Below are 121,896 nucleotides of genomic sequence, written 5' to 3' on the forward strand. Positions count from 1 at the left end.
AATAATAATAATAATAAAAAAAGGCCCGTCATGTCCTTCATGACCATGTGTGATGCTGAACATGTCATTTAACTCCTCTCCTCCAATACAAGGGAGGGAATGTGTCATTCGGATCAAGGTCAGTGATTGCATCCAATTGAAGAGCACCTTCGTGTTCCAGATGCCGAATTCAGGAACACGTGCAGTTCACCACCGCATCAACGTATGAGACACATTTTGCAGCCTTGCATGCAATGGAGTCGTGTGGCTTGTCTCGCCTGGGGCAAAACAAAAAATATTTGCTTCCCACTACCTCCAGCCATATACGAACGCACGTCCAGTATTTAGTCATATTGAGTCCACTGCATCTGACCCCATTTTTTAATCACCTGGGTGTAATAAAATGCTGCTGCATTAAAAGAGATGTTGCAGACACTTTCAGTCAACCTGCACCAATCTCATTAAGGTAAATAGCAATTGTGTTGCTGCAGCTGTGAAAAAGAACAGCGAGAGCACCATGACGGAATGGTGGAGAGGGTGTTACAGGTGAAAAAAAAAATGAGGTACACCCACTGGGGGTCTGTTTGTGGCTCCTCATAAGCCAAAATTTGGAGGAGGGCAGCTCCATGCTGGGTGATTGCACCGCTCGAATGAGCAGGGACAGACATCTGCAATCTGCCAACGCCTCCGGTAAAAGTCTGTCCTTCTCTGCAACCCCCCCCCCCCCCCCCACAAATGAGCTTTTTCTATCCTAAGTGGTAACACACTGCAAATGAATTGAAAGCCAGTCTGTCTCCAAATGGCTACAACCGTATGAAAATATGAGAATATGGGGTGGTACCAACCAATTGCTTATAATGTTATGCATCTAAACAATGATATTTAATTCTGAGAAAAATTCTAACTTGATTGTGCTCCCTTGTTGAGCGGCATATCACTGTGACTGTCAGGAATGAGAATTGTTTTGATTTTTTTTTTCTTAACAACTGACAAAAATCGTATTATTTTACCGTGAATATTCATTGTAATCCGTGATCGAGGTATTTGTACGGTACTGTATGTCCGGCTCCGACGTATTCCATCATATCCCATGCCCGGCGATGTGCTGTGACCCGCGCTGGGGTTGTCCTCTCATGAGGTGGGCCGTGTTTCAAGGTATACTGAGCATGTTTGCTTTCGTGAGCCGCTCACCGGAGCGGCACAAACGGGCACCGCAGGATCTCCATTCTAACTGGTAGGCAGGAAAACGTTAGCAAGAACCACGATGCCGGTTATGCGGGTCAGTTTCCGGCCAGGTGCCTCGCCCATTCGAGCCTTTTCAGAGAGCATATTCTTCTTTGTACTGCTACGATCAAAAGAGGCGGGACTTTGATGTTTTAACCCCAAGCGGTTTAAGAGGATAGGAACTGCAAAGCAGATGGCACCTGTTGCATGCTGGGAGCAGCCAGGCAGTGTTATAGGTCCCACCTGTGGTTTTAATTACAGCGCATGACGAGGAGGCTGCAACGGAGCGGAAGACTGAAGCAAGGGTGACCCTCGCTGTTGAACAGAGGCGGATGCGGCATTTTTAGACCCCGTACCTTTTTTGGGGCTGGTGGGTGCGTTGCTAATCACATGAGGATGTTTGTGAAGACACGCCATGCGCCCTGCTCAATTACTTGCGCTCCAGCTGTCTTATTTTCAAAGCGACCCATGATGCCATCGACATTCCCGTCACACGTCCGTATTTTACATTTCCCCCTCTCACTGGTGTTATTTGTGTTTCTGCTCCGCAAGGTGCTGCATCTCGTCTGCATGAATGAGCAGAAAATAAGGGAGAGGGGAGGGCTTACTAATTCTAACCCCTGCAGGCGCCCAACACCCCACACTGGGATCCCCAGAGGATGGCCCCACTTTCAGCCGCCCCCACCGCCAACAAGCCCCACCATCATCTCTCATCTTCTAGCCTTCCCTTGACATTTTGACGCCTTCTGTCATCTTAACACACCCCGCCGAGTGTAGAGGTGCCTAAAACCTTGTTACATTCTGGCTTTGTCTTAAAGGCGCTACCCATTCCTTAGACACAACCCCCCCGCGATGCCTATTTGAGCAAACTTAACGAAAAAATGTTTTTCTTATATTTGATTATTCAAATACAATAGTGGGATGACCTACAATGTAGGAATGTGTTTTTAATTTTTTTCTATTCTGATCACATATCAGGGGTTTCCATATATAAATGAATAACGGCGTCAAATTTTCATCTTCTGAGGATGGTATTTTGACCCAAGCTATGGAAGGGGAAAATAGAATGAAGCAGAGACTGATGTTTATTTCTCGCGAATGTATTCAGCCAAGATTCTTAGGGAAGTGATTGTTTTTTTTTTCTCGTGCGCATTGTTTTTATTCCCTCTTCCTCTCTCATTCAGTGTGAGCGTGCAGAGCTGCGTGTCAGATCTGTGAGATGCCTGTAGGCTGCTCCCAAGAGAGGCACGGTGCGCTCATCCAACACAAACAGGGTCACAAAACAACGACTCAGCCACTTGTGCTGAGTTTACTTCAAATTAGCTCCCCCCCCCCCAAAGAAAACCGTGAGAAAAGTGTATGGCAGTCAATAAAAATGATCATACGTCTCACAATGATCCAAACGTGTCGGACAAAGGTAAACTTGGGGGGGGGGGGACCCAGCACACAATGTCTTTACAAAAAGCAGAGAGGCGTGTAGCTCAGTTGTTAAGCTTGTTGTGTCCATGTTCATGAATATGCGTCAGACATTTTTGCGATGTTTATGTTCACCCCTGCTTTGGTGATACAGTCATCGCTGCTAACAGGCATCGTTTAAAAAAAAAAAAAAAAAAAAAAAAGACTTTCAGGACCTCTCCGGAGCACTACAAAAAGCTGTGATAAGCAGAATTCAGAGTCTAATTAAGATTCCAGAAGTAATTTCCGTGAGTAGGAAGGAGGGGGTGGGACGGGGGGGGGGGGGCAACAGCAGGTGCTCCCAAAAGCAAACCTAGCTGCTGTGACATGCAACCGGCTGAGCTGTTTGATAAAAAAAAACCACCAGGTATATAGTATATAGCAGCCAAACCTCAGGATACAGCACCCACACCCTCTCAGCCCACGTGGGGATCACCACTCTTAAGCAGGCGGAATGTTATCTATTTAGCACATGATTGAATGATAAGTACTGCTGTCATATTTCAATGTATCCTATTATATTTCCTGGGCTGCTCTCCAGTCAGTCGCAGTAAAAACATGTTCAATACAGGTATACCCAATGGTGTATTTTAAACCATTGACACTTAATGAGAGTAATACAAAAAAAGTCCAATGTATTTTTCACAGACCAGTCAAGAGTTAGAGAATCGCAAAATTAGCGTCCTGACCACATGTATAAAATAAAAATACAAGAATAACGGAGTTACAGGATTGTCGTAGGTACGAGAATAATGCGAATAGTAGAATAAAGTCAGACTTATGACAATTACGTAGTCGATACAAGAGTAAAGTTTGCGTGAGAATCAAGTAGAATAATTACAAGATAAACGTCATCTCTCCAGGTATAAATGTTATGTTTTTGTTTCGGTTACATTTGGTTTTGTTCCCTCATGTGCCCTTTGTGGCGCCACCTGTTCTCGTCATCGGGGTCTCTTGTGTTAACCAATCAGCTCCCTCAATCCTTTGTGTCTTGTCCAGGTGCTTCTCGTTGTCTTGTCACTTTGCTTGTATTTAGTTCCCTGGGCTCTGTCCGTCTTGGTTGGGAGTTGCGTGTGTTGTGTGCCTGTGCGCTCCTGACACATTTTGTTTTCTGTCAAAAGTTTTAGTTACTTTGGTTCCTTATGCTTTTCAGGACTTTGAGTACTTCAGTTAGTTTTTTTTCCAGTGTACTCCTGTTTGTATTTTCCATATTATCTCAATATATCTTGCTCAATCCACCCTGCCCCTCCTTGCTTTTTGGGGTCCTCCAACTCCCACCTCACAAAACTTGACAATAAAATGAAATTTTGAGAGTGCAGTGATGGAATTACAGGATTGTCGTAGTTGCGTGAAAAAGGTCAAAACGATTATGAGAAGTAGTTAGGCAGAAATAAATTGTTGGGCCCATTAATTTTTGATAGCTACAGTCCTTCCACTGCCACACAGCAGAAAAAAACACAACGTGGGCGGCGCCATTAAGTTACATTTTACAATTAAACATCAACTCTGTATTCATTATGAAATGTGGCTTAATATATTAAAAAAAACAGCAAGCCACAGCACCACCTGCTGTATCTGTGGTTCAAGTACCCCCTAATACACATCCAAATATACTGTATCATGAATTCATAAATACATCTGAACAAGAGCAGCTTCTGCCAATGCCGAGGTCGATACAAAACAAGCGGTTGTACTGTATGTCCGAGTGGAAAGAGCTCTTGTGCAAACTGTTCTCCGTCACGTAGTCACACCTGGGTGGCTGGCAGCACACCGAGCAAGCGGAGGAAGAGGAGAATCTCCCACTAGTTTCAGTCATTGGTATGCCAAAGCATTACTGTGTTACAGACAAGGAGTCCGCTGAGCGCATAGAAGGAGCATGTTACTCTTCCAAGCTGGGAGTTAATGCAAGGGGGGCTCGAAGAAGGCGGCGGTGGCGAGGCCCAACAAGATGTCACATGCCGGGGTGATGTGACATGCGACTTCCACACCCCTCGAATACCCCCCCTCCCCTACCAACACCACCACCACCACCTTATGCTACCACTGCTGAGCTCTCATCAGACCACATTCAGGATGTGACTGTCAAGTACTCAGCTTCATGTTCTGTTTAGGCACCAAAAAAAAAAAAAAGGTGCGAGCTGCATCACATTTGCAGCAATGAGGGAGCATACGGTGCCGAATAATCTCAACATATTCTCTCCAACAGTGTGACAGAACATTAAAAGTTTCAGGTGTTTGCTTTTTGGCCAACTTCACAGTACAGTTTACAATGCAAGGGAGTGTGTGACCGTAAATCCATAAGTACCTCTTCTTAAGACAAATGCAAACAGAAAGTAAAGAGTAAGTCCCGGACTGACCCTGTATTGAACGGGCTGACTTCAGAGATAAAACAACCATGTTTTCAAACTAATCGGTGGGGGGCAGAGGAAGATCAGTGGATGTCCACATTTACACGCTGATTTACTGCTCATTTCCCACCCTGCCTCCATTGTTATTGTTTGAACAATTTTCCGGTGCTCCCATTCAAAGAGAGAATTGTTCCACAAACTGTGTCGAGTTGCTTGATAAAACACCAGCAGGGCAGGTATCTGCGTCACCGTGTGCTTTTTAAACAACCTTTTTTGCTTTTTGACACAGCTCCCACTCAACTATAGAAAACATCCGTTGGGTCAAGTTTATTTGCAGCAGCCCTGTAATTAAAAACACTTATGATCAACGGCAAACGTCAAGCATGACAATTTGCTTTTGGCTTGGCTTTCTATTATGTTATCCTGACTCATTCGGTTGTATTAGTTGTTCTCGACTCATTGTTTGGAAGAAATGATGCGGTTTTGTCCTCTCTGAGTGCAGCGAAGCGTTGGCATAAAACACCTACCGAGGTAACTAAATAATATAGTTCCTTTCCCGGTTAAGAGTTGCCATTAAGAGGTTTTAGTGTATGTATTGTCTTTGAATAATGAATGACAATCTCTTAAGGATTCACCTGGACAAACGTTCTATAGTCATATAACAGGGCAAGGAAGCATATTTGGCGCCTTTGCTTCGAGTCCACGCACCTCACCGTCAAGGCAAACTCTGAAATACTACTTATGGGGCCAAATCTCAGCATTTCAGCGCCCTTTCATCCAAGTCAATAAAGGCAGATTGACGGTTGTCATGACTCGTTAGCCTGTAGAGTGGACGTGGTAGGCGCCATTTCTTTTTCCCTCTCCACTCTGCTCAGAGAAAAGTTTGGCCAACAATTGTAACTGCGTAATCTGTTGAGTATTTATTGTCGACTCATGATTGAGGGATTGATGTCTGGTGTACCGTGTTGTTCATGTTCATTTTAAGCTTTAAAAGTGCAATAGTTCTCTCAATTTGTTGTGTCAAAAGATGGCTCCTCTTTGGGCGCGGACAACCGTTCTCGTGGTCTTGTGTATACATTTTGTATTTGTATAATATTCTTTCTCTTAAATATACAGCAATGCTGGCATTTTGAAATTGATGCGTACAATTACATTTGGCAGCCTGTTCCTGTCTGGTCTTTGTGCAAAGGCACGATCCGCATGCGCCGGTCACGTCGTCACAAATAGTTTCCCTGTTTTAATACTGTTGCGGTTGTGCAGCACACAAAAATATCACCATTTGCAATAGACTCCAATGGCAGAGCTCTTACCTCTGTTCCTGTGACATTTTGCAATTGAATCGTAACAACAAACAACTGCCAATCCGTGGACGTGCGAGCCGGTTTCTGTCTGGTTGAAGAGAATTACAAGCAAATATTCTCTCTACCGTGGAGCCGCCTCAAACAGACTGTCAGAAGCTCACGCCGAGTGACTCGGGGCCCAAATCTGGAGCGAGACGCGAGAGTTTGCCGAGTGAAGCCGAGCGATGGTGGGGAGCGAGGTCTTCTGACGCCGGATCAAAGACGAGTGGGAGGTCAAAGTGTACAGCCGGGGGTTGGGAGGCACAAAACAGGAGCCGAGAGAAAGAGCTCCATGTCCGTCCCAAAACCCATTTATAGATACGGCTGTCTCCATATGTAACTCTCCGAAATTAAGAGTTGTTCATTTCCATATGCTTAGGGTGTCAGTATGGACTCAAAGGTTGTAATTTCGCACCCGGTCAGGGAGAAGCGCATCGGGTTGTTTTATCACTGAAGCTCCGGTGTCAGTCCAGCAAGCCAACAAATTAGCCCTCCAGGATGAAATGAGGAATCTTTCACATTACGGCTAATAGTGACAAATGAGAGTGGCTGATAGGCACCGAGCTTGTGGGGGGGCGGGGGGATTAGAATGTGACACATTGCCACACTCGTTCAAATCATCACCTTGTTGTCTTTCCTCCTCGCCTTATAAAACTACTAAAAAGTCACTCCCCTGGCTTAGCACTACATTTGGAGCTCATGCATAGGAGGGCGAAGCTGAATGGATATACGGGATATACTAATAGATGCCATTGAACAATTCAAGCATGGGTGATGATAAAATGAAAAAAACAAAAAATCTAAATTGGACCTGTCAGGCAATGGCGCCAGCACCCTTTGTGTCATGGTAGCCACTCATTTGCTGTCAAGCTTCAAGACACACTAGTGTTGTCTTATGCTTCAAGATTAGTATACAGTACTGGATTCGTCTGTCTGTGCAGAGTGGAGCAGACAGTTGGTGGCCGTTGTCGAGGCGGGGGTGTCAGTCTTATAATTGGGGGAGCCTGACACCCAGGGGGCTTGGCTCAGGAAAAGGTAGGGTTGTGGGGACGGTGGCACGATTAAAAAGAAGAAAAAAAAAAGGTCAAAGCTATGTCCAAAAGAACCACAAAGTGGGGAAGAGCAGGTGTACTTCTATGTGTGTGTGTGTGTGTGTGTGTCGAAACTAACGTATTGTGGTGAGGGGCAGTTTCTGCAATTAATTTCAGGACTCTGATCAGAACTACGAACTAAGAACTACTTTAGAATTGGCTTGGTGGCAAAATGGTAGTCATTTTTGATTGGCTGTTGCATCTGCAATGTTGCGACACCATTCAGCGGCGATTTAAAGTTTGTGTCGATGGCAAGACTGTTCATCGTGTGAGCCGAGGCATTCTTTCTTTCAAATTTTAAAACAACAGTTTCCGATGCATCCTCGGTTCCATTTATACAAAAACTCAAAACAAAGATCCTTGTCGTCATGGGTATAGCACGTGAAAGGGCAAGAGTCAACTAGCTGACATGAAGTGGTTTTAGGGCTGGTGGTTGTTCAGTGGGGAAGGACTGTCAGGTTCAAGACCCTCTGCAGATGAAAATATGGAAATTGCCAACTGAAGAGATGAGAGGATACTTCACTTCCTGAGAACTGTTGAAGCACCCTCGAGCAAGGCACTGAACTCCTGACATCTCCTCTTACACTATACTACTAAATGTAGTATCCCCTTGCAGTACAATTCAATGATTTAGGTTGAGCCAATTTTTTTTTGTTGTTTTCAGAATAATGCTCTGCCCTCATTACTCGTCCCTTGTGCTGTGAATGCTCTCTCACTCTTTGGCATTGTCCCCAGGTAGTTCCTCCTCCTTATCCCGGAAGCTCCCCGAAATAAAAGTCCTCTCTCTCTCTCTGTCTCTCTGCCTTCCTAATAATTCCAGCTTTCCGCAACCCGGGACTCTAAAATTGCTGCACCGGATCGGTGGAGGGCATGCGGTGCAGTGGGGGTGGAGTAATGCAAACCTTTACTTTCTTCCAGTTGCACCTGAATGATCTTGCCCGGGACGGTGGCGTGAAGATTAAAAATAAAAGGTTAGGCGACTTTATGAGTCTTTGTAACAGTGACCTTTATGTGTTCGTTAAAGAATATTTGTAGAGAAAAGATGTCACTTCCTTCTTATTGATAATCATAGTTTTTATGATACGATAAACATTTATAAATGTTGGTGCTGTTTATGTGACCATGAACGCGTAAACGTGAATCCATTTACATAGAAAAGGTGAGCCCTCAATAGAGCAGCTTTCTTTTTTTTTTCCCTCCCGGCTGAATCGAGTACAATGTTTCCCAACTAATGATTTGTTTGGGATGCTCCTTGAACACCCCCCCCCCCCCCCACCGCCCCGCCAGATCATCCCTCTGGCATTGCTTTGTCATTACTTTCAATTATGCTGTGACTTGGGGACATTTCATGTAGTTAACAAAGAAATATGCAATGCCAGTTTTTAATTTACCATCAAATTAAAATACCTTCTGCGCTATAGCTTCTCCAGTTAAATTTCTCTATAAATATGATCATACAAATTCTTTTTTCTTTCTTTACGTTACATGACATTACAAGCAACAGCATGTGAAATCGAGACACACTGAGGAAATGATGGCTCTCCATAAAGGATTATGATGTCGGGTTAGAATATTACAAGGTGTAAAACTCCAAGTGTGTGAAAATATATTGCAGAAGCTGTCGGAGAGACAGAGTACTGTGATGCTGTTAAATATGACTGACAGAGCCTAGCAGATCCACTGCAGAAGACATATCACCCTCCTTGAGAAAACGTGTCAGTTTGAGTCAAATATGTTGAATAATAACAGCCCTCGGTTATTTTATTTGAAGATTTGGAGCAATGTAAGAAATCTCATGTTGATTTCTGTCACAATGCTGCTCAAAGAATGATGGCAGTCTCATTTTTCCATCCTCCATCCAAAAAACACGTTTATCTGATACTAGCCTAATGAGACCCTCTCCCCCGTTGCCATGGTAACTGTCACAAAGGTGTCAAGTTTCCACTCTTTTGGAAAAGAGAACAGCGTCATGTATCCGTGAAACACATTTTCAAACAGGCGTAATGTTACTCTCTGAGGTGATTTTTTTTTTTTTTGTGACGTCACCTTTTTTTGCATTCACCATCAAAACACACACCATACACACACACACACACACACGTGGCCTCGCTTTGTCAAAGAGTGTCGTCGCATCGACTGATAAATAAATGAAAGCAAATAAACTGCAGAGTGAGACTTGTTAACGTCGTGGTTGACTTTGAGCTGTGATTCTTTCAGCTTACACAGCAGAATGCGACTGTTAAATGATTCACTTTGGAAGAGACAACCTTAAGTCTGTGTTTTTGAAAGAAAGCAAAGCAAAAAAAAAAAGAATCTGTTGGTGTGGCAAAATCCAAAGCAGTTTGTTGGGTGATTATTTTTGCCTACTTCTGTCTATGTACTTCTGCTTGCCATCTCGGCATAAAATAACATCATTTTAAAGATCCGCACACCTCGGACTTACAAGAAATTTGATTTTTTTTTTTTGAAGAGCGATTACTGTGCCAACCTTCAGTGTCCTCCTGACATCACAAGAAAGACGGCGCCAAAACAGGCATATTGAAAAAAGAGACCTAAAAGAGAAGACATTGACACATACAAAGTTGCTTTGCAACAGGGAATGCCCCGCCTCGGAAAAATGTAAACGGCACCAGATTTTCACCAAAACCAGTTCAAATGATTCAATCATCACCTTTTCCCATGTCGCATTTTGCCCACAAATGTTTTTTTTTTTGTTTGTTTGTTTTAATTTTTTACTCTTCGCACATATTTTGGTTGCTGAACCGTGCCAGACGGCCCCCTCATGGCAGGCCGATCCAGACGTCAATCAAGCGGCGCTCGGCGTGCTCCCCGAAAAGTGACAGGTGATGCAGATGCACATTTCCCACAGATGTAAATCGTAGGAGCGGCGTTGCACACTGCTGGCGAAAACCATTGTGGACAGGAAGCGGGCCAGAGCGGCACGCTGCATTTATTTGTGAAACAAGACAGGGACAACAAGTACAATGAGCGAGGGACGAGCTAAATATGGTGAGGGAATAAAAACATGAAGTGAGTGGCAATTTTATTTGATTGCATCTGAAAGGGATCAAACTGTTGACTTGTTAACATATAACCCAGAAGTGCTGCGATTGCGAAAAACATCAAACCGGTACCGACACTTACAACCAGTATGCGCAGTCCCTTTTTGACCCGATTTTGAGTTATTTTACTACATATTAAAAAAAAAGAGGTGTGTTGCATGTACTCCATTTTATTTTGTCAAGTCGTTGCACAAAATGAAGTGATCTGGATCCAGATACTTGAATCCAGATGATTCTATTGTGTGCGACCACCTGACAAAATAAAATGGTGTAAATTCAACACACCATTTTTGTTTCAGTGTACATGAGTGATTAGCAGTTCAGGCTAATGGCTAAATTACTTGAAAATGACAAAACTATCTTGCAGAAATAAACCCCAAAATAAAAACATCACTTGGCTTATTCAGCCTTGATGGCGGTCTCCTTGGTGCTACCGGAGTTTGAGCTCTTTCGCTGATTAATCTTAGCAGCTGGTGAAGGTTACCACCGGCATCATCTGCTGCTTTGGTTGAGGGGAGGTGAACAACCTCCAAAAGGTGCAGTTTTGTTGTCAGAGGTGAGCAGTCAGACCTTGTTGTCCTAGCGGGGAGGGAGTGCGGGAGGAAGGAGGCTAAGACGGGCCAACGTCTGTCTGCAGGCGTAAGGCCACGAAGCAGGTGAAAGGTACGAGGAAGTGAGGCGAGAGAGTTGAGGTGGGGTGGGGGCGAACGGCTGACTCAGAAAGCCTTCAGCATGTCTCTTTCTCAGCTTCTTCCTCCCTCCTGCCTTCTCGCATGCCTGTGGCAAAGAGCAAACATACGCACACTGTACACGAAAGGATCGCAAAGGCACTAAGACATCCACTCAAAGTGAATTCAGGAGTGAATCCCCTCCTCAGCCGCGGTGACTTGCCCAAAAATAGTTTTGCCATCATGTTTATTGCTGGAAAATCAAAATGTCTGCATCCCCTCAGAATAATTCTGCGCTGTTTTTTCGCCCTCCCTCTTCCTGCCTGTCTCTCATCGTTCACTTAACTGAGCTGCTCCACTGGCATTTGGACGATGGGAATGCCAAGGTCAGTCCAAGTGTTTTTGTAAATGTACTGATCTTGATTTTTGGTGCTGAGAATGCAAAATGTCTGAAAAATGATCACATTTTTTTGCCATCTTAAACAAATACGAACACATGCGAGACCACGCGGATGGCATTCAAAAAAATTTTTTTTAAACAGCAAGTGTGTTCCAATTGCTGGGCTACTCAAAATGAACACCACGCTCGTGCAACAAGACCACTTTTTTTTTTAGACTGAGTACAAAAGTATTGACCTACTGATAATTAATACTTGATAATGCCGTGATATCTCAAAGGGTGGGCCCTCAACAGCCCCCGATCCCCCCCGCGGGTCACAAGCCGTCCTTCCAAGGCCACCGTGTGTTTAATTGAAAAGACAAGATTTACCGTAGACAACATCCCCGGCAGCACTCCGTTCCACATTTCAATGAGCCGCATCTCATCTTTGGCGCGAAAGGAGAGTGATGGAATATCAAATGGCAAGCATAATTACGGCATGCTCGGCCCTCTGACAGAAAATCAGTAGCCCCCTCCTTCAGGTGGGACAAGCTCAGCCGACTGGAGCTGATTAGAGGCCAACGGGGGACAGAATAAACCTTTAACAACATTGACGCTCACTATGAGCAGAACTGCTGTCGGCCATTCACGTCACTCTGTTTGCTCTTGGCATTCGGCGGAATACCTTGGAAATAGATGCTTAACCGGGGAAGCAAACGTGATACGTTATTTTAAGTCAAGCGCTCTCGTTATGGTCACGTTTCGGAGACATTTGCAATTGAAAACACTTCCCAGGTGTCTGGGACATCTCGCAGTGAAAATAAGTCATGATAAATACGTTACGTTATACGACTTACTTTCCGTTTTTTCGTCTTGCCGTTTGAGATGGCAGCCCTGCCTCACGCAAGTGATACAACTGGACCAATCACCAGTATAACGACCGGGGGCTGAGCTCAAAGTGAAAAAATAAATTAAAAAACGGTGAAAAAGACGACGGTTAATCTCGTTTTTTTGTTGTTGTTTGTTTGTTCAACTGCTTTATGCACTGATAAGACATTGGCAGTGCCGAAGACAAGAGTCCACTGCGTATCTTTGACAATTGTGTACCCAAATCCAAACAAAGCACTCTCTCTCCACGCAAAGCCACTAATTGTCGACTCCTTTTCAAGCCCACATCCCCGCAGAGGACGCAGAAGGCCTCGGATACTGAAGACAAACACACACGGCGCTGCTATTGTTTCTTTTGTACACACCGCACAAGGACAAATAGTGAGTTCCGTCTGTGTCACAGACGAGCATGAAGGCACTCACTTGGTAGCTAACTCTTGACTGACGGAGACAAGGCAGCGCCGCACACTTCACGTGCAAGCGCGATAATGACGAGGTACTCACCCGGAAGCGTCGACCCTCGGCCTTTATGATAACAATAAAAAGGAAAAACGGCACAATTTAGTGAGATCGGGGTCTGTGGGGAGAGTCGAAAGAGCACGTTCTGGTTTGACGCGTTGATCAGCAAGCTGTCAATGACGGTTTCTACTCCTACTGCGCAGACAAATATTCAAATGCACCCACGAGATCGAGTCCAACGTGGAAAGACGCTCAGGAACTGTTTCCCACCTTTTGAATGTTGCTTGTGGTGAATAATCCGAATAGAAAATCTAGTGTCGCCATTGTTGTTTTGAGTTGTTTTCCTCAATTATTGTTAGCATGTAGCTTTGACGTGGCAGGCGAGCTGTTGCTAGGAGCCACGAACGGAAATGTCAGGCACCACAGCAAGTGATGGGATTTGACAGATGGCATCAAAGCGTCATTAGGGCTGCACCTGCTGCAGATGAAGTTTGCTCTTTCGCAAGGGCTTCGGCACTGGGGGAGGCCCGCCGAGGGACACGGAGGGATTAACTGACCCGTAACCTGGGCCTGACTTCCAAACATATTTCAAGATGACATTGAAGCCTGGACTGAGTTAATTGACGCCACTATTGTCATTCCAGCTCTGAATTCATCCAGAGCAGGTTGTGAATATTGTAGTTGTTCTTTATTTAATACAATGGAGCCAAAGATTATTTACACGGCATCACCTACTTCTCCTTTACTACGCAGCGTACTCAAGCTGACCAACACAGGATGTCACACAAATTGCACAATCCTTGTCAACTAAAGGAGCGCACTTGGAACTAAAAAAAAAAATCACAAATGCGTGTTCTTGTTCTTGCCGAGGCCAAAGGTCACTTGCATTCACCTTGTGATCTTTGAATTAATTTGGTGTTAAAATATGACTTATATTTTCCTGTTACTGATGCTGATCTGCATGACTTTTAGCACATGTTAAAAATCGCTCGTTCGGTCAATTGTTCTTTATTATCCTGACATCCACGTGAAGTCGTGACCTTACTTCCCATTGAACTAGCAAGCCATGCTATAGAGTCGCTGAATTAAAAGGCTAGCGGCAATTAAAATCATGCTGAGGCTGTTACTGGAAGTAAACAGTACATTATGCTGCTTAAAGGAGCAAAAACCTCATTAAACTAATGTATGCCGGGGCTATTTAAATGAACATGTTATGTTTTATGGTATAGTTTTTTTTCTTTTTTTTTTTTACGGTATCTTTTGCAGCTTTAGAGTTTCACATCAAACCATTTCATGCCCGACGACAACTGCGGCCCACTGCTAAACACAGACGTGAATCTATAATCGTGTTCACCTTGAGGTTGTCATTAAGTTTGATGGCACATCTGTAAGGATGTAAAACAAGCCGATAACGAGGACATTTTGGAGAACCGCGGCCCCCCAATGGCGCAGTCACGACTTCTACTCGGGGACAAAACAAGACACGGGACAGGAACAAAAACTTTAGTATCGTTTGGCCTCAGGTTAAGGACGATACAAGGAGAAGCGCAAAGTGCCACTAATTTTGATTTGCTTTTTCTTGCAAACTTGGAATTCTACAGACATCCTTTTTGCTTTCATTTCAAATAATATTTTAGGGTGTTCAAATGTCCTTTCATATGTGTTATCTTATACATGTGACTTTCTTACCTTCAGTGGAAAACGCCAATATCAAGTTCCTATAAAAAGTGTGATTATCGCCTTCGGCCTTAGCGTAGCCACTTTTAGTCTCCATTTTTGCATTTATTACTGTGATAATGTCACTGTCTCACCCCAGGCTAGACGGTCTCATCTTGAGCAAGAAGTGACAATTGAGCTTTAAAACGACGAAGGGCGATGGACCGAGTTTGAGAGATGAACAACGGTCTTAATGTGTCACAGAGTGAGGAAAGAAAAGATGCGCAGTGAGGAGCAATTCCATTTTCTACTTTGGAATAGCCGCACTCAGCGTCTTTACAATTCCACATTTGGTGTTTTAAATCCACAATGCATTTATTTATTTGTTATTTGATGCGAGACGGAATTTTCATCGCAAAGGATTCGTATAGCATCGTATGGTGATTTATTGATGGAGATTGGCCATTCCATTTTGAACTTTGCCCCTTTTCACTTGTCAAGAGCTTCCAGGCCTTGTTTTATATATAATGAATGAGATGAAGGATTTCGTCCATGCACGCTCCGATAAATACAATATTAAAATTTGTCCTCATGAAAATGTGAATAAAAATGACAGAGCCTCCAGTCAAGGCAGTACAAGTCGATCGCACCGCGGATGTAATTTAGCCTCACCATAATCATTTTATCACCGCACCGATTATGTGGTAATGAAGGGCTACATCATGGCGAACATGTCATCTTCCATGTGCACACACACACACACACACACTCACAGGTAATGAGCCGGAGGTGCTCAACGGTGATGCGTGGCCTCTTTCATTTCACATGACGGATGACAAGTTCCTCTTTTTTTTTTCCCCACACTGCAATATGTTTGGATGCAGTGCAGCGCTGACTCTTTTTCCTTCCTCATGAGCAACCACTTTTTCTGTATTAAAAAGCATTCATATCACTCAGCAACTCTAATAGGCACGAATGATATGTGAGGCGGGTTATGCCTTTATAATCATTTTTGTGGAAGAGGGGGGAGGGGTGAAATGATCTTTGTGTTTTAAAAAGAGGAAGATCTCGCTTATTCAAGAATGTTTTGTGATTCTGCCGTCCCTGAGCATGTTTGAGGCTGGCTGTTTAATGGCAATTGTTCAAATACAGTCCCATGTCCTATCCCATAAGAAAGGTGAGTAGCTTTTATAGTAGAGGAAAAGTAAGTCAAAGAAATAAGCCACGTGAGCTCAGGGAGGACATGGAAACTCCAGACCGCAAGACTGCAAGCCAGATTGAAACCGCAGAGTCCCTATTGGCCTCACCTTGTACAGCTGATATAGCGTCAAAGGTTGTGTCAGAGTCATTTCTAATCAGACTCATTCTCAGCATCCCATCTTCCCGCTTTTTTTGTGTGTGTTTGTTTTCGGTGGCTTTATCTCCAGACGCCAGCTTCCCAAATGGAAAAACGGGGGCCTTCATCTGCGAGATGGAGCCAAATATCAAGGGAAGGTAAAATAGAGTGAAAGCGTATCACTGTGCGGAGTTCCATGACTCTATTAAAAAAGAGGGAAGAAAAACTCCATCCATCTCATTTCCCTGTTGAGGCCCCCGATGAATTTTCTGAATGATGCTGGTAGCGGATTCCCTCCTCGCCATCCCCTTCGCGTCCCCCCACCCCCTGCCTCCCTGCACTCCCACTGTAACGATGACCATAATAAGAGGGGCGGGATCGAGAAGCAATCAAATCCTCTGCAGTGCATTGATAAGCAGAGGATCACACATACACACACACACACACACACACATACACACACACACATTGATGAATTGGTCAGTGCATATTCTCAGATATGTGTCCATGGCAACACATTTTACATCAACAGCATGGAATAAATGTAAACAGCGCCATAGAGCAGACTATTTTAGGTTTTGAGATTTCTTACTATTGGGTGGCTGTGGCTCAGTCTTTAAAGACTTGGGCTCTGGGCTGGAAGGACGCAGTGAAATGGTCCCATGGGATCTTTTTTTTTTTTTTTTTTAAATGGTGCACTCTTGGCATAAACAGAATTGAATGAGAGTCAACAAGAGCAAGCGATGAGCATTTGTTGACAAACAAAGCAGAGACGAGGAAAATGTGACCATCTGCTCCTTGCTGGGAATGATGTGAAGATGAAGATGGTCCTTCTGCCCAACTTCCCTTGAAAAACATCATCTTCTTCCATGATGATTACAGCCCAGAAATGATGTGCGCTTCTTTTTTGTTTTGTTTTTCTCTGTGTCCCTTCAGCCATTGTTAGAGAATGTCATTATTATTTGTGGCTACCCGATTGCCTCCATTCCCACTGGCAAGGGCAGAGGCAGATGAAATGGAAGATTATCTACAGTTCATCATTGGGTTTTTATTTTTTGTCGGGGGGTTGTTATTTTTTTTTACATTTCCGCCAGTAAATGTAATTAATGATTCACTTAAATGCTTTTCGCATAAAGTGGTGTAAAAATGTGTGTTTAAAACATTTTGTTAAACATTAAATACATTGAAAATAAAAGTTAAATACAACTGATATGCCCTAAAATGTTTTGATTTTGGAAAAAAAAAAAAAACAATTCTGATCGAAAAACTTGATTAGAGGGGACTGGGGTTTTGCAATCATTCACATTCATTGCCTTCATCTAGCAGCTCATTATCATCCGAGCTCATGTTGTCGAAAATCTTGCTTACCACCAGTGTGGTCTGAATGTAAATGGGGCATGTAGCTCCTTTCACTCTTTAAAAGTTGCCTGCACTTCATTCAGGTGCATTTCTGCATTGTCGTGATTGCCTTTTATTGTTTAGATGTTGTCAGCGTTACTTCCCGCCTTCATTTGCTTACACCTCTATTTTTCAAAATTCACCTGTTTATTGTTTTATAATTGGAGTGGGTGTGATTTTGGCATGCGTCTGGCTCCCCGTTTCATTCTCGGGTTCTTTCCTCATTCTCGCACTACGTCATCAGTATGTCTCGCCGTTGCCTTTGTGTTTTGTTCCTGATGTTGATGCCCTACTTTTCCAAATGTTTGATACATTTTGCGCAACTTTGGACTCTTTGGGGGTATTATCTATTTATTTATTTATTTTATCTGCTCACTCTCACTCTTCATTTCAACTTTCTACTTGCTTTAGAATCCTGTTTTGAGTGAATGTGATGTGAACTCCCCTCTTGACTCGCACGGAAAATTCCTGCTTTGGAACGATGACCTTGAAGTTGGCTCGATGTCCTTCCTTTCTTAGGTGCAAAAGACCACCAAGGCCAAACACGGCAAGAAATGTTGGTCTGTCGTGAAAAACTGCAAATGATGAAATGTGAAAGATAGATAGCATCAACACATGAAAACAGATTATTGTCACACTTCTTTTGGAATGGGCGTTCTGTGGCTTCTTCATTGGCGGATGTGCGAGCTTTTTTCTTACAAGCCTAAATGATGACCCCCAGTGCAGCGGAACGCAGAGCAGCTTGACCTTGTCTAACTCCTGCAGCTGCAAACCTGTTGGTCATTAGATAATTAGTGGCTTTAAAAGGACTCCCAGCCCGAGCACTCAGTGTCGGGTCATTGTTGCTGTTTGCTCATGTTTGTTTCTGTCATGGTTCTGTTCCTGTTAATTTTTTTGCCACAGTCCTGGTTTTGTTTTGCTACTTTGGATGGTGGCTCATTCCGCAGCTTCTTTAACTACTCGACATTCATTCATGCAACCAAGACTTTGGGGAACGCAGATGATTTTTAAACGTTAAATAATTCAAAGGGCGCGGCAGTTGCATGTTCTGGTTTGTCTCCCATAGTCCGTGTGGCCTGATATTAAATATTAATCTGCATTGAGACATCATGCAGGCTTTGGAGCAGAACTTTTTTTCCCTGAGCTAAGTGCAGTCGGCACGTTTGTGTTCATGTCATGACGGATGACACCCCCTCTCCAGGGACTAGAGGAATGGTATACTGTAATGAGACCATTAACTTATGTTATCCACGTCTAAGTTGCCCTCCGCTTCTCTGCCCGGTAAATATCTGGCACATTTAATCTAATTGGCGTCACTTCTCCCCCTCCATTAGGGTGCTTTAATCGCCCTCTCTGTCTCCATGTGGCTATGTGGTGTTGAGGGTCAGCGGTCAGGTCCCACCCAGTCCTTTGGGTCGGATCACATGGATACACAGGGAGATAAACAACGGGGCAAGCAGCCACTTCATCCTTTGGCTTTACTTCTCGAGCTAGAGCGCTGAGGAGTCTTTTTCACTGCAGAGTAAGCAGCCAGAATATACAGTGCCTTGCAAAACACATCGACTTGAATTTTTAGTCATTTTGGTACATTCCAAACTCTGATTCAAATGGGGGTTTTTTTTCTTATCTGATGCGATAATTTTTTTTCCCATCCATCCATCCATTTTCTGTTCACGATGCCGCCGGTGTGCCGGAGCCTCTCCCAGCTGTCTTCGGGCAGGAGGGGGCGCTCACACTCACACCGAGGAATACGAGAAATGACATGGGCCGCAAGGTTAGTTCAAGAAGGTCAATGTGGGCAGAGTGAGAAGGGTTTTCATTTAAACCATTAGTGACATTCTAACACAAATAGTAGGAGTACATAGCGATCATTCCAGCTTTAGAGGAAAAAAAAAGTTCCTTCCACTTTGTGCTCTCTGGCTGAAGACCTCGCATTCATGATCACCAATTTGATACGGTGACGTTGGCACTGAAAAAAGTTGAGATATTTAAGCGGCCCCAAGCCACCGCTGTTTCCCGTCGTGCCTTTTGGGAAGAGTAGCGCGCAGGCCTCAGGTGGTGTTTGAAATGAGGCTACATTGTTTCTCGCTTGCTCTGAAGTCTGTTATGCGCTCTAAAACAGCGATATCTATTTTCTCTCAGTTCAACGTGTGAGCCGTCGGTCCGCCAAAAGCTTTGACTGTACAAGGATTTTCGGGCGGGTCTGAGTTGCCGGTGAAAATGCCACCGACAAGACTTGTTGGTCTCTCGGCGATGTACCCATGAAGTCATGCATGGGTCATGCTCATCACAGCTGTCCAAGATCAACATTGTCTGGTGTGCGTGCAATCAAATGTATAATGCCCTCTGTATATTGTCTTGATAATTCACTGAGAGAAAGAAGAAGAAAAAGAAATATCAGAGTCGTCCCGTCGAATAAACAAAAGATATACATATTTCATGGCATGCATAATTGATCATTTTCGCTCGCACGGTGTCCTTTGCAGTTTGCGCTGAGCACTGGAGATGTAAAAATAAAACACAAAGTGGAGAAAGTCATTAAAGCGGTGGTAGAGGTGTCTGTCGTCAGAAGACTGGCTTCTGGCGTCGCGACTTAGGCGCCAGCGTGAGTGGCTAATTGACAGTTAATCGCATGCCACGGGGAACCGGATGGCCAGTTTGGGTAGTCGACGTCTCTCTGGGCATTAGCTTCGGTTCACATCAGATTTGCCCCTTTGCACTCCAGCTAGATTTGATAGGATGACCCTATTTGGGTTGTTCAATGTAACGTCTTCAGATGCACGTAAACGTAGCGTCTTGACAGATTAATTGCATGAGGTGGCCAAGGTTTTCAATGTTTTCATGGCACAGTGACGGTGTGTGTGTTTTTTTTTTTACCTCCCCCCTGCAACCAATTACTTTGAGACCATACATCACAAGCGCCACGGGAACATCTGCGAAACCGACTGACAAATGTCTCTCTCCTTTGTCATAAGGACACACGTCGCACACAGCCTGCGATGAATACTGCTACGCCGACACATTTATTTGTCACGCAGGTATTTATCCCCGCGGTGTCATGCTCTGTATCACCAAGGCTGACAAGCCTGGCGGCCATTACCGCCGTGGCCATCCTCCCTCGCAATTTGGATGCGACCGCCGCCCCCTCCTGTTGCGGTCCCTTCAGCGGTGCATGAAAAGACACCAAAAAGCCCTCATCGACATTCACAAATGTCTAGAAGGGGAGAGTGATTCTGTTGTTTAAAAATTCACTCTCGACCTTAGAAAAGTGCTGGTCACGATCTTGCCCTGACATGGATCTGTGATCAAATCCTTCATGTTTGTTATAAGCAGGTGACGGTCAAAACAAGCAGACACTCATTCAATCCATCTCTTTTGCACCCATGCCTAAACGCCATTTGGTAAATATGACCCAGGGGCTGTTAGGCGAGGTCGAGGATGCGAGGCTCGTTACGCCGTCACATGGGCAGGGCGTTTTCAGTATCATACCCGCTCAGTCCATGACCTCTTCACCTGCCCTTGGTCAGTAAAAAACTTTGAGTTATCATTCATTTTGCAGCATCTACGGTTTCCAATTTCGACAGCATTTTGTCATGCGTTTGTGGCTGCTTTTTTTTTTTTTGGACACATGCACAACAAAGTAGTTCAACCGTTTTGTGTGCATGTGTCCATAAGGCAGTCCCCCCCCCCCACATCCACACAGCATGTCAGAGGAGGGTGACAGAAGAGGAGCTAAAACTCACACTCCAAAGAACTTGGCCCTCTGGTACTGAATCGCCACACACCGGTAGAGAGTCACTTGTTGGTAATGAGGGCCTGGAATCCGAATCAATTATGAATTTTCCATCAGGAGGCTTGGGGGCCATATCAAGGGAGCGAGGTAATGAGAAGTGGAACACAGAGAAAGAAAGTGCGACCCTGCAGGCTCTGATATCTCCAGGCAGCATGTGATTCAGCGCTTTAAATACATTTGCATTCATTCACATGGCAAGAAGGGGCTCGATTTTATTGAAGTCTCAAACAATCACGTGGTCAGACAAAGTCCTTCATTGTTGGATAGATGATGAATGTTCCTTTTACGACGGCTAAAGCTGGACACAACTGAACCGCTGCTTCGTCTGTGTGTGTGCTTGAGGGAGTGGTGAGGGGAGTAAGTGAGTTAGTCCTGGATGTACTGACCCCAGCAAGTCATCACTTTCTATGTTTGACGCAGGCCACAGCCTGGTGCGCTGCAGCTCTCCGTGATTGATTCTTTTTCGGCGCCATGCCTTTGGGCCTTATTAAATCAAAATGTAAACTCACCCTGAGAACAGATTGCAGGGAAAATGCCGGTAGTCACCAACTCACCGCGCCCACCGCCATAGTGGTGCACCTTGATTGCTCCGACGAGCCAAAAAGACCAAAAGACTTTCAAAAGTGCCCCCTTATTTTCACTCTGAATTCTCCGGTGGCATAAAATTGGCAGAGGACGCCTCGCAGACCAATGTCAACAAATAATTTGGGCTTTGCTCAATGATTCTTGCAAATATGTTCACAAAACAATGGGCCAAAAAAAAAGAACACAAGTGTGATTATGTTTGCGTAATCCCACACAGGAGCAAACACACGTGAGTAAACACAAGCTTGTTGTCACCGGCAAAACGACCAGATTTGTTGAGCGACGTACAAATTGTCTCCAATTAGAAACCTAAGAGTCCCGAACACAAACTGTGCTCAGACGTTAAGGTATGAATTCAGCCCATTCAAATAGCAAAGTGTCTCATTTGAGGAATTTCTTTGACAAGCCCTAAATTGTTGCTAACTGCTGCTGCTGCCCATTTATTATTGTAATCATGACAACCAAAATGGCGTGCTTAGCAGTCGACACCGTGCCACCCGAAACTGTAGTACCTTTCAAGATATTTTTCATTGGAAAGAAGTGAGTGTGCCACTTCACCGTCCGTGACCTCTTTTTAAAATCCAGCCGTACAATTTAAAATGAATTAACGCTATACGCAAAACACTGTATGGGGCAGCATATTCATACAATCTGCAGAAGAACAATGAATGATGTACCATTTGGCAACTTCAATATCGACAAATAGTCGGACATCAAATTCACCTCCAATTAGTTTTACAGTGGGTCCCTGCGCGACACACACATCGACTATTTGTCAGCTCCTAGCTAAACATAAAAAACAGATTCAAATAAAACAGTGCCATCAAGCCAATTTCATCAATAAAACTAATCTATATGTGGTAGTTATGGGTGTTGTTCCTGGTTTATTTGCCTCAAGTGAATTGGGAAAAAAAACATACAGAAAATAGATTTATCTTTGTGTCGCTTATATGCAAATAGACACAAAAGCACGGCCGATCGTCCGCTTCCTAAAGGCCAAGTTGGCCAGCCAGCCATCTGGCTTCCATATTAGCAAAGGTCTTTATGTCAACATCACCATTAGCCAACACAATGTTTATATTACCGCAAATCTGCACAATTATCGACAATAACACTTCTAGCTCTGGAATGAATGCTATGGTTGTAGCACCATATGCAACTACGAATGGTTCTAATTCACACATTAATGACAAAAAAAAAAAAGATGCATTTTTAGAAATTGATAAGAATCCCCCTATTATTGCCAAGTATGATCTGAAAAAAAACTCCAACCTGTGTCATGCCATTCCCTTTCAAAGTTTACTGTTCCACTAAATATAAAAGCAAAGAGACAAACACAAAGGGAAAACATTGCTTAGCCTTTAAGGCTCCTATTTTAATGCTAATGAGCATCCGTTGCGGTATTTTATCCCTTGTATTAATTGAGTGAGTCAACACTCACATTCATACAGTACAATATATCGTTTATCTTCTGCATATAATGGCTGATACAAGTGCCGGACTGATGAACTGAGAAGAACTCAGCAGGGGGCGTGGTGGTTATCAGGATTTATTATTTATTTATTTGTTTATTTGAATGTTGGTCAGATTCTGAATCGGAACAACAGCTTTGACAAAATGTTCTGATATGCCCAGTATACCAATTTTGCAACGCATACAATTCGACATGGACTATGTTGGCAAACTCTGCGTGCATGATTAATGATGATTAATCGAAGGATCATATCTTACATTTGCTGAGGAAGAACAATAATTTGTATCAACACACTCATTTCATAGCACCAGCATGGATGAATAATCCAATTTGCAGACGCGTTGAAGCTAATTGCAGCATTTCATGCAATCTGACAGGCATGAAGCTGCCACGTGCATGCACAAACACAGCTCTTCAGACTGAAACCAAAAGAAGAAATAGGTCTTCCATAAACACCTTTTCAATGCGCTCCCTCATTAGACAACGGCCGGGCCGCTTTATACTCTCACCATATTAGCAACTGATGAAAACATGGCAACACTGTTTTATGTTCTGATGTCATGGAGTTGCTTTGCCATATTAGTGCTAAGTGTATTCAAGTCCACTGACTACATGATTTAATACGAATTTATCGGGTCTCATTTGCGAGGTTTTAGAGCCAGAATATCGAAGAAACAGGAGAACGCAGGAATTTAACTCCTCTGCGGACACGTGGGGCTAAAACTACAGAGAAAAAAGAAACGTCCAGCAAATCATCAGGACCAGCGCACCCACTTGGGAAATATAAAGAAATATGGATGAATGTGAGTTTTGTTACATATCCCATCGCTGCATCTTTTTCCCATTAAAAAAGAAAAAAGACTGAAATTCAACCCCCCCCCCCCCCCCCCCCGCCCAAGACAAATCATTAGGTACACCTGCCCAATCTAATGAGCTCCAATATAAGCGCCGGATTACAACATCATTAAAAAACAATGTTCTGCTCATGATAATGCATTCATCTTTAATATATTCAGTAAATAAAACTGTGCTAGTGGAAGGAACAGTTGGGAAAAGTTCTCCTTCAGTCTTTAATTGGGGAACTTTGCAATGAATGAAAAAAAAAAAACAACTTTGTCTTTTCCCTCTTATTTGGAGCATAAAGACATTTGGAGCAAGGAGGCAGGTGGAAATGGCTTATGTCTCCTTGGTAGCACACTGAGATAAAACCAGGTGGCTGCCAAACACACACGCACGCGCGCGCACTCGAAATACATTTGCGGGCACGCAAACGCTGTCAATATTTCACCCCTTTGCATTTGCCAATAATAAGCTAGATGTGTTTGAGGGGGTGGGGGGTACCATACACAAGTATAAACTTAGCAGTGTTCCACATGTACACATGCACTGAGTCGGTGGAGGAGCCACCCCGCCCCCCCTCAGGTGAAATCCCAGAATATCGACAGCATGATTCTCCTCTTTAGAAGTGTTCTCTATTCTTCTCAATGTCATGTAAGTTTTCTAAACACAAAGAATAAGAATGAAAAATAAGCTGTTCGGGCTGCGTTGAGTGAGGCGCTCTTGCTAGGAGAACAGTTGAGGCCAACAATCAATAATCTTTACACCTCTTCAATATTTACAACTGCAAATGTTGTGTGTGCCAACTCCGAGTTGGGCAGCGCCACCGACTTCATGATCCTTCTATGAAAGGGAGCGATCGTCAATTAGGAAACGACCTGATTGAGGGTGTTGGGCGTTGGTATCATGTTTCATTCACCACAGTAAAAATGACACGGAGAAGCGTTGTCGGTGGAAATGCGAACAGTTAACCTAGCTTCTTCGATTTCTTCTGCTAGTCATTTTTTTTGATGGTGCTTTCTGGAATCTGTGCTGCCTCGCCCGGATCGACTTCATTTTCAACAACAGACTTTCGCCATATTTACAGCAAAAAAAAAATCTAAGGTCTGACGCTGTGTTGGACGACTGTGTTTTTGTTTCCTCGCGTACAAATGTCATTCGGCTCCTTTTTCTTCCTACGTGATTTTTGCCTCGACTGAAATAATTTGAGGAAATTCAGCGCAGCGGAGACGGATTCCGCTGAAGCGGCACGTCAACGTACTGGTGATGATATGAACTCGGAAAGCTTGATAAGCAGGCGGAGCGATACGGTGAAAGGGGCGGAAAGCATGACGGCAAAGAGGAGGGAATAATAAGGGCCGAAACAAATGACAAACTGCTTTCGTTAATTCTATTTGTTTGTGTAAAAAATGTGACCTTTTCGCCGCATTCAACTTCCCTTCTCTGTCATTCTTACTCATTATGCAAGAAGAACTAAGATCCAGCCTGCCACTTGTCTCCTCGGGGAGCAATTAAACAATAAACGAATCCTCTGAAACTTTGTAAACTTCTGTGACGAGTAGAAATATGCTAAAATGTTGACGGGGGAAAAATAACACTTAAAAAAAAAAGGTAATAAGACTAGAGGACATTTCAAGAAGCCATAAAAGAATCACATAAGAGCTGCCATTAGCTGTAATCGTCTGAACTTCCATTAAGGTAAAAAGCTGCACTGTATTTAGAAGTTATCCTCAATTCATTCAGGAATGATGCCAACCGTAGCACAAATTGGCAAGTGAAACTTTCATAAAGCCGCTCGGATTTCATTGATTTATTTTTGCAGCCGTCAAAGTGAGTGCAATTAGATGCAAAGAGTTATTTATCATTCATCCGACAGCCCTTTCATCCCACTTATCCTGTTCAGGGTCAAAGGTGAGCCGTGGCCTATGCCAGCGGACTTTGAGCCGGAGGCGCTGCGCATCCGGGACTGGTTCCAGGGAGGGGGGGGGGGGGCAGAATTCCCCCCGGGTATGGGAGGGCAAGACAAGGGGGTGACCGCGCTGTACCGTCAAGAGTGAAGGTGGGCACGTGAGTTTTGGTGAATGACTCTTGCACAACTGTCTGTGTTTTCTCACGATTTATTTGAAGAGCAAACATGCTGGAAATGGAGGGAAGCACATTTTGCACTTGCTTCAAGGATTCCAGTCAGTGGATACGGAGAGCGCAGTCATCTGCATACTGCAGCTCATGGATGCGTCGGATGGATTTTTTTTGTGGAGGCGCACGGATTGCCATCCAGCCTGTACTTGATCTCTATTCCCATGACGGTCGGGAATATTCTTGAAATTAAAACAAAACCACCAAGAAATAGTGATCGATCCTTTATTTCCAAGGCGTCTAATGAAATTGATTTGGTTTTAATCGAGTCCTACTATTAGTTGTCATCGTAATGTGTGTCTGGCGATAGATCTCTCTGTGTCTTAGAACAATGTCCCTGTATATGCAATGCATAGTCGACTGAAAAGAATGCTATTTTCACCACCAACAAGCAGGGCTCCCACCCGCTGAGAGACGTAGGGCGTGGTACCTTCCCTCCTGCGAGGCATGCGCTAGTTTGAGATACGATCATAATACATTATTCCCATGAGCACGGGATATAGCCTCGCAACAAAGCCAAGCCGCAGCTCTGCGCCCCGCCAGGTATTTCTTTAATGTGCCCAATTACTGACAGTTCCCCTGCAAAATTATATTCACCTTTTACTATCTTTAATTAGTTCTTTATCACCGCCGCAGGATGTTGACCACAGGCCTGATACATCCCTGACGAGTGCATTAATAAGAACGTGTCACACACCAAATCCGTGGGGTTTCTGTCAGCGTGCGTTATCCGCTCCCAGGGCTGCCGTCTCAGGCCAAACGCACGTGGTTTCGCGGAATAACGTTAGAAACGAAGTCAGTGACAGTTTCCAAGCGAAATGTTGACACCGTGCACGGGCGTTAAGCAAATATTAGCAAAGGGGGAGAACGCACGCTCTTGTTTGCACCCCTTTTGCCGGGTGTGTTTATTAGCGAGCATCCTGACAGCATATATGGATTAAAAGAACATCAGATTGAGTGGACATGTTTTTAAATTGGCATTAACATCCCCCTGATGGAGCAAAACGTGTTCGCTGTTACACGTCCGCGCTATTGATTTCTTTTTTCCGGCGGGCCTCATAGTTAAATGAGGTTTCTCTCCTTTTGTCAGCTAATTATCGAGAACGAGATTTTCTCTCGATTAAAGGAGCAGATCGTTGTCGCCGCAGACACATTGGCACACACAAAACACTTGAGGTTAGGCGGAGCAAGGTAGGTGGTTGTAATTTGAGGGCTAAGGGCTCACTCCTCCTTCAGCCTATTAAAGAGACCAGCTCAATTTGATTTGAGATTTGCTAGAATGACATGCGCATTGTGTCTCGGACTAACATTTAGCAGTGGAATTTATTTATGGGGAGGAAGGGCAGGTCATGGCTTTGAAAGATGATATGTGCACCAAAAATATTTGAAGAAACGATGTGGCAACGCTGCCTGCCTGAAATCAGGCTAATCCTGATTTGTTGGTTAGTTTTCCCCTGTGGAGCTTTTCTTCCCCTCTGACCTGACACTGTAAATGGCCCCCATCCCGAGAGGAAGAAAGTAATTGCTCATTTTGTACATACAGCGCCCTGTGACCAAATCATAACTGAATTATTTACACTCGTTCCTGCTGCCCAAGTCCAATAACTTGTGCAGGAATAGATATTGAAATGCGACCAAGGTTGGAACGCCGTTCTCGCCGAGGCACATCTGAACCTGGGTAGTCGGATTCCTCTTAGCCTAGAATTCCTCAAATTTCTGGAAAAACATGCCTCAAACTATTGGAATATATACCGTCGTGCATGATGTCACATATGAGCGTGGCATACGTCGTTTGAATTTAGTTCTGCGAGCATTAAAGTTTGTGATGCTTTTTCATTCGCTTTTGACACGCCTTTCAAAATGCGCCTTGAGAAGGAGTGTTAAGAGAGGAATCCGGCTTCACTTAACATTACTGTTGACCTTTTTGTACACACGTGAGGCCGTTAACATTTTTTAGATGCGTCAGGCCCATCTGCATCGTGAATCACGTGTGTATTATTCACTCATCATTTAAGCTAAGTTTTGTGTGGTTTTTACAGTCATTAACTTCTTTTAACTTCTTTTACACATCTTTTTGTTAAAGATAGCAGCAGTTTGTTTTTTTTTACCTTCAGAAAATAGTTTTGAAATTTTGACCTCGGCCGCTCCACTGTGGAAGGAAATTATTTCCACTGTTCATCACAGAGGCTGAGCTCAATATCGCTGAAGGTGTCAAGGTGATTGGGCGGTGATGTAGTGAATATGGGGTACGGCGAGCCACAGCTAAGCTGCCACAAGGTACAATGCAGTAATTGATCCGCAATGCTGTCTCTTGTCTATCCCGCTGCAATATTTCTGGATCACGCGGCGTTCGCGCAAACACTTGATCAACTCGCTGAATCATTACATAGCGTTCACCCACTGACTCATAAATCATATTGGGAAGGGAGAAGCAGGTAAAGTTTTTTTTTCCTTTGGTTTCAGTTGATTTCATTTTTTAAAAAAATGTGAATCCTCCCCCATTGTTATTCGAGTGCATCCTTTGAAAGGGAATGCAGGAAAATGCTAGGTGGGCGGTTGTTGAATTGCTGCGCATAATTTATTTCGGGGGGGGGGGGAATGGATCCCGGGTGTAGTTGAAGATATACCTCACACACACAAAAAAACAGCTCTATCAATAAAATGGCTAATAAATTGTTTAGTTGTTGTTTTTTGTCTTGCCGCGCACAAGTGAGGTATCCTGGCACGGCGGCTACACTTGAGCTGTGGGAAAATGAATTATGTATTTTTCATTTACGTTCACCTTCGGCTCCCGGTATTTTAGGAGCATTAAGAGATGTACGGAAACTCAGAGGTTGCGAATGAGGCCATTCCTGGAGGACTGTATATGAACGCGGTGCATCTGTCTTTGCTGTCAGGCTGTTTTCTCCTCATGGCACTAATCCAATCTCCATGAGAGTGGGGGAGAGATGAATTCAAATAAAAAGCAAATATTCTGCAGCGGCGAGGTAATGGGAGGAAGGAGGAGGAGGCGGCGAGTACTGGAGACGATCCTCCCATCCCAAATTGGTCTAATCAGGTCATCTGTTTTGACGTCACGGCTTCTCACACTGGTGCTTCCCTGCTGTTGAGTGATTGCCATTTATGAGCAACTCCATCAGATGATAGTTACCCTCACTCCGTGATTATCAATCACATCAGACGCCGTCACAAAGGGAGAGGACGTTCCAAATGGAGAAGAATGCCTGTTTGCGGCATGAATGCAGAGGGGAAGATAAGGACACTAAGCCAGATGTTGTATTCTCAGGCTCGTCTTTGGAGTTTTCCCGCTCGCCGAGCGAAGCCGTCTGCGCGAAGCAGCACGGGAACAACTTGGCGGCAGATGAGAACCAGGTGGTCAACACACAGAAGGGAGGCAGAACTTTTGTTCTTGTGCACAACTAAACAAAAATAGAATGGTGCTTTGGACTGTCACCAAATCGTACACCATCAAAGAAGTCCACCTTCTGCTGATAACGTCCATCCAATCGATCCAACGCGTACCCTGATCAGGGTTCTCCGGTGAAGAGACTGCAGTTGTTTGTGTGCATGTTAGGTGGTTGTGCATGTGGCTTGAGCTGTACTTTGCCAATCTGTTAAATTTGAAATAATTGGCTCGGTTTGAACAAAAACAACAATTGAGATCGTACACAAAAGAATGGAGTGGCAAGAGCTTTTTTAACGTGGTGTTTATCTTTAATTTTTAAAAATACCTCTTCAGCTGTAGAAAGAGTGCTACCGGAAAAAAAGGCAATAAAAGAGAATTGGACTTTTTTTTGTTTTGTTTTGTTTTGTTTTAATCAATAGAACTTAATAAAACATAGCATAGCCATACAAACCTGTCATCTCCTTCTCATGATAGGACTTTTTCTTGTAACTACTTGAATTCCAAACCAGCCGGAAATGGCACCAGGCTACTCCCTCTTTGGTAACTTAGCAACCAATACCACGTATGGACATGCTTGCGCTGGGCGTCCTTGTCACACAACCCAAGCGCAATTTGAAACGGCCTTAAGTGAGGGTGGTTCACCCCTGAGCAATTTCAGCTCTCTCTGTGTAAAATAAATAAGCTTCCAGTAAAAAGTCCAAGCCTCCATCCATCTTGACATGCAATTACAGGCTTTTTTTTAGGCCATGCCTGGTATCAAGAAAGTGAAGAGCCGTTAAAACCTGAAGAAAAACAGTCTATTCATGCATCTGACTATTTCTGACTCCAGACTAGAGGGAAAAAAATACCTGCGAGCTTTAAGTTGGGGGATTTGTACTTGAGCTTTTAGATAATCAATTGAATGTACCGCTAGTGCTACTAATCACGCATTATGGCTGTCTTCCATGGTGGTTATTTACATTTGAGTGAAATGCTTTGTGGTCAGAAAAGGAAAGCTTCAAATAGGCTCTCATGTTTCTATTTTGAAGCCTTAGAGGGTGCAGCGATTGAAACCACCGCGGGCACATCCTTGGTCGAGGTCATAATTGTGCACAATAAATGCTCCATTTTCTCCTCCAAATGAAGACCGTGTTTTCCCTCGCGCTCACCTTATGCGCAGCAATTTCTCTACTGAATTATGTAGCGATTGGCTGCGGCTTTGATGTGATAAAGCTGCACCGCTGCTGAAGTGTACGCAGACTCGAAGCAAAGCCCGTCAACGGCGTCGTGCTGCGTGCGCGTGGCTCCCTCTATCCCCTTGTTAAAACAGACACCGCAACCGTTGGGCTTTTCGGCATTTAGGAATGCTTCACTCAAGAGTCCCGAGCTTTTCTGATCGGGGTGGGAGAGCATGATACCAGTAGCTGGGGCTGGAAATGTGATGACTATTCAAGAGTGGAGAAGAACGCTGACTCGTAGCATCCTCAGGAAATGGACAGCCATAATGACGTGAATAAACAGTGGAAGGGGAGCAGTTGGGGGGGGGGGGTCTTCTTTTTAATAATAACATAATAATAACTAATTATATTGCTAGGGAGGTAATGGAATCACATTTTTAAAAATTATTCTTTTCCTACATTTATGGTGTGTGTGATGCATAAATTGCAATGAAAATGAGTGATGTTCACTTCAGATCATATGTTCAGGTCAACCACTTGCTAGCAAGTGCATTTTCGTCGTGAAACACAATCATAGAGTTCACCCAACATTTCCTTTTTTGATGCTGTTGTTCTCCAACTATTCTTAGAATACGTCTGAAGGTGTTAATAGATGCAAATTTGTTTGTGACCAACAGGTGGCACTGTAGGGCTCCCCCTGCAGCTGCACACCTGTTGGTCGTTATGTCATTAGTGGTATAAAAGGACTCCCGCCCGACCACTCATGGTCAGTTCATTGTTTGTTGCTGTTTGCTACTGTCATATTTGTTTGTTCTGTCATTTTTAGGTCATATTTCTGTCACTACTTGTTTTGAGCTTATTCCACCTAATTACTCCAAAAGTGTGCATATATATACAGTATATATATATATATATATATATATATATATATATATATGCATACCAGTGCATGCCAGTGACTAATAGTGAAAGGCAAAACAATTAAATGCTCTTTCATGAGATGACAGCAGGTGCCGTAAACCCGTGTATCCATCTGTGGCCCTTCACGAAACAAGATAAAAACATTTCACACTGAGGACTGTATATTCGTAGACAGCCCAGCAGTGCTCAAGTGAAAAACCTGCCGCATTTCCGTGCCAGCGCGAGCCTTGTTTTGCCTGTTTGGAAATTTGGTTCATCTCTCTGCACCGCGCTGGACATTGCGACGTACCAACGGCGGATCTTTGGACGTTCGTTAATAACCCGCAGCGCTAATGAGGGCAAGCAGTGTAGAAAATGTATGGATGATTAAAGGCCTCACCCCTAATAAACGCCTCCTCCGTCTGTGGTTGTGTAAATTAATAGTCAAGGTAGAAATATGGTGCCTCTAATATTGCGTGACTTCTGATCTTTTCATTCCATTTACACCCACTCCGTCAGCTGAATTGTGGGGAAAAAGCGTAAGGGGCCGCGGTGTTTGTGGATCAATAGAGTTGGAGGGGGTCCTCGGTATGGGCGGCACGGCTTCCCAGTTATTTGGAATTGAATAAGGGGGGTCGTGCAGGGAGGTACACATGATGAAGAGTATCAATCATTCTGTCTCCCGTGTGGAGTTATTTGGGGGTTCACAGAATGTGCAATAATGAAAGTTCACTTGCTCACCTCCGAGTATTTACTTCCCCCGCGACGATCCGATCAGGATCACGGGGACCGAGATCTCCGACGAGCCTTTTCACATTCCCCGTGGCACATTCCTTTAGTCATTATCAACCATTTAAGAGAGTGGTAGCTCTGAGTTTTCCGCCCGTCGAGCCATTACCCGACACCGTATGTCCGCCTTGTTTCCGCAATCCAAACACTAAACGCCCTTTCACTTCTCACACACACACTCTATAATCCATCTTCCTCTCCTATTCTGTAACAGAGGGATCAGTGGCCCCCCCAGATGAGATATGAAAACATTATTGTGGACTGCCCACTCCGCTCCCACTCGCATTAGAGTGCGCGGTTGCGACAGAGAATTGTTAAAGTGAGACCGATTGAACCCAGCTTATGTGGAACTCTGCTGTGTCACAGTCATTTTTGCGGAGGTTCCTCAGAGGCCGTCAATCAGATGGATGGATGGACACGATGGAGTGTAGGAGGGTAGGAGTGAGGAAGCAGAGGAAGTCACCTTATAGGTGAGGTTGGAGCCGGCAGAAGAACTTTTGGTGCAGCAACCTCCTTGAGCCTGCAGCAACGTTCAATTGGGAAACTGGAACAAATACGTTGAAATCTGCTAAATGAAAGACCTCTGAAATATTAGACATTATTGAACCGGAAATAGATTTCCGAGCATACAGCAGGGAAGCTATAGTACAAATACAAAATGAGCAATTTTACAAAGCAGCACCCAGCATGATGCACCACTGTCTGGAGCTAAGATAAATTTGCTAAACAATCCTTTGGAGTCTAAATCGCGTTTCATTGTTTTTACCTGAACTTCCTATAATAGTTGTATGAAAATGAGTGTTAATGTTGAGTGTTGTTGGAATACTTGTGCCAAACCTTTAAATTACCAGAGGAGAACCCGATAGGATATGTCTGGGTCTGGGTGTTATCGTGGTGTTGCTATGTACATCCGGATGCAGTGGGGGTGGCAAAGGCAGGTGGCAAGAGTAAAAGGCAATGAAGAAAGCAGAAAGCCGATCCAGAGGAGAGAAAGGCGTGTGGCAATATGACAGCCACGGTGACACTGAGAGGAGGAGGACATTAAAAAAAAAATGGAATGCGGTGGAAGCCAATGGGTGCTGAATCTGTCAGCCATGCAATGTCTTGTAGTTTTTTTTCTTTTTACATCCCCATAGCAGATTATGGTGAGGGCAATATTGTGTGCGCATGGCCCGCCGATGTCATACGGGATCTCAGCTGGGTTTGACGTTAATTAGGTGAACTCTGCACCTCACTGAAGTGAGATAAGACTCTTTGAAGGAGAGTGACGTGCAAAGGTAAAAGAATGAACAGATGAGTCCGAGAACGAATTCCCGCCCAAAAATAATAACTGATCAATGTCATTCTTTGTAAGCACGGGCTTTTTCTCACTTACTTGTGGCACGATTTTAATTTTAAAAAATGAATCAAAGTGGCTTCCCATGTCTGAAAAATAATCATTAATTTCGGGATGAAAATATTCACAGACTTGATCAGATTCACCAAAGTTTCTGTGTTGCAGTCAAGCTGATTTGAATTCATGAGCAAGGAGATACCAAACATTGCCGATGCCCAGCTTCTCGTAGAATAGCATTTTCCAAAGAACGTAATTTGCAGAAAGCTTGGCAACATGTGTCACTCTCAATCATGCTTATGGTGTCTGGCTTTCATTAAAATCGTTGCTGACATTATGCGCGTATATGCTGCAACATTGAGTGTCGCAAAGACAATTTCCTGTGCCCTGCTCAGGCCTCACACGGATGTTAGGGTTTGGATGTGACCCCAATAGCACGACAACAGGCAGGTATCGTGGAAGCCAACACTTGGCGTAGTTTATTTAAGAGTCTTCACAAAGTCACTCGGGAAGAAGCACGAGGAGTCCACAAGGAACAAAAAGCTGCAGGAGATGGCAACAGAGTCCACTGGCGTGGGGACGGCACGAACTTGCACTGAGGAATGGTCTGTGAGTCAATTTGTACCAGTCCAAACGAGCAGATAGGCAACAGGTGGGTGATGAGCTGACGAGTCTCAGGTGTGAGGTGCAGAGCACCCTGGCTGAGGAGGCTGCCTGGCCGGCCCCTCCCTAACAACGGAAGCTTCTTCATTGCCTTCAATCTGATGTTTGATTTTAGTGAAACGAGTTATCGACCTTCAGGTGACATAATGATGAAATAATTATCAGTCCATAAATGAAGAACAACTGAATTGTCCAAAATGTTGAAATCTAATTGGAACTAAAGAATGTAGGCCAACCACCGGCCGAAAAAAGTGTCCTAATCGTGTATAAACGACAGCATACGAAAAAGTCGAGGAGTATTTCCAATGCAAGTTGTGATTTATATATTGTGTAGTTTCTTTTCATATTTCTTCTCTGAAACGCTCCTTGAGCGTATGTCAGACAGTGTGTCCGATATTGGAGGTGGCAAGGAAAGGAGAGTGGTAGGAGCACATGAAAAGACGGAAAGATGAAAAATGAACGGTTGTCAAGTAAAAAATGGTGAGGGGGAAAAAAAAAGGTGTTTTATAAAGAAAATGTCGGAAAGCAGCACCGCCAAATGTAGGTAATTGAGTGCAGTGTAAACTATTTGCGGAGTTCTTTGTGTTTAATGGGGTTCTATTACCTTTGTCCTGTACATTTACATTGGTGCGCGTGCAGACAGGAAGATGGTGCGGGGGAATAGTGGCGTTCCAAGAAAGAAAGAAAGTGAGAGGGAGCAGCATGATACCAGGGCACGCCTAATGTGAGCGCAGGGGTCGATGACGGGGGCTCTGCTCGCAGATGGGCTCAGCGGGAGGCCCAGAGAGAACCGACTCCTCAAAGGTAGAAGGCCCACTTACTGACTGATCAGTGCTCAAAGGGTGCAGGGGCCGGAGCATGAGTGATGATGGGTGATGAGGACAACTTGCTTTTACAAAATTCCAACCCGCTTTTCTGTCTTCCACATGGACCCTTTTGCGCCACCCGATGATTCAGAAAATCATCGCTTCCCTGAATTACCTGTTATTAAGGAGACGTGACAGCCTTCCTCTACTGCTGCTATTATTCCCATCGCACCCAAAGGGATTCACGTTGCGGTGACGCCATCGCGTCAAAATTCGGTTTATTCACATTTGTAGCCTGAGCAAATTGTAGGATCGGCACTATTCGGGAATTGGGGTCAAATTCAGGGTGCATTATCGAAGGGGAAATTGTATGCCGAATATTTCACTAGAGCAGCCTCAAAGAAGAAAACATCCAGGATGGATTTGCTGTAATAACAATGACATCTGTCCATGCCTCTTTTTGTTGTGTTTTGTTTTGGAGACCCAAGCGAAATCCTCCAGGCCAGAGCTGCATCTTTTTCAGCTGGTAATTGCAGAAGACAGCATAGGCAAGATTGACACAATGCCTCATACGTGCAATGGCTCAAATAAATAAATAGCAAAGAGGCCGAGAGCGGAGAGCTTCAATAGACTGCATGAGTGAGAGCGCAACGTTGACGTGGGAAGTAGGCTCTTTCTGATGCACTGACTGTCGAGAAAGACGGTGCACTTGACATCTTCCGTGGATTTCCTCCTCTTCCAGAGTCTCTCTTTTGAATTCCTCTCTGATGGTGTTTCATTTCAAGAGGGGACATTTTGGACTGTTCAACCTGACGAGAGATTTCACTCTGTTTAGCCAGACATGAATAATGTAGTGTGACGTCGTAGCAGCATGGCACGGTGTAACCAACAATTAATTCAGGAGGCGTTGTTCGAGAAATCTCCATTCCTGTGCCATTGTTGCAAAGGAACACTGATTATCCGGTGTATGAATGAAGCGGGGCTGGAGTTTGGGGGGGTGCAAAATTTCAAGAGAAAAACCAGACTAAATTGGCATCGCGTATGTCCAACTTTACTCTGACATCTGGACTTTGTTCTTCCCCACACGGACGACGGCAAATCGAGACAACACCTCTTCAGCGTGATGGCGACAATCAAACACAAGCAAACGGCGGAGCTGCAGGAGATGCGAGGTGAAGAAGCTAATTGAAAACCAAAGTCTCCAGCAGCCCTCTGGGACAATCCATTGTGCGCACGGAACGCGCCGAGCGCGACGTATTTATGGCAGAGGAAAGCAGATTCGCCAAACGAAGCGGCACGCCTCTCCAACCGAGCTCCAGCCGCCTTCCTGCAGCAGGAACAGCTTGGGGGTTCCCGGAGGAGCGGACCTGACGACTGTCTGCAGCTGTGCTGAGAATTGTCACCATTAAATATTCACATATTTAATCCGTTAAAATAGTGCCCCGAACGCTCTTGCACACATGCTCGCTATCCCGAAGAATCCGTTCCTTATGAATGCGGTAGAACAAGCGATGGCAATGTCATCATTGGTTAAAAAACTGTTGCCCTTCATTTAAAATCTGGTTTTTGGAATTTGTTGGTTATTATTAGAAATGGCAGAGGATATAGTTCATAGGTAAGCAAATATTTCCTGAAGGCTTGACGACTAAAGCCATGACATCTTTCACCACTAATAGCTGGCAAACAATCCGACAACACTTTCATTATTTGTGTGTAAAAAAAAATAATAATAATAATAATAAATGCATGCATACGATGACACAGAGATTCAGAGGCAGCATCAGTTAGCCACATGCAAAGCTTTGACCTGTCAGATGGATCTCTGAGCACCTTTTATCATCGTGCAGCTCAGTGTAAGAGGTATCATCCTTAATCATGCGCTGCCATTGCGGTTCCTTTTATTAAATTTTTTTTGGAGAGGTAAAAATACGTCTCTGCACCACGCACAACTCCCCAGACAGCCGTGTTGTTTACTGCCGATTAACAAAGGGAAGGAAAGTCAAGACTTTGACACAGAGTCATGTGAAAGGAGGTGCCACAATAATACCACAGCGGGAAAAGAACTCCAAAGCAAACGTCGGAACGGGTAAGAACATGGCAAACAACAGACACGCACGTGAGGAAAGACGGAAAGAAGGAATGAGACGATAGGCGTCGATTTATGCTCTCCGTCAATCTTCACAGCCGAAGGCTTTTCCCCAATGCGTGCGCAACCAAAAGACAAACTGCCACATGTTTTGCAGACATCCAGCAGTCAGAAAAGAACATTTATATGAGAAGTGCAAGCTGCTTTGGACAGGTTAAATTCAATGTGCAAAGCCATTCAGTTCACTCCTAGTGAATAGTGTGGCTATTCTTATTTATGTTCTTCCTGGTGGCTCAAAAGTGTCATAAATTGAGAAAAGATCATGGATAGAAAAGCAATGGTGCAGAAATGATAATGTCATGGCAGCACTGGAAGGTCATGCAGTTCTGAGGTTTTCAACGGGTTGTTCTTAATACGCTCTTTTGCTCTGTAGTGTTGTTGTCCACAAGTAATTACTCATCTCAGAGTTTGTCCAGAACAAGACTTTGACGAGTTGAGACCACGGTTCCTTTCCACCTCTCTTGGGTGGCTGCCGAACAGCACCAACACGGAATGCGGGATTGAAGTCTGTGACTTTAGACCAAGTCAAGCCCAGGGCCAGGTATCGGCAGGCAGGAAGGACTAGTGGAGCAAGGCTGTATGTATATATATATATATATATATATACATATATTTATTTATTTTTTTTGTCCCATTGAACTGAATGAAGATTTTTGGAAGCACCTTCCTTAAAGTCTGTACAATGATTTTCATTGACACTGGATATCAATCTGTGGTTTCCTTTACTTTGCTTGTTAATTCCTTGGATGATGAACGACTTTCAAATATTTCACACATCATCGCAAAATAACAGATTTTTTTTTTTTTTTTTTTTTGCATTTCCTTGCAAACTTTAGGTCAACAACAAAAATGTTGCCATACTTGTAAGTTTCATGACGTAAATAGTCGTGTGCTCATTAAAGTTGAGGCGTCGCTTCATCTTAGGTTGTTTGTATTGGCCACCGACCTGCTTGCCTAAAGAGTGCTAATGAATGGTTTTTTTTTTTTCTTCTGTGGGATGCAAACATGCAACACAGCTTTGTGCAGACAAAACATGTGAGCGACGCTGCAAACATTTTTGGCAAAACTGATGAGAAGCAATGCGACAACTGGCAGAAAGCGAGATGACACATCCACCCGGCATTTCTTTGGGCAACCTCACATCCCAGTGTTCTAATATCCTAAAAATAATCTTAAAAGAGACGGAGGAGTCTGCCAAAGGATCAAACGAGCACAAGTGCTGCACCAGCTGGTGCGGTGAAGAATACTTTGGATGTCAATGCTGCTCGCGACTGACGTATAGAACTTCACGGGTCAAACTCAAACGTGCTGCGATAATTACCATGAAAATAAAAATCCCCAATATTTTCTTTTTTTTCCCTGAGCAGATATCATCACATCAGGTCATCAGAGCATAACAACTTATATGGAAATATGGAAGAGCAGAGTACATAGTAATGAAGTTGTAGCGTTAATATGTGGAAATGAAATGCAACATCATCCCGATGATACGGGTTTTGAACAAACTTTTACACAAATATGAGTTGAGCATCAGGTGCCATTAGCACTAAGCTTTATTCACACCGGTTGCACACTCCCACTGAGACGCGGTAAGGTGCTGAAAGGATTAAGAGGATATTTATAGGTGCTTTGCACCTTCCGAATACATGTTTATCTCCAACCTGCGGTAGAATAGTCTTCGGACGTCATTCTTCTTTCACCAGTTTCTGTAACTCCCACCATTCAGCACTGCACTTTCTGCTGAATGTTCCACCGTGTTATTCATTTTCAAAGAAAGAAAGCTCCGTGTGAATGCTGCACAATGAACAATGAAAAGGCTCTTTGCTTATCTTGTTTTGAGGGCCAAGAGGTAGTTTAGATGTATTTTCTTACTTTAGTTAATTGACAGAAGGATTTCAATGAGCGCAAGACCGTAATGTGTTCTTCTGATGTCTTTTTAAGAAGGGACGAAAATGAAGTACAAGAAGAATCACGGCAAAAGCATAGCGAGAAATACGAGGGTGTAGATGACCACAGTGTACGGCAGATATAGGTTAGTTGAATATGGAATATTTCATTTGCATTTTCCCATGTGTCCCCCCCCACCCCATGCTAATTAGACATGTATCGTTTTTTTTGCACCTTGACCATATTTTTATGGTAACTTCTTTTTTTAATAACGCTTGGGCTGATACGGGTGATGTAGGAGCTGCATAGCTGAGTTCCACCATTTTTGCAGAAATTTGGCACTTTAGCGAAATGACTCACATGCTTATTGTGGTGATATTTCTACCTGGGGTGTGTGTGGGGGGGGGACGCATCAACATCTTTGGCATAAAAATAAATCAGCACTGAGGATGAGCGGGAGAAGATATTGTTTCATGGGTACAAGCAAGGAATTAGGCAGAGGCCACGCTGCTTGTGCTCTATTTAGATTCATGCGGCAGAAGATAGCTATCAGCAGCCTTGTGATGAAGGGAGGAATTATTTCTTTATTTACTTTTTCCACCATCTATTTATTTCCAGGCAGTTCTGAAGACCTCCCACTTCTACTTCGCATTGCTCTCGTCTCCCCACTCGTTCGAGATCCAGGCGCCGGGGATGACAGTCTTTTACCTCTTCGGGTTTCATGTTCTGCTGCTCTAAATGTGGCTGTGCAGACTCCTCAAGAGATTTTAAGTACAGAAAATGCGCATTTGCAAAGCGCATTATTTCCCCCTTAATTTCAAATCCAACTGCAGTTTGTGTTTTGCACGAGTCGCAATTCTGGCTACGTACAATACGTTTTGTAAGGACCTTTAATTCAAAAAGTGATTTGATTTAGACAACAACAACAAAAAACCATGCTGTAATAAATGAATAAAAACGAGTCAGGAATATTTCAAGATAAATGCCTCACCAAGACCTTCCCAAAGGTGGTAGAAGTGATTGCAGAGCATAGGAATCAAGAAGAGTGCATCACCATGACTCTTATCTAAAAAGGCATTTGGACTTTTTGAAACACTTTGTCATTACATGTGCTGCTAAATTAGCAGGTGAGTGGACACAACACGAAGCACGTAATTGTTCACTCGAGGGCCGTATGTATGACCTCTAAAAGGAATTACGATGTGCAGAGCAGGAGTTTTATTTATTGATACAGTATGTGTCCATTGTTGTTTTCTGCTGACAAATTACACCCTACTCTGTCAAGACACGTTCGACCTCTCTTCCCGTTTTCGCGTAACCAGGAAACACCAAATCGCCCTTTTCGGAAGCACTCAATTTGATCATCGCGCTCGGCATCATGAGTGCTTTAGGTTTTGATTCAGGATGATTGCTTTGACCTTTAAACCATTAGTGGAGGACAAGGAGCTTTAAAATTGGAACTGAAGGTATGACATGACAGCAATAATCCTGTTTCAACCACAAATATAATGTCTAATGAAGCCGCTCCATTGAAGCCGGATAAATTTGGACTTTTATGAATTATCATGAATTAATTTTGATGCTACCACAGACTGGTAAAGTGAGAAAAAGAGTGACGATAATCATCGAGCCGGGAGACGCGCATTTTAACGACAGCATTTAATTATCAATCGAGATTGTCGACTTTAAAGAGAAGCCTGTGAGTTGGTAGCGAGCTACAACAGCTCCACCGTCTCCTTCAGTTGCACGTTTCCATTCATTTTTACTCCTTGGTTTTGTTTTGCATCTCGCTAAATCGTTGGGTACTATTTGCGGTGCTTCATTCGTGACAGTTTTTCGCGGAGAATATCAGCGCTCGGTGATGTTGTCTGTGAACCAGCAGCCCATTTGGAACAGCTCTGTTTACTTTCTGCTTTGTTTGTCCATTTATTCTCCTCGGGAGGTACTAAAACTGTTTGCACGATTGACTAGACAGTCAATCGCAGGGCACATATAGACAAGCAACCATTCGCGCTCACATTCACACCAGTGGACAATTTAGAGCTGTCGATAAACCGAACATGTGAATGTTTTGCGACTGTGCGAGGATTCCGGAGTAACCCCCAGAAAACCAAAGCAAACATGCCTCAACCGTGGAACGTTCACTCAAACATCTGTCCCGCCATTTCCCGCGGTCTTAACCTAACTGTACACTTAAACTATTACATTGTTCGAGGACCCGCCACTTTGCGAGATGAATAAATGAAGGAAAGCGTTCTTTAATCTGAACAAATCCCATCAGAAATTCCTAATGCCAGCAGTGGAAATGTAACCTTCCTCCTCAAACGGAATAATTTCGCTTGTGCTTGAACACGCTCCCAGTCGTCATTACTATTGTATGGCCCTTGGCTACTTTTACGCATGGAGACTACATTATTTACCAAATAGAAACAATTGGCGGGGCCGCCCCCCTTGCATTACGTGTCAGTGACTCATCCATTAAATCCTGAATTATGAATTTGTGTTTCATTTGCTATGCTGTGTTACTGTAAGCACTATCGTGTGGTGGACTTGTATTGTTGTTTTAAGAAATGAAGACGACAGATTTGGGACAAGAATTCTTCTTTTGACTTGTTCTAGGTGGACGTTGGGCAAAAAAACAAAACAAAAACCTCTCAAAGGCTAATAGGACTGCAGGATTTGAAGAAGAGCCGATGGCTGCAGTGAACTCAAAGAAGAAGGGACAGGCTGACAGATGGACGGACTGGATATATGGCTGACCGGAGACCATGTCAGTCAGATTAAGTGATTCAAACACTGAGGCCATCCACTTCGCCTCAAATCACGCGGATATCGGCACTCTGCGTAAAGGCTGAATTTTTGATACGGCTCTCGTATTGGATCTTGGAATTTACGTGGCTAATATTCTGGATGACGGTCGGGTGAGCGGCCAAGATGGTGCAAAGCCAGGGAGCCGCTCAATACAATAGCCTGAGTTGCGCCTCCCTCGGCTGGCGGACACGATTTTGCTGGGTCATTTCAGCTCCAACACACCGTAAACGCACACTTCCACACGTTGATGCATTAAGTTATTCCCAGGAAACAAGCGGGCTCTAAATATTTATTTGGCTTGTGATGACGATCAGTCAGTGATGTGAAGCGGTGTAATTAGCATACATCGCAGTGATTGGATCAAATGCCGCCTCCCCTCAAGCTGTGACTAAGGAGATGAGATCCACGAGCCTCGCTGTCATATCAAGTGAACATGATGGATCTCCGCTCCAGATGCAGAAAGAGAAATTACAACTCTGAATTAATTGTCTGGTAAATGTTATCTAATAAAAGGACAACTGGCGTTAAACAATAGGCAGCTGCCATCGAATACTGCTCGGTGCAAGATGAAAAGCTTGTCGCAACAGTTTGAATGTGGAAGATATGTGACAATTGCCAGAAGAAGAAAATGTTTTAGCCCCACTCTGAGGTGAACAACGGTGGTCCCTAATGGAAAAACGATGACTACTTTTTGGGGGGGGTTGTGGGGGGGGGGGGGGGGGACATTTACATAGGTCCAACAGAGTTCTGAGGAAACAGACGCAACATTTGGCTGCAACCAGCACTGGTGCTGTTGATTCAGTCCGAGCTAATTGGCTTTCAAAAGAAGACCAACATTACGTCAGCTACACATCATGCTCAATATATTGGAAAAATAATGTTTGAAGATAACAATAACATGCATCAATTATTTTGGGCAATTTAATGTAAAAAAATTATTTGTTATTTGTTATTTATTTATTTGAAAATTCAGTCACTTCCCTGTATCAAAATAAAAAATATGTACAGCGCAGACCGTTGGATCTGGCATAGAACTGCCTTCCCTACCTCGGCCCGATGTAGAGACTAAACCATGAAATGTATGCTGTTGCTACTCACTCCTAATGGAGCAAGAAGGAGAAGGAGATCTGCTCTCAGCTGGGTACAAATCCCATTTTGAAAGTGTGGTTTGTCCTGTTCTGGTGTCTGAGCTAAAGAGTCCATTTCGGGTTGGACTGCAAACTGCCACCTGCTCTCCACTTCATCTCTTTTCAACCTCCAGCCTCTTGGCCCCCCAGCAGCACCCAGCTACTACTTTGTAGATGGAGAAAAGGAGGCTGGTGTCCAAATCAAAATGTGCATTTCCCGATGACCGCCACCTGTTCAACTCAATGGCAGCTCGTGCCATGCTCACCACCTGAGTGAAGGATGGACCCGCCGCTGAGACATGGTGGTGCATTGTCACGCTCACATTATTATTTCTTAGTAGCACTCCAGCTATGGCGCCCCAGCCGCAAAGTTCCACTTACACATTTTGGCGTGTTTTCAAGCTTCTTCCCTAAAGATGACTTTAATCACCGAGCAAACATCAAACCATCACTTTGGGGTGTGGGGGGTGTGGGGGCAAAAGATTGCTTGATCGTGACTAAGTCAAGCATCACTTGAAAAGAAAAGCGTATTTATGAGTATGTAAATGTTTTTTACTTAATGATTTAAACAGATTCCAATGTTTATTAATCATGCTTTGAATCTCATAATAGGCATCAATTTTCTTTTTTCAAAAATATTTAACCTATGATGTATTTATGAATATTTGTGGTTGGTGTTTTTCCATCCATATTTAAACAGATTCCAATGTTTATTAATCGTGCTTTCAATCCCATAATAAGCATCAATCTACTTTTTTCAAGAATATTCAACTTATGATGTATTGACGAATATTTGTGGTTGGTGTTTTTCCATCCATATTTCCCCAAGGTAATTTCCCAATCCCCGTTCTAGCAGTCCTGCCAATACTTTATCATGAAAATGAAGGGGGCTTTGATTGCGTTGCAGGCTCCTTCTGCCGTGACTTTTCAAATGCTCAATGAATTTACATAATTCAAACAAACCTGTATGACATTGAGCTTCAGATCAAAAATTGATCCGAAACCTCGAGATTTCGCATCTATTTTTGATTTGAAAATCAATACACTGAATATTTTCTGATGTCTCCTTCTACACTAATGACCTTGCTGTACTCAAGAACTGACTTGACGGGTTATCAATCACATGTCATACTGACCCGGCTTTTTTTTTTTTTTTGTATAACTCTGATAACCTGTGGCTGAGGCCATCTGGAATGGCCATTCTGTGGTAATTAGGCATGTGGCTCCTCCACAGAATCAGAACCATGGCTCTTTTTTTACATGAAAAAGGTAAAAGAGCTGTGAAATGGGGCTGGTTTCCTACCAATTTTATCTCAAAAGACTGAAGATGTTCGAAGCAAGCGTATTTTCAATGAAACCATTACCTGTGTTCATAGAAATGTGAATATATCATATCAAATATGTAGCATATGATAAATTCGATGTACCCAGTAGGGAGACTATAATCACCGAGACGGTGGCTGTTTCAGTCGAGAGCTGATGTTGGAGAAGGCGGTCCCTTGTCTAACAAGGCTAATTGGGCTTTAGAGGCTCCTAATGCATGACAAATCGAGAAGGAGAGGGCCTGAGCACTGCTGGTGTGAGCAGCTCAAGCATTAATAAAGCTGCACCTTTCAGTCAAAGACATCTGTTGCCAGCAGGCAACACTGCCTTCATCATGACTGCCCCGGCCCACCCATGTTTGGCTGGCATCACCATTTAAAGAGATACACACATACAAAAATGCACATATATATATATATATATATATATGTGTGTGTGTGTGTGTGTGTGTGTGTGTGTGTTTCCCGGCTAATTCAAGCTGTCGACATCAGCCCAGTTTGGAGGTGAAAAATGGGTGCACCACGCGACGCACCAGATGGCAGAGCTGGATCATTAATCTCAGCCGGCAGACATGCGATGGATGGATTCTCCAGAGTGAACCGTTTCAAAACTGAGAACGGCACCCAGGGATGGAATTTGCTAGGCAATCCGTAATTTTGTCGAACGAAATACATTACAGGCATGTGCAGTGTGTATGTATTTTGTCCATGTTTAAAATGTCAATTTTGTCATACATCTGGTACGTTCAGTGCGCAGTCCTATGTGGCCCTAAAGTGGCACTTGTGAAAAAAAGTGGCCCCTTGCAGCGTTTAAGTTGCCCATCACCGACCAAAGGATTAGCGTACATTTTAGCCATAATGATTCCAAAAGATGCACCAGCCTGAACAAGGACTGCTCAGAGAATACTGAATGCACAGCAGATGAAACACGAAGCTGGCAGGGTCACATTCGAAGCAAGAAGACTCGATTGTCCAAATGTACTGTAAAGCATTTGAACATTTATTTCCAACCGATTGTAAGGGTCAGCAGAAATTGATCGGTGTAATAATTTTTTTTTTTTTAATGACAACAGTGCAACCTACAACACGACATCTGGGAAAATAGTTGCCATTCCTCATCATATGTTCCGATTAGTCCTGAGGTTGAAATTGTACTTTGGCAGGAAAGGGAACCCTCGCTTGCACATTGTTTTCAATTTAAAAATTAAAAGTGAAATGCAGACAAGGGTTTTTTTCACTGAAGGGAGGGGCAAAGGCATCTCCATATGACACGCGACTACCAGTGTGCTATGAATAAATCATCGCGAGCCAGGCAGGGGGAGAGTAAACAGTTGTGTATCTTCACCTGAGATTCCGAGAGAGGGCTGTCAGACACTGCAGTTAACAAAGGCTGCCTCCTCATCGCCATGCAGATGGTGTTTTCGGCAGATCCAAGTCAAAACCTGACATGATCGGGGTAGCTACGACATGAACTTGCTGAAGATGCCCTCCGGTTTGCGTGTAAATGCAACATTTTAGGGACAAAGTGGCACAGGATTGATCACTCTGATGTTAAGATGCATATACTGTACTGTATAAGGGAATGCGGTCGTCATGTTAAATAAGATGGGTGGGGAGGTTTTTTAAATTTGTTGACATTTTTCCCTTATAATTCTGGATAAAACTTGTCCCAGTACACATCCATTAATGGATGACATGATGGTGCGGGAAAAGTCTGCAGAGGACAATTATGGCCACAACTGAAAAAATGGACAAAATGAGAACAAACTCATCATTAATATCGTAATGATAAAAATTGGGATTTGTTTTGTTGTTCATTCCTGTACCATTGTAACTGTTCTCTCGTTTTTTTTTGTTTTTGTCCAGTGTGAGCCCACTTGTCCTTTTCTAGGGAATTCATGTTATGTTGTTGAATCCGTTTTTAACAGATCATGGTCACAATGCGACATGTCCAGTTTTTGCTCTCTGTGAGAGAAGTCCAAGTAAGAAAAATAAAAACTACTGGAAACCAAAAAAATAGGTTTTAGAATATAGTTTTTTTTTATTTATAATTTATAACTGGCAGATACAAAAACTCTTAAACTGTATCCAAAATGTGCAATAAATCACTGCTGATTAACAAAGAAATTACAAAAGTCTGTCTACTTTGGAAAGTGAACAGACGATTTGTAAACTGGTTTGAACGAGTAACCCCGGAGTGTTTCCCGATCGCGACTGATGCTCTTTTGAAGTGAACTCTAGTTTTGACCAAATTGCAAATCTGCATTGCTCTCCCAAGATGACAACACACCATTGTGTGTACATACATCAATGTTGGCCACACTCTAGCACCCCCCCCCACCCCCCTCATTATTAAATACAAGAAAGGCAATCATTTTCAGTAAGCAGCACAAACGTATGGAAACATGTGACAAGGTCTTGTACCAATATATTTGAGAGATGTCAACAAAACATGGACAGAGGACGGGCATCTACAAAAATAATAATCATAATGCTGTAAACGATCACCTTCATTCATCAGGATGCACCGAATATGTTTAAGTGCGGAACGGCAGCGTGCACAGGCATCAAGCTCTGGAACCACACACTCGAGGTGTCAAAAGCTAACGCGACGATGGATCACAGCAGCGACACTTGTGGAAAAGGGTTCCCGCTCGTCAATATCGGGACAACGGATTGCAAATCAAAACAGAAAAGAAAAACAACACTGTATCAAAAACATCCGACTTTCACATTTCAATCAAAAAGTACATCCACATTCATGATCCGCCGAACCGGGCGGGATGCTGGTGCCTTCCCCTTCATGTTCTACACACATCGTATGACACCAAACTGAATACAGCATAAAGTTAACCAAACGCGTACATGAAGAAACGGCGACTAGCGTGCGACGGTGAACTCTTGGCAGGATGTCAGTGTCGCCAAAACCAAACAACAGATCGGAAAAGAAAAACAAGATCCAACTTCCCCAGTACACAGGTTAGCAGAAGCAAGTTCCTTCGTTCCTATACAACGCAAACGCTTGAAAACGCTACTACCTTTAACAAGCAGCGCCTTCCGAGTTCCTCATTTCTCAGACATGAACGTTTCCAGCTCACTTAAACGGACGCCGTATTCTCCTTGTCTGAGGAACCGTGTCTCCAAATGATCCGGCGCTAATGTGAGAACTGACATCACCAGAATTCCCTCTCAAGGTATTCGTATCAAGCACTTTTGAAATGAAGTGCTGGATGTGCTTTTCCCTCTTTCCTGCTGTGTTTTGAGTTCTTTTGTTTTTGGGAAACTCACACGGTAACCACAACTGTAATGGAATTGTCATGAGCTGAGACCTGGACATCAAGCCAACCGTGGATTTCCCAAATCCTTTCACACAGAGTTCACACCGGTTTGGGAAGTCATTTGATCTGGGTCAGACTTGACGACGCAGGCGTCACTGCATACAGATTCAGGTCGAGTGACGACAGGTCTGCTTTTAGGTTCTAGACGACTTGTTTGTAATTACAAAGCACATCAAAGCTTTAGTTGGGTTTACGCAATGTGGCAAAGCCCATTGTGACATCTTATCTCGTTGAGGTCAACCGTTGAAGTCTTCACTACATGCGGATGAGCAGCACGGTTCTTCACTCGAGCTGCTATGTAGTATTCCTTCAACAGAAAAATACTTGAAAAGGGGACCTGTTATGCTTAACTTTGGACAACCAATCTAGCAAAACGCACTACCGCTCAAAGGTTTGGCCATACTTTCTCTTGCTATTGACTTGAGAAACCGTGTTCAAACTCGAAACGGGGTCGTGTGGTTCTAAAGGATCTTGAGCTACCGTTTATGTTCAAAGAAGTCCTAAATGGCTCTTGCCGAGTTCAGAACACCAAACGAGACCTCGGGGATGAGCTGCTGTCACAGAAAGAAAGAATAGAAACAATACTTTATCTTAAATCATTGTATCTTAAATCACCATTAAGCATAATAGGTCCCACTTATTTGTAGAGCACAAGAGTAAAACAATGCCGTTTCCAAAAACAGCACATGGAAAAAAAAAGAATTAAAAATCCAGCATTATCAGTACCGTTAGACTTGCATAATATAGAATGGCTCTACATAGCCAGAGGTGAATTTAAAGCTCAATGCGCATGACCAAATTGCTTAAAATGTCTCCATTTTAGACAGCCGTAAACCGTGGCGCCCTGCGTGCCACACATGTCGCCGCACATTATGTTCTATACAAAACACCTGAAAAGATGATTTCATCCTCATGTGGCATTTGTTTTTGCAATTGACGAGTAATCGTCAGATCTTAGTCTACACTTGTGCTTTCTAAGGTTCGACCGCAAACATTCTCCGGTTGAACAGCTGTCACCTGTCACACCGTGGCTAGGTGTAGAAGATGAGTTCATGATAGGAAAGCATCCAAGGAGTCTCCTACAACAATCAATGCATGCAAACATGAGAATTCATTTTCATGTATTATGCTGAACTAGAACATGCTCAAAACCGATCAGTTTGACAGGTTTTGCAGGTGCTTTTTCAGCCCAAAAAGGTCAATGAGAAATTTGTTTATTTCACCAAATTCATTTTAAAAATGCATACCAATTCACTAGTTGCCGTTCATTTTGAATTTCTTATAGGCCTTGTTTCAGCATTTCATTGTGCAACTGGAATAAGTCGCGGTGGCTGATTGTGTGTGTGGTTGACCTGTAAGTAGAAATAATCATCTTAAAAGAGTTCAGGTGGATGTAAACCTTGTGTACAGTGTTCCCTCACCACTTTGCATTTTGGGGGTTTTTTTGGCTTCAATCTGTTGCGGTTTTTCATATCTCATTATATCTTCATCTCTTGCAGTTTGAAATCGCTATTTTGCAGGCTTTCTTGCAATTTTTCTTTTCCTTCTAAGTCGGACTGGTCAAGAAATGTATTTATTTATTTATTGTTGCGGAGGCGCAATTTGATTTACAAAAACTGAGACCATGAGCATGCGGGGCATGTTTGGAAATCTGATGGCGGTGAACTACTCTGAGGGGGTGTGTGTTCAGAGAGTCAGCACACACTTCCCTCACAATAATTTTTTGAAGCCAGCCTGTGTTCTGAACCAATCAGCAGGTCGTGCTTGAACTGTTTCCATCTGGACTGCCCTGGCGCACCAGACACGGGATGCTAGTGAGGGTAAGCCATTTTAAGATTAAAAAGAAAAACTTTAACGTCGTTATTAGCCAACATTTTGTCGTCCTCGTCCGCTGCCAGGGCGCAGAGCGTGCTCGGCTCACTTTAATTGAGGAATGCGGCCTATAATCCGCATTTTAGTATTCATTCTTCAGTTTGCATTTTAAAAGTTATGAAGTGTACCAAGCGTTTCGAAGGTTGGGAGCTATGTTTGTGTGGCTGTGTGTTGTAATGGTTGAATCGAGGCTGAATTCCAGCCCAACGAAATGAACTCAAATTTAGCAGATGTCAACTATCGCGAACGTAAGCCCCACAACAAAGGAGGGACCACTGTACACCTCACTGAACAACAAAAGTGCAAAATAGACGCCACTGTCCTATGTATGTCAGTAGTGCTTCTCCTGTAGGTAATCTTTCATCTTGTTCGGTAAGGGCAGTTTCTGGATCAGGTCTATCCTTGTGTATTGTCGAATGACAAAGCGACAAAGGTACTGCAGGGAGCGCACTTGCATAAACCGAGACACGGGGTTGGTGAGTCTGACGGGGTAGGTTGCGGACCCCGGTAAGCGGGATCTGGAATAACAAAAAGCACCATTCTCCGAGTCCTTTATCGAGTGTTCAATGAGGTCCACAATGGACGTGTGCCCTTCCACGTCAGGCTGCTCATAAAAGCTGAAGCGTCCGTTGGAGTGTTCGATCCGGGTGTGGAGAGTTTTGCCCTGTGACCTGAAACTCAGGCTGAGCAGGTACCTGTCATCCGAGCTGTCCCGGACCAAAAACGAGCCATCGGCCAAGTTGATGAGCTTTTCCTCCGCCTCCCAGCGCGTGATGGGGCCCCAGTACCAGCCCTGCCTCGCCAGCTTCTTCAGCTCCTCGGTCAGGCTGGTCACCACCATGGGCCCGCTGCTCTGGACCGAGTCATACACTCGGCTGACGCCAGGAGCTGAATTGGGATCAAAGTTGAGGTGGTGTCGAACCCTATCGGCAACCTGGCTGTCCGAGGAGCCGAAGCCAGAGAACGTCCTGGGAAAACGACCGCTACTGCTCATGGGAGGCAGGAGGGGAGAGAGGGGAGGCGGGCCCTCTCCTCTCGAGCTTTGAAGCATGACGCCAGCAGAACCGATAAGAAGACTATTAACCGAGGAGTCCATGAATAGATCCGGAGGCAACGCGCCGACCATTTCGTGCTCCTCCGGTCCCCGATCCATCAGCGGGCACCCGTTGTCTGCCTGTGCCGCCACCTCCATAGGAGACGCGCTGTCCAGACAGAAGGAGTGGGACCCTTCTGGGTACATTCCCTCATCCAAAGGCATTGTGTACTGAATGTAGTCTTGGGGCGTCAACCCCAGCACCACAGGCACGTCATTGTCGTCAATGTTCAGATGCAGCTCGCCGTTTTGTGGCTGCTGGAGGTTTTTGAAGGATTCGGGTTGGTCCTGAAAGAGCCCGTCCATCTGAAAATCGCTGAATTCCTTCCGGATGCCATTCAAGTTGGGGCTGGGGCTAGGCGAGTGGACCATGGCCTTAACTTTGACCTCCATCTTAATACAAGCTTCGTCAGAGTTGACTGGCCGCAGAGGCCATGGCGAGGGGCTGTAGTGGTGACTCCGTAGCGACGCGGACCTTAGAGGTCTCTGGGCTTTGACCTCGTTGAAGCTGATGGGCACAGAAGAGGAGGAGAAGGTGTCGTCGTCGTCCGTCGAGCCAATGGCGGAGGACCCGGCTTTACTCTTTGCCTTCTGCTTGGCGGACAGCCTTCTCTTAAGTGATCCCATCAGGCCTTCGCTCTTTGAACGGTTCTTATTATGCCCACCTTTGTCTTCCTCACCACCCAAATCGCACACGGAAAGGTCTTTGGCATAGCAGCCACCAAAAAGTGACTCGTCCTTTGAGAACTCTGCCGCCACGGGTGCCTGCTGGAGCATGGCAAAGTCGCCGTCCTCTTTGCCCTTTATGCTCAGCGACTTCCGGATGGTCTTCAGGCTGATCTTCTTCATTCTGACTGGCCCTCCGCCAAGGAGGGGGGCATGAGATGTCTCTCCTTGTATGCTGATGAATGTACTAGCCACAGTATCCTCCCATCACGTCGCACAAAAGTCATGCATACAGCAGAGCCGGGAAACCCTTCAAAAAGTGAAACAGACACACACACACACACAGACACACAAGCAAAACGATCAGAAACAACCATGCATACCTACGTGCAGACAGATTACGTTTTAACAAGTGACGGCATTGGAATAACATCATTATAAACTGAACTATCTGCAAAAAGGTGAAAGCTACCGTATTTTCACGACTATAAGGCGCCATTAAAAGTCTTAAATTTTCTCCAAAATGGACAGGACGCCTTATGATGCGGAGCGTCTTGTGTATGCGCTGAGTTCCAAAACCTGACTGAGAGCCGACACGCTGTTTATATAGAGAAAAGGCGGAAGTGACTGTGGACAAGCATGCGGCAAAGAAGTCGGCCAATCAGTGAAGGGTGGGCGTGTATATATACACATATATGGAGAGAGAGAAAGAGAGAGAAAAGGCAGACGTGAGTGAGGACAGGCATGCGGGGAAGAAGTCCGCCAATGAGTGAAGGGTGGGCGTGTAAGTGGACGCTAAAGGGACGTCCCAAGCAGGTACCAACACCTGTATAGGGTGTGGCTATGTGCATTGTTGCAAAACAACTTCGGTTTTGGTTTCTAAGAACCCCCGAAAATAAATTCTACAAAGAGACACGCCTACGAAGCTCAGTTCAAACCTCAAGCCATCGGTTATGCTTTTGGCATGCGTGCCCATCTCACAGCAGCGGTGAAAAACCAAGTCAAGCAAATGAACTCTGAGCTTGCCGTTATTCCCGGAGGCTTGACTAAAGAACTCCAACCGCTGGAAATCGGCATCAACCGGGCGTCCAAAGTAAAGTTGCGACCGGGCGTTCAAAGTAAAGTTGCGAACGGCATGGGAACAATGGATGATCGATGGCAAACACAACTTTACAAAGAGTGAGAGGCAGCGCTGGGTGAGTTACGCCACAATTTGCGAATGGATTGTGGCTGCTTGGACGAACGTGTCTGCTTGCACTGTTGTTCGAGTTTTTGGCAAAGCCGGCATCATTTCTGTGGAGCCACATGGCAATGAGAGTGACTCTGACAACGAGAGGGAACACGGCGTTTTTGATGGATTACCGGTACTTGCACAATTGTTCAATTCTGATACAGAGGATGAGGACTTTGATGGATTTCTGGGTGATGATTGATCGAAAAACGTGAGTACTTTGTACGATGGCTAAATAAAATACAACGGAACTCAGTTTTGCTTCCGTTGCCTTTTTGAAAACGTGTTTTTAGCTTGTATCTGTATGTCTTGGCATGCTACCGTATGCTTCAAGCTAACGTGTTTTTAGCGTGCGCGCATGCATGCCGTATGTTTAAGCTGGCGTATGTTTTACCACTTTAAAACTGCGCCCAATAATACAGTGCGTTTTGTCTATGTGTAAAATACAGAAATAGCACCCATTAATGAAACTGCGCCCAACCATACGGTGCGCCGAATGGTCGTGAAAATACGGTATATTGTTAATATGTATGCAAGCGCATAAAGACAGCTTTAGATTGCATCATGTTTATTTTACACATAGTTTGTTGACTCAAGTCCAAGTTCTGGACGTTTTTTGCCACCTGTATGGAATGTAACAGTCTTTTAGAACAGGTTCAGAAAAGGGTGTGTGTATTAATAACTGCTGATTGCAAATCATTCAATTTATAGTCTACCAAAATAGCATTAAGTGCTGACATTTCTAAACACTCCGACTTAAATATTTTGACTTGTATAAAGTAAAAGGTTCAAGTAATTAGCAATTCAGCATCATTGAAATGTCACTGCTAACCCGATGCAATTGACTCACTGTATCAATCACACACACACACACACACACACACACACACACACACACACACACACACACACACACACACACATTTCCAAACACTCCAATTACAATATTTGCTCTCTTTTTAATTACTGAGCTTTTCAGATTAATAAAGTTCAAATACGCATTAATTTGCCACAGAGTGGTTTAAAAGACATGGTAAACCATTTTGAGTGCATTTATGATGGTGATAGATTACAATTAAGCGCGCACGCGCGGACACACAAACGCTGCAAGATAAAAGCAGACCAAAAAAGGTGTTAATATGACAGATGCAGACCGATTACTCACCATGATGAGCAGAGAAAATGTGACTCGACTTGACTGAATGGGTGAAGTTCCACTTCCAGCACCTTTCATGAGATGCTATGAAGAAAAACAAAGAAATCTTGTGATCACACCTCAAACACTTCCCGTTTTACCCAACGTGTTATTACTAGCTCGTTACTAACTAGTTGCTTATTTAACCTGCCGCTCCTTAGTTGATCTCATTATGGAAACAGATTCGAGGTTTTGTTTTGACCTAGCCTAGCACGGCCTACGCATTTAGAGGCTTGCCTTTCGCTTAGTCATGAAAGTAAGCATTTTACAACAACGTTCCCAATGTAAGATCACAATAGCAAACATTGGGAAAAAAGCACTCGACGCAAGTAATGTTTTTTTGGTTTGTTTTTTTACATTGCGTGTCAAAAGAACACATGAAAACTACCAGATATGCAACTGCGACGAGCTGCATAGCACATTTTGTCCTCATAGTGTAAATAAATGCTTACCGATGGCATTTTAAAACATCCCGTGTTGAATAAACCTTTACCGGGTGACTTGCACTCACGATAAAAACAAACTGATCCCAATCTGAAATAAAGGGTCGTTTGTTATAGCTGCCGAAAGCTACCTTGGCTAACGTTAGCGTACCACAACCTAAGCCAATCAGCGAGTTTGTCGAAATGAAACAATATCACATTACCTTGAGTTATTCTGCGTCCCGGTCCACAACAATAACGGCAGCGTTGACATGTCCACGGTTGGTACGTCTGGGGAAGGGAGCAAAAAGATGCGGTCATATATTCTCGCATACAATGACACAATAAGGTGACACCTTTCTGACTGACTAGGTTAGCACACTTGAGGAGCTGCCGGCCTCTTCCTTTGTTGCCTGTTGAGTTGAGGCGGACAGCACATTAGGATGGAGCGAGCACACACAAAAGCGCCTCATTCAATGGATGCACACGTTGATCAATCCTAATATTGGACTTCTAAAAAACATAGATGCCTATCAAAAATAGTCCCCTTCAGTAACAAATGGTGAGCATAACGAGACATGTTTTCAATATTAATTGTGCATATATTGTATTCCATTTGAGTTTGAATATAATTGGAAAATAAATATACCCTGATTCTACTTGTGCAAAAATTATAGACTGATATATAAAATGAAATGTTTAAAAAAAATATTCACTGCATATGGCAAAAGGTGAAATGATAAAGGATTTTATCTTCTTAGTCTGCATATATTATATTGTGCACATTTTGATAAATTATGATTACCCTTCCTGTGGAATAGTAGAAAGTGTGTGTTGTAACTACTTTATTCATACCTATAAGTATGTTTATTTACTCAAGTTAGTATAAGCACTATAAAAGATGGATGGATGGATTTATCATTTCTTTTTTCTGACATCACCCCCTGTCAAATGTGTTTTTTTCCCCCAGCGCTTGGATAATCAATACTATTTAAAATTTAAACAATGTATCTAATCGTGGGATACATGAATGTATGTATGAATAACCTACAATTGTAATACTAATCAAATATAAGTCAAAAATGTTTAGAGAGCAAGGAGACTAGATCTGGACTGGATATATTTATTGCTTTTTCCTTCTACTTTGAATATGTAAACTACGTCGAAGGATGACATCCATTAATGTTGTTTTAAAATGTCTTTGATTTTTTTTCTTATAAATGTCCTCTATTACCTATAATAATCAATGACCCAATAGCCACTATTAATCTGTAATTATCACTGTTTAGAAAATGTTTTGGGGGGTTTTTTTGGTGGTAAATGAATGTATTCTGTTTTTTTCTCACTAGTAAAGTATGTGTTATATTAGGACGTTATGAAAAAACAGCTGGAAAAGTTTGGAGAAACTGATGTAGTGAAGACATGGCAGTGAAACTCATTTCTTGTTCAAACAAACTGGCCATTGGTTGAGACGTGATCACATTGTGACAGGACACTGTATCCAAGGAAGCTGTATGAGGAAAAATAATTGCTGTAAAATATTCAATGTCCAAATAGCCTATTCACTAATGAGTAAACTTTCTTATTTGGGGTTTATGAGTCTGATTCAGTGTGGTGACTTGTGCTTACAGGTCTTTTTAATTTGTATTCTGAAAAGATCAAGTTGACTCTCCAACTATAAATTGATCGAGCAAACTAAACGTTGGTTGCCTAATTAGTGTCAGTACTGTTTATAAAGGGGATGATGTTTACCACGGCCAGACTAATTTGGTTTCTGCTCAACATCAGATTGTTGTTTTTTTTTTCTCCACACTGTCAAGTGTATGGCAGTCCTTCCCCACCCTGCTTGAGGCTGCTATGGGCAGACAGGCTCTCTGCTAGCGCTCTAATTACTGGGCCTTATTAGGCTTGATCAGGCTACCTTTTCTTGATATGCTGGCACACGGGGGAAAGTGGTAGTGGAGGAAGGCAGGAAGAAGGAGGAAGGAGGGATGGCAGCTCTGAAATGATGCACCAATGTCACCACAACACGAGTCTGTTTTTACAAGTCAAATTAGACCTGACAAACAAAGTTTACTCCACTTGATATTGGAAGCCAGACAGTAACACAGAATGCAGGCACAGCTTCACACAATACTGTGCACACTGTATCTCTTAAAAAAATTAAATCCAGTGTAGCCTCTCAAGTCGAACACAATGTTTCCTCATGTTGATTGACATCAAAGTTGCTCCTTTTCAAAACAGAATTTTCCACTAGAAACAGGTTAAAGTGAATTTAATCATTAAAGACTCAAACAGTTGCTCTCATTAAACCTTTATTAACTGTACAGTATAGTCAATGATTAATACACTGTGGCATTTTATACTGTTGGTATTGCCGCGATTTACTTACCTTAATATCTGCTCTGAATCAATCCTGTATCGAATTAATTAAACTGAACATAATTTACTTAGCTACCCAACACTTTCTGATGTCTCAGCAATCACCAAGAAAGTTTCTTCCTCAGTGGTTTCTCTTACTGTTGGCAATGTAGTGGAGGACAGGAACAGAAGGCATGTCAGGACTGCGGGTCCATGACAGGAGCAGTGGGACTGCGCAAAGAAGAACTGCAATGACATCCCGTGGTGTTTAGGATGTTTGTTTTATTTACAAGTCAACAATTTGTTGTTCATAATCACCCTTTAATGTGAATATCCATGCATGTTAAAAAAAAACAAATAATCTTGCACTATAAAAGCATCCTGCACTTTTAATCCCCCCCCCCAATAAAAAACATTCAAGGTGACCATCAAACATGTGATACATGCAGCTGAATGTGTTAATTATCACCTTGTCATTTCATGAACCACACATCTCATCTGAAGTGTAATTTCATGTGAAAACACTAGTTAGCCTAGTTGATGATAATGACTAATTTGCTTATACGTGTCAGTAAGAATGAAAAGTAACGCCACCCTTCCAGACCCTTCCATTGGCCGAAACTGCTTAACAAGGGTTGCGGGCATGCAGGCGGCTATCCCAGGCTGTCTTCGGGCAGCAGGCGAGGACATCCTGAACTGGGTGCCGGCCAATCGCAGAATACAAGGTTTTGAATTGGAATTATGATGATTCCGATACATTAAGCGCTCTAGAAAGGCTGACTCTTTTAATCGGATCTCATCTGATACCCTGGTTGTACCTAAAAACATTTTTAGCAAACGAGATTTGGAAGAACGAAAAGTTATTTTTCTCCTACACATTTGATGCCCATGAATGCATCTCCGTCAAATCCCGGATGTAGAGTGACGTTGGCGCGGATGTTAAAAACAAACTCCGATAGCTTTCATTTATGTGACCCAAGCAAACATCGACTCACTAAAGTGCACATTTGGCCCTCGTCTGGGCTTGGATACCACTTGTTTTAAACAACCGGAAAAACAGTGACCACGGAATATGGAATTATCTGGTATTATCAAGAAAATAGGTAAGAGCTAGCTGGAGAAAGATTGCTCGATGAACTGTTTTTATGTAAAATCAGTGATCGTTACCTCCTGTCCTCTATCGAACTGTAAAAAAATTTTTTTACTTAATTTGTACAGCGGCTCATTTGTTCGATATTACGTCCTATTTGTCCGTGTCTTGAAACATACTTTGACGCTTCCGTTGAGCTAATCCGGTAAAGTTATCAAAGTCAGTAAAACTCATCAACGCAGAACTTGTATCTTCTTCTGAGATCAAAATTCAAACACAAGAGGGTAAATCGTGATGGGATTTTTTTTCCCAAATGTAATATTTTGCTTCTGTGACCAACAGGCCACTCTTTGGTCGAGATCCGAGTTCGAGCATTGAAGAGCATCATGTGTAAACTGGAGCACTCCCTGATTTCCATCCCTGACATTGTTCAAGAAAAAATGCTGTTTGTGTATCTCCTGGAATGGTTCAATTTCCCAGAGGTGCCCATGCAAGAAGAAGTTCTGGATTTACTCTTGACCTTATCCAAGGTAGACAGAAAAGGTCATTTCTTCGGCTTTCATTTTGTCATTGTTTCTTGTTTCTTTCATTGTTGTGCCTTGTTTTTAAGCATCCAAGTGCAGCTCAGATGCTGAGAGATGTCGAGGCGGAGGATTTCCTCTCCCAACTGTCTGCTAATGTGGAACCGAGACTTCGAGCTGTCATTGATGCAACCCTGGACCAGCTGTTTCAGCTCCCTGAGCTAATCCCTGGTTGCACACCTGTCTTCACGCAGGGACTCCCCAATAAACCTCCAACAGGTGCTGCAGGCTTTGACAAACTCTTTATGAAATCTATTCAATAATGATCAAGATTAATTGAGGAATATTCTATGTGGTGTCACCTTTGAAGTAACCACAGATTTACCATCCGATGAGCATCTTCTTAAAGGGGGATATTTCCAGAAGAGCATGCTCAAACATGTGGATCTACCTCCTCTGAAGATACCAGGCACTGATTTCGACTTTTTGTTGCACAATGCATCATACAATAAAACCTCCAAAGTTGAACACAATCAGTCATACATATGTTAATATTGGTACTATTAAACAATTGTTCTAACTTCAAAACAAATATTCTTATAGAAAATGATACGTGATTTCATTACACTGCTAAGTTTCATTCACACCATTTTAAAGACAAGTTAACCATTGGGTTTGAAAAAAATCATACTAAAATAAAGTCAAACAATACTCAGCCTTTGAAGACAGACAGCAGAGGGGATTTTGCTGTGTGATACTCTGACCTTCTGTGGTGAGCATCACATTTAGCTGTCACAAGCAAGTCGAAGAAGAAAATAATTGCAAAATGAATCCTTTCGATGCTCACAGAGCTGGAGAAAAGATTTTTGTGTGGTTTGAGGCATCATTTCCAGATGTTTGAACTCCAAATTGTCTATTTGTGTATTTATCAAATTCCCACATTATGTTGCATGATGGTATTTCATCCAAGTGTTTTTTACAGTGCACGAGGCTGTGAAGTGCTTGAAGTTCTCTGTGTTTCCGTGGCTGACTCTGACAAACACTGACAGACACATTCTATCTTCCAATGAAAGGTGAGAGGAGAGCTACAGTATGTATTTCTACATGACGATAATACAGGCCTAATACAATGAATTTCTGCGTAGAATCATTGCAGTAAGAATGAGTGATGAATTTTCTGCAATAGCTAATGTATTTTATTTACTACATGGTTCGACTGTGTGGATGATATGCTTAGACTTTTTTTCAAATTCACTTCCTCTGAAAAAGTTCTTTAAGAAGCAGCAACCCCAACTTAGTGCGGGCCACCTGTGAGCTACTGCATGACGTCATCATGCAGGACTTCCCTGCTGAGATCTTCCTGCAGAGGCCCAATATTGCAAAGGTGCGCACTCTGAGGTTTTGCTGTGGGTGAAACATAAAATACAGGCTCGTTCCCGCAAATTACAAGCTGTAGCACAGTCTTATTGAAATGCAGTTCTGAGTGTGGCCCATTTCATTATATTCAGTCGGGTCCCCAAAATACTGGAAACGCCTCTCAGTATGATTTTTTTTTTTTTTTTTCAAGCAATACCAGTGCAAGTGAACTTTTCCTGCCAAAGTCTAATCATGAAAAGGACAATATCGTCATGTATTTTTTTAGCTTCGAATTATTGGACTAAATTGCATCGTCAATAATTCAACTTCCTTTGCTCATTTTCTATAGTGACCTTTACTCCAAATTTTCTCTCCGCGTCAGATCTTCAAGTCTTGTTTTTAAAGACCAATAGTGCACTGTCTCATCCCAAACACTCATAAAGTAGTCGAGCCAACAAGAAAATGTACACACCCGCTTGTACTTGCACAGACATTCTCGCTCATTGATGTCATTATACATTACCTTCTCTGATGAAGTCTTTTCCTGTCATCAGACTCTTCTGTCCCTTCTGAGGCTCGGGTCGGGGAAAGGTGAGGCATCTTACCTCCACTTGCAGGCGCTCTCCTGCCTGAGGCAGCTTTGCGTGGGGCTGAGGCAGAGGCTGCGCTTTCATCGAGATCCCAGCTTCCATTCTGCCAAGCAAGGAGGTGCTGCCCGTGAGTTAATATGACAGCATTTTGCATCTGTTGCATGAGTTCGCCTCTAATGTTCAAGTGAAAGGAATGGGTCAATGAGCTGAGATTTAGAATCATGTAATAACGAACATCCAGACAAATGGCTCACTCCTCTCCTACTTGAACCACTCCGTTTATTAGAGTGGAGGCCACAAGTTTAGCAACTACAGCATTCACTTTATCACATCGGAAGCTGCGTTAAAATAGATTCTCTTTAGAGAAAACAAATTGAGTAGTCTGTTATAAATGAGTTGGCTTTGTGTTGCTTATTTAGATACTGTGTCCCAGAACTCCTCCTACTCCCAAGAAGCACAGGCGACCCAGCACTCACAGGCTTCTTCCCCAGCGGCAGAATGCTCTCCTCGGCCATCTGTGGTCGGAGGAACAGGTCAGAGAGTTAGGGGTGATGGCCAAGATGGAGATGCAGGTTCCAACAGGTCGGCGCCTCGATATTCACTTGTTTGTGTTGGTTTTCATGATCCCCTGACAACTCATAGGTCTGTCCTTTATAGACTTGATTGGCTCATGTTTCTCTGCCTTCTTTTGTTCATCTAGTGGCAGCTCCCATAGAAGTGCAGTGGCAGCCCAGACAGCCAGACAGACACCTCCTGCAGATGCGGGCCGCTTGGCGCTGCCTGACCAGGGTCTGGAAGATGACCCGGATATGGGGTTGCAGCAGCTCACTTTAGCTCAGTTCACTGTTGCCACCCTGGAGCATGTCATACCGCTGCTTAAGACAGGTAAGACAGATAGAAACAGTTTGAGCACGAGCTGCTGATTGGTTGATGCCATTTTGGAAGTTAATGGAAGCAAACCCTTCTCAGGGTGATGTTTGGGGATAAATCAAATCTAAAAATTCCCATTTGACGTTCTTTTTGAATGGCCAACTCACTTCTCTATTCAAGTGTTGATATTTGAAGACAATTTCCAGATTCAGAGTTAAGATTTTTTTTCTAACCTGCTCTTATAATCAACAAAGGAACCAAACACTGCAACCATAAATTGTTTTAATATGGGATAAAATTTATATTTGTAAAATAATCAATTCTTGCGAAGAGAAATTAGGTTTTTCAATAGTCCACCAGTAACTTGTTTAAAAAAATCTCTGTAACCATCCTTTTGTATTTCTCAGATGGTTCACATGTGTTCTGTCGTGTTCTGGAGCTGCTGTTCGACACCGTCCTCCTGCTTGGAGACAGCATTTGTGAACTGGTCTGGGACGATCGCAGCCTGGTGGGGATGGAGCTGGCAAGTCAAAACACAGCTTGTGACAGCCGCTTATGCAGATGAATGGATGCGCCTTACTTGAATGAGGGAGGGGATGGTGTACTGGGTTTTGCCTCCGGGCAGTTTGCCACAAACACGTAGGCATACGCTACTCAAGAGCCAACGTGGAATTGATGCGTGTAGTTAAGCGGACGGAATTTCGGAATGTTACACGACTTTACATTTAGTAACAAATCTGTTGTGAGCCGAAGAATTTCAGTTGCCATTTTGGCTTGACAGAGTGTGCGTGCCGGAGATATAATGGGATTTCTCCCAAGATCTGGATGCAGTGGAGCTACATGAATTGTCAAAACTGAGACAACGACACCGGAGACTTGCTGATGCAGACAGTGTATGTGGATGTATATGAAACCCAAAATAGAAATGAATAATGAGGCGATTGGGGGAGGGGGGGGGGGGGGGTTCTGGCGCTCAATCCAGAGCCAGAATAGAAAATGGTTGGTTGGATCAATAATTGTTTTTTTTTTAATTTTTAAAACAACAACAAACTCGTATTATATATCCAAAATTTTATTCCCCCTCAGAATCATCTTTTAACCCTCCCCTCCGTTGAAGATCATGTTTTTCTGCTGTTGGTCTCATACTGGACACTTGTCAAGAAGGAGGGCCCTCAGGCCCTCTGCTGTTTAATACATGCCATTCAACGTCTTGTTGCCTGTTTTGTTATATTTATGTGAAGAGCATTTTGTGTGGCAGCCCTTGTTTTTGTTTTTTTTTTTTTGTCTGATGGGAATGCACTGACTAGTTAACCAGTCAAACAATAAACAGGACACTTACTGCCCCCTTCTGGTATTAATCAATTACTGTTTGCGAACAGAACAAAGTGTCTGAGAATAGACTGCTCTAGTTTCTTCCTTGTGAGAGAGATGAATCTGTATTTGGTCCAAAAATAACACTAAAATCCTTCCTTACATTCAATTTCTCATGTCTGCGTTGGCTGTCACCCACTATCCGCGCATTGTGTGGGAAATGAACGTTGATGTGATGGAACATCTTTCTTGCCTCTGTGTATTGTAGAAGGAGAAGCTGCAAACTTGCATGGACTTACTAGCAGATGTACTGAGTTACCATCAGGACAATAGCAGCCGTTCTCAAGTTCACCACAGAGTTGCGTACACAGGCTCGGCAGTCCTCACCATTCAATTCCTGCAGACCATTCTTTCTCCTGAAAAGGTGCGTGTGCTGACCTAACCTCTTACATAGTTGATTTCGTGATAGTAATACACGATGCTTTATTCCACAGGCTGGTGCGAATGTCCCAGAGAAGGCAGTAACAGCTATTTTTCACCTGTGCCTGGACAAATCATTTGGAATGGCACTCCCCAGCATGCAGGAAACTGCAGTGGCCTACTTGGAGCAGTTAAACTCTGACAGCCATGAGCTCTACAGGAGGGTGACCCGTGCCGCTCTGTGGATGGAATCCACTTGCAGCTTTTTGAAGGAGCTACAGGCTGAGGTATGAGGTGCATGTCACATACTTGCAGTAAAATGAACTTGCTTATACACTGACTGGACTTATGCAGTGGTACCTCCATTTTCAAACACAGTCCATGCTGTGATGCACGTTAGCTCCCAAGTACATTTTCCCATCAAGAATAAATTAAAGTGTGCTTTTTTTTTAAACATCGACGGGCAGTGTTTTAACATTTCAACATAATTAACTACTATGTAAATGTAAAGAGACATGAGTTAATGAAATAAAATAAAGTGAAACTCCTCGCACTTTAAAGACGCGCATATTGAGTAACCAGAAGATGTTTCCAGAGGCATAACTGTCACTTTGTGACTTTTTATAGGTATCGCTAAATCAATTTGAGTTATTTGATGCTAGCCATTAAATTGAGTGAAAGCGGAAGAAAAAAATGGTATTCGTCCCCTTTTGAGAAAACTTTGGACAAACTTGGACAGATTTATGAGTCTGTCCACGGGAATGCTCAAGAATAAAGATTTGGAGAGAAATGTGGAAACCACTGCGATTGACTGGGACCCAGTTGAGAGAGTTCCCCGTCTCTGACCAAGACCCTTCCTTAATTTGGGTAGGCTCTTCATCACCCGAGTGACAATAAGGTGTGATGGATGGTAGGTCAGCATCAAGGTAAAATCACTCCAATTCAAGCTAACGCATGATCTCTTTCTTAAGGGAGAGAAGAACTGGCCGGAGCTACTTGAGATGGCGGAGCAGGCAATAGAAGGCCTTCCGTTTCATGAACACTTGCCAGTCGTCAAGGAATGTGTTCATTTCTGTGCCTATTTGTGAGTGAAAGATTATTACATTCATCACCACGTTTGATTCATCACGTGAATAATCTTTGGAACTGATGTGGCTTGTCAACAGGTGGAAGTTTGACCAGCCCAGTCCAGTCCTCCAGACGGAGAGTCGGAAACTTCTCCTCAAGCTGCTGTCTCATCCATTGCTGCCTGTCAAGATAGAAACCTACACGTGCGCATTAGCTGTCGTCAAGGTGAGACTGTGCTGTCTTATGAGACAGACAGGAAGTTGCTGTTTCAATGAGAATTCAAGGCCCAAGCAACAACCCACAGCCGGCGCGCATGGAGCCACTAAGCATTAACTGTTGCTTCTATTGATGAATAATAACATGCTTCATTGAATGTTTCTGAAAAATGAAGTGACAGTTGTATGGTGTTTATATACAGGAGTGCCTCGGCATTCAGAATATGTCGCGGAAAGAATCGGGACTCTGCAGCGGGGTCAACTTCCTCCTACACCACAAGGTGCTGTATGAAATAAGCGCCTTTGGCCTCCAGGATTCTGCAGAGAAGGTGGGCAAATATTTCTGTCTTTTGAATGTAATATAGATTTGATTTGATTTCCACCTGCAGTCATTTATTTTAAGGCCAAGGGGTCAGTGGCGAGACTCATTCTTTCCTGAATATTCACAAGCACATCTGTGCATCAACTCCAGAACCTTACTGCTCAAAGCCAACATTCCCAACATTTTAGGAATTATTGTACAACGTCCATGCAGAAATTTTGTTCATTTTGAACTCATGTATCCGCATGAACATAACTGAATGTAACTCAGGTCAAAAGACATATCTTGCACATTCCTTTTCGGAACTCTGACGGACACAATTCATGTCTCATCTTTTTTGTACTTATTATTATTATTGAAAGATATCAAAGCAAGCACACAATTACATTTTTTGCAAAGAGCAAAGATGGCCAATATTTAATCAGTTTTTGTTCCCGTTGTGACTCATATTTGAAACAACATCCGAAGGACAGCGGCTGAGGGAACTCATATCAAAAGTTTAAGTGCACCATTTTTGCCTTTTCCCCCTAAACTTCTTTCAACAATTCTTGTACGAAAGCAAGAATACTATTTGTGTTTCAAGGATATCTCAGTCCCTATGGTACTGTTGACTCTGTATTAATAGAATACAGCAGTAGCCACACTTCACGATTTACCGTTTCAGTACAAGAACACAGTTTTTAAGAGATGAATGACCCAACGTGATCCACGATTGTGTTTTTTGCCACGGTCCCCTAGTGAGGCCACACCATTTATGAGTGCAGTTACATTACACGGATTGTGTTTTTTGCCACGTTTCCCTTTTGGGGCCACACCATTTATGAGTGCAGTTACATTACACAACACCCATTTTAAGACGCTCCGTGCATTTCATTCGAATAACGAGCCATATGAGTGAACGATACCAGTGAAGTTGTGGGTGTACTAGCTTAAGAGTGACCTTGAAGATGACTTCACTCTGGTAATTGTCTGCTGTAACACCCCACCGTGTCCCTTTAAAATGTTAATTCTCACCATTTTACGGATCCTGGGGCAAGGTCATTGATTGCAAATTCACTCTGGCCGGCCATCAGTTTCTTAGAGATGTTAGTTTAGGGTCCTGGTTGTGAGCAGAAATAGTAATTAAACAAAAGGCCCGCGCGGCAGTTATGCGCATCGCGGGCCTAGTAAAGCTCCCCGACATTATATTGAGGCCATTAAACTGTCGGCATCACGTAGTGTTAGACATTTAAAAGTCTGTCACTTGCATTACCTGCTGTCTTTATCCACAGCGCTAAATGCCACTCCGCCACTTAACCTGTGATCTACAGGTGAATGCCACTGCCAAGGATATCCTACTCTTCCTGCTCAAGGGACGATTGATGATGGCAGCATCAACCTGGGACAGATTCATTGCAGCACTTTCCCGGGTCATCGCCATATTACAGGTTTTGTGCTCGTGAACATTGTATGTGTACTGCACGGCTCACAAAGTGCTATCACACTCAAAATTTATGATCTGATATTAATGGGGAGAGGGGCTGGGGGGCGCCCCCATAATCAAAAGAACTGTGATCAAAAGTGCAAATGTAGCACTAGTGCACCAACAAGGGCAGTTTACTGAGTCTCATTTACATCATCCTTTTTTATTTTTTTTCCTTCTTGGGTGAGGAGGGGGATGCTGTTATTAATTGTTCCATTTCAGGCAGCAGAATGCCTGAAAATCCCTTTGACATATGCATGCCATTGTGACAAGGCTGTCGAGCACGATTTCATTCAAGGGAGCCATTCAGAATCGTGCCCGTCCTGTCAACAAGTGACAACATGAATACCACCCGTAATCAAACTGATGCATATTTTACTTACTCTTGTGCTGCTTAGCAGGAATTCCCCATTGTTCACTTCAGCGTCTGCCAAGACTGGTTAAAAAAGTGTCTTTTCTGTGTGTGTGGCAGAGTTACGCCAGCACAGAGGAGTCACTGGGAAGCTGTGTCCTGCTGCTAAGCGACATGTCGGAGGCGGCGAGAGATGACACGTTTCCAAGCACAGCCAAGTTAAAAGCAGCTCTCAGACTTCTTTTCACTAGACAGCCCACGTGAGTCAACATTCGTAATGATGTCTCCCTCTAAGGGGGCTGTGTGTGCGTGCGTACACACATGTGCATGCCATATTCCTGCACAGAATGTGTGTGTGTGTGTTTTTCTATGCTCATAGCATGGCTCTTCTGTTCCTCGGCTCAGGCAAAGTGATTAGTTGGCTCTCAGGGTCTTTTTTTTTTTTTTTTTTTCTCGCAAACCAGACAAGCTCTTGAGACTTTTTGTGATGGACATATTATTACAGTCTGTTGCTGTCGGCCGATCGGCTCATCAAGTCATCTAAATGCTTTGCGAGGTCTGTGTAAAACAGCGACTCGGTCCCAGTCTATGAATATTGATGGATATGGAAATTCACAGCCGGCCAGTCGATGAGCTCCGGTGAATTTTGAACACATAACAGATTTGTCTGCGCTGCTTGACACTTTTGTTAGCGATTATGTGAGGAGTATTATGCTTTTGTAGAGGCTTGTGTATTGCCATAATGAAGATAAAAAGCTTTTTTCCTGGCAACACTAAAGTTGATTTATGTGGTCATGCTGAGAGAAGATGATTATTTTCTTAGGTGGGTTTTCAATGAACTGCTCTGTTCATTGTAAACAGGGTGAGACTAGCAGCGGTTCAACACATCGTGGCCCACCTAACTGGCGCAGATCATGCCAAAACAATCAGGCCACAGCTGGACCAGTCGGTGACCTCGTCTCTTCCTAATCTCTTTTGCATCAACTACCTGGTGGACGTCACCCTTGACACCAACAGCAAGTCTGTACTGAAGGTATAAATAGACATTACAGTACTCATAAAAAGCTGTGAATATTTGGCTTTGGGCGGAATTATTATTCCTATTCCTTTACAGGTGAACTTTGACCTTCACGAAACTGTCCAACTGTTCAATGTTTCTGTACTTTTTGCTGTGTTCTAACATGAAGCGGAGTGATGACATTCACAACAGGATTGTATTTAATTTGCAAAGCGTCCACATCTATAGCTTTCTGTGACTCCTCCAGTCTCTCTGTTTCTCTGTATGCAATCTATGGACGGTAATTCCAAATTCAGTGGTCACTTCCCATCAGAGAACAAGCGTCCTGTTTGAAGCCTCGCTACAGAGAGGTTTCATGTTAATTTCTCCCACGATGCATAAAGAAGCGTTTGCAATTCCGATCCTTATGAGACACTGAATGAAGTTGCGGCGTGTACCTGTATGTTTGCTGTTAATAAGGTCGAGGCGGTGGAGAAGCTCTTCTCCATGCTGTCTTCAGACACTGTTGACGTGGCTCTGAGAAGATCTGCTGCCGAGCAGCTGTCTGTGGTTCTGCAGGGTGAGCTTTCCCGTAAAAACTCCTTACGCTTCTTTTCTGCAATTCTCATAAACTCACCTTTTAGTTTGCATCGGCGTTTCCCACCACATGCCTGAATGCTGTCAAACCAGGAGTAGCATTGATGTTTCCTCCAGAAAAACTGCTGACTGGTTACTTTCTTGGGGCCCCTGCTTACTTCGAGTTCTTAGCTTTCTAAATTGGTTTCACAACACACTCTGTCTCGCTCTCATCCCAGGGTTGAAGTTTCAGACAATGCAGCAGAGTGCAGTTGCAAACAATTGCAAGGCGAAATGCGAAAATGGTCACACCCAAAAGCACACTTCCCCGGAATTTAGTCCAGTCCTTTAAAAAAAATACGTTTCCGGTCGAGTCAAAGGGTAGTTTGTGTCCATTGGTAGTCTGAACAAATCAATCATACAATTGGTTCCTTGAGTCTGAAGAAACAGTAGTTCGACTTCCATTTCGCTCTTACTTGCAATTTTGTTCGAACTTTGTGAGCTGTTTTAAGAGTTCACACCCATCAGAACTGAATAGAAGATTGCTTGTTCAAAGTTTTGTTTTGAATCATATGTGCATGTTGTAGTTAAAAAAAAAAAAAAGAAACATTGCATTGATATCTCTGCTTTCCCACTACATTTTGTGCTTTGAGCCTATGTTTATAACTCTGTGCATTTTTTACTCTCCCTTCTCTGCAGCAACAACAATGCATCCAGTCCTGAAGAAGCTTGGAATAACTGACAGAGTTATTTCCTTCCTTACTGACAGTGTCAGCGGTAATAAGGTAAGCCCAAACCATAAACCATGGAACACTGTCGTGATTCAAGCCAAATGGAAGCAATCCTGGTCAATAAATAATAGCTTCCTCTGTATGACCTCAGTGATGCTCACATGTAAGTTCACTTGTTGCCAGTGGATGCCGACGAGATCCACTGAGGCATTGTATGATGGAGAGCTGAAATGGCCTGCCGCGACAGTGTCAGACAGGACCCGGTCAGCTGTGTTGTTAGCTCTCCTGGCCTTGAATCAGACGCTGTGTTTGGCTGCATCCACACAGACATACAATGAGGTGTCGGCAGCTGCTGCTTGCCCCACCGTGTCACTTGGGGTGCCAGTCAAGGAGTTCACTTGTATTATGTGTGCGAGACGACTGCTCATTTTCTTCCTGACACTTTTAAACACGAAATGTATTCTTTATTTTTTTTTGTCCTTCTGCTCAGAGCTTTGACTGCATGCTGGAGCCTTGTGTGTGTATCCTGAGAAAACTGGTGTACGTTGATCCATCTCTGAGGAACAGCCTGGCACAACACAACCTGCTGCTTATCACTCTGCTCCGAGGTGCATTGTTTTTGAAAGACAACTTGTTAATAACTCAGGTTGCTACCGTGTGGGGTGGGTTTGGATACAAAAATGAAATGATTTGTAGATGCATCGCTTTTAACCATGTTGTGACATACTGTAGGCATGTGTAATAATTGGCAGAAGAAATGTGCTCGATGAAATCAATTGTTGCTGGAGAGCTGAGCAGGGCGTGGTTTCAGTGTCTTGGCGCTCCTGTGAGCTGAATTATAGAGGCATGAAGGCAATCAGCCTTCATATTTTCATGTATTATGTACATTTACATTGAGCATGTACAGCACATACAAAATGTATTTATTTGCTTGCTTTGTCTTCTCCGTAGCATCTCTAATCATGAAGGCAAACAATAACAACAGGGGTGAGGTTGCGGTCCTCATGAGTTTACTGCTCTTTGATGAAATAAGCAGCATGGGAATATGGTGAGTTTTAACATCTGCTTCCTATCTATCACAAGCATCCATTCACAACTTTGGCATTAGCTCTTACGGTCATTTTTTGGGGAATATCAGGTCGGACAAGTCACCCAACGATGACCCTCTCCCGACATTCTCCCTCCCGGTCGTCGTAGTTCGCAGGTAAACTTTGAGACCGCTGTCATCAGTCTTATTTTGCTTGCTCATCACAGTTTCTGTCTAAGTGTCTCTTTTACCCACCGAGGTACAAGATGCCGTTCCAGGCCGTGAGCCATCATGCTGTCAGCCCTTACCGTTGCGTCCTGATGCCCACCTCGGATCTACTGACGTTAGCCCCTGCACGTCAAGCCTTGCAGGTGGTCTGGAACGTTGCTTGGCACTGTGGTATAGACAACCTGCTTGAAGATCCCAGTGGCTCGACCAACAGCGCCAAGTAATGCGCTTGCATAAGAATGTTTTGAGTATTTGGATACATTTTCACTGCGCTTCTGTTAGAGTTAAAAATGTGTTTACAGTGTGTTTAAAAAGTGTTTTAGCAAATGTGAATGTGTTTAATGCATGGGGAGGGGGAAAACTTTACATCGGGAAAAAAATGTCTAGGGTCTGTATCTGGCGGATTTTCATCTGCTGGAGGTAGGTCTGGAACGCTTCACCCCGTGAAAAGTCATTCACCGCATTTTCAAATGAGGACCATTTCAACGGGTCCCCGAGTGCATCATATTCCAGATGAAGAGGGATGTTGCCTCTGTCTCTGGCGTATCCTCCTGTGAAAAATTTGTCCTGCAACATGTTTGATATCTTGCATTTCATTTGTCTTCATTTCCCTGATATGTTGCCCAATTGAAACAGATGAGCATGACATGCTGTTTTTGTCATTGCGCCTTTATCAATGTTCTTTTTTTCTGGAAAATTGTCTCCTCGTCATTTTCCAAACTGCTGCACCTATCACCTGATGTTCCGTGGTGCCCTCCAGAGGAGGCTCGCCTCACACTTTTCAAACCTTTGTGCAGCTCAGTCTAAGCATGCTTTTGTGTGCTTTCAGCAGTCATGCGTTGTCGTTCATCCCTCAGATTCCATGCGGACCTGAAGCTTACGGAGGCCCAGGTTGCATCCCTGCGAGCAACCCACCTTCCCAGCGCCCTGCAGGACTGCGTCCAGGCTGTGGTCATGGCGGCGGGACACAGTTCTGTGATCGCCGCCCTCTCCAGGCTCAACATCTACTTGATGATCGACGCAATGTCCGCCCCTTACACAGCCACCCACAGATGTAGAGAAACGCTACACCCGCTCAACTGGCAAGCTGCCGTGACCAGGTGCAAACACACGTTGCAACCTCCAAAGTTGAACACAATCCCTCTCGGTTTTTTCCATGAATTTAGTGGGGCAGCCAAAAACCAGAAAATGTGTGGGATTTCGTCCAAGCTTTTATTTGTTGTTGAATTAAATCAGCTGAATGAATGAAGCTAATTAAGGCATGCTCTTTATGACTTCCATTATCTTGGCTGCTTCTGCAACTTAGCAGAACAGTGCGGGACGGCACTAAATTAAACGTCCTCATGGCTCAGAAGGGTAATTTCTTCTTCTCCAACAGTGCACAGCATTCCGACGTGCTTATTAAAGCATTGAAAGGGAGATATGATTAAATAACCTTTAACATTGACACATTTTCAAGCAGACCGATTTATGTTAAAATGTGCGCGTTTAATTTGTCATAACAAAACGGACATGTATTCACATTGTTTCCTCGAAGATTAAATCGCATATTCCTTTTCATTGCTCTCTGATTGTGATGGTCTTTTTGCTCTTGCTCCCCGCAGATTTCTCCAGGTGCATCCAGCCTCTGTGGAGGACGAGAGGCTGCTGGCGTACGTCGTTGCATTTCTGAACACATACTTCAAACATGCGCACGCACACTGGTCTGACCCAGAGGACAAGGACCTGCGCTGGATGTTGGAACTGCTTCTCAACGAGGTGGTAGGCAGCATATTTTGGGGGGTAGAAAAGCCCAGCAAAGCAGTAACGCGTGCACCTCTGATATGGTAATCCAGTTAAGTCTCCTCTCCAGCACAGATGGTGATATACTGTACCTGTAATCAAAGCAACAATACCACCTCTAAATATTTAACACCTGCACAAAAAAAAAAGAATAAATAAAATAAAAGCACAAGAACAATCTCAACACAGTTTGAAGCTTCCATCTCAGACATGCGGCAGTGATGACTTCCTGGGCTTGGATATCTGTTTTTGCCTGGAGCAAAATACTTGCTGCTACCTTTTTTTAAAAAAAAAATTAATCAGCTTCTCATTAATATGTCTGTAAGGAGGGAGGGGTGCATATGTGCGTGCTTGTGTAAGCAATAGCGCCCCCCCCCCCCCCCCCCCAGTCTTGGCACCCACAATAGATTCAGATTGAATGCCTGGTTGCTGTGAGACACACCGCCCTCACTTTTCTGTAATCACACAACAGCATCTGGTGCTTTCTCTACATGCATTGGTGACCCACAACAATGTAGTCCTCAAGATAGTCTCTACGGCAGGGCCACTCAAATACAATCAGTAAAAAGTCCAACAAAGATACACATTTTCTCTGTCCAGTTTTCTTTGAGCAGCGGACTTTGAACACACTATCGCATTGTCAAAAATGCAGACTGCTCCAAAAATGAAAGTGAGAGGTAAAAACTGCCCTCACAGCAGTGAACTCTGAATGACCCAGTAACTGGCTATGTTAGTGGAAGTATACGCCTCGGTGTCTTAATTCAGGTGAGTCGAACTGTCTTCATGCTAGTGTGTCGACCAGAACACCACTTAAGGCCAGACTCAGAGGAAGGATGGTAATAAATTGTGTCCCAAACCTCCGTGAATAGCATGGCTTCATGTGCATGGATTTAGTTCTGATCCAGAATGCATGTACTGTAAAGATCTCATTGACTGCATGCCTTGTCCAAGAGCAGCACATGCTCAGACACAGTGATTTCCGGTGGACACAAATCTTTTTCTGCTACAGTAATTTGATGTTGACTCATTTAGGAAACAGTGTCCCTCCTTAATTTGCTGCCTGGAGTGGAGACTACGAGTCCAGGCCAACACCCCGAGGAGCCAGAAGAAGTAAAGAATCACGTTAGCCAGAAATTACAGCGAGAGCTCACCAACCTCTTTAAAAACTTGCTACGTCAGCTGACACATACCTCAGACAGGTAAGATGGTGTCACAAACCAGGTTCAGGCTAGAACTTAGATCTTTCTGATTGCATCCTCCATTGCTACTTGTTCATGCCTGTCCTTTCTGGTTTGTCTGTGCTGTCTGTCATTGCAGGCTATGTTTGGCACTTGCCGGCCCTTTCAAGAGCCAGCTGGCACTCCGCTTCCTTCAGAGTCTGCGGGTGTCTGACGCCCCCCACTTCTATGGCCTCCCCAGCCTGGAGAGGACTCTACAGGGCATTGTCAGCCTTACAGCCCAGTCTGGCTGGAGCTCGCACTGCCTTGACCTGTCGCCCGCCTCCCTCTGCGCCAAGTATCTCAGCGGCCTGCTCGAGGTGAGTGTGTATGTGTGTGTGTGTGTGTGTGTGCGTGTGTTTTTTACTTGCATGGCCATTCAGTAAACAAGCCAGCTAGCATTGTCCTCAGAGATGAGAGAGTTTACAGAGCTGAATGTATAGTGCCGCATAAAAAGCGGTGTGCTTTCTCAGGAACGAATTAAAACAAAGTTAAAAGATAATCATGGGAATTGAAATTGGTTAAAAAAAATCACATTGATTAGATATGGCACAATGCAGAGATACTGATGAGATTAATCAAGCCTGCCCGCTCCATCTGTTCAGTCGTCCCACCGCCCATTTAAATGATGCCGTAACACGGAGCGGCGGACCATCTTGTACAGCAGCCGTGTGTCCGGACCTTTTGTCTTTCCCAATTAAAGCCCCTGCGGAACGGGTTGTCGTGTTAACACAACAGTTCGTCCGTGCTGATTGCGAATATAAATTAAGATCGCACGAAGAGTGAAGGGTGTTTCTTCTCGGTTGGTGTCCTCCTGCGAGTATGCCACTCTCGCACAACAATCACAAACCCACGTCGGCCGCTCAGTTGTCGCACGTACACCTTTTGTGCGCGTTCCTTTTGGCTCTGAAGGGCCCTAAAGCTTCGCAGACTGCCTGAGCGATTCGCTCTTTATCTGCTCTTCAGCGCAGTCCCACATTCTGATGGCACATCAAGACAGCATAATTAGTCTCAGCTGTATTAAAGCTTGTCTTTTGGATTCGTGATGAGCAGATGATCACATCCAACAGAGCGACATGTGTCCTTTCCAGTATTTTTTGCTTGTTGAAATGTCAAACAGCATGGAGGAGCGGCATGCATGTCCATCTTCGAACATGCAGCGTGACAGGGCCACAGTAAGACCTCTCTCTTCTGCACAGGTGATCTCCTCTTTTTACGTGAAGTGGGGAGGCAACTCCATGTCGTTCATGGGCAAAGGTGTGACCAAGAATGCTGTGGTCTGCTTGCTTCACTTGTCTCATGAGATGATGACGGAGAGCAAGGAAAAGGTGAGCTGTGCATGTATACGCGGATTCCTTTCGCCTTTTCTCACGCGCTGCAAAGTTATGGTGTACCTGAAATAATTCATTATAATACATTAATTATGACCACTTGCACAATATACAAGTGTATTAAATATGAAAGGATGATAACCGATAATTAAATGCTAAAGTGAGGATCCTTTTTTTTTTTTTTTTTTGTTTTTTGTTTTTTGGGGGTTTTTGGGTGGTATGCCATGAGATGTTAAATATAAGCCAAAGGTTGGGAAACGCTGAGTTGGACAGTCAGTCCACTAAATGATCAGTACAGTATTGCTAGAACAAGCGATCAAATGACTTTTTGTAGGGAATGTTATATAATCCTTGAGATATTTACGCGGAAAAGTTTCACGTAATGATCTTGAAAATGCTTGAATTTGACCTTGCAATGAATGCCTGCTATTGATATTCTGCGAGCACAAGGCTGCACATTATTAAAAAGCAGCCCAATGTTTTCCTTACATCTGGCGTAGGACATGATTTCCATGTGGTCTCTGGGGAACGACAGCACTGCCGAGGAACCAAACGCCTCTCAGATGGGTTTGGCCTGGCTTGTCCCACTCTGGGTGGACAGGGATCAAGAGGTATGGCTGTCCCATTCCTCTCATTTTCATCAAACAACCTTTGAAGCATTTTATGAAACCATGGAGGCAGGCAGAGTCTTTAGTATTCAAGCTTGTTCGCCATCCCTCCCAGCTCTTCTTCATAAACTGTCACAAAGTGATCATTTGTAGACTCTTGGCTTTCGGGGACAAGCTAAAACCCCAAAAGAGAATCACAAGAAGTTAGACTACAAAGAAAAAGGAATGTGTGACAGCGAGTCGCATCAATCCTCACCCTGCTGCCAAAAATAAGCTCCCACACAACTCATAAGCTAAGAGACGTTATCCGTCTCAATGGGTTGTCAACGGGGCCATACAGAAAATGAGGACTACCGGTTGGTGTTTGTTCATCCCTGTAATTGACTGCCGGCCGATCCAGGGTGCACCCCACCTTTCGCCTCTAGTCAGTGGGGATAGCCACCGGCTCCTCAGTGACCCGAATCAGGGCAAGTGGTAGAGAAAATAAATGCATGATGTTTGTTCATTCGTGTGTGTATGTGTGTGGTTCCTTCTAATTAAATTTCTCTCGACATCCTTCCCAATTGTCCCGCAGGTGAGATTTGCCAGTTTGGGTTTAGGCGCTGCTCTGTCCTCGGTGGAGAGCGGGTGCCAGGCTCTGTGCGCCAGCTGCCAGAACATCAGCGGAGGCCTGTGGGGCACGTTGCTCAACATCCTGCTTGATCAGCATGAGAGCAGCATGGTCCGGAGAGAGGTAAATAAATGACTTACTGTTTCATCTTCTTGTTTTGGTACATATACAAAATAACTACAGTTAGCCCTCACGATTCATGGAGCATGGGGACTAAGACCTGCTGCAAGTGAGTTAAAAAAGGGAGTCATTGACACCTCCCACCACAAAATAATCGCAAAGCAACTCACTTCATCATCGTTCCATGTCACTTTGAGCACAAAAAAGGCAAATACTGTAGGTTTAGTTTTTCATCGAATAATACTGTAAGTTCTCCATCAATGAATTCACCAGCAGAGTAAACCTACCATCTCCAGATTTGACAGCAATAACTGCCACCGACCATTCACGGCATTCACAGCATCTCGCGTCAATCTCAAGATATCACATATTAATGCCCCCTGGTGTTCCATTTGTGTCTGATCTCGCCTCTCATCTTCTTGCAGAAAAAGCCCTAATGCAATATTTCGGAAACAACAGTTGTTCAAGCTGTGAACAATAATAGTTTACTGAAATGAACCACACATTTTGTTCTTTGTCCGAGTTGGACTTGTTGAGCTGTGCTGCTCTTATGCTTGAACAAAAGCAATATTCACACACATTTAATGTGAATGCTGGATAATATGGCAAAGCAACTCCCCCATTTCAGTCATATATTTCGGTACTCTGATTATAATCTGAATGGATGCTCAGCTCATATGATATGCCTTCATTCCTGTACTTTTAGTTCATTATTTCACGTTTCAACCAAAAGCTGAAAGTGTTTGGACTGAGAAATTTCAATGTAAACGTAGTCATGAACTAGCAGCTAAAGGCAGGCAGAGGGCGCTGTTGCCGATGCATTTGAAACTGAAAAGTGTCCTTTTCTGTGTGGTTGTATGTCCAGGCTGCGTTTATCCTCCAGAACCTGCTGGTGATGCCCATGCCTGCCAATGCAGAAGAGGCCGAGGACTCCCACTGGCAGGTCAGCCGCTCTGCCAGCCAGTTAGAAAGCTTTTTGTGGACCATGAACTGTTCTCTCATTCCCCCCCCATCCCTCTTCTTTATACCCTCAAACCTTTTATTAAAAACTCCCATTTCCTCTCTTGTTGAGCCCCACGGGGTTCAGAGCAAGGAGAACGGCTCGAATTGAAGCACTTCTGGTTTCTCAGGCCCCTCCAGCACTCCCACCAATGTTAGAACATCAAAAGCATATTTTTGGAGATTTCTTTTAGACGGGGGTGTTAATCGAAGGAAACAAATAAATGAATAAACCGTATGGTCACTCTGAGTTCTCTCTTGAACTAAAACAGAGGTCTGAAAACATCACACTCGGCACATGAGAAATGCTTCCCCATCCATGTGGGTTTGTTGTGTTATTATTAGAGTGGCTTTCTGTGTTGTGTTTGTGATGCATCAGCTGGATATTTTATACTGTAGGATAACATTGGTGTTAACATTTCCATGATAATCTACTCTTTGAGGATGTACATTTTTTAATCAAGATTTAAAAGCTACATGCCCTTTGTGAGGTGTAAATATGAAAACATTTCAAACACAATTCAGGGCATCACGGTGAGTTTGTGTTGAAAAAGAAAAAAAGTCGATTGAAGATTTTCTTTTTTTGTCACTCCGCCAGCATCCTTGTGTCCACAGTGAGGTGTCTGGCGTGTCTTTGGTGGGTCTTCCTGCGCTCCAGGCTCTGCTTTACCACTGTCAGTATTTCCAGCACGTTGCTCTGTCTGCCACTGCCTGTTACAGAGGCAGGTACACTTTTCACCTCCAAAAGACTGTTGCTGGGGCTGCCGGTCAGCTTGCGTCTCTGGATGGTGCTTCAAATGGTAGGTTTTACTCACGTCTACATGTATATCTATAGTATGCACATTTTACAGAATTCTGAAGAAAGGTAATCTGGTTAATCAAGCATATTCTGGTTACCAGACTGTCATACGCTACATACAAATAAAGTATGACCCCAACGATCTACGACAGCTTTGCTTCCCTCTATTTTGCAGAGTCAGAAACGGGGTGTTAGACGTCTCTTTTTTAAAAAATTTTTATATCCACTCTAGTATCACATCAGCCAACTGAATATTTGCCATTTGCGTAGAGGTCTTTGTAATTAAAGGGATTTTTTCCATGCTTGGTTTCAAATCTAGATGTGTGCTTCTAAGTGCGATTTTCCGCCGTTATGCTACGATGAAGATTAAAATGTGAAAAGGTCTCTAAAACACTGTACACAGGCATTGTCAAAGTGTGATACAGTCATCGCCGGTGTTATACGCAATCACAAAAGAGTTCCCCTCTTGAATATATATATTTTTTTCCCAAAAAAAAAAAATTTTTTTTCCCAATTGAGGTGTCCTGCTCGTAGGTTGTATTTTTGGTGAGAGAAGTTATAAAGGCGTCTATCTCTCGGGAGCAACACACCTGATTCAAATAATCAGGGTCCTTCTAATGCTGCTTCAGAGCTGGTTGATGAGCCATCATCTGAATCAGGTGTGTTGCAGCCGGGAGAGCTGGAAAACAGGCAGGATGGCAGCCCCTGAGGACTCTACTATTTGTTTGGACAAATACAGTCAAATTTGCTGTAAGCCTTTTCTGACTTCCGGGTTGAGTGAACGCTGGCGCGTTTTGGCTGCCGCTGCTCAACCCGTATTGTTTTGTGTTTTTTGTTAATGTAAAGTGTCCTTGGGTGTCTTGAAAGGCGCTTATAAATAAAATGTATTATTATTATTATTATAATGCTTGGAAAAAGTCCACACCAATCAGAAATGCAATTATTTCTCATGCTTGAGAAAAGTTACAGCTGTTCGACCTTAAAAATGACACATCACGGGGAACCTAAAATGCACAATATCCTTTTTGGGCGAACTTCATTTATCTTCTCTAAACTTGTGAATGACCATGTCTAATTGTTCAGTGTTCAGTACTTTTTACGTGGCAAAATTGGGGTTACTCGGGAATGTTAGATCTGGTATTGAGCAGTTTAAAATAAACAAATACTATTCAAACTAATAAAACCTTTTTTAAACCATAGTTTGTACCTTGTTTAAATACGTCATTCTTCAAAGCATGAAGGGGCTGGGCTGTGAAAATGCCTTGACCTTGAACGCTGTATGAGTCTTGGCCAACGTGCGCTCTTTGTGCATGTCCAGTTTCGGACAATTCTCTCCAGTTTTGGAGAGGTGCCGCGGCAGCGGCACCGACTGCCAATTCCAGCAGACCTCCCAGCTCCTTGTCCACGTCAAGCACAACGGTTAGCTTGCTCTTTTCCATTCAACGTGCACCCCACTCATACAAATGAACATTTTCATTCAAATCCATGTGGTTTATCACAGGTCAGAGGGTCAGGGTCTGAGACCTCCAGGGCTGCGTCCCCCATGAGCTTCACAGCGGACGCTCCTGCGAGCAGGCTAATGGCGCAAGGTAGCATTCAGCGTGCACCCTCGAAATTCCTGAAAATTCTAGAAAGTGTGTGAATTTGTAAGTTAGGTATGGCAAAAAAAAAAAAATGGTTTCACCACAAAATGAAAAAAGTTCAGGCTGGCACAAGACAACACAACGGCAATTACGGTACAATCGCAACAATCTGCTGCGTCATTTTTAGTGGCTCTATGACATCTCTTTTAGGCCAAAGCGACATTGACACCAGCGACTCTGTTGCCTCGCAAGACCTCCAACCATGCCGGCCCTCGTCCACACAGCCGGTCGTCATGGTTACCCCTGACCTTCTTGTGGCCCACTGTGGCCTGCTGATGAATTTGCTGGCCATCTTGCCAGATTTTACCCTGACGGCCATCCGGCAGAACCAGCTCTTGAGAGCAATGGCGGGGTAAGAGGCCACGGGCAAAATTCTCAGCCGTCGTGCTTTGCTCAATTAATACTAAAATTCAGATCTGCTGATGCTGATTTCAATATACAATTTTCCTTTAGCTTGGTGGCTATTGGACCTGTTGAGAAATGCCTCAGTGAAATCAAGGCACCAAACATCATTCCTGGAGAGAGAGAAGACATCAAAAGTCAGGTGACAGTCAACTGAAGTTTTCAGCGTACGAAGTATGGAAGGCCTGTTGAGCGTCCGTTCCCGTTTTCCCCCCTACGAGTGCCACTTCTGGTGCAATAAAATGCAAGATAATATTGTATTGCATTACGAGTGACAGACTGCGGACACCTTCACTTTTGGCATCGGACTTGGGGATTGAATTGTCTCTTTTTCTTCTTGTCTATGCGTAGCTGGTCATGCTTCTTCACTTCCTGTCTGGCTTTTCCAAGCTGCTGCAGTCATGTGTCTCACTCAGCCCAGAGCTGATTGCCCAGTTGGACTTCCTGAAACAATTGTTGTCCAACCTTGTGGCAGTACTCACTCTCAACACGGAAGGACTAGGTGTGGCCCTTAGAATCATTCTAAACTGTATTGCTATTTTTGTGTATGCCTACTTCATTTTAGCCTCAAAAGTATCCAATAGTCCTTTTCAGCCATTTATTTGACATCACCTCCCATGTTTAAACCCCAGATGCAGGCACGCGGGACACTGTCCTCACATGCTGGGCGGATGTGTTTACGCTCATGGCTACTCTGGTGAAGAGCGACAGTTTGACTGTGTACCCATCTGTTTCTGCCGCACTGGGGAGAAACTGGCGGATGTTCACAGGTACTCTTATGGATGCATGTGTTCAAAGTCGACGAATGGGAAAAGCTGTAATGGCAGTCATAAATGTAAAAAACAAACAAATAGTCAGCACGGTTACAAAGTGGTCCTTCTTTGCGTTTTGGATGAAAAGGAAAACAAAATGTTGGGAACACATATTTAAACTGGTGCATATAACAATAATTGCAAGACGTGAACACTCGAATCGTAATGAAGTAAAAATGACTTGGAGCAGCGACAAGTGCTCCCAAACCAAATTGAAATTAAAATCAAGTCCTGATCGAAAGACTTTTGTGTGTCATCTTGGACAAACGTTGTGGCAGGAGTGCCGGTGTAGCCTCGAACAATCCGCTTTCTGTCTAGACACATTCTTTACGCGGATCCCAGTCCAGTTTTATTTTTTATTTTCCCCCCCCGTGTTTGCATCACAATTGTGCATTTTGTCTTCCCTTACTATTGTCGTCCTTAAACAACCTCGGCTCCTCACGGCTCCCTCAGATAGATGGCACAGCAGGGACGTTTAATGATTCCAGTAAAAGATGAACATTGAGCCATTTTTCTGCATTCATGGCGGGGTTTGTTTATGCCAGGTTGGCGTGGATAAAACGATCCATCAGCTTGCAATACCATCTATTGAATAAATAATGGATCATGATGATCACCACCAGATTTCTTATTTGTCTACTTTTTTTATTCATTCTGGGCTTCTTCCTTCCTTTTTCTCTTGTGTTGTGCAGGAACTCTTTCATTGTGCGTGCACGAGAAATTTGTGGACCCTCATCTGCACCAAGGAGCTTTGCATTTCCTTTCCACCATTTTTGTAGAAGAGACTAAAAGGCGAGAAGCGGCCAGACCTTTGAATTTGGACCACGGTGCCGCTTTAGCCGATGCGCTGAGCAGTCCGTCAGCAAGCCATCTTTGTGATGTGTTGCTGCAGGTGAGGAGTAGGATGTACTAAGCTGTCTGGTCACACTTCCAGAAATACACACGCATTTTTGTTGGGCTCTTTCTTTCCGTTTTAGAGTTTTGAAAGGAGGACTGTTCAGGATCCACTTAAGAAGTTGACAGCCAGGGCTCTGATGGCACTGCTGGCGAGCAGCGCTACAGCACAGAACCATGCTGCTACAGGTAGCGAGCCTTTTTGTCACGCAATCCTGTAGTAAATCAAATAAATATAATGTCTAAGCACCCATACCAATTTTGTGATGTCTAAATTTGACCAAGTAGAATCATTTTAGCACTGCCTGCTTTTAATGTGAACTATAAAGGGAACAGTGCAACGAAATAATGAGAGCAACACTGATCAGGGAAACTGCGAAGAAGCCTGCAGCAACATTAAAGGAGCCATGGGAATTCTTGGCAAGGGCTAGCTGGATGCTACGTGTGACAACAATCTCCCATGTGCTACAGTTTTCTCCTTTATTTGTGTCGTAGCTATGAGAGGGTGGCGTGATGGATTCTTCTTTTTTTTTTTTTAAATGACGAAAAACATCGAAGCGTATTGACTTTTTGGCCATAATTCTCAAAGGTATCTTTGGCTCTAACTCAACACTGCGCATTAACCAAAAACAAAAGGGAACGCGTGTTGTGGAGGGAATTGTAAATCATCACAAATGCAAGCAAATTTTGGCTTGGAATCTTTGTTGGTTTGTTTTGTTTGTCCAACCAGGTTTGCCCCTAAATGATAGCTTTTTGTGTTGGATTTTGAAATCGTCATGCTATGTTTCACATCGATAGTGTCAAACGTTGTGAAATGATTTACCGTATCTTAATGTAGTGTTCATATTTTCACAAAACCCTGCTATTTTATTGAGCAATATGTGAAATTCCTCAGTATGCTGCATTTATTTAATCTCTGTCATTTTGTGTGTGTGTGCAATGCGTTGGATGTATACGAGTGGGTTGATGTGTGCATTTATTCATGTGTGTGTGTGTGTGTGTGTGCTACAGCTGGATTGATTGACAGCTGCGTGGAGCAGATGAAGCAGACTCATTCTCAGCTCAACCTGGAGTCGGTCCGAAGCGGCAAGCCTTCCCACCGCAAAAAGGTGAGGGAAGAAAAAAACCTGTGACTATTGCTATAACGTTATGTAGTGCTCCCCCAAACGGTGGTGATATGTTCAGAGCCTCAGGTGTAATTTACATCGGTATTACATTCAAAATAATGATGCACACGTGTAATAGAATGGTGTGTGTTATCTAGTTGTAATTTTGGCTTTGATTGTGCTCTTTTCTTTTTTTAACTTTGTGTCTATGAGGAATTGCATGAATCTGCCACTTTAGCGAGGTGCCATTGTCCGCACGTATTTAGTTATCAAATATGGTGTGTGACTGTGCAAGCGCTTAATTTGACTGTCTTTTTCCACATCATCAGGAAGAGGGCTACTTAAAGGAGGTTAAGCTGACTGCGGAGATCCTGCGAAGTGCTATCTACCGCAACCGGGAATGCAAAGTGAGCCTCTGTGTCTTGCCTTTTAATTCCCTGCTGCTAATTGGTTTATAATGGTTGCTCTGAGTACCCAACGCTGTGCTTTCAAATTAGGCTCGGCATTCCCCCTAAAACGTGTATGGCTCCACGTAAAAAGAGTTAACTCATCAAGCGTATTCATGAGCTTTATTTTGTTATTGGAGTGGTCTGGTTGATGTGGTTTGCCTATGAGCAGCAACGCCATGGTGGCTGGCTGCAAACAAAGGATGCAACTCAGTCTGTAGCCTGCGATTATAAATTTGTGCGCCAATGACAAAATAAGGAAGCAACACACCAAGTAGACTTGAAGTGCTTTGTTAGCATAGAGTATGACTTGGTGCACCAGAATGTGTTTGGAGAGTGTCTTGTTTTACTTTGTATTTCAAATCCATTGTGGTCGTGCGTGGGGGCAAAATGATCAAATATAACTTCCCATTAAATCTCCGTGTGTTTGTGTATGAGGGCTTTGTGTTTTCCCGTTTGCGTAGGTGTTGGCCAAAGATACATGCCTCACACTGGTGTTGCACGCCCTTTGGCCTTGGCTCCTATTGGACGACTCCATCATGGAGGCAGTGCTGGAGCTCCTCTGCGTCTACACCGCCGACTGCCTCAAAGGTTTCTATACGTCTCAGATGTGCTCCGTTCGGCTTCTGTGCCTCGCTTCATATTTGTCCAATGCGCCCATTGTCCACTGCACTCACCACTGAGCATTGTGCAAAGACCGGCGCGCCACAATGGCCACAGTGTGCCGAGGAGAGGCCGTCTCACTGTGTGTGCGCGACAGCGGATTTCACACCCGAGGGAGATCATTTTTGGAGCCTCTCTGTTCTGCCTCAGTAATTAGTATTCCGGTTTAATTGGAAGTCTGAATGCCGAGAGGCTTGGAAGAAAAAGCAGTTTTTTGCAGTAGAAGAAAAGTCAAGATTCACAGGGAGGAAACTGGGAAATGTTACTTTGATAAATAGCTTGTGGTCCCTTTGATGCGTACGCGCCAGGGCACGTGTGCGATGGAAATCGGAGGTTTTATTTGCGAGACTTGTGAGCCGCTTTTCTGCCGCTGTGTAGATTTCAATTTGATTGGCACTGCTTCCTCAGCGGGGGCCGGCACTATTGACCCCCCCCAGCCATATAAGCACAGATCTACGAGGCATCAGAAAGTACTGAAGTCAGCCAGTGGTTTTTCCCAAAGGGTTAACAGAACAGCAGGTTGTGTTGAGGCTGCGTGCAGTTAGGCTTAATGTTACACCATCCGCCCTTCGGCTACCGTCGGGTCTCCAGAGAAAGACGTGAATGTTTCATCTCAAGCCTTTCATCTAAGGCCTTATTTGCAGTCAGTTTGTTTTAATCCGTGCATACTTTGACACATATTGTTTTAGCCAGAAAAATGTCAACATTAAAAAAGATGAGAATCCCTCCCAAAATGTGGGAGGAAAAAAAGACATCATCCTTGACGCATAGCTGCAAATTATTTATCTGACTGCGGGAAATAGGTCCATAATGAAGACGATATTCCTCGGCTGGTGTTGAGAGAGCCCGAGGCGAACATTAGCATACATATGTTACTCTGCCGGAATTAACATCACCAACAAGCAGCATCATTCAACAAGTCTGTTACCTGCTTCGAAAAAACAAAAAACGTTTGCATAGAAAAGAGAATCATTTTCATTTATTTTATGTTACTTCTCCAAAGAGAAGAAAATTGATTAAAGTCACAGCACTGTAACAACCACAATCAGTGAACATGTCTGACCTCCATAATTGCCTCAAAACTCACCGCTGTTGTTATTAATGAGCTTGGCTTGGGGTCGACACTTTCCGCAAAGGTTGGGTTAATATTTTGTCTATGTGCAGTAACTCGACTCTTGTTCTTTATTTATGACACACGTTCAGACAGCGTGCAGCCGTGCAAAGATGTTTTGGTGTGGCGGGCAGACATCCGTGCAGCCTGCCGTCTCGTTTTTTGTTTTTGTTTTTTTAATATTATTCGGCGCAACTCTGGTGCTGCTGGATAGCTTTAAGATAAATAGCAATGAACTGCTACCTCCAAAGTGAGGAAGAGAGTAATACTTCTAAACTCTGTTCTTCACTTTGTTGTTTTTTTTGTTTTGTTTTGTTTTTGGCTTGACTAAAGAATGGATATACAGGACTTTCATATAGTGTTACCCTGCTATTTGCAAGGGACAAATTCAGCTCTGCTGCAAGTCGTAAATCAACAAATAATTTTGTAATTGTCCATGAATGAATTGACTTGTAATCATTCTTTTTCTCATGTCCCAGCATGCAGTTCTGTGTGCGGCGGCGGCCCTGGTGTCGCGTCAGGACCAAAAGGCACCGCAAGTGGCTCGCTAATGCACTCCATCATGAAGTTGGCTTCAGGCATCGCCCCTGACAACAGCGCCATCCAGAAGCTTTCCTTCTCCTTGCTGGCTAACTTGGTTATGTCCCGTGACTGTCGGGGCGTCTTGCAGAAGGTAAAATTTGTGCCGCCGTAGTCAAAAGCTAGTCGTCGGGTGGAGCCTGACACACTGCTGTCGCTTGATTGGTCAAATAGGATTGAATGGGAAGAACTGAATGGGATCCACATATCTAGATTTGTAAAATGTATGAGAACTGATCTCTAACTGCTTCAAATTGTTTTTCTTTTTCTTTTCCCAGAACAACTTCCTGCAAGGCTTCACCTCTGTGCCCATGCCCAAGGTGGGTGGCGCCAGGGGTGCAAGCGTCTGCAGCGGCTCGGGCAGCCTGATCGGTCCGTGGCTCAGGCTGCTGGTCAATCTGTCGTTTTCAGACGACGGCCAGCAAAGTATCCTCAGGGTGACGGGAGCGCTGGAGATGCTGGTGGATCTGGCGCCGCATCGACGCACCGCGCTGCTCACCCTTCACAACCTTTGCTTTTGTCCCGCCAACAAGCCACATGTCATTGCCAACGGTATGAAAAAGGCGAGCAAGGGGAATAGAATTTGGACTAATTAGCTGCATGAGCAGTGACCTCTTGTTTGGTTGCCTGTGGCAGCGATTCTCAAAATTATTATTTATTGCCTACGAATAATGTATCTGTGTTCATCTATCTATGCCGCTGACGTGAGAGTAGTCGTACTTAGTAGTGTGTGTGCGTGTTTGTGTTTATGCATGCTGGTTTTTCTGAATTGAGACGACGACTACTACTACAACAACACTAGGCTGGACGGCAAAGTCCACGATGCACGCATGCGGTGAAAACTGTGAATAAGGACCCCCGAGTCTCTGTTTCGACATTGCCAGCTACAGTTGAGGGTTGCGGTGACTAAATTGGCCATATTTTTCTTTTGCTTCGAAAGTTTCCTGTGTATGTCAGTTATGGTTTGATTATACCCGCTCGTGTTTTGTGCATTTGCGTGTGTTTTTCCATCTTTTCTATTTCTTTTCCTCCAGACAAAGCTATGACGGTCCTTTTCTGCTGTCTGGAAAGTAAGGAAATGGAAATGTGCTGCATAGGAGCGTCCGCACTTTGGGCATTGCTCCATAATAACCAACGGGTACATACACACGCATACACACCCCCTTCGCGGGCACTGGATGAGTTTGGGCTTTATCTCCAAGTGGAAATAAAAGCCAAAGCTGTATCTGCCACTGTCCCTGTAAGCCAGATGAATCTTTGGAAAGGCTTTCGAATGTAGCTGACCAGCATTTTTTATCCCCACATGATCAAGTCCTAATTATAAAAACTCTGCTGGTCTTTGACTGAACACAAAATGTCCTCATCTTTTTTTTCTTTTCTCCTCCAAGGCGAAGATTACCCTGAAGTCCCCTGCGGTTCGACTGAGGATCGAGGAAGCCCACCGCATGTCGAAGAAGGGTACGTCTTCGCTTTCATTCATATCCGCCGCAGATTTTTATAAATCATTTTAAGCCTTTTTTTCCCTTTCTTTTCTTTTTTCATGACTTTTTCTTTTTTACATCACAGATGCTGAAAACCAACAGGAGCCTTTGTTCGCCCACTTGTTGAAGTGTCTTGAAAACCTCTCCCAACTGCTAAACACATGATTTCCATTTTGTGTATTGATTACCATGTACGATACTTTGCAAATATTTTCTTATTAAAGTGCCAGTGGGCAACGTTGTAAGTTTGACGACTCCTTCTTTAATATACTTAAGTAAAAGACTAATTGTATTTTTTAGTACTGCACTTTACTGCTTATAATGATGACGCTGTTGAGAGGCCCCAAAATTGTCTCATTTCCTTGTTTATGAAAATTACACTAATGTGTAACTTGGCAGGATGTTTGACTGTTGTCATCCGAACTTTGTCATGAAGGTCAATATAGGATCGGAAAAGATTTTCCCGGGAGAGATCAGAGTGTGTGTGTGTGTGTGTGTGTGTGTGTGTGTGTGTGTGTGTGTGTGTGTGTGTGTGTGTGTGTGTGTGTGTGTGTGTGTGTGTGTGTGTGTGTGTGTGTGTGTGCGTGCGTGTGTGTGCGCGCAAGTGCAAAGAGCTAGCGGCAAGCTAATATGAAGTGTGTGCTGTGTCTCTGTGGCCCGAGAGCGAGCAGGAATTTGCAGCTCGGGTGCCGTGCCACTCGTCTCATCAATGCAGCTTTCATTCTCCTTGGCCGGGCCAAGATGGAAGTCGTACAAAAGGAGCGCTGGTACTTCATGGCACTCGTCTTCCTCCCTTTTCTTCAAGGTATGGAGCAAAATATACTGTTTTGTTTGGTTTTCATCACAAGGTTGCTTCAGTGTTTTGACTAAATGAATTTGTGTCATTTATTTGAATGCAATATAATGATGGTGGCTTTCATTTCATCAATGCTTCTCCTGAACATTTCACTTTTATTGTGAATCATTTGTCAGAATAAAAATAGTTGACAATTATCCTGACAGGTGTCATTCAGCTCAGACAAAGCTGTGTGCTAGTGTCACTTTTGTGAATGTGACCACTCATTGGCTTTATTCAAAGCTTGTGCCTTTCACTCTTTGTGGGGGGATACACAACAAATTACCATCCCCTTATTTTTGTTGGTGTTTATAGTAAGTTTGAACAGAACAAGTATGTGGGCCCGATAGTCGAAATGCTGATCATTAAGCCTACGGTTGCAGTGTGGAATTGTTGACTGATGAATTGTGTCTTGAAACAATTGAGGTCAACTAGAGTGCAGTACTTGACTGCAACCAGCAGAGACACCGTTGATTCATCCATCCATCCATCCATTTTCTGCTCTAAAGTCACCTATTGGTATATTTGCTGCAAAACTCATCTCGTTCCTGGTTTTGTTCCCAGACCAAAGCCCTGTCTATCATAAAAGCTGTAACATCTATTTGAATTGCTTGCAAACAAATATGTTGGCCTCCAGAGTGCCTGCAAACCCAGAACGAACCAAATGTAAAATCCCAAACTATTCTAGTCCTGGCTTTGACCCTTCCTAAAGTTGTGATTTTGGTCAACCAAATAAAGGAGCGTGTGCAGATACCGCCCCGGAGATCGAGACGGTCACGATCCACCTACAGGAGGGGATGATCCTCGACTGCTTGTGCCCCTGGGACGGGAACCTCACCATGGTGTCATGGACCAAAGACCCAGACACGAATTCCATAGCCGTTTTTCACCCAGAGTACGGAGTAGCCACCACTTACCATTACCGTGAGCGGATCGAATTCTTGAGAAGCACCCCGATGGACGGAAGCATATCCATGAAGAACGTCACCCATCAGGACATTGGCGTTTATCACTGCTCTGTCCAGACATTCCCCCAAGGCCCTTGGATCAGAAACATTCAGGTGGAGGACTTAGGTAACCGTCGACGACGTTCTCTCCTTGCCATCACGCTGAATATGAGTTTCTCTTAATAAGTTGCTTGCCGTGAACGCAGATGAGCCTCCAGAGGAAGATAAAGAAGACAACGCCGAGGTCGTGGAGGCGGACGTGTACGTGACGGCAACACCCAGCAGCAATCTAACCGTGGAGTGCAATCACGAGCACAACGGCACCAGCGTGCACCAGGCCGTCGTGGAGCACATGGCGTTGGGTCAACCGTGGGTCATCATCGGCATATGCAAGCGGGTGGAGGGCGGCGTGCTAATCGAAGACTACAGCGAGCGCGGTCAGGTCAGCTGCGAGCGGAGCATGGACGTCAGTCTGCAACTGACTCCTGTCGCGCAGGAAGATGGCGGCTTGTACCGCTGCAGCTTCAGCACGGACGCCGGCCTGCAGACCAACACTGTCTTGGTCACGGTGTCAGCGTCAGGTAAAAGGCCACGCCACAGGATTTCCGATCGTATTTGCTCCGATTGTTGTCGCCAGGCAGATTTCATGGCGCGCAATCAAAACTGCTCCTTGTGGCCAATGAATGCATGCTAGCCACGCCGACTCACAGCCTGAATCCAAATCAGGGGGACACAAAAATAAGCATAACCATGTCAGTTATTTTTACACAATTCAACCAGTGCTCTGTATCACCGATGAAATAAAACAAACAAACAAACAAACAAACAAACACAAAAAACATTCTGTGCTAGATAATTGATTTGGTAAAAATAAAATTCGGTCTGAGCACATTTGCGGTAAAATGTTCTGTCATGTCATTATCAGGTGGCTTCAGCCTGTCTGTGTTCATGCTGTATGTTTACTTGGCGATTGCAACTGCTGGACTGATTTTACTGACGGTGCTGTTCATCGTCTTGTTGAGGCGCAGGTAAGAAGAGGTTTTGCAAAGTATGCTGTGTTTTTATTTTAATGATCAGAAATCATGTATTATTTTTTGCATGCGAATCTTTTTTTACACCTTAAAAACGGTGGATGAAAAAGTATGATATGAACACCACAGGAAGAAGATCAGACGAGAAGAGAGCAGAGATAAACTGCACCCATCTCACCCACCCGTAAGACCTCCAAGCGGACATTTGAACTATTTGCTAACTTAATCATTTGTCGCAGTTGTACATTGCAGACTCATCTGTAATAGGTGAAAATCCGTGATATAGAGAGAGCAGACAAAATAATTTGTCTTCTACAAGTTTATCCCTTCCGCACACAACACACTGAAACTTTATTATCTGTACCTCCCTAGCAATGGCGGCGGTGGTGGGCAGCGGAGCTTTGCGGGCAAGTCTACTGAGACGTCCACTACATGGAACAACAGAGCCATCTTTGTAGTTCTTTTCCCCTTCCGCCATGTTCTGGAATATTAGAATTAAGAGGACGCATCACAAATTCAGTGACTATCTACAATATCTTTTGTCTTTGTAGAGGTCAGTACCACTGTCCAGGTCACTGATTCCAACCGGATAAAACAAAAAGTGTTGAGTGAGACTACTGCTACATGAGAGAACATTCAAGTTTATTACCTCTGTCATCAAAAAACATATTTACATTGAGTGAAAACTGGAACATAATGAAAGTGCTATCGATGTAATCTGACCACACGTTTAAACAAACATGATGTCTACAGATTTTCTTCAACACACGCCCACATTAAATAAAGTGACACTTGAGGGGAACTGTGGAACAATGAAGTGCTTGTACATTTCTATCCAGTCCTACGGCCTTTGTTTCGACACAAACTAAATAATAACATTCAAATAAATTGCCACCATAGGACTTTGAAAAATTTGATATGGTGTCATCCTTTCTGCATGTTGCACAAAAGATATGAATGTGCCAGCAGGTGTGTTACAGGCGAGACAGTGCTAACTTTTGTGTACACTCGAACAAGCCACAATAAGAAGGTTACAGGAGGTCTCAGTGGGTCTGAAGGCACTTCTTCCATGAGGACAGAAAATGGAAAAGGGGAGGGAGAGGGACGAGATCGGCTCGGACAACTCTGATATATTTCGTATAATTTGATTTTACTAGGCTTTCTCGGCAAAACAGCTGTGGATAAGGAAGGAAACAATGACATTCCCAATTGATTTCGAACTGGTGTTTCCAATTGATCTGTCCAGTGGCCACCTCGTCACCTCATGGGCTCCAGTGCAAACTACAATCACAATAATCAACAAACATCTAGCGAATGGTGACAATCAAATTTAGACATTACTGTATCTTAAATAGAGTGTAATGGGACTGATATGTTAGCTTTAATAAGGTGTTCTATTGGACGTATCACTGTGACGTCACACGTTCTTCAGATTCCGGTTCTAACATAAAAAATTAGACATTTATTTTAACAAGTATGGTGCCTTGAAAGACGCTACTTCTGTCACGCGACATACAAAACAAGGGCGACCAAATCTGCATATGACGTTACAGAAGACATAAGGTTGCACGTGAGCGTCTACAGTGAGGTTGGGCTCCAGCAAGTGTCCTCAGCCAGTCAAGTCAGTCGATTGTCATTGAGGCGGCCTCAGGCTGCAAGTTGCTGCTCGGCCACTAGAGGGCGACAACGCCTCTTCCTGGCACCGCCTTCCTTCTTGCACCTTCCCTTCTTCCGGTTCCCGTTCGGTTTCGCGTGACAAAAAATTGGGAAATGTTTGCGCTCGAGGGATGTACGTCATCGACATGCCGCTCGCTGGAAGAAAAAGGAAAAGGCGAGACTGCTTGTTGTGGTGCTTAACTGTGGTAAGTTGAAGTATGATGTTGGTTTCAATGCAAACGTGATGGAATAATGGCAAACGTCATGAAAGTAATCAATTCTACAAAAGTATACCTTAATAAACAAACCTTTACCTTAAAACATTGATTTCACTTCCATTACATTGATTGCATTTTGCATGAATGCATTTAAATTGATATGAAATTAATGTCAGCTAAATTATTCAAGGAAAAAAAATGATTATTTTATTGACACAACCAACCTAACACCACATTGTAAAATACATTTTCTTATCTATTCTATTCAAATGAATCACATTCAAGCATCTAGTAAAATTGGGATTTACATCAACTATTTGACATCAGTTCCCACATTCCATCATATTTAACCTCATCCACCAAGCCCATCTGTCAGATTTCAAAATCAAATGTGGCCCTTGAGCACTAATGTGTGCCCGCCCTGCTTGCAGGGCTGTTTAGTGGCCTTTATAATAAATGCAATCCCGCGTGCTCATCACATATAGAACAAATAGGAAGAGGTGATCTATAATATCTATTAATGTATTCAAGCATGTTGTTGCTGTCCAATGCAAAGCACAAACATTACATCCACGTATTGAAATTTACAGTGTAGACATGGTATCCCAAAAATCACTGTACACCATCTTTTTTATTTTTCAGGGAGCATTCGGACAGACGTGACGTCATCAGCTTTGCACGCTAGAGCGGCCTGAAGTACAGGTAAAGTTTTAAGTTTTATTACTCCTAAAAATGTTCAGTAAGATAAGGTTTGAATGTGTTCAAATTTTCGTGGTGACAAGAAAACTCTTTGGGCTAAGTAAAAATTGTCTGTTAACATCTTTGCAACCTTTTTACAAGCTCTCAAAAAATGAATGTTTAGAACATCAAAATATATAAAATACATAACAATTACAATTAAAATAAATAACAACAAAGCCCCCCAAAAAGACAAACGAATCATACATATTTAGTCATTTATTTCCCTGTCTATCCTGGCATCTTTATGCATTACCTTTCAAATTGAAAAAAAGGAGCGAAAATCCCTGATATTTTGCTTCTGCTATGATCCGTGTCGCCAGTGTCAGATAAGTCTTATCATGCCGGCCCTTTGAGACCTACTTCCTCGCTGTGAAATCTCTTGCTATCAGTCCCCGTGTGATCGAACTAAGTACTCCATTACAATGCTGATAATAAGCAAAATGAAGCCGAAAAAAAATCTATTTATATATATATATATATATATATATATATATATATCATCCAGAAATTGCAAGTGATGTGGTGAAATATTGCCCTGAGTAGGTTCACTCAGGCTGGGAAATAAACAAGTGTGTCTTAATCGGTCCTGTGGACCTGTTTAAAAGCAATCAGAGGGTGACTCAGCAAATTGGCTGTGCTGATTGGATATTCATCTTGTGTGCAGCGGTGCACTGTCACGCAGCTGTTGTTGCCCAAAAGGACTGGGGACCGTTGCTAATGAGCAACCACGAATGCTCCTAAACCACCAATATACTCGAAATCAATCCAAAATCTAATCGTGAACAGTGATTGCCAACCACTGTGCCTCACTAGTATGCCGTGAGTGATCATCAGGTGTGCTGTGGTCATCCAATTTCACTTCATTGGTCTGAAAATTATTCTTTATTTTCTCGAAACAATGTATCTATTTTTTTCATTTGCCGTATCTCTGCCAGTGGTGTGTCGTGACAGGCAGAACAACTGAATCCTCTTCCACTAGATGGCACAAGGTACATCATAAACCTGATGTGCATTTTTTAAGAGGTATGCCTTTGCTGGAATATGATCGAGAAATTTATAATCATAATAATAATATTTTTAAACTTAAAATGACTTCATAATGCCTCAGGGCTCCAGTTGCGAGTGTGACAAAACTCATGAAACCGTTATCGAAGCCCTTTGGTGCTGTGATGTCATTTTCAGTTGACAGGAAGTGGCAGCCCGAGGCAAAATGGCAGCCCCCGAGGTGGACAAAAACGGGTGCATTTTTCTGCTTAATTGATATTCCACAAATGCAATATTAATAGTGCAGGTGCATAGAACATATTTTTTTACTTGCCCTTTACTGCTGTCTGCAGAGCCATATACAGTATGTAGGTCTGATGTAAGCAGCATATTGATCAATTCATCATTTGATTTTATTTTTTGTATGGGTTGCGGAAAGCTCTCTGTGTATGCTCTGAACTCCCACAAGTGTCATCCAGCCGCCCTCTCGTGCTTCCAAGCGTAAAAATGAACCATGACAACAAGAGCGCGATAGTAACAAACTTCATGCGCTCACCTTGGTAACTGAAGAGATCCCCCACGCTGTTCTGCCGCGTGATGTGCTGCCAGTAGGCACTGCGGGGCAGGGAAATGGACTTGCTGAGCATCTCTGAAGAGCGCACCTGCAAGGGGACGGACAAGGAACGCATCGGGTGCAACAATTCAGTGTGTTGACTGGACCGTTCGTGACAAAAGGAGGACAGAAGTCAACATGAGACATTCGAAGTGTTGCGGGGAGAAGATATCAAGATGCACAGTCATGTTAAAAACTGAAATGCGTGAAGAGTGAATCACCTTTTGCGTGAAATGTATGCGAACGGTGTGAAGGTACCTGCGAGCTTTTCTCCATCTCCTCCATCATCCTCTCATGCTGCTGGGCGATGGCCAGAGTGGCTGAGTGGACGCGCTGGTAGATCATCTCCCCCTCTCGTGTCTGGAACGTGAACAAGCCCTCGCCCGTGTCGCACATCCTGCGCCCCGGAACAAGCACACGCGCGGAAACGCAGAGGGGACGTAAACACACTTTGACGGCGCTCGCTGTTCGGAGCACACGCTTGACTGCACGCTTCCAGAGAGACACGCTGATGCAAGAGCACGCACACACGCACGCATCGGAGGACGGTGAGTCAACAACGCGTCGCCCCGAGGCCTCCGCAGCACACGATGATATCCTGGGAACTTTCAACATTCCATTTGAGTTGGCAAGTTTTTCTGACGCTTCCCAAGCACTTATTTTCTACAGCACAATCATACACGCTTATGCAGAAGGTAGCCAGTATGTATTTTTAGAGCTCACTCACGCACCTTCCGGACTCAAACGTGAACCAGGTGGAGTCTCGACCGTATCTGCGGAGCGAGCTGAGAGGCCACATGACGAGTTTGAGCCGCGCGTTGTGGATGTCCCACAGGTAGATGTTCTCATGGGTGATCTGCATGGTGCATTCCCCGTAGATGTCCAGGTTCGGGGTGGGCATTAAGTACACGTTGAAACGCTCTAAAAATAAACATCAAGAAATTACGTGAAACAGTGACTCGCCAAGATTCTAAAGGGTTCCCCTCACAGAAAAAAACGCTGCATAGTGTGATTCAAATTGTCCCGACTATGTCGCTTCATCTCGTGGTTATGCCAGCTGCTTGATGATAAAAATCCAATCTGCATCAATTCTTGGTTTCGACTCCAGCTTCATTTGACATTGTTGTACTACGCTGCCAATATTGTTTCATATTAATAATAATAATAATAATAGATTTTATTTATAAGCGCCTTTCAAGACACCCAAGGACACTTTACAATAACAAAAAACACAAAACAACATTGTTCCTAATGAAGGTCTCCTGACTAATAGACACCCCCCCCCCCATCTGTAGTGGAATAAATGAATACCCCCAGGGCCACTGTACAAGCAGAAATCCGATGCGTTTGTTTGATCATAATTTAAGAGTAATTATTTATTTTCATTTTTTATAGATTACAAAAACATATGAATAAAATATAAAATATGCAGTAAGATATACTTTCAGCGGTTGAAAAATTCCAATTTCCCAGGACCTTGGAGTCCCATATTTGAACAAGTCGGAGCATATTTACTCTCACCAAATACACACGGATATTCTCCCCTTCGAAGATTTACTATCGGACGTAAATAATTGAAGCCACAAGAGCTGCATCAAAATGCCTCCGCAGAAACCCCAATTGTCAACAGATCCGTCACCCTTTGCACGACACATATTTTCATTGACTCCTGAAAATGCAACAGCGGTATATTTGTCAATATCGAATCCTCCATAAAAGCGAAAACCTCTCTGGGATGAGGCTTTGTTGGAATCTTACAAAACGTTGGAAGGGTTAGCAAAAAACGATGAGAGATGGATTATTTGGCAGAGTGAGAGATGTGCAGCGGCCCTTAATATTCGATCAAATGTTGTCTCTCCGTCTCATGTAATTCACGAACCCAAAAAATTCACCTATTCACGGCTGGCCTTGTTTGAGTTTCTTTGTTGTTGATGTATTGTTAATAAAACCAACATGAAGACAAATGACTTCGTTGAGTTGGCTGTTTCTGTTGATTCTAAAAATCAATTCCGCGTAACTTGAAGGGTGTGGCTGAAAGCTGAAGTCCTCCCCCCGAGATCTGTCCTGAATAAAAAGTGGACCCAAACGAGTGACCGCTCCGGTGCTTGCAAATTCAACTTTATCCAATGAAGATGAATATATTGTGTGCATGAGTTACCTTCCAGTGGATCCAGATTTGGGAGGGAGGTGTGCATGCCTCCCTCCCTCCCTCTTCTACCCCATTTAGCTGTCAGAGGCAGTGGGGGCTTCTCAATAATCTAAATGGCTTCTCACTAATTACACTCAATGACTCCAAAATAAGCCCCGTGTCTGCAGTGGATAGAAAATAGCAATGTCATCGCTGGGTGTATTTTTAGGCGACTCTGATCTAATGATGGCTTCCTGCAGCTCGGTGGGGTTGGGCGGGCGACTAATTGAAGCACGACTGCAGGCCTTTGCCTCTTGTAACTTAGTGCTTTAGCCATTGTATTGTCACTGCGAGAGCGATGTCTAGGGACCCGTGAAATTTGACTTTAAAGTTACACGAAAATGTCGTGCTTGTTTTTACTGGACAAACACTTTTGATGATTGCTTGTTGCCTTTGCCTCGTTCCAAACGATAGAAGCGAATAAGCTCAATTCCATTTCCTGCGAGCGGAATGTGTGGAGGGAGCAGCACATTTATTTCCCACAGCTTTGGAAGCATAATCTCATCCATCTCGGTGACAAGCTTCATTACGAGGGTGGCCGGCGATGCGCGGCACTTCGCATTCGGGCCTGGAACAGAGCCCTGACCGCAGCCTGTGATCCACGCACCCGCGCAGATTCACGCTCATGTTTGCCACGGCGCGTACTTCTCAAGCGGAGCAAACATGTTCCAATGTACAAACGGGGCAGGTATAGACAAAAAAATGGTCCTCATCAGCCAGGCGGCTTTACGCAGCAGAGTGAGCCGCGAAGGCTGTCCGTGCAAGCGGGGCCTAATTGGGCACTCACCGTTCTGCTCCCGCTGCACCCCCGCCGCGAGCAAGTCTGGCTCGCCCAGGCTGATGTCGTTGACACGGCTGCCCAGGCACTCCACGCTCAGCAGCTTGCACCATTCCTCCGCATCCAGCTCTGCATGTGGCCACACGACAGCACAGCGTTGGAATAGCCGCTTGTTAGCATCCAATGCATGAAGGCTAGTCATCGTTTTTTGTTTTTGTTTTTGATGTTGTTTTGCACAGATTCTGAATTTGCCCTCGTTTTCAATGCCGGTGGGAAAGATGTCAGATTTTTCAAAATCAGGAAGTTTCTGTGGTTGTTTTGTTTGTGGATACCAATTTTCTCTCCTGATGAGTCAGAACAGATCACGTTCTCCTCGGAGAAGACTTCCGATTGTCTCTCGTGAGCTTCTGCTGGGAGCCGCCCATGTATGAAATGAGGCTAAAGCACGAGTTGTTTATCTTTGCCGGCTCCTTGCCTCCAAATCCCAGTGGGATTTCGGGAAGCCTACCCGTGGTCAGTGACTTGAACAGAAACGCGTCCGGAAGTGCATCACCAACGCGGCGCCGTCGTGTTTCTGTCTCTCTTCGTCAAATAACATTATGTGCATGTGATTATCAGTGGCGGTGTCTTCGGTTTCATTCATGGCGCACTCCATTGCATTATGCGTTTGCAGCGGGGACGTATCTGCGCAGCTTAGCCGGGTGAGCGGATGGTCTGTTGGCGCCTGAAGCGCTTCATTCACAGACATCAGAAAGCAGAAGTACATTTACACACTGGAGGCAGCTACTTGATGCTCCCTTTCGGAGTTACTATGGCCTGCCGGTGCCTCACCTGATTCGCAGGCAAATGTCTTGGATGTGTCGTCACAGAATATAATGGCCACAGCGTGTTTCTTGGTCTCTGTCGGCATCCTGCTAATGTTCTTGATATTATGGAGCTCCGTGATCTAAACGGGGCAGAATTGACAGCGGCACATTGCAAGTCAGTTGAGCGCAGACAACGGAGGCAGTGATGCTTAATTGACCCTCTTGTGCCGCTCTGATGAAAGTGCAATTGTAGTTTCGAGGCATTTGCACATAAACGCTCTCTTTTGAAGCCAAGGCTTACACGTGCATGCACGTTATAAAGGCCCCGTATGACTACCTGCATCCCTTCTCTACCGTTTCAGATAATAAAAAGGTGCAATCAAATGCATCTAAATCCCTTAAGCCAAGAGATCAATGTAGAATGCAAAAAATAAATACAAATCCCGCACCAAACAAAAAGATTCCATTCGATTGAATGTCACGCGTATTTCCAGGCTGTTATGTTCTACGTGACTCAGCCTTGACGACGAGGCCTCTTCCATGACTGCAGTCCATCGTGGGCTAACTGCAGAAGGCCTTTTGCCAAAGAGGCTGGCAATGAATTAGCCGGGCTATAATGGAGAGCTCAAAGATTAAAAGCCGGCTCTGTCTAATGTAGACAAGACATGCCGACCTCACGTTCCTGTTTCTGATACTATAAATTATGAAAAGATCCATTACGATTGTAACCCAAGTTACGGAGACATGATGAGACATTAATAAAAATGTGAAAAGATGCCATTTGGGTGTTCTTATCGCCCTCCAAGGAGGGTGTCCAGATATTTTATGGATGTGTAGATACAATATTGTGGCCCCAGGTAAGCAGAAACAAAGCAAGCATCAACTGAGGGAATTTCTGAGCCATGGATTCCAGCATCCATACACTCGTGTGTGTGGATCAGTATATGGAAGGAAAATATTTGGTTGCCTTCCCAGCTTCAGGCAAAACGTTGAATCGGTTGAGATGAGTCCCATTTCACATCCTGGCTGACTTGCATTTTTTATTTTTGCAGTGAAAGGTGTTGATTTTAATCTCATATTAGCACCAATATGTTTTGCCTGAGCCACTGACATTCCAGCATGGCATTGTTTTTATTGTTATTTATTTATTTATTTATATAATTGTCAGGAAGACAAGAGAGGCACAAAAAAAACCCCAAGCATCCTTTTAGAGTGCTAAAAATATTGCGGATTTCTGTTACTGTGTCGAGCAACTCAGGCAAAGAGAGCGAGAGTACAGAGATGGGGAGAAAAGCGGTGGAGACGGCCAATCCTCTTTGTGTTGAGTGTGTAGATCAGCCACCAGTGCAGCCTATTTCTGCCCAAATCACAGTGGCGTCAAATGAAGCCCTCAGACGATCCTTTTCTTGAGCTTTGTGGGGAAGCGTTAGCAAGCGCGCTGGTGCGTGTGCCTGCCCATCGCTCACTTGGCCCACCGGTTTGTATGAGATGAGAAGCCCCTTGGGGCGGTGGAGGGTCGTGTGTCGCCATGCGGGACAGCCCATTTGAAAATATGATGCAGGGGACAAACACATTGTATGGGTCTAATGGCAATATCTATCGCGTTAAAGGATGCCGTCAGGCTGAAGAAAAAGTCCTATCAGGTCCTTTTGGCTTGTGGGGCTCGAGAAACGGCTGACGGGTACCTGCGGGATGCCGCGACAATCCAATGAACAAAAAAAATAAAACAAAAATGGGGAAATTATTATCGTCTGGGCTGGGTCGTGTCATTTGTACCTTGTGGAAGCTCCTGAAGTAGGCGGCCTTCTCATCAGGATACTTCTCCAAGCGGCGGGGCCCTTTACTGGACGCCTTTTTGAATACCAGCCAACATCTTCGGAAGATCTGCCAACAGAGGAAGCTTGCAGTTAACGACCTGAAATAAAGCCAAAACGCTCTATGCCTTCATTAGATGGATACTCTGAGAAATATTGGGTAAAATTGTGTGCAAACCTTTTTTTTTTCTATGCATAGTGGAAAGGTTATTGGGCTCAAGAGATGTAATACAACCCCTGCACGTCTTATGGTATTGTAGGCAATGTGCAAGTAAGACCGGTTGTCCCTGATCAAACAATCAAATGAACAAATTGCACTTAAGTGCAATCGGTATATGAAATGGGTATCAAATTCAATTCAGTGTTGTTTACAAACATTTCTAGCAAATTGCTTTCATTTATACTTAAATCCCTTCTCCTAAAATTGGATGACGCGAACCTTTTTTTTAATGGAATATTCATGAGTGTCATCAAAAATGAAAATGGCCATGGGAGGAATTCATGTTTCATGAGCAAAACTTTTTTTTTTTATTCGCTGGGAATTGTTTCAAAGTAAGATGACTAGTTTTGTTTATTCATTTAAGTTCCAAATTCAATGGGTAAATCATTCATGGATCAAATATGATTTGAAGCATCGATATCTTTTGATGCGCCTCAGAACAACATCCTTTGACGTAAGTTATGCTTCATTTCCCCCTCCGTGAGTCGTCACCTTACCATGGTGGAGGGGTTTGTGTGTCCCAATGATCCTAGGAGCTAAGTTGTCTGGGGCTTTATGCCCCTGGCAGGGTCACCCATGGCAAACAGGTTCTAGGTGAAGGGCCAGACAAAGCACGGCTCAAAGACCCTTATGATGAGAAAAATATATGGACCAAGGTTTCCCTTGCCCGGACGCGGGTCACCGGGGCCCCCCTCTGGAGCCAGGCCTGGAGGTGGGGCTCGTTGGCAAGCGCCTGCTGGCCGGGCGGGCACAGCCCGAAGAGGCAATGTGGGTCCCCCTTCCCATGGGCTCACCACCCATGAGAGGGGCCAAAGGGGTCGGGTGCAATGTGAGCTGGGCGGCAGCCAAAGGCGGGGACCCTGGCGGTCCGATCCTCGGCTGCAGAAGCTAGCTCTTGGGACATGGAATGTCACCTCTCTGGCAGGGAAGGAGCCCGAGCTGGTGTGTGAGGCAGAGAATTTCCGACTGGATATAGTCGGACTTGCCTCCACACACAGCCTGGGTTCTGGTACCAGTTCTCTCGAGAGGGGTTGGACTCTCTTCCACTCTGGAGTTGCTCACGGTGAGAGGCGCAGAGCAGGTGTGGGCATACTCATTGCCCCCCGGCTCAGTGCCTGTACATTGGGGTTCACACCGGTAGACGAGAGGGTTGCCTCCCTCCGCCTTCGGGTGGGTGGACGGGTCCTGACTGTTGTTTGTGCATATGCACCAAACAGCAGATCAGCATACCCACCCTTTTTGGAGTCCTTGGAGGGTGTGCTGGAGAGTACTCCTGGTGGGGACTCCCTTGTTCTGCTGGGGGACTTCAATGCTCACGTGGGCAATGACAGTGAGACCTGGAGGGGCGTGATTGGGAGGAACGGCCCCCCCGATCAGAACTCGAGTGGTGTTTTGTTATTGGACCTCTGTGCTCGCCACAGATTGTCCATAACGAACACCTTGTTCAAACATAAGGGTGTCCATATGTGCACTTGGCACCAGGACACCCTAGGCCGCAGTTCGATGATCGACTTTGTAGTTGTATCATCGGATTTGCGGCCGCATGTTCTGGACACTCGGGTGAAGAGAGGGGCGGAGCTGTCAACTGATCACCACCTGGTGGTGAGTAGGCTCCGATGGTGGGGGAAAATGCCGGTCCGTCCTGGCAGACCCAAACGTATTGTGAGGGTTTGTTGGGAGCGTCTGGCGGAATCACCTGTCAGAAGGAGTTTCAACTCCCACCTCCGACAGAGCTTTTCCCATGTTCCGGGGGGGGGGGGGGGGGCGGGGGACATTGAGCCCGAGTGGACCATGTTCCGTGCCTCTATTGTTGAGGCGGCCAGTCTGAGTTGTGGCCGTAAGGTGGTTGGTGCCTGTCGTGGCGGCAACCCCCGTACTCGCTGGTGGACACCAGCAGTAAGGGATGCTGTCAAGCTGAAGAAGGAGTCCTATCGAGCCTTTATGGCCTGTGGGACCCCAGAGGCAGCTGACGGGTATCGACTGGCCAAGCAGAACGCAGCTTCGGTGGTCACCGAGGCAAAAACCAGAGCGTGGGAAGAGTTCGGTGAGGCCATGGAAGCCGACTTCCGGACGGCTTCGAGGAAATTCTGGTCCACCATCCGACGTCTCAGGAGGGGGAAGCAGTGCACCACTAACACTGTGTACAGTGGGGATGGGGCGCTGCTGACTTCGACTCAGGACGTTGTGAACCGGTGGGCAGAGTACTTCGAAGACCTCCTCAACTCCACCAACACGCCTTCCTTGGAGGAAGCAGAGCCTGGGGACTCTGAGGTGGGCTCTCCTATCTCTGTGGTTGAAGTCACCGATGTGGTTAAAAAGCTCCTCGGTGGCAAGGCCCCAGGGGTGGATGAGATCCGCCCGGAGTTCCTCAAGGCTCTGGATGTTGTGGGGCTGTCCTGGTTGACACGCCTCTGCAACATCGCGTGGTCAACAGGGAGAGTGCCTCTGGATTGGCAGACCGGGGTGGTAGTCCCTCTTTTTATAAAGGGGGACCGGAGGGTGTGTTCCAACTACAGAGGGATCACACTCCTCAGCCTCCCTGGTAAGGTCTATTCAGGGGTGCTGGAGAGGAGGGTCCGTCAGGAAGTCGAGCCTCAGATTGAGGAGGAGCAGTGTGGTTTTCGTCCCGGCCGTGGAACAGTGGACCAGCTCTACACCCTTAGCAGGGTCCTCGAGGGTATGTGGGAATTCGCCCAACCAGTCTACATGTGTTTTGTGGACTTGGAGAAGGCGTTTGACCGTGTCCCTCGGGGAGTTCTGTGGGGGGTGCTTCGTGGGTATGGGGTACCGAACCCCCTGATACGGGCGGTTCGGTCACTATACCACCGATGTCAGAGTTTGGTTCGCATTGCCGGCAGTAAGTCGGAATCGTTTCCAGTGGGGGTAGGACTCCGCCAAGGCTGCCCTTTGTCGCCGATTCTGTTCATAACCTTTATGGACAGAATTTCTAGGCGCAGCCGAAGCGTTGAGGGGGTCCGTTTTGGGGGCCTCAGTATTGCATCCCTGCTTTTTGCAGATGATGTGGTGCTGTTGGCTCCTTCAAACAGGGCTCTCCAACTCTCACTGGAGCGTTTCGCAGCCGAGTGTGAAGCGGCTGGGATGAAGATCAGCACCTCCAAATCTGAAACCATGGTCCTCAGTCGGAAAAGGGTGGAGTGCCCCCTCCGGGTCGGGGAGGAGATCTTGCCCCAAGTGGAGGAGTTCAAGTATCTTGGGGTCTTGTTCACGAGTGGGGGCAGGAGGGAGCGAGAGATCGACAGGCGGATCGGTGCAGCGTCTGCTGTGATGCGGATGTTGTATCGGTCTGTCGTGGTGAAGAAGGAGCTGAGCCAAAGGGCGAAGCTCTCAATTTACCGGTCGATCTACGTTCCAACCCTCATCTATGGTCACGAGCTATGGGTCGTGACCGAAAGAACGAGATCCCGGTTGCAAGCGGCCGAAATGAGTTTTCTCCGCAGGGTGTCCGGGCTCTCCCTTAGATATAAGGTGAGAAGCTCGGTCATCCGGGAGGGGCTCAGAGTCGAGCCGCTTCTCCTCCACATCGAGAGGAGCCAGATGAGGTGGCTTGGGCATCTGATTCGGATGCCTCCTGAGCGCCTCCCTGGTGAGGTGTTCCGGGCATGTCCCACCGGGAGGAGACCCCGAGGAAGACCCAGGACACGCTGGAGAGACTATGTCACCCAGCTGGCCTGGGAACGTCTCGGGATCCCCCGGGGAGAGCTGGAAGAAGTAGCTAGGGAGAGGGAAGTCTGGGCTTCCCTGCTAAAGCTGTTGCCCCCGCGACCCGGCCCCGGATAAGCGGTAGATGATGGATGGATGGATGGATGCTTCATTTCGTAGCTCAGGGGTGGAAGGATTGCGCAAAGCACAGCACACATGCCCACACACCCACAGGGCCAGTCACACTGGGCCTGCAGATTATTGTACGCCGTATTGATTACCGGATCAGTCTGCCTTATCCACTAGCTGAAGATGAGACAAATACCGAGCGTGTGCTTTCTTTGCCTTCAAGGTCAAATTTACAGCTCAGCACAAGCGAAACGATGTTTCTATCCATCCTGGGACTGTCCCTTTTGATAAATTCCAATGAATTGATTGTAAATTTTCTCCACTGGGATCAGGGAAATGTATTTTAACGACCATCTTCAGAAGAGCCAAAGTTATTGGGCACTCTTCAAATGGTCAATGTGCAAAAAGCTGATAGAGATCCAGCAATGTCGTCGAGCGAGCGATGGGAAATAGTCCATGGTCTTTTTCTACGTTTAAGAGCATGATCCTTCTCTTTCCCGGCGGAGACAGCTGCCGTCAGTCTGCCAGATGTATGATTGCCTCGGGCCACGCTGTTGTGCTGGGCAACCGTGGACGCACAATTAATTTGTTTACTCTGCTGCAGTACTTCATAAAAGGCCCGCTGAGTTCAACTTGGCACTTTAATAGTAATTGACTGGAGTGGATCCGCGGGTCCTTATCGGTCTGCCTTGATGGGCCTCCATTCGAGTTAAGTGTTGCCCAGGCCCATTATCAACAGCGAACAACAGGAAAAACACCGCGCGCAACACTCTGTGAAGCACGGCGGCTCAGTCCACGCATAGTCTATAAAATGCGAGGGAACAAAGACCATTTAGAATCTTAATTCCGACTCAACATGCACACCGCCCGCAAAAATGAAACCAGCTTCTAGCGCAGAGGTGGGCAAACTACGGCCCGCGGGCCGAATCCGGCCCGTTGGTCTTTTTAATCCGGCCCGCCGAAGGTTGGTCCACAATTAAGGTTCGATGTGAATGATTGCATTCATTTCAATTGGACTTGTAATGACAGGCATTTCACCGCCAGGTGGCGCATTGACTTGAAGTTGCAGAACACGGGGGGGGGGGCAATCTTTTCGACCACCTAGGACCTCTGTATCGCTCTACTTCTACTGGTCTGATCACAACCCATCTGCAGCAATGCACAGGCTAAAATAGGTCATCAACAACACTGTTGTCATTTTTAAAAAGTATATTAATACAGTACTTTCATGCTTTTGTTCTTTTGATGTTTGATATGGACTGTCAACAAATGCAGTTTTTTTTTTTTAATGTACCATAGCTCGTGCTGACCTGGCCCTTCTGTCAAATTTTAAAAGTCAATGCGGCCCCCGAGCCAAAAAGTTTGCCCACCCCTGTTCTAGCGGAACCCAAGCCGAGAATCTCCATAACTGACAATGAACAATGACACATCTGTGCTTTTTAAGCATTCAACGCAATCCTCTTGGGAGCCCGAGTCAGAGGAGCACAAAGTAATTTGCCCTGGGAGTGCCGAGATTAAGTCATTACACCAGCACAAAAGGAAGCTCAATAAAATAGCTTGCGCATCATCGGAACGAGGGCCGATGAATGGGGAGGCTTTTATTTTGTCTGTTCCACGGTCGTCGAGGCGGACCTTCTCTCAGGCTGCCGGTGGGTCTTTTTCAGACGCTCTTCCACTGATTGTAATTACAGAGACGTGAATGAGGCTCTGCCGGTTTGATGTGACTCATTTAATGCCGCAACATTGTAGGGCACACGGTGTGGCGCTGAAAACCAATTCGGAAGCCACAGAACGCACAAAACATTAAAAATAAACCTCCTGATAAAATGCGCGCAGTGGATCATTTGAAGCTCCACCTCCGCCCCCTCTTGTATAATCACGTGCTTCATCGGCGAGAAGCAAGAGAGAAGGGCTTAGCTTAGCTCCCGCACTCGCATCAAGCTGAGAACCCACAACTCTACAAAGTAGCGCTGCTATCGAGAAAGTCGCACAACGTCCATCTTGTCTTTCTGGGCTTGCGTCAACGTGCTTTGTATGAGTAGAGCGCAACAAATAGATGCCCCACATAAGCAACAGTTACGTAAACTCTTTGGCCACCGAAACAATCCCGCACTTTGATTTTGAAGTCTCTGACATGAGCAACGCAAAGATAATTTCAGTGTACAGCAAAAAAAATAAAAAATCAGGGGGTCATAATCAGCGGGTCAAAACCATCCAAAATAATGAGCAGATTTACATTCTGAGCAATGGGATGTACCCACACAACAGTGGAATACAAATTGGGTCATTAAAATTTAACACATAATTATCACAATCTTAGAATGATTTATGATAGATATGTTTTTCCAACACTCGCGTTTAATGAGTTTCCTCGGTGCACGTATGCGTGTCGCTCCTGAATAAGAAGCCGGAATGAAAACGTTAACTTTTTAATTCTAATTCATACCAGCGAGAGGTACGACAGGTACCAGGTGATGTCACGTCACGTTTGAATTGAACAACTAAAGATGGCATTTAAACAAAATTGGAGACATTCTGATTAAAACCTTGCGTGGTGTAGGTTGAATGCTAAGGGAGCCATTTTTCAGCTCGGAGGTGCATCTGTGGACGATTTTTCACTGTTGGAAAACAACAACATCAGCACGCCGAGCTTGCCAGCGTGTAAAATGGGCATCAGTGAGAGTAGCCAGCTGCAGAGAACATTTCAAGGGCAATCTTTTCGATTTTAGCCGAGCTCTGTCTGGAGCAAGGCAAACACTTCAGTCTCCATTTGGCAAGGTAGGGACGGGTTCACGAAAACCCAATCGACCCGACCAACAAAATGAGCCTCACGCCAAAAGAGAGCTGTGGCCTCAACGTGACTGCAAGTCGGAGGCGATGCTTCCTGCTTAGTTTCACCTGAATGGGAGGAAAAAAAGGATGCAGCCAGGAGACAACTCGGGCTCATCAGTCAATGAAGTCTTCAAATCAGCAAAGACAGAAGACTGTTTCAAGTAGACAGCATGTTTCACTGCGGAATCAATAAGGCAAACATCCTGGGGGTGGACCTTTGACAACATTGCCTTGATCTTGGAAAATAAACAATCAATGAGTGGCTTTGACTCCTGTTTTGATGCTAGCATTGTATGGGGCGGTCCGCTTGGACGCCGCTAAACGTCACATCGTTAACCTCTTTGGACGGTGTGAGAGTCGCAAGTAGCTCAACAGAGTCTCTGCCGGTTGTAGCCGAATCGTGTCCTGCGTTTTGCATGAACTGTTTCAAAGCACGATTCATCAACAATTAATTCCACACGAGCCACCAAATTTCTTAACAATTTAGCCTTTCCCGCGTTCGGAACAACTTTGCTTTCAGTACCGTATTGCTGATGTTACTTGCGGCCGTAAATCATCGGAAGCTCAGTTTAGCCCCCCCCGCTACACTTACGGGGCGTTATCAGAATCGAGCACATGGAACACGGTGTGGCTTGTCTCATTTCCAAGCCATTTGGAGGCTTTCATCGTTTTAAGTGGTTTCCAAAACACCACGTCTCATTCACTTCGCAGACTTGTGCAATTATTGAGAAACTGTCTCCCCCCCCTCAATAATTGATGGTCCGTATTCATGCCAAACAGACAAATCACTCATTCTTGGGACAAAGTGAGGAGCTGTCGAAAGAGCCGAGAATGATTTCCAATGACGGCCCTCTTCACGTGAATGACTAATCGCACAGGAGAAGAAAAACAGCAGCCCGTTGGACTCTCCCAAGTGTACGGGTGAATATTGAAACGCGAAGGCATTGCCTCGGAGGCACAAAGGTGCCGCCTCCTCTTTGGATCTTTCAAAGGAAATCTGACAGATGTGGGAAGGGGTTTTTAGCCTCCTGATGATTAATTTCAAGACGGCTCCTGCCGCACTCGTCGAAAATACCTTGCACAAGAGCACTTCAATCAGAATATATCGCTCCGAGGCTTGATGGGAACCCGCATCATGAGCATGTCGATTATGGAGCTATTTTTAACCGTATTAACTCATTCAGTACCAGCCAATTCTGGACCAAGTCTGAAAAGACGTTTAAAAACGTCTTTGGGAGTGAATGAGTTAAAAGGTTGTCACTTCTTCAGCCTGTCTTTGTGTGCACGGGCAGGATTCTTGGCCACCTCAATGACGGTCGTAGCTTATCCTGTGCGGTCCCAAAATATGTTGGCCTTAATTGCGATGCCGCTCCCCAGGTACGGCTGTCACCGATGACTTCACACGTCACGGTCAACCTGCCAAACAACACACCCTCCTCGTGTACCGAAATATATTTCATGCTGCGCGTCAAATGTTTGGACATCCCGTAATTTTGTAATTCGTCCCCGACTACAGCTGTTGGCAGGATGGCGAGCCAGCCGTGCTCCAGTTAATCATAGATTAGTTTATCTGGGCCATTCCAAATCCTCGTGTGTGTGTGTGTGTCACGCAGTGCTACCTCAGCAGCAAGTAATCACTGCCCCCTATTCCTTCCTGAAGACGCAGACGAACACACAGTCCCCCCCAGCTCACATTCTCTCGAGCCTTGAATTCTCCGTGTCTCTTCTGCCGTTGCCCACTCCTCTCTCGTCTTTGTATGCATGATTAGGCATTCTCATCTCACATGCATGAGCCAAACCGCGGCTAAAATGTCATTTCAGAAGCCTGATTTCATTTGGTCAGGCCTTGGTGTGACTAGGGGGCACAATTCAAAGAAAAACCGAGGATCCCTGTCACCATCTGGCAATGAAATCATGAAAGAAAAGGGTCCAGTATGACAAGGACTACAAGGGCAGACGCTTTTAAAGAGAAAAAAAAAATAACTGTGAGACAGGTCATCAATTCAGAAAAAAAGAAACTCAAACTAAAAAGGAGACGTGAAAGAAATGAGGAGTGGAAGGAAATACGGATTGCCCCCCAAAAAAAATCAAATGTCGTCAAATGACACCTCACTGCGACTTTGCCTCCGTTTTCTCTCCACCTGTGATTTGGAATCCAACAATCCAGTCACGTGCCTGAATTTGTATTCATAACCGCTGCATGTGAATGCCACTCGGCAAGAAGCGAATACAAAGGTTGGGAACACGTGGAAGTACTTCTTTGATTTTTGATGAAATTTGTGCGCTCTTTCTACTTTATCATGGGTAGAAATCCTATATTCCGTCATCCTGAACTGCCTACGACAGAAGGACATAGCTTGAAGTATTCACACGATGTTTCGCCTCATTGTTCCACTTCAGTGGCGCCGTGGATGTTGAAAACGTGCGTTCAAACCACTTAATGACTGTCACAACTAAGATTTACACATCTGTGAATTGCGAACAACAAATGCTCAGATGTGTAACTGCGAGGGCCTCCACCTGTGCCAAAAACGCAGAGAGACAGAGGTGAATCGAGACGCATGATGGTAGCCCGCTCCTCACATACTTTGCACAGGCACAGTGACTCAGAGCTTGGGAAATCCAGTTCTATTTCAGCCAGATAACGGGGCTGACCAAGATATTCAGTGATTCAATCATCTGATGGCCGTCCAACTGGTCGAGAGCTGCCAATCGCAACCCGCCCCCTCCCCATCACTGCACGGCGAACGGCGCCCCGCAAAGCATGAAATCGGCCTTGATTCAAAAATGAGTCAGGGACCGGCGATGGAAAAGACTCCATCGCCGTTGAGCCTTAGCTCTCGGTACCTCGAATAATGTCTGACCCCATGCAGACCTGAGGCAGGTGCGCAGAGACGGAGTAGCTCAGAGAGGTCAAATGTGACGAGGCCATTTCAAGATTTGCAAACAAATAATAGAATCTTCAAAAGAACTCGAAAGTGTATCGGGACGCCAGAGTAGGAGTTATGTGCTCCCTCTACGGGTACCGGTCGAGAGGCGGTCAGCAGCATTCTGGACCAACTGGAGACACTTCATGGAGGATTGGCTGACTCCAAAGTCAGGTGCATTATAGTCATCCAGCCGAGATGTGACAAAGGCCTGAATGACTGTTTCAAAGTGCTCTTGGCAAAGGAGAGCCTTGACTTGAGCCAGCTGCCGAAGATGACAGAAGCTGGATTTGCTGGTTCTTGATGATGTATTTTATTGGTTTAATATGCTGGGTTTGTCGGATAAAACCGCAGATTACTGAATATAGACATATGCAGGAAGAAAGGGATACACCGTGGGCCTCACAAACCCATAATTTACCCTCACTTGGCCAGTTATTACAACCTATTTGATTCATTATTGATTAGAGCCACACTACCATCTATATATTTTTTTGCTTACACTTACAAGGTGCCGCGGTGAGCTCGCACGCATGTATAAAAGATTATTACAGAGGAATAATTTCCCTCTAAGTCATCGCCATGACAACTGCCTTCTCTTTAGCCATCCCTCATCCAAACCTCTTCATGTATTACTGCTTTACTCGGAAATCCTCTGCGCACACAAACACCCAAACACGCAGCAATTTCCATTTAATCCATGCACTAGTCCGACATAACATGCACACAAAGACGGATTTGACTTTGGCAGAGAGAGAGAGAGAGAGAGACAATTTGGTACGGTGTTATTTTCTTTAAAAATGGACTTGGATGAGATGTCCATTGATGTGAAGCATTTAGCAAGGCTGAATGTTCAACTGGACTCGATGCATAAAAGATGAGCGTGTCGTCAAAATGCACAAAAAGCACAAAGTTCTTAATAATAAGAATAAGAAAACTTTTATTCGTCTCACAATGAAGAAATTCCCAATTTACAGCAGCAAAGGAAGAAAATACGTTTCGCGTTTGAAAGGAGTGAGGGCAAAGGCTTATTCGGCAGCATGTTGGTACTTGCACTGCCTGAGACTTCGAAGATTTTTATTTGAACCAACAAGTGAGGAAGTGGCGGCCCGGTAGTCCAGTGGTTAGCACGTCAGCTTCACAGTGCAGAGGTACCGGGTTCGATTCCAGCTGCGGCCTCCCTGTGTGGAGTTTGCATGTTCTCCCCGGGCCTGCGTGGGTTTTCTCCGGGTACTCCGGTTTCCTCCCACATTCCAAAAAACATGCATGGCAGGCTGATTGGACGCTCTAAATTGTCCCGAGGTGTGAGTGTGGGCGTGGATGGTTGTTCGTCTCTGTGTGCCCTGCGATTGGCTGGTAACTGATTCGGGGTGTCCCCCGCCTACTGCCCGAAGACGGCTGGGATAGGCTCCAGCACCCCCCCGCGACCCTAGTGAGGATCAAGCGGTTCGGAAAATGGATGGAAGTGAGGAAGTGACAGCGCACCCCTGAGCTTTTGCCATCACAAAGCATGAAATATGGTTCAAATAAGGCGTTTTAGCATCGGTAATTGGCAAAAGTTAACTAACTAACTGCTCATGACAGTGAACATAGTGTTCTAGCTACAATACGTTCCCCTAAGTCCACCTTCAATAAACGTGCAGCCAATCTTAACTGTGAGTGGCGCTTTTCTGAGGAAGAATATGCTCACTCCGAGGATGAAAGGACCGCTCTGCAGCGATGAGATGATGCAACCCCACCGATTGCCTCGGTTGATGATCATGAGCTGACCTCCTGATTATCCTATCAATCAAGTCTGTGAAACCGCCGTGTGCGGCGCCACAAAAACATTTGAATACGGAACAGGATTTATGAAGGTTGTTTTCCAGAATGCTTTGTGCAGTTGTTATTTGAGTTTAATCGGAGGCCCTAAAAGTAGTAATCCTCACGCTTTGGTGCAGCCCCCCCACCACCACCACCGCCCCTCTTGCGGATTAATTCTGAAGAGGTACTTGTTTACTAATGTTTGGGCTGCTCCTCTGATACACATGGCTGGGAAAGCCGCACGCTCTGCGACAGTCATTGGCTCACAAGCAAGACACACGTGTCCTCGCTGGAACTAACTTGACTCAGTGTGCAAATCATAGAGGACCCGGGCGAGTAAACGTGTTTGTGTGTGTGGGTGTGTGGATGCATGTGTGAGAAGGAAGAAACTGGCAGAGTGCTTGGGCATCACAGAAGAATGTCCAATGGTATTTGTCATATTGTTTTTGTCTCTCTTCCTCACAAAAAAATAAAAATAAGAGACACTGGCTTTGCCTTTTTTGGGGAGTGGGATGTGATTCAGTGTTGCTGTGTGTCCCAGCAAGAAATCATAGAGGAATGTCATTATCACGACAGCCAACAGATATTGCTCTGAGAAGATAAGAGCGGGCAATGAACTTTAAACACCCCTTTGTTAAATGTGCTGCGTCCTAATGGAATGACTGGCTGGGCGGCCAACTGAAGACCGCCGGGGCTGAAAAATTCATTGGAATAAATAGGTTTCATGTTGCCACGGGAATGATGAATGGCTGATGGGTTTTGGATGCATCGCTGTATTCATCGCAAGGGGAAAAGTTGGTTTGCAGTTCAAAATAGTTTGTCGTGAACAACGCACGCCTAATCAATTTGTCCTTTTCTTATTCAAGTCCCAACGGGCTCCAATTTTACCAAGCAATGCAATTTGGCGCGGTTCGATACTGAAACTTGGCAGTGCAATTTGTTTCAGTCTTTGCATTTTCGAAAGTTGTGTCGGCTACTTCAAGAGCTCATCTCTGAGATGGGTGTGAGCATTCCTGAATTGGTTGTCGATTATTTTATTATTCTGTCCACGGGCTTGTCCATAACTCTGCCGTGTTTGACAAATGAACTAGTACTCTTTGGATCATGAGCTGTTGCATTGAGCTCTTCATGGACATCCCGTCTCCCAGCATCTAGTCAAACAGCTGCCAAATGTCAACTCGAAACCCGATGATCAAGAGAATGGAGAACACGTGGCCAATTCACCTACATGTATGTCATAGGGGGGGCAATAATCCGTTCCTTCTACAGGATTTATTTAAACATTTTAAATGGAATTCAAGTCTATGCATCAGTCACAAAGGGATTGTTATGACGAAGCTATTTCTTGTGCTGGTGGTGAAAGACAGAAGTATTTAAATAAATAAATAACGAAAACCAAATTCGAGTGGCACCTTCAAAAAGGCCATGCGACTTTCATCAAAGGCTTGCCCTTTTTGAGAGGTGGACCTGAAAGAGACACCCACGGGCCATGCGTGACTATCTTCAAATTAATGTAAAGTATTGCAAATAAGCATATGATGACCTTTTTCGCAAACTTTTTTCCAATGGCCTTCTGTTATCGGTTGTTTACGACTCTCGTGAGCCCTTTTCTTCTCCTTCGTGACCTTTGAATGATCCGCTCACAGCGCCGCTGCCAACGCTACGATTGTGTGCTCCGTTTCCCCCTGGAAAGACCTTGCTCCAAATTCCCTGGCTGAACAATCACCCTTGCAGAAGTATAAAAAAGCCATCGCCGTCAACACTTTGGATTGGATAAACTTTATTGTCAAATGTACTGTATGTGTACCATACAGCACAGATGAAATTTCAACATAAAAAAAGAGGAGCCGCTGCGGGTGCAAAACGTGAAGTGACACTCGGCCTTCAGCCGCAAAGTTTCAAGACGGTACGCATAGGCGGGCGGCGAGCAAACTCCAAGCAGAGACATAAACTGTCCCCTCCTTATTATTAAAAGAACTCCCATGAGAAAGAGAGAGGGGAGGAAGGGAGTCTGGTGCAAACTAATCTCCCAACAAACAGAAACAAACAAAGCTCCCACGTGGACAGGTGACATTCACTGGTTGCCTCATTCCCACACAGATACAAACCCGAGGTCAAGGTTCTGCCAGGGCATGAATAAAACACGGCCTCACAATTAGTGTCGCGTCAAAAATAAACAGTGTGGGTACATTTACATGATGCAACAAGAATATTTACCCACGTGTAAAGCAGTGTAAAGATAAGCAGCACTTATCTTTACAGATTTTGGATTTCTTTTTTTTGTTTGTTTGTTTTTTTTCCCGAGCAGGACCGTGATAATGTTTACCATGTTGAGTGGATTGAAGCCAGGGAGACAGAGGCGAACTGAGGCTATATTTGGCTATGCATAAATATGCTTGGCAAGCAGGTGGATGAAAGGTAACAGCAGGAGTGGCTCTCAATATACAGTCCAAACGTGATTTAAAAATAAAGGGGAGAGGATATTTTGGTTTCTTTTGATTCACTGCGCCCAAATGTAATGCCGTAGACTGTTTGCAAATTGCAGTGAGTCAGAATTCAAAACTGTTTGATCAGTCTTGCCAAAATCCCTGCCTTAAATATCCTCTAATATCGATCGCCGCGGGCAAAAATACGTCTTTCGGTGCCATAAAATCTGAGTGTCACAAAGGATTAACTGTTTGCTCTTTGTGAAAGGAGACCAAGAATATACTGTGCACTGGAAGTTACATATGGCAAGTAAGCCGACTCGCAGTCAGACTACGTTGTTGTTAAATGTTCTTTTTACACTTGTCTGAGGTAGGCAATTAACGTTTTAGCGTTTTAACTAATCGGCACTTAACTGCAACTTAAGCTCCGGTAAGCATTAGCAAAAATATTCTGATGACAGTTGCACCCTCAAAATCTGAATAAATTGGACGTCGGATCGCCCCCCAGAACAGATGTACCTTCCATTAACGCCTACCATATGTCATGTCATACGTAGCCCCAAAGTCTGCAATTTTACAGTAGGCACACACATGCAAACATACAAGAATGCGATGCGGGCACAGACACACTAACGCGCACATGAGTTTGACTGTGAATCCCAGGGGGAAGGGGGGTGTGGGTGGGGGGGTTGGCGTGTTGATTAATGAGTGGAGGGTGGCCAGGAAAAGAGGATGAAGAAGAAGTGTTCATGGAACTATGATAGATTCCTCTCAGTCTGGTCCTTTCTAGGTGTGTCTCCAGTGTTGGCGCCAACGTAGAAATGCAGTATGAAAGAGAAGTGTCAAATCACAGTCTTGCGTGGGAGGGGAAACGTGTGTGTGTGTGTGTGTGTGTGTGTGTGTGTGTGTGTGTGTGTGTGTGTGTGTGTCGGAGCTAAAACTCATTGTCTTAATCACTCGGCTTACATTATTCATCATTCGTTAAACTATGAGTGACTGTTACCGAGCCAAGGACTCTTAAGAAGAGGTTCAGGAAAGAAATGTAATCAAAATGAAATGCACTTTCGTTACTGATGACATGCTAATCGAGGGTGTTCAAAGATGACACGCTCCTTGGCTATTTTACGGGAACCCATATTTAATCAGCATATGGAGTGCCTCCAGGGTTCCATTCTTGGTCCACTGTTATTTAATTTCTTACACTCAATTTTTCCAACCTACTTTCCAATTAACATTTTAGGACTTGCAATGATGATCTGCAGATTTGCCAGCCGAATATCTGCAATAGGAACACCTACCAAAGGACACCTTGATACCCAACGTGCTGTACTCACAGTATGAAATCAGTACCAACCACACACTATTCTTCCTGTAATAACATTGTTTCTCAAGTTTGTAGTCACGAGGCAAATCTAAGGCACACACTCTTCTTTTAGAGTTAGTTTTTTGGGCAAAGGTCCCAAATGGAAAATCTGTCTCAAAGCTGCAAAGGGAAGCACTATTTTCAGCAGCAAGTCATTTGCTGGAATGTCATTTGGTTTAGTGCAGGAGGCCTTTTCATAACTGCGTACAATGGCAATCTATGGCCAACAAACACTCCAATATATTAAATCAGATTACTGCCTTTTGGAACCCCCTGATATTTCATGACTTGTCAACAATTTGGGCATGTTGAAGTTTTAAAATACAGTGCGGACTGGACAGATTTAGTCAAGAAAGTGATTCTATAAGAGAGTTGCATCGATCAATAAGAATGACAACTTTTGGATTGTGTTTCCTGTATGCTGTTAGAAATGCTATCCATCGGGGCCAATAAGGGCTGATAGTTTGTCAAGTGTTTGTCTCATCGAAGAACCTGGTGACAAAGCACGGAATGACCACACCGCAGTGTATCCCGCTCGATGAGTCCACCGGGGTGGCTTGGCTCCGATGGCGGGGAAGTCTCCCAACACGAGGCTGCGGGTTTAATCCTTGTCAATAATGTATTCCTCAGCAAGAGACTGAACCCCCGTTTACCGCCGATGTCGTGTCGTCCGCATGCTAATGAGATGGTGTCAAAGCATTTAAGATAGAAAAAGTGAAAACCCATTTTCCATTAGTGTCAAAACAGAGGTGATATGAGATGTCATGCAAAAAAAAAAAAAAAAAAATCCATCACAATTTGAAACAAGGCGGTTTTCTTCAGTTCACTTCTACTTGGCATTCAGAAGGATCAAGCCAAATAAAAACGGTGGCCCGCAGCTCAGGGATCAGAAGGAATTTCTCAAACGGATATGTCCAGATTTCATTGTACCACCTCAGTGCCATTTGTCCTCGTTTGGAAAGCAAAGTCCCAACAGCTGCAAGTCTGCTGACTCGGAGTACAGTTCTGGGGGTGAAAAATTCCCTTACGTGCGCAAATTCGAACGGCCTGTCATTGTTAATGGTGAGCGTGCGATTGTGGCAAGAGCCTATCTTAAACGGCTGTGCCTTCATGGGACAATAGGCACATTCTTCTCTGTTTCTTTGCCCTTTGTATTTTGGCCGGTGCTACCGCGCCAACAAAGGGGAGCAGACGCGCACTATGATAATATGTTGAGTCCACAGTTCGTTGAGCACAAATACTCACTTGTTAGTCCAAAAACAAAAGCGTTATTAAAAAAAGAAGAAGAGCCGATAGCAACGGGGGGTCTCGGGAAAGGACTTCAAGAGTAACAACTCCACTAATCTGTTGGGAGCAATCTTTGGGGGCAACAATTTCAGAAGCGCGTTTGCCAATTTCGCAATTGTAATTTAATTCAATGTGAGACTCGAAGGCAGATTGGACAAAGTTGTGGGGAAATATTCAAAAGATGACCTTTGCAATCCGGCCCAATAACGCTAAACCCGGCAAATGAGTACCTGGACTGAAAGTCAAACGACTCAAAGGTCATCAGCGCTTCTGCAACACTGATAGCATCACTTGTTTCGCACCGAGACCTCTGCTGTGTCACTGCCAGATTAAATGTTTTTCCTCCCCATTTACTTGCTTTTGTATCTTGTGGCCAAGATATGTAGCAAAGGAAAAGCGCATGGTACAAAGCCAGGCGATTAAGATGAATTGAGAATCTATACACTGTCCTCTAGCAGTAGGTTGTTTTCTTGTTTGCTGGATGCATGTGTGTGCCAATTCTTCACTCTCGAGCCGTGCCAAATTGCCTCTGTGTGTGAGTGTGTCTGTGTGTGTGTGTGCGCGCTTGTGTGTGTGTGTGGGGGGAGGCTATGCAGCGTATCGGGGGGGGTGGAAGCCCGTTGGGGTTATGGAAGGTGCAGTGTGGGGTGATGAATAGGATGCTTTTGTGCTGTCTGTAAAGCAGTGAAGGACAGAAAGGTGAGGAGGGAGATAAAGGGGAAGAAAAGAGGAGGACAGATAAAATAGCAGAGATGAGAGGCTGTGAAAAGTGGGGTGTACGGTGGGTGAGACACGGGTGGGGGGAGGCTGGTGGAGGTGAGAGAACGGGAGGAGAGGTGAAGAAGCAGCAGCGTATGTGAGAGCGACGGTGAATTTGAGAACACTGCACCATTGTCTGCTCTGCCCACGTAGAGACAAAGGAAGTTGCCCAATGTAGAAAATCGACTCCGGTCAAGTTGGTGAAAATAAATGGCGGCAGTGGGGGGGGGGGACAAAGTGTCCAGTTTGATCATTTGATCGCTCCGCAGAATAGCGCGCTGACCTCGTGACCGCGACCTTCACACACGATGACGTTTGGAAATGAGCCAATCAATGACGGACGCGGATGAGCTGGGCCAAAAGTGTTGGCGCGGCAACATGGCCGCCACTGTGGTGCGTTCCAATTTCTCAGCAGGAAACTCACTTTTACTTGGGCAAAGTCATGGAATACACCAACCTCTTCGTCAGCAATCGCTGCCTTCACGTTGCTATATTTTCACCCGATTCAGTTAGGTTATCATTCGCTGAAGTTGGCCCTACGTATAATTTCAGATATCGGAAGACTTTTACTTAAGCAATATCTCGCAAGGTTGTTTTCTGTTCCAAAATGTGAACTTTTGCTCAAGTATCTTTGTCATTTCCTGAAAACAAGAGTGGGTGTACCTGCGCGCCTTTCAGCTGGGAGAGCCTCGAGCTCACCGGCAACTCGTGAGGACAATGTTGAAAATGGATGGATGGTCTGAAAAACATGTCATAATGGCCCTGAAAAATGCACAGCATGCACACCCATCTCTCTTTTTTTTTTTTTAACTCCTCCGAGGCTCAGTCTCATTTGCATTACAAATTATGCGAGGAAAGCCTTAACAAGCTACTAGTGCCACAGAGCGTTAATCACGGCTTGTAGGCGATGGTGCCGGATCAAGCAAGCTTGCGGCGTATCATGCAGCAAAACAGGTGTCCGGATGCAAAAGGTGAAATTTCCCAATCAAAAATCATCAGGATATCAAGAGGATTCTGAAGTTGGCGGGAAAGTTGCCGAAAGTTGATTTCATTAATATAAGTGCGGCAATCTCAGCAGCAGCAGTGGGACTGATTAAGAATTAAGTTAATTTTTATGCGCATGCTAATGAAACATTTATCATGATTAATTAACCCATCTTGTCAACGGTGATGGAGAAGTCTGCATGCCTGACGAGATTTTCGTTGAACTTGGCTCCACAGATTGCTGACATCAGTGCCATGTCACAACTTTGAAACGCAAAATACTCATGACCAATTACCGTGCCGATGCATTTTTATTTTTCGTAATGACACCTCATGGGTTCTTTCTGCTAGATAAGTACCGGTAAATACATTTTGAATGGCACAGCATTACGTTACAGAGCAAGGTGGGAGGATTAGAAGGTCAACTGCCTTGAAATGTGATATTTAGGAGACCTTTAAAAAGAAAACACTCAAGACCTTTCTGGGACGCAAACTTAATTCTCATTTGCTACGAACACTACCTTGGAATATTTGATATTATTTGAAGAAAATAAAAGTTGCGCTCGATGCCTTTGTCGTCAGTTGTGCTTATTTGTGTAGGATTTATCAGCAGCATTTTCCATGTTCGTGTTAATTTGTGACTGCATTTCTTAAATAAAAAGCAGGGGGGAGGATCAAGATGAGCTGAGGAGGAATATCTGCGTGGCGCGGGTGTTTAATTTTGTCAGCATCGGTGCTTTTGGAGAAAAAGGCATCAAACCGCTAATGTCCTCAATAACCGAATTTCTTTATCATATTTTTTGCACTCTAGAATAATAAAAAATAGAAATGCAGTTTAAATATAATCATCATGATTGTTCCCAATTCGCAATCGATTCACTTGAAAATAAAACATGATGTTTGGGTTAATGCTGGATCTTTGCTGACTAGGAGAATGATTTCCTTCAGCCTAAACAGTTGTCACAGACACCCCCACACCGTAGTTGACTTAGGTCGTGTCAGTATTGTAGTTTTTCCTCCCTCGTTTCAATCCGTGCAGAGCCCACCAAACATCATCACGTGTCTTCTGAAATGATCTGAGATGCCTTTTCACAGAGTGAAATGAAGTTTTGCAGGATCTCATTGGATTACACACTTGCATAACACCTCGTAAGCGTAAAAGTGCTCTGCGGCCCTCTCTGCAGAGCTTCAACTCCGTGACCTTACGCCAGACGGCCAAGAGAGTAGGAAGCAGGATGAGATGCGAAATGGGGAAAAGACAGCTCCACGCGACCATGCTGCGAGCGTCCTCACTTGCTCCCGAGAAATGCATTCAGCTCATCGCCCATGCAGGAAAACAACAACAACAAAAAAATAAATCCCCTAAAACTTTATATGCACCGATTTGCATGTTAACAGCCAATGCCGTCTGCTCCTAAACAGCTCTGCGCTCACTCCATGCAGAGAAGGTTAAAAACAATGACTATGACTGTGGCATAAAGGGAGCGTCGGAAGGAGGAGGAATGAAGCGGTTCAGCCTCCATCATCGCACCTCAACAGAGGGAAGGTGTGCCTCTTTGTTATCATAATGAGCAAAAGAGGATGGCTCGACAATCTGGCCAAAATAATTGAAGAAGTCGGCGGCCTGTCATTCATTATTTCCATTGAAGCAGTCCAGCCATTGGTCACCATTATATCTATCCTGTGTGATGCCTTGCTAATACGCAGAGGTTCTTGGTGACAATGATGATGTACACCCCAGGTTAGTAATTACAACCTGAGACCTCACTAATGAGACCGGTAGCCCGCGGTGCAAAATGGAACATGATCAGACTTGTAATGTTACGCTTATTAGCAAACATGGGAGGTCGTCTGTGCGGGGAAATACACTCGCTGGTCACAATACAGTAGCTGCCTTCTTCAAGACAAGAATGATGCTCACTTTTGATTGGCGCTGTGTAACGGGCACTCATTAAGCAGCGTGTTTAGAATTGGACTTCTCCGGAGGTGTGGAATTACAAGTACGCTACATGATACTGATTTGATATGGGTGAGATTTTATACTGTTAGCGCTCGCAATCATTAACCTACAATGCATCATTTTGGCATAAGGGAGGAAGCTGGAGTTTATTTTAGAAAACTCATGTCACTGGGGAGAACTTGAAAACTCCACACAGGAGAGCTAGGGATGAGATTTGCACGTGAGTAAGGATTCTACTGGTCATGAATGGCACGATGACTTGGTCATGTTTCGAACAAAGCAAAATATTATAAACTGATTTCATTGCAAAGTACAACTGCGATATTATGCAGAGTCTTCATCAACTTCAAATGTGAATTCAAAGTAATTTGTAATCTTCATAAATTCAGAAATGTGCCTCGTTTTGTGGCTTTTCAATATAAGGCTGTCTTTAGGAACAGCCAAACCAAAAAAAACCTAATACAACCTCAAGGGAACTGAGGCAAATTGAAGTCAACATGCACATAATTTTTGTTGTTGTTGGCATCATAATTTTTTTTAAGCAATACACTCCGTGTGGCCCTCGGGGGACTGCAACTGAAATGGCCCCTGACAGGGGAAAAATATCCCTCACGGCTGATGTATGCTTGATATGGTATTCGAAAATGTCCTCGTGCCTGTCAAACAAATTACACGTGCAACCAAACACTTGGAGTCAGTAAACTTCCTGAATGATAAAAACGGTCCTTTCTACATTGGACATTGGACTGTCAGTCATCCGAACTCCACCAGCATGAGAGACATTTGCTCTAATCTCCTCTGGAAGACCTCACAGCAGGAAGTCCTCCAGGGGAGCAATTAAAACCCGATTTTCAATCCAGATGCCCTTGATGCCAAAGCGCATCCTCCTCCTCCTCCTCCTCCTGCTGCTGGCTAGTCAGCAAGTGCAACAGTACTCACCCCCAGTTTCTTACTCCGAATCCTCACGTATCCCTGTTTCACGATGTCGTTGAAGTTGGATGCCATGGTCGAAGGGGGTGGGCGGGGGTGGGGGACGCTGCGAGATCCCCAGCGAAAATACAGAAAGCCCTGTCTTTTGCTGCGAAACGTCTCACTCGAGCATCTGTTCGCGAGACATCCGGCAGGAGGAGAAGCGAGCGTCGGGCAACCTGCTCCCGTGTCAGCTCGCAGGCTGCCCGGCTTCAGCGGCGCTGTCCACTCGGGGATGGGGGGGAGAGGGGGGGGGGGCGAGAGGGGAGGGAGGAGGGAGATACCATTTGTCAACTGATTCATGCAGCAGGGGCGCTCGCGCGATTCCTGGACCGCACCAACTGGGACACAGCAGCGGGTGAGGCAAGGGTTTACTAATCAAGGTGCTGAGGGGGGTCCACAACTGTAATCATGTCATTCATTCATTGCAATATTAAAGTCCAGTGCAAGAGCTGCATGAAACATATTCACAGATGATAACCCTGGGGGAGACCATAGAGTGGATGGGATTGTGCATGATACTGCACAACATCAAATTGACGTTAAGGTTTTCTTATCAAGGTTGATGAAAGGAGCATAATATGAAACAAAAAAAGATGAACTACCACAGACTGTCGCTTGTGTTGCCAATATGGAAATGCTCAAGTGTGAACTTAGCTTCTTTAATAGCATGGCCAAGTGTCAAAAAATGCATGTCTGCAGGTCCCGTATGTCTGGATAAAGATGATTAATGATTCCTCAGCTATCAAAAGTTGGTGCTACAATTTTAGACAAATTCTAATGTAGCTTTTTACTTCTTCAGTCAGATCCTTAGCGCCCACGATTAAAGGAAATGTGCAAATGTCCAACAGAGCTTGGAGTCGTGGCTAATTTGTAACATGCTTCGTACCTTCCCTTTCTATTATTGCCTGTATGTGTATGAATATAATTTCCATATTTGTTGCCAGACAGGCCGCTAATAGGGGAATGCAATTTTAGACCGTCTCGATGTGCGCGCGTGTGAGCAGTTTTTTTTCCCCCATGAGGCTGCCTTGAACTGATGTTATTTGATTTGTCCAATAATAAAAGCAGATAGTCCAGTGCCCTATTAACTCATTCAGTACCAGCCAATTCTGGACCAAGTCTGAAAAGACGTTTAAAAACGTCTTTGGGAGTGAATGAGTTAAATGAACGCATACATTTTGCGAGAACCAAGACGACAAAACGCTCAGCGTGCGGCTTCTGCAGGCACAATGCTGCGGACAAGCAATCAAAAAGCACTTAAAATAAATGCACAGAAGAAAACATCTCATGTCAGCCAAAGCAAATGGCTCGAGTTTGTTGAATTATGGTCCGGGAATTTTCTTGGCATTAGACAGCAGATGGCTGAGCTACCGTGTATTGATATGACAGGCTGCCATTACTTATATAGATTAAAAACAAAAAGAAGATAAATGGCTCAGAGAATGGAGTAAGATAAGCAGCCTTGAGCTCGGATCAAACATCCTCCATTTACACTCTCAAATTGTGCAATAAGAAAGAGGCCCACTGTCGATGAAGGTTGCCACAGTTTGCCTTTTATGAAAGCTGACCGTTATCCTGTAGCGCCCACACT

At 44.4% G+C, this 121,896-nt stretch overlaps 3 protein-coding genes across 7 annotated transcripts; 1 reads left to right on the plus strand and 2 right to left on the minus strand.

The window, feature by feature from the left end:
• Positions 1-46,472: 46,472 nt before the first annotated feature.
• Positions 46,473-54,701, minus strand: socs6a (suppressor of cytokine signaling 6a). Of its 2 annotated transcripts, none has more exons than XM_086102152.1 (3): positions 54,497-54,701; positions 53,821-53,895; positions 46,473-51,734 (listed from the first exon to the last, which is right to left on the minus strand). In XM_086102152.1, the coding sequence occupies exon 3, from the start codon at positions 51,605-51,607 to the stop codon at positions 49,997-49,999; it is 1,611 nt and encodes a 536-aa protein (XP_085958278.1). In that variant the 5' UTR covers positions 51,608-51,734; positions 53,821-53,895; positions 54,497-54,701; the 3' UTR covers positions 46,473-49,996. The 2 variants fall into 2 exon arrangements, with proteins under 2 accessions (XP_085958278.1, XP_085958279.1); XM_086102153.1 differs by lacking the exon at positions 54,497-54,701 and adding an exon at positions 54,303-54,460.
• Positions 54,702-57,554: 2,853 nt separating this feature from the next.
• On the plus strand, positions 57,555-89,987 carry rttn (rotatin). Of its 4 annotated transcripts, XM_086101783.1 has the most exons (54): positions 57,555-57,736; positions 58,066-58,253; positions 58,334-58,523; positions 58,615-58,713; positions 59,227-59,317; positions 59,514-59,628; positions 60,155-60,317; positions 60,610-60,772; positions 60,891-61,075; positions 61,468-61,583; positions 62,640-62,795; positions 62,866-63,078; positions 63,763-63,875; positions 63,958-64,084; positions 64,278-64,403; positions 65,707-65,823; positions 66,331-66,470; positions 67,072-67,243; positions 67,688-67,787; positions 68,483-68,568; positions 69,005-69,122; positions 69,466-69,562; positions 69,653-69,718; positions 69,801-69,989; positions 70,627-70,869; positions 71,374-71,527; positions 72,584-72,750; positions 72,869-73,088; positions 73,968-74,096; positions 74,600-74,710; positions 75,282-75,440; positions 76,303-76,380; positions 77,035-77,236; positions 78,554-78,654; positions 78,737-78,824; positions 79,029-79,230; positions 79,332-79,422; positions 79,632-79,782; positions 79,913-80,050; positions 80,785-80,984; positions 81,070-81,175; positions 81,998-82,095; positions 82,422-82,499; positions 83,003-83,129; positions 84,792-84,985; positions 85,170-85,443; positions 85,926-86,029; positions 86,280-86,353; positions 87,044-87,177; positions 87,946-88,281; positions 88,361-88,735; positions 89,080-89,182; positions 89,315-89,369; positions 89,558-89,987. In XM_086101783.1, the coding sequence occupies exons 1-54, from the start codon at positions 57,706-57,708 to the stop codon at positions 89,603-89,605; spliced, it is 7,701 nt and encodes a 2,566-aa protein (XP_085957909.1). In that variant the 5' UTR covers positions 57,555-57,705; the 3' UTR covers positions 89,606-89,987. The 4 variants fall into 4 exon arrangements, 3 of the variants coding, with proteins under 3 accessions (XP_085957909.1, XP_085957907.1, XP_085957908.1); XM_086101781.1 differs by lacking the exons at positions 87,044-87,177; positions 87,946-88,281; positions 88,361-88,735; ... (1 more) ...; positions 89,315-89,369; positions 89,558-89,987 and adding an exon at positions 86,458-86,617 and having other exon boundaries at positions 71,374-71,530; positions 86,280-86,349; XM_086101782.1 differs by lacking the exons at positions 87,044-87,177; positions 87,946-88,281; positions 88,361-88,735; ... (1 more) ...; positions 89,315-89,369; positions 89,558-89,987 and adding an exon at positions 86,458-86,617 and having other exon boundaries at positions 86,280-86,349.
• dok6 (docking protein 6) lies at positions 89,807-120,523 on the minus strand. Its single transcript, XM_086101784.1, has 8 exons — positions 120,273-120,523; positions 98,946-99,053; positions 97,195-97,309; positions 96,373-96,492; positions 94,129-94,318; positions 93,656-93,794; positions 93,341-93,446; positions 89,807-90,997 (listed from the first exon to the last, which is right to left on the minus strand). Exons 1-8 carry the CDS (start codon positions 120,336-120,338, stop codon positions 90,819-90,821), a joined length of 1,023 nt encoding a protein of 340 aa, XP_085957910.1. The 5' UTR covers positions 120,339-120,523; the 3' UTR covers positions 89,807-90,818.
• Positions 120,524-121,896: the final 1,373 nt, after the last annotated feature.

The sequence above is a fragment of the Hippocampus guttulatus genome, chromosome 21, assembly GCF_054856545.1.
Source record: "Hippocampus guttulatus isolate MCC_2025c chromosome 21, RoL_Hgut_1.0, whole genome shotgun sequence".
Classification (NCBI taxonomy): domain Eukaryota; kingdom Metazoa; phylum Chordata; class Actinopteri; order Syngnathiformes; family Syngnathidae; genus Hippocampus; species Hippocampus guttulatus.

What these genes read in the sequence shown, in the direction of transcription:
- dok6 (XM_086101784.1), bottom strand. Translation starts at nt 120,338, where the DNA reads ATGGCATCCAACTTCAACGACATCGTGAAACAGGGATACGTGAGGATT. An exon ending in GGTGCAGCGGGAGCAGAACG is followed by an intron (nt 94,319 to 96,372) that starts GTGAGTGCCCAA and finishes GTTTATTTTTAG; the next exon opens with AGCGTTTCAACGTGTACTTA. An exon ending in TTCACGTTTGAGTCCGGAAG is followed by an intron (nt 93,795 to 94,128) that starts GTGCGTGAGTGA and finishes TCCGGGGCGCAG; the next exon opens with GATGTGCGACACGGGCGAGG.
- rttn (XM_086101783.1), top strand. Translation starts at nt 57,706, where the DNA reads ATGGAATTATCTGGTATTATCAAGAAAATAG. An exon ending in ACCGCAACCGGGAATGCAAA is followed by an intron (nt 82,500 to 83,002) that starts GTGAGCCTCTGT and finishes CCGTTTGCGTAG; the next exon opens with GTGTTGGCCAAAGATACATG. An exon ending in GCCACATGTCATTGCCAACG is followed by an intron (nt 85,444 to 85,925) that starts GTATGAAAAAGG and finishes CTTTTCCTCCAG; the next exon opens with ACAAAGCTATGACGGTCCTT.
- socs6a (XM_086102152.1), bottom strand. Translation starts at nt 51,607, where the DNA reads ATGAAGAAGATCAGCCTGAAGACCATCCGGAAGTCGCTGAGCATAAAG.